Here is a 121,896-nt window from a genome sequence, read left to right on the forward strand (position 1 = left end):
CAAACATGATACACTGATAATATATCTAGCATTCAGCAACTCCTTCATGCACATAGGTTTGAATGGGGACAATCATTTGGCGGGGGGGGGGGGGGGCGTTAGAAAATGTAATTATTTACTTAAAATATGTATTGGCTTATGAACATGACAACACAGGATGATGTTGAACATATATATGGCTGTTAAATCCACATACTCTGTGTGTGGATTTTAAAACATTTTATGCCAACCACTGATAGATCGATAAGAAAATGCACAGTTAGAAGATTCCAAGAATGCATCTTCACATCAGCTAGAAAAGTATCTCATTGACCAATGTTCACAGGGCCTTTTTTGGTGTAGTTTGCAGAATGTCAATTGGTACAAAAATACATTGAGATGCAACACATGCTTACAGTAGTGGGTGCACTAGACTGTCCCTTATTGCAGTGTTAAAAGTGTTTAATCTTTAGTTTCTATTTTTATATTCAAATTTCCAGTAACATTTGCACTCAATGCACAATTGCAAAATAACAGTTTATTCTTGCAAAGAGAGAAAAATAAATAAAAACAGTTTTGAAAGTAAAAAGAGACCGTATCTCTTCCTGTTGGCCCTGAACAGATTGGAGGGGCTGAGATGCTGTCTGAGACCCCCACTTTAAGGAAAACCAGGAAGGCTTTGCTGGAAAACATGTGGAAGAAATGAGTGAGGAAACGGCAAAGAGGAGAAAGTCGTTGAGAAGTGACTGTGGGGACTCCTCGGCATGCCGAACCAGGGAGGACTGTAGCAGCAGCAGCAGCAGCAGCAGGGGTTGTGTGGAGCTTTCTGTTTTCATTCAGCACACACGCATGGGCCGCTGAAGCTCTGTGTGTCACAACTTTGATAGTCTGCTGCCGGCTCGCCATCAACTGGAAATGCATCAGAACGTTTTTTCCTGGTTTTATGGGTTTCACTGTTGATGGGAGGATAAAGATTGTTCTCAGTATGGTAAGTCCTTTGATCTGTTGCACTGTTGAGGCTGCATGTGTGGTAGTGTAGACCTAGAATGAGAGAGCTGGGTTTTGTTAGCACAGACCTGAGGCTGCGTTTGCAAAGCCATTCACAGATCCATATAGGCAGCACTCTGGCAGAACAGTTGATAGTACAGTCGTTTAACATGTGGACAGTGTTAATGGCCATAAACAGCTGCTGGTGGACTCAATTAAGACACATTTTTGTTTGGAGGTCATGTAAACGGTTTTTGTAGGGTCAATAAAAAGTTAAAAAAAAATATTTCCAAGAGTTGTAAGTACTGTACTGCAGTGTTTTAAATAGGAGGTCAACATTTGCATATATTTTTTAAAGCCTGTTTTGAGGGATTAAATATTATTTTATATGCACACAACTTTTCTATAAGAGTAACCAACAACACATTTTATTTTTTCTGGAAAAAAAAAAAAAAAAATTATATATATAATCCATATTAATACAGTACCAATCTTGTAGAATGGTTATTAAAAAATAAATAAATAAATAAAAGATTCCATCAGTTCCGAATGGGTAGACTTAAAAAATGTGCTTACAAGTTAGAGGGAGGAATTTCAGGCTGTTCATAAACCACATTGCTTTCACACATTCACAGAACCAGCATATCAGCATGTGTGGTGTGCCACTAATGCTGCTATTTTTACAACAGTGCTGCATTTATTACATTAAACTAAATATGTAACAGAGCTATTTGATCTATTATACAGTATAATCTGTAGTTAAAAAATGAGCACACAGACCTAGTTTGTTATAATGATGAATATAATATTATTTGATTCACAAATTTATACATATATTTCTTAACTATAAAACACTGTGGTAAATGTAGTAATACTAAAATAATATTTTGTCATTGAACTTCTGTATTTGTGCTGGCTTTTCTTTCTTGTATCTTATAAATGACAAAAACTCATGCTGACCATTACTCATTTACCCATTCTAGGTAAAGTTGCAATACATTTTCACATGCATATAAAAATGCTCCTATTTCTTTATGCAGCAACCTAAGGAGAGGTAAATGGGTGAAATTGTAGTGTGAATTCCAAACATGTTATGGTAGCATTTATGGTAAATGGAACTGTTAAGAGTATAAATGACAAACCAAATTTGGAAACATTAAAAAAGTTGCTAGTGTAATTTAAAAAATGTGTTAAAACAGCCACCTTTTCCCACAATATTCTTCTTCTTCTTAATATACAGCTTTTTTTGTTGGATATATTTTATGAGCACATAATGAAATATACTGGGATGCCTACAAAACTGCTCTATAGCAAATTCAGATACTGGACATTATGGTCATTGAACATAAAACAAAAGCGAAATGATAAAAGCATGCTTTCTTCAGGGTTTATAGGTGTTGATATTGCAATTTTAAAATATTGATTTATTGGCTGGGGAAACATTCTGTAGCAGTCCTACAGTGTCTCTATAAAGAGGTCACTGTTTTACTGCAAACATCTCTACACTCATCACCCCCTGGGACACAGCTGCAGGCTGCAGGCTACACTGCAAACTCCCGCTTTTTCCCTGGCTGTTACTTTGTTTTAATAAGTGTCTGTGTAGAAAGAGCTCTCGTCTTTACATTAGACCTTTTTTTCTTAGTGGGGGAAAAAATAAGTTTACTATGAAACCCTGAATTTAGAAAATAACAGTTGAAATGTGAAAATGGTGACTAGCACATATTGAACCCACTGTTATTGTAAACTAGCACATCTGGGATTTTACAATGTACTTATTTGAAAACCTTGGAACACTTCAATGAATGTCTAAGTTTTAACAGTACAGGTTCTATTTACTGTAGGTGTGTACACAGGGTAGCCTTACTGGGAGGTATCCAGTTTGTACTAGTTGCCTTTCACAGTTGTACAGTGCATTAGTGCTGTGACTTGAAGGTTCATTCATTGGCTGCCGCTTATCATCAAGCTCTCGATGGGAGCATCCTATAGTTAATCCTGTCCTGTAAAGATGCTAGCAATATTAATTACAAGTGTAAACAGGTCTGACCCATTCCCAAAGTGGCAAAGACACTGGCTTTGAAGACCAAAGGGTAGAGTGGTAATAGAAGCATACAATATTGAAGAGTTACTCTGCTTTCAAGTTTCTGAGCTTTTCCATTCTCACGCAGTTGTAGTACATTGAATGCAATGAAAACAAGACGAACGGTTATTCTCAGTAGTGGGTGGTCTTGTTTATTACTGCCTTCAGAATTTGTTTGTTAGACTTACAAGACGATGCTTTTTTTCATTCTGAATTTCAATCTCAATGTTGCTGTCTGAAAAACCAATGTGAGGTAAATGTGAACAGCACATGTGTGCCTCTGTGTTACTATTGGATTACATCATTTTGGGTTAGCTCACAGACAATACGCCATAAGAACTGACATGAAAACTTTAGCACAGTTTGACATTCCACATTTTGTTGTATCATATCAGATTTTTTTAGCCTTAAATACATTTGTAAATACAGTGTTTATGTATACATGGAAGATAATTTCTATAAGCTTATAAAGAAATAGAGAGTGTGACTATTTAGAAATTCGATTTGAAATTCCTGTAGGTGAGAGAGCACCACTATAGTTCAAACTTTGTTCTAATTTATTAAGTGTTTAAGAAAAACTTTGGTAGAGGACCAACAATTTTAAAATTACACACAACTGCAACTTTCTAAAAAGACGGACAATATTGAAAAATATCACCCGTATTGTATTACTGGGCACTAATAAAACTTAAAGCCAAGTAGTAGCTTTTCTTTTATTTATATTGGCAAATCTAACCTGCCAAATATGAAAATGCATTTATTCAGAGCTGTATTTCCAGAAAAAAAGTTTTCATAATTATTTAATAGAACACTTATGTGGGTAATAAAACCAGGCCCAACTGTTTGAACGTTTGTGTGGCACTATTAGCTCTACACCAACGCAGCACAGATTCATGGTAATGATTTCCAATAGTCCTATTCTGTGCAAATTATAAACCAAAACATCTGAACTGAGAATAATTCAATGCTCGTTAGTTACAAGGCTGCCTCATGTAAAGCAAATTGTTACCAGCGACTAAATCTTATTCTCCGGAGGTTGACCTTTTAGTGTTACTTTGCAAAACTGCATTGCTTCCTTGGCTACAGTGTAGGCACCCTGTACAAAAGTACCACACACAGAATTGCTGAGGCAATATGAAGAACCTCTTTGAACTGTGATGAATTGGCATCTCGGACCACTGAAATGAATGGAAAGGCAAGGGCTGGACGCACACTGCAAACCGTACCGTTCAAAGATGAACACCTTACCATTCAGCTTAAAAGCAAGCTCTGTAGTTGAGAGGGAAGTACAGGTCTTATGCTGATGTTAGTATTATTAACTCATCAGTAGCCGCTAGGAGGAGATTCATTACAGAACACACAAGGTTTTGTGTATTATTACAATCATAATGTGAGTTTAGCTGTATTAGCAGGTATTGATTTTGATACAACCATATTTTATTTAACAAAATATAAATATTCAGGACTGCAGAGGGAGGTTACCTACTATGTAGTATGTACAAAAAAAAGCTAAATGATCTTCAATGGCAATGTACAGTAATAGTTCTTTAGGGGCAATGATAGTGTAAGGGCAGGTAGAATGGTACTGTGGCAACCGGGTTCCTATTTTGGCACAATGCTAATATCAAACTGGTAAGTTAAACCTGGAAATACAACTTAAATGATTGGTCTGTCACAAGGAAACCAAAATCTGTTTTCACAACACAAGAACATTTAGGAACAGGAAAAGACTATTAAGCTCCACAAAGCTGGCCTCTTTGTTTTATTTTCTTCTTTCTTTCCTACTTTCTTCACATGTCCCTCCATCAACTCCTTCTCAAGAAACACAGTTAGTCTCTTGAACCCAGTAATGCCCTATGCTTGGTAATGCACTCCATATGTTATTACCCCTACCTGAAACACTCCCGAATACCTTTTTAACATGCTGTGTTTTATATTCTTATTAGGGAGACCATTACAGTCTTCTATTCGTTTTGTGTTTCGGCATTTCCATGTAAGTGTATACATTTATTATACTAGAGAAAAAATGGTGCATGTATACCTATGCTTGTAACATGAAAGTGTGAAAAATTGTATAATTTCAAGTGTCTGAGGAATAGAGGTAATTATTGCTTCATCCTGTGGCCCCCAACAGGTTATCTGGAACTAACACAGCCACACAGGAACTGATTCCACAAACTGATCTCTTACTAAATGCTCTTCAATGTCAGTGCAGTGGCACAACTATGTATGGCAATGCAATGGTTTAGTACTTAGGCATGTAGAACCTACAACAGTAATTACTGAAAATAATGCCATATTTGTTTTATATATGTTAAAAAAAGCTTTGGATGCATTTTTATTTAATTAAAAACATATTTTTTTTTTTTGTAAAATAAACATCTGTGACAGCTGTATGGTGGCTTTGCATTATACATATATGCTGTACAATTTGGCGCACTAATAAATATGAATCCTACATCAGTTTACTGCTAAGCATGTCCTTTACATGGTGGCTCCAGTTTAATAAGAGGACTTTAAATTGAACTGGCTCAGCTACAGGAATGGAGTGGTTTTGTTCTGCTGAGTAAAAGCCCTGTGGCTGTCTCTTAAAATAACAGTGTCTAACCTAAATTACAGTATCATTTCAGCACAACCTCAAACAAAGTACTAACAGTGGCGGCAGCTATCTGTGTGCCAAATTGGACTGTCTTCATATTGGAATTACAATACGAAATCACAAGGCTGCCTTGTCACCTTCTATTACACCCAAGTATCTTATGCTTTGCAAAATGGAAAGTTAGTAAACTTGCTCTTGTGACTGCAGTTCTCTTTTAATGTGAATTCCGGGTTCCTTGAAAGAGCAAACCACGCAACTTCAGCAAAGCTGCAGTTCAATTTTAGTTACTTAAGTTCCCTTTTCTCCATTAGCAGTTTGCGGAAGTTAATTTTCAGTTACAGAATGATCTACACAGTACCATCTTTATCAAGATAAACTGCCAATATTATTGTTTATGCAGTGTCGTTTTGTTAGTCTGCTGCCGACGACACTTTTTCAGCAGCTCATGTCTCATGAGCTGTATCAGATTCTGACTTCACATTTTCCTTGGTATGGAAACTCCTGCTAATAAATATGGCTGCCAATACTGTGGTCATGTGTTTTTTCAGACGACAGAGACAACACATTTTGAGTTTTTAGTTTCACATTCGATACACAATTGTATTCAGTAATTCTCTAGGTTTATTTTGATACCAGGTATCTTCCAATAAAATACAACCATTTGTGGCAGTAATGTTCCAGTCACACCACCTCATATCTCTGAGACCATTTCAGGAAATGATGCATTTATGCAAGGTAACACTACAGGCCAAGTGTGTCACTGATCCTGATATTGACCAAGGTCTTTAGATTTTTTGTTTTCTCATGATAGAGACACCATACTTTGAGATGTTTTTATTTTGCCCGTATCCATGTACTATACTTATTGTAGGTTCAGTGCTAACAGAAAGCAGGCTTTGCCAGCAGTATTGGACTAGCTCACTGGTTCATGTCATAAACCTGTCTGCCTCATACCTGGTTAAGCAGCCTGTGTCTGCTCCATTTCATGTGAATGTGACCAAAATCAAAGACTTTGAAAGGGCAAGCAAGCATTAAATTACACTACGCAAGGAGCTTATGTCATTCTAAGTGGTATGAGTGAGAAGATGTGGGTTTACGGGAGGACTGTACATATATACTGTACATACAATATCCCTCAGCAAGTCTGTCCTGTTACTTTTGTATGAGGTTCACCTATTTGTACACTGCTGGATTAATCATTCAAAATAATGAACAATGATATACTCATATTTTGGGGGTCATGGTGTATAAAACCAAGGGACCACCAAGTACAGTACATAGCCTCCTGTGATCTCAGGATCACCTCAACCTCAATAAAGAACTTCTACTATTAAAAACCAAATCCATACATATTAAAAGACTTTTATTGCAAAATCAGACACTAAGGTGTTAAATTAAATACGGCACGCTTCATTTTTTGCTCTTTTTTTTTTTTTTAGGTTAACATTCAAAACCAAAATGAAGCATTCTGGAATATATCCCGCTGGTCTTTTTTTTCACCTTCTATAGCTGGATTTTGTCCTGCCTCCCTCTGCAAAATCAGTTGAGAGATAAATCTCATGTAGAGGAAATGGATGATCATCATCAGGTCAAGACTTCCTTCCTCTTTATCCAACTGCAGTCACCAACCAAGGCATCTGCTCAAACACGTCCTGCCAACACAGCCTGCGCAGCTGGTTGGGAGGAAAGGCTTTCCCCAGACATCTCAAGAAATGAGTCAGCCACAGTGTGTGACTCCAGAAAGCCAGCAGCCGCCTGCCTGAACAGCAACAGCTCAGATTGTCTCTGCAGTGGGCTGGACAGCGACCGTGGTCACAGGAACCTGGAGAAAACACTGAAGTTTCCCATGCGGTCACACCTTAACAGCAGTGGCACAGAAATGAGCGATGCAAGCCAAACAGCTCCTCCGGTTAGGAGTGGGACTCCAGTTTCCCATTCAGTACCTACTGGTGTAGTGAACTGCGAAAAAGCAAACTTCTTGCATTCAGCAGTGACTACAGACAGACCCGAGACTGGAATTCAAAGTCCTGGACTGAGCACAGAGGCTGAAGAAAGTGATAATCCCTCGAAGCATTCAAACTCCTTGACCACTCAGTCTCCAACAACCAGGGGTTACATCTCCAAAGCATGGAGCCCACCCGTCTCCACCACCACAAAAAAGGATGGAATCTGGTGGAAAGTGGAAGTCAATAAGCCGACGCTGGTGGACACACCACTTTTCTACAAAAGCCCCGAAAGCAAAACGTTTACATCTGCCGTCATGGAAAGATCGGCCCAATTAACTGGAGTATATAAAAAAACAGGAGATACTAACCCTATCACCACCTCACCTGTCTCGCAGCAGCCGTGCACAATAAAGAGTGTTTCACCCAGCCCTAGGACACTTCAGACGGTAAGACAGCATACTGGCCTATGTCTTAATTTATGCAAAAGGTGTAAAAAAAAGAGAATTTATACAATATTGTGCTTTAGTCTTTAGTTTGGCTAACAAAACTAGTCAAATATATATATATATATATATATATATATATATATATATATATATATATATATATATTTGATTAGTTTTATATATATATATATATATATATATATATATATATATATATATATATATATATATATAGTTTTATTATTTAATATATTTTATTATTTTATATATATATATATATATATATATATATATATATATATATATATATATATATTCTTTTTTATTCTTCAAGACAAACTAAAGCCCTTTTGGATAGTTGGTTGCTTTATTAATTATTGTGGATATAGTTTTAAACCCTTTTATGAAAAGGGTTGCTACATAAATGCACAGAAGCACTTTATTTGCATGAAGTTTTTGGCTAGTTTAATGGCTCATCAGGTCCCCCCTCTCCCCACTCCCACCCCCCAATCTTCTACACTGGTGAGTCATTTAATGAGAACACAGCACTAGTCCAAAAAGATAAAGCTCCACAGCTCCCACCTAGATATAACGATTGATATAATGAGAGTCGTCCGGTCTTCATTCCTGTCTGGTAATGATTCAGAAAGACTTTGGAGCAAACCCCTCTGTGCGTGGCAGGATTTTGGTCAAGTTTAGGTTTTTGTCCACACAGTTCCTAACAGGGTTCAGGGAACCCTATTCATGTAATTTACTCCTTACACCTGTTATCCATCCACTCATAGATAAATGAATACTGGTACAGTACAAGAAAGAAGAGCTATGCATATTTATATTTTCTTCGAAATGATTTTCCAAGGAGCATGCTTGCCCTTATTTTTTATACAGTTCGATTCTTAGACATATCCTTTATTATATCCTTTGTGACACCTGTGCGCAACTAAATATACAGGTTGTACTTTACATGCATTAAACTCCCTATCATTTTAAAAGAATGCATGCTATAGTATGTGTCCTAACAGACTGATTGCAATTCAATCTGCTTTCCATTTAGCTGTATTCAAAAATAGAACATATCAGGTGTCAGAGAATATTATTCGTAGATGTTTTTAGACATACAATAAGTATATGGAAACTGTGAGGTAATTGTGCAAATATATTATCCTTATTATGCTCTTAATCTTGAGAATGAAAACTAGTGTTGCAATGGTTCATTTTCATAAAGGATTAGCATGCTGTGGAGCTGTTTGGAACGTTGTTATTTAAAAGCACAAAAAACTAGTGCATTTAAAGAAAAAGGTAAATTCAGTCCCATACTTTGATGTAGTTTTTCTATTACTTGAAGGAAGTTGCTTTTGTGTTGCTGTAATTTATGGTTTTAATGTTTGGCCCGACCCTACACTGCTTCCCTTCCTGTCTTTATATTTGCTGCATCAAGGGTTTGTTGCTTTGTATTAAAATGGACTTGGTAACTATGCTAAAGTCACAACAAATAACAACAAAAGAGTTGAGGAAAAACAAACTCGTACAATAAAAGAGCAATTAAATGCAATATATTTTTTTACATACTGTAATTGTTTTATGTCATGTCCTTATTTAAAAGTAATATTAGAATACACTATGGTATTACCAAATACACTATTCCAACAACCAAAAATCAATCAAGCAATCAAATCAAATCAAATCAATCATTTAAATGACAAGAAATTATAAATCAATTAAATATAAACAGTTACCACTCAAGACTGCATGAAATGTAAGTTACATTTATATAATGTAACTATTAATAGTAAAAGCTGAATGCTCCATTTTAGGCCTCCCTAGAGTTTCTAATTCGACATCCTTGACATTGATTTTGTAGGATTCAATTCTGACTGAAGTGAGTTCTTCCCTATGCCAAGAATAGGACAAAAATGTTTTATTTAGATCTAGAAGGCATCTTAACAGTAGCCTTAATACCGGCCTGATACAATATTTTTCATAATACTAGCACAGATACCTTATATACTCTTATTATAAGTTATAGCAATGATGAGGAAAGTATTTTTAACAATGGTAAAATCTCAAACCTCAGAGCTAGAAGTAAAACTCTACTGGTCACTGCAATATTATGGATTTCAAATAAGGCACTGAGGATCAGTACCGTGAAAATGAAAGTGTATTGAACACAATTTTGTAAAATGTAATATTGCATTAGGAGAGGACCCAACGTTGTTTTGGTATTTACATTTTGTCATTCCAGTCAGTTTGAAATGTACAGGTGCTTCCTTGAGCAAACAGCTGTTCCTTTTCCTTTGTCCTTCAAACTTGGGGGTGAGATTACCCCATGCGCTCCCACACACTGCGCCTCTTTGCATGTACTGTATGTAAAAATCCTATTTGAGTGAAAAAGTATTAATTACCCCCGTTACAGATGCACACATGTACACATGTCATAATTTAGGATCGGTCTACCCTAAATCGCTTTAATTTTGTTTTTACAACTGTGGCCAGGGATGTTAGCTACTAGTACAGTATACAGCACAGTATCAAAGGCAGCACTTAGATCAAAAAGAATTAATACTGATGGAAAGCCCGAGTCAGAGCTTATCAGCAGATCGTTCACAACTACCTTACACAACTATCGACACAGCTACCTTAAGTGCTGCAGGAACTATACCGGAGGAAAGTGAACCATTTATAATTTTTAAAATGTGGGTATTAATAACACCAAGAACATATTTTAATAGTTTTGTAGGGATAGGATCAAGAGAGCATGTAGTAGCTCTCATATGTTGAACTAGCTCTGTCAGTTCCTGTAAGGTAATCAAAGAAAAAGCCCCCATAGTAGCCTTTATAGGTATAGTTGGAAAATTGTGCAAGGAGTCCTCCTCAATAGAATGTGTCTGTGGAATCTCATTTCTGATGTCTAGTATCAAAGTATAGAAGTATCTGATGTCTGGTATCAAAGTATAGAAGCATTTTACTTAATTTTTGAAGTTTAATGATTCCTAAAATTCTGTAATGTGTCAAAGTTGTACCTAATTGTATTCTTTGATGATTCAAAGTTGTACTGAATTGTATTCTTTGATGATTTTCAAGGTTTGGTATATGGTACATTTAATTACAGTATTTCATTACCTTAAAGGGTACATAAGGACCTTTTTATTTTATTGTGTTACATGTTCCCATGTGTTGCTACAACTGTTTACGTAAAGTGTGTGTATTGTTTAATGTTTATTTTTTTTACATTTTGACCACTTTTTTAAGCTTTTAAATTGCATTCCCTGCCTCAAGATGGATTCCCATGAACATGTAACACAATAAAATAAAAAGGTCCTTATGTACCCTTTAACTGTGGGTGTTAAAGTTTTTACTTAATTGCATTAATTTAATGATTTGTAAAGAGGTTATTAGTTATATATAATCAGTAGGTACTTATGTACTAATTACTTGTGAATGTTAACTTTTTTCAATACATTATTATTATTATTATTATTATTATTATTATTATTATTATTTTTTTTTTTTTATTATTATTTATTTATTTCTTAGCAGACGCCCTTATCCAGGGCGACTTACATTTGTTACAAGATATCACATTATTTTTACATACAATGACATTATTTTTTTACACATTATTTTTTACATACAATTACCCATTTATACAGCTGAGTTTTTACTGGAGCAATCTAAGTAAAGTATCTTGCTCAAGGGTACAGCAGCAGTGTCCCTCGCCTGGGATTGAACCCATGACTCTCCAGTCAAGAGTCCAGTGCCCTAACCACTACTACACACTGCTGCCCTTGAAGGTACAGTACCTATTAAAGGTACAGTAATTGTTATTAATACCTTATCCATACAAATCAATTATGCAAACTAGTATATCGGTCCCAGTTAGTTTGGATAATTGACTCTCTACTGGACTTGTTTTGGTTATCTCCACTACACTTCCCTGTTTCTTTAGAGTGCTGAAACCCCTCAATTAGTTTAAGCAATATTGAATTATTAAAATTCTATCTTCAGTCATAAGTCTACAAACTGTAATATGAGTAATAGCGATAGAAGGTTGCGTGTATAACATGAATTAACATTGAGAGTAACAAGAACATAGAGGAACTGATCTTGCGGTCACACTTGGGATGAGGTTTGACATTTTAAGTACAATCTTTTTGTTATCTTACCCTGGCTCTGCAGCATATGTTAGCTTGCAGTAAAATGTCGCCCTCTACTGTAGTATGAGGCTGTGAAAATTACAATTGAAAGAATAAAGAAAACTGGATCAGTCATTAAAAACAGAAAACATATTGAGAAAAATTATGAAACTGGCAAACAATACATCTTTAAATTAGAATTATTAACTAAGACATTTAAAATGTAGCCTCTTCTGTGAAAGGTTCACAGATACTACAAAACATTTACATTTTTAAGATGATTCAAATATACTGTAATTGCATTTATTTTCGCCATCCTCTTAACTTTCTGAGTGGCTATTTGCTCTATTGATTCAATATTGGATATTGTTTCATCTGAAGCCACCTGTAATTATCTAAAATTATGGAATTCTAGTTGTTTGCTCCTTTTGAGTGGTTTCTTATTCCAAATAAATCACATGATGTGGTACCTTCTTCATACTGTTACTATGGGGACTCGAGTGGTGACCTTTCAACTCTTCTGTCCTCATAGTAACAGTATGAAGAAGAAAGTGGGGTCTGCAGAGTGAAAAAATCACTTGATTTCTTTGGAATCTGAAAGTAAGCAAAAGGGGCTGGCAACTAGGATTCCAGAGGCGTAGATAATTCAAGATGTCAGATATAATTTCTTGATTTTGGATTGTTTTGAAAGAGATGCATTTGATTCCATTTTAAATGACACATGTGTTACAGAGTAGCATTTGAGCAAGAATGCAAAAGTACCGGTATATTAGTGGGTGAAATGGTTTAAAACTTTCTCACTTCAACAGACCTCGTCAGCATGTTTACTTGAAACAGACTTTTATTTTTTAATACATAACATAAAATATTCATGCATGCAATGATGTGGCTGATGCTTCTTTTATGCAAGTCATTGCTATCATTTGAAAGCCTCCAAATATACTTATGGTGCAGCTTAAGCCCCTTTCACACTGGCATGCTCTACCTGGGTCAGAACCAACCGGGGTCAGGACCCGGTGTTATGAGGGTTGGCTACGCGATTTCACACTGCTTTTGATAAAGCAGGGTTGACCTGGGTGACAGACGCAAAAACACAATGTGCGTATCAATGCCATGGAAACCAGCTTGTTACAGAAGCTTCCATCCAAGCTTCTCTGGATTGAACCGTCGGCCCAAACGTTGATTAGAGCAAATATTTCTTCATCCTTGCTGCACTCTGGCTCATGCTGTGTCTCAATCAACAAAAATATGGCTAAACAGAAATATTCCTTACGGATGTGAAACCTTCACGCTGGCGTAGCTGTTTGTTATTTTGTCAGCTTATGAAAGGCCGTCATGCATTTTGTCTCGCTCAACCCGGGTCAAAGCGTGTCGACCCACATCCTGAGGTGGGTCTCTGGGACCCGGGTCAACCCGGGTACGACCCGGGTACGTGGTTTCACACTACGTGGGATTGTGACCTGGGTAGCCAGAACCTGGGTCCGAACACCGGTAGGAGTGCCAGTGTGAAGGGGGCTCTAGATTGTGAATGACTTGTTTGGAATGTACAACAAGGTGCCCTGGAATTTACTGGGAATGGTTTAAAGTTATGTCTTCTCTTCTTGCATGTATACTGTAAGAATAAGTCGAATGGCACAAATGCATTTCAAAACTGAATCAAATCTTGTTCAAATCTGGCATGTTATCTCAAGACTGACTATGCATATATAAAAATATAAGCTGTTATTTAGCTTATAGGTGTGGACTTTAGGATATTTGCCAGTGTAAATACTAGCTCCCTCCATGGTATATTTACCTTATTCAAGAAGCAATGAAGGGTGTCATTATAAATTTGCAGAGTTTAAATATATAGAATGGCATTCCTGGGATATTTCCTGTTTTGGTTTTTAGGTACTGGTATTTGAAACAGACCACAGAAATATTGTGTATATTCTAGACATTTAACCCTGTATTTTTACATATTTGTTAACTAACAACACATCTCCTATACTTTCTCTTTTAAAGATCTGCTTGACCTGTCCTTCTGTTTTCTGCCTGCCATGCAGTCTCGGCTGGGACTCTATAATTAATTTTAAAATGTCTATATGAGGCAGTATATGAGGTTTTTGCATTTCCTATTTGAGTGTAAACATTGATTTCTGTATGATTTTGATCAAGCAATCTAGGTTTTTCTGTCAAATAACAGATACTAGAAGAATATTTACCATGGAAGAACGACTAGAATTATATTGTTGCTTTTTGTTACTTGTAGCTGGAAGTTCTTGCTGTCTATGGAAAATTTGAGTGAATCATTTTTTTTTGTAAAATGAAAATATTCCACTTTAAAAGTAATGGTTAATACATACTCAAGTTACCACTGAAAGTATGCATTTATCAAAAGTACTCGATTTAAAGGCTGTTATATTTTACTCACCCAGAATACATTTTACTTAGTTTTAAGCTGTTAAACAATTTACTTGCAAACCCATAACCACATCTAGTGCAATGCCCAGAGAAGGGTAAACATGCCCCCTAGGGTTCTGTGGGACTGTAGCTGTTTTCGAAGACAGCATATCTGCCCTGTGTAACAGTGTTCGCTTCAGGGAAGCTGCATTGCAGACGAGTGATTGAGAGATGTGGCTGTAGCATCTTATTGGCTAGTCAGCTGAGGTGAGCTGGCTGATTGGTTATTGAGTGTGCGGAAGCTGCAGGTAGGGCATTATGAGGGACGTGGGCATACTGTCAATAGCACAGTTCTACAGTTTACGTCTTTGTTTCTTTGGGAAAAGGGTTTAGATGGGCATCCTGTGAATTTGGTTTGGGTTGGATTCAGGAGGCCATCACCGAACCAGCGAATGCTACCAAAAAGTGAAGGATAAAATAGGTATCATACTAGCAATACAGAGACCCATTATAACCTGTTCTTTATCCAGTACTGATTTCTCCAGGCCAATCAATTAAAAAACAAATCACAAAAAGGAAGCTCAAACTCCATTGCAGTGCTGTTCCCCTTTTATTTGTTTGTTCCTCATTTACACATGCAAGCCCTTCTGTGAAGAAAAGACATCACATACAACTCTAAAGCAAATTAAAAACTGGTGTTGGTTGACTTTACAGGCATCTTGTTTGGTAACTTTATTGGGTGTTTTTTTCATCTCTGAAAAAATTGTGCGGATCACTATTAGTAGTAAAGCGCTTTGAGAATCTAGCCCTGTGTGTTTAAAATGATCAGTGACGTAACTTCTAAGTGAAGCCAAATGATTGTTTAGCTCCTGCACTGTTTATGAAACAGATGTCCTTACATGTACAGTATGCAGAATAAGCAGATTCCTCTCAAATTCTGCTCAGCATGCATACACACCAGAGCTATTTCTGTCCTTTTTTTAAACCATAGTTGTTCTTTGGCACAACACATGCTGCTTAATGTGTTCAGCCTGTTGTAAACTACTTTTTTATGAGTCCCAAACGTATCATTAATGTAATACAAGCCTAGACCCTGTATATTTCACTTTAAAACAGGACACTTTCTTTTAGCTTCAGGGAGATGGTTTTAATTGCACATTGAATCACTGACTGGATGTCAAGATGTAGCACTTTAACATTATTCCATACAAGCACCTCTAGGTGAAACAAAGCTTTAGACTATACTTTTTTATCTGTGATATTTGTTTAATGACACAATCACTATGCAAATGTACCTCAGGTATGTTCGGTTTTAATAGATAAATAGTGAATTAAAGGTGCTAAATACCGTTAGGCTCTACACACAGGGTCTAATAGTACCGTACTCGAGACCACCTCTAAATTAGATCGCATCTGCTGGTTTGTCAGAAGTGTGGACCCTGTAATACCAAACTTCATTGTTTTTGTATCCTCCAGTAACCCCAAATACTCTTTGATATGTTTGGCAAAATTACTCAGAACAGGGGCCTGAAGGACTTCAGCTATCTGTGTATACTCCGTGATGGATATTATCGTAATTTGGATGATTAAAAAATAAATAATGTGTGATGACATCTCTGATAAACTAGTGGGGAAAATAACAAAAGCACAACGTTAAATTAACACGAAATGCGAGTTAAAAGTAGGACCGCAGATGAACAATTCACATCATTTGTCAGCTTTGTTTGAATTAAAATTAAGGGGACCAGAAATAGGCTCGGGCAAGATATGAAGCTAAACACAAAGATTGTTTTGTAATGAACAGCCTTTTCTGAGTTTAATTATGAAACAGAATCAGCTCAATTTGGAGCGTACCCACAGAAGACATAGCGTTAGCATGAACGTTATGTGTTTGTTTCTTATAAACACAAGGTACATTTTACATGGGGCAGCTGTGCTATATATATATATATATATATATATATATATATATATATATATATATATATATATATATATGCGAGACAGTATGTGTGAGTATATGTGTAGGTGTGTGTATATACATTTTATATACCTTTTTTTTTTTTTTTACTGTATCCCCTATTGAGGGAACAAGCGAGCGAGCGGGCGCTTTAGAGAAAACGCACTTATGTAATAATGCATTACAATTGTCAATCTAAATTATGGGGAGTTTCTTGAGTCTCACCTGGAGACGTGAGGTCACGCTCTATATCGGGAGACTTGGCAGGTCTGATTTTATTAACATGTGTGCGTTTCGTTTTGAACTGAACTTCTCCTTGTCCCAGTTTCATCACTCCAGATATCAGTGCGCCTTGATTTCAGCATCTGATGACGTGAGGCACCATTTTACAAGCCTCAGAAATTGTATATGGTACAGCAGTATTGACAGTCGTTCTCAACTCCTTAACACCTGAATGTTCTGGAGATATAAATCAAGGTTGTAAAATCCATTTTTGTAACACTGGACACATTATCTTGCTGTGTTCAGGCTCTTTTGGCTTTTGTTCTTTAATTTAAAACATGGATTTCAAATTTAGTGCATCAATTACACTATAGAATTAACAGTTGCTGGTGATTCCCGGTGTATAATCACTGAATTAAATTCAATGTAATGCTGTAATTTTACAATGTAGACAGGAAATGGGTTTCAGTCGCTTACATTCTTATCCACTGAGGACATAGCCACAACACAACAGTATCCTGGTTTTCTCGGTTCCAAATCTTTAGTTTAAAAAAACATAACAAACCCATTCATTATTTCAGTCCTGCCGTTTAGACCTCTAGTACCGTCAAAAAACGTGTCTGCAATTCACTGCAAAACCGTCAAAGTAAGCCCTTGTTGGGGGAAAGGTATAATTTGGAAGCATTTTTTTTTATAGGAATGTACCAAGTGTCACTATGTCTGAGGGGGAGTGGAGTTAGAAAAACAAAGATGTCAAGATAAACAAGCCGGTCAAAGTGTAAAGGTGGAAAAACCACACTAAATCGTAAACGAAGAGGCAATACTGAAATCTGAAGGAGAGATATGTTCGGTAAGTACCCTTTTTGCCCATGAAAAGAATACTGTCACCAATATACCTAAGGCTCCAGAAAAATGCATAGTCTCTCCTCACAGCCCTTGAATTCTCCTGGAGTGAACTGTCACGCCTACCCCTTCTCTTCCTTACTTTACTGACATTGCCGGAGGTAATCTGACAATGTTTCGTATGTCACGATTAAAATGTAGGCCAGCATTGCCTGGAAGGAACACTGCGAGACTTTTGTATGTTTAGCAAGAAATGGGTCTCTTTATGCGGCTAAGAGATGTGAGCAATTAAAAAGTGGTGCTGTTAGACCGGTCTACACAGTGAATGCAAAAAGCTGGCAGTCAGATATTACGTCAAGGGATATGGAAGAGGGCAATGATGGGGTAAGCCACTTTCTGCATTATTTATTTACCGTACTTTTACCTTCTTGTAAATTGAGACTCGTGGTTTAAGTTCTGCAGCTACTAAAGTTGTAACGTTGTGTGTAAGGCAGCTTTCTTCCATTTTGTATTATAAAATAAATACTGTGATCTTGGTAAAAAATGGATGTGGTAGTTTATTTATTTATTTTTTGTTATTTGTAGTTATATAATAAATACAACACACAACAGTAATCTGTTATATTCTCCTGATTGGAAATTTACAAAAGACTAATGCTCAGGGCTGGTGAAAAGAAGTAGAGATGTGTCACTTAAGTTTGCGTAATCAACATTAACCTAGTCGTATAATAAAAGTTGCAAGGGATCTGTTTTCATGTCAGTATGTACGGTCGTATAGGGACGGTAGCCTGGAACATTTAGTCTACACATATTCCTAAAACATGTGCAAATAATGGAATAAAATGTAAGGTGGAAAAGAAACATAGGAAGAACTAACGTAACATATACTGTAGTTGTAGCAATACAACGTGCGTTCTTCTCCAGTCACCAGAGTGGTTAGAAAGAATCGCGTTCTGTAACTTGGTTACACAGTCCTCAGTATTTCTCCCCAAGTGGTCGTTCCACTTAAGGTTTTTTTTTTTTTTTTCTCCCCCAGTTAGCTCAGTTTAGGCAACAGGGACTTGCTCTGATCAGTTTCATCACAACTGCATGTCAATTTCAGGATTTAATTCTTTTGTAGGACAGGCTTTGCCTTATTAAATAAATGATGATAAGGGTATTCTTTCTTCACAGTATGGAGCATCTTTATTTTATGTAGCAATGGGCCACATTATTTTAAATGTAGAATAACATCAGAGCATGTTACATAAACAGGATATAGTAATTGATAATACAAAACAATATATATATATATATATATATATATATATATATATATATATATATATATATTTGTTTTGTTAATACCCAGTTTTTAAGCCCTGGGCATGCGTTCTTGCATGACTACTGTACATGCCTGGATTATTTTGTTTCCTTTTGTCCCAGATACCATACAACGCTGTTTTGACAGTTTGAACTGTGTCTTTGGATCTGTGCACTTAGCTTAGTAGGGAAAACATCCCCATTATGAACCGGCTCTGCCTCTGACAGCTCAGGCATTTTCCCCAGTGCTTTGCATGTTTGGTGGCATCTTGTGATTATGGATATGCTAAGATTGGGAAACAGTACTAAGATGTAAAACGTAGTTCAGCTGAAAGAGTTGTGAACATCATGCCGGCAGTCTGTTTTAATATTAATTGGAGACATTGCATGTGAATTCTTTTATTCCGCAGTGTATATGACTGTATACTCAGATATGCTTTGACAATCATATATTAAAAACCAAACAGAAAGAAAGCTCATCTCCATCTGTACCAACCTGTATGACTGACAATATGCTGTTGAAATCACTGGCAACTCAAATGTACTGTACAGTATCATACTTAACACAAACCACTTATTAAACACTAACCCAGACATCTTAAGATAATACTGGCCCTACCGTGGATATTATTTCTAATGACACAATTCTGCTGCATTCAGTATTTATGGACTTGGAATACAAAGGAACTTTTTTTAACTGTTGAAGATCCACTTGTGTTGCTTATTTTAACATTAAAATGTATTCCAGCACTCTCCTCGTTTGCTGTATGTATTGTAACTGATGTAGTCCACGTCTTTTCCTTTTAGGAACCAGCGTGGGCTGAACAGGCCTCTATTACTTAGACGATATTTAATCCAAAAGTGAGGGCATCAGCTCTGTTATCAGGGTTGTTCCTGCTGTAGAACAATTGCAATGTGAGCCTTATGGGTCCAGGGCGTGCAGCACAGAAACACAAATGTAGTGTTTAAATAACAAACCACTGCTACTGTTGTTCCGTTTAGCTTTTTCAAATGCCTGGCTTACTGTACAGTATACTCACTTGCTTACTGTAAACCCCCTTTGAATAGCCAACAATTGTTTAAAGGTCATGCAGTACATTTAGTGTTTTTATTTTTAACTTTTAAAGCGACACCAGTGTTTGATTTTTGTATTCTTTAAATTTGATTACGGAATGTGAACGGCCTACAGGTAAAGTTAACCATCATGGAGGTTTTTTTCAATCTTCTTATTTCTGTTGCAAAAATCATAAACAATTTAGTGTCTCACAGAACAGCTGGGAAGGTTCTTGCTGCACGGAAAGAATTGCCAAGATAAAACTTTAATATGATGCAAATTATCTCAATGTCATGCATAAACTTGTTTTTCTTCACATCGGCACTAAATTGCCCCCAGGTTGATGAAAACTGGCTCAAAGCAATGGAGTTCTGTAGTGTGCTGTTGTGTGGATTCTTCTTTAATGTTAGAGTAAACCGTGCAGGTGGGTTCACAATAAACTTCTCACAGTATGTATTATTTACCAATACAGTCACTAAGTACAGCAGATTGCAAACTGCTGAAGTGTTGCATGCTGTATAGTACATTATTTCTAACATCCAAAATACAGGTGAATTAAATCTAAATCAATACCGAATTGTGCACATTTAATTTTGTCCCCACCAGTTGTACTTCTGTCAGCGATTGTTTGGTATTTTAAGTGATGCTGCCCCAGGAGCTACCACTGTTCAAATCCAATGAATCACTGAGCCTGGAAAAGAAAACGTATTGTTAGAAGTGTTGGAAATGTAGACATTTCATTTTCAGGTCTCTGTCATTATATTTCTGCATGCAACACAATTCACCACTCACCTAAGCTGCTCTTTTCCTTCGTAGCCACTCTGTCAAGGCTTTTGATGCTTTGGCATCTCCTTGTCTCTCAGGGTGTATGTCCTTCCTGTTGCAGTTGTTGGCTCCACTGATGTCAGCACATCCCCCATGTCTTCAATAAATTGATCTGGACAGTGTGGGAAACAGAATGGTCGTGCTGGTCCATTGAGATGCAGGAAGTTAATTTCAGCTTCCCGTTTCTTCTGATCAGCAGACACCACCAGCCTGAGCCACCAGTAACTGTCATACTGAACAGTAACATATCCTTTCACTTGGTCAAATGGTAGGACATCCTCTTTGACTGTGATTGATTCTTCTCTTTGTTTTGTTGACTGGGAGGACTCTCATACAAGGACTTTTGCTTTGGAAACTGGTTGAAACAGTTCTTACCTGGAGGAGTCGTTGCTCCAGAAACTCTTGCTCAGCTTGCCATTGTGCTATCGTGAAGTATTCTACTTCAATAGCAGGAATGTTGTCTTTTGCAGACCTGTACAATTGGTGTGGAGTCTGGATCTTGCCATTCGTTTAGTGGTTCCTCCTACACCATCACAGGGTCCTTTGCCATGAGATGTTGCAAAGAAGTTCCACTCAGCTTCTATGACAAAATCTTCCAAGTGCTGGCAAATGTTGAGGACATTTTTACAGTTCTTATATTTTCTTGGGCGCCTCTCAAAAGATGTTTTTGAAAGAGATAAACAGCGACTGTGTCATTTTAAAACAACACCAAAACTACCTTTCTATGTCATTTATGGAGGAAGTTATGACCATGGAAAGGTTGATGAGCTGTATCTCATGAACAGGATTTCACTCAGGCCTAAAATTTACACTGTAACCACTTCTCCCAAAGGCAAACATGCGTGGAAATTTGTATCCAAATCAAAGGAGGTCAAGGTTTTTGGTGATTGATTTCATATGGAATTACCCTGAGGAAGAAGCAACAGGAGCGTGCCAGAGTAGAGATGTGTTGAGAGTAGGACAGGGAGGGGTCTAGGGTGACACTGAGGTTCTTGGTGGATGGGAGGGAGAGAGGGTGGTGGATTCAAGAGGAATAGAGATAGAGAGATCAGCGGTGGGGGAAGAAAAGGAGGTTTGATTTGGAGAGGTTGAGTTTGAGATGATGCGAGTGCATCCAGGAGGAGATGGCTGAGAGACAGGTAGAGATACAGGAGGAGATGTCAGAGTCAGAGGGGCGAAAGGAGAGGAAGAGCTGGGCATCATCTTCGTAGAAGTGATACAAGAAGCCATACAAGGTTTGAAACCCCACAGTGAAAGATGTCGTTTTCGGTAACACTACAGACACGTACAGTACAGTGGCATCAAAGGTGTATAGTAGGAAATAGGCATTTTAAGCTGTATTTGCACGCTTGTCTGTATGATGTGCACAATTTTGAATTTTAAAATGTGTTTTTTAAATTCGAAAAAGCAACAGGGGTGGCTTGATTTAATGTCAAGATCAAAGCTTTGTAATTCTAGATTTGATTTCATAGATTAAAGCTCAACTCCCTCATGACATTGAATACATTAAAATATGAAAATTACTGCCCATTACAGCTTCTTTCATGATCCACAAACCTCTGCATTTCTTTTTGTGTTCTTGTCACTGCGATGTACTGTAAAAGTAGCGTCTGAATTCAGTACCCTTAAAATACACAAAAAAGGGCTATTTTTTGGTACCCTTACCTAGTGTTAATTCAGTTGATCCATTGTTACCTGGTGCTATTCATTCAGTTCAGTGCTGTCTTGGCGTTATCTAGCAGGTGCGTATGTGCACTGTGAAATCTGGTTGTAACTTTTAGCACATTCATTTGTTAATTTGAAATGACAGGATGGCACACTTGGAATGTGCATGGTTCAGATTTTTTTCTCAGGCCATCTACAGGTAGACTGTGTGTGTTTTATAGTGCTATACAGTGAACTGTAGCCTTGATCCTGAATCGGATGTTAATGTTTTACTGTAGGTTCTGCCTTACTGGTGATGGGTTGGCTGTATGCAAAGTAAAACTTGCACAGTAAGAATATAAGTGTACAAACTTTTTGACTGCTCCACTGGTGCCTTCATCAGTGTATCAATTTAAATATTTAATGTTTTGTTATACATGTCAAAACAATGCAAATTGTTCCCTGTAAAAGTTTTAAAGTTTGGCAGGTCCCTAAAATCGAAATGTTTAACTGAGTCAATGTGTGGCTTACATTGTGCAGAAAGTACAGTACATACTTGGAAATGATAACCCCGTGACAATTTAAAAGCATTGACTGTTAACCCCTTTAAGCCATTTCCTTTACTGTATGGAACATTTAGTTTAGTAAAAATTAAAGTCCTGCTTGTTGCAAATGGTAGTGCTTAACTACAGTGCGACATATATTAATTGATGCAATAGTTGAAATAAATTACTGTGCTATCTGCAGACCAGCTTTGGAAACAATGAACAATTAAAACATTTTGTTGCTGTCACAGTGTCAGGTTGGTTTTACAGAAATAATTTTGTTTCTCTAGCTCATCCTTACACATTTAAAATGCATAGCCTTATGTCATTTAAAAAAAATGAACTGTGCAATATTTAAATTGTGATGTGCATTGTATGAGAGGTTGTATTAAATGCCTCTTTTCAGGACTGTGACAGAACAGAATCCATATTATAGTCATACAAAGCTGAAACATTTAGCTCTGGGGAATCATACCAACATTTGGTGTCTGTCATCTGCTGTTGCATTCTCACCTTTCAAGCGGAGGTGTCTGTACTTTTTTTTGTCACATTTCAAAGCCTTGCTAACGTTCTCAAGAGGTGTTTAACTTGAATTATTTATTTTTTTTAACCATTTCAAGCATTACAAAAAAAAAAAAAAAAGTAGGCCTACTGATAACATATATACACTGTATTCCTTTGAATTTTAAGACACACCATTTTTTTCTTCTCTCAAATTCGAGTACAGTGATGCCTGTAATAAAATTGCTAATACAGAAGATGTGACTGCCAAAGTACACAAACAGGAACGTAACTGACTGCCCGAGAAAAGACGAACAAAAACGTTACTGCCCGATATCGAATCCTCCATGACATACAGCAGCCATTTTCCAAGAAGCGTCATTCTGAGAAATTAGAAGAGAAGCTTTTACAATCTCAGCATTTCGTTTTTGGGCTCAGTTCTAACAAACAGTACCACCAGCTTGGACAGATCGGAAATGCTGATCAGACCCCAATATTTTTCTGCATGCAAAGCAATACCACACTTCGCAAAAAGGGAGAAAAACAGGTGTGAGTAATCACGACTGGAAATGAGAAGCAGTGCATAACTAATGCTCTGTGTGTCAGCAGACGGCCACATACTGCATCCAAACGTTGTTTTCTTATATGTGTAATTGAGGTTGTAGCTTTGTAAATGCATCTATATGATGGTTTAGTTTTTCCTCAGATAGGATATATATGGAGATAAATAGCTAATCGTACTTTCCAATAGAACACGTAATGCAGTGTTACAGTCAAAGACAAATGATCAAGATCTACTAATACCAAACATGACTGTAGTCTGTGCTGAGTTTCAACAGTCATAACTACAGCAAGTGGAACAAAGCAAGTCCTGGCATACAGTACAGTAACAATCAAAATGTGTCTTTAATGGAATGAAGAGAAAGTGAAATCAAAAGCAGCTGTAATGGTTGGTAGAAATCTCCTGACCAGCATTAAAGGTGTTGACTGCCAGTTAACTGAAAGCAGACAGCAATCAATGTACGTGATCCCAGATGTAGGGGCCTACTGTAATGTGTGTCACTTCAAATGTTCAGATGCGTCTACTGAGGTGAAATATTTCAAACAGCACAATTTCCGGACCGGAAAAAAAGAAACACAGTCTGCGCTTGTAATTAATTTTCACCTTTCAGCATTTTCTACTCATTCTTCTGGATTTCTAGTGCCCTTAACTTTACATAACATGTCCTTGTGTGTTTTAATCCAAGTACATTTTGCATCATTCTGTAATCCCCATTTCAGCTATTATTCACTGCACAAGTTTGGACAAAAGAAAAGCGTCAGTTTGATTTATTACACTGCTGTTTTTCTGTAAGCACAGCGTGAATGCGCAATAAGAGATTTAAATGTTGCATTGATTATTATTATTATTATTATTATTATTATTATTATTATTATTATTATTATTATTATTATTATTTATTTCTTAGCAGACGCCCTTATCCAGGGCGACTTACAATCGTAAGCAAATTGATGGGACTTCGCCACCATTGCAGCAAGCAGCCATTTTAATATGAACATTAGCTGTGTAAAATATTAGAGAAACCAATGGTACGAAAGGGCAAATGTACTTTTAAATGCAAGTAAAACACTATTGTGTTTGAAAAGATTTTTCAACAAATCACACATTTTGCATTCAATGAACTTGTTTTTTAGTTCGACAAACCCTTGTTTGAGAGAAGAATGGGTCATCCACACGCCACGTGTCTTTTTACACACAGACAGCAATGCCGCTTTATGAAGACGAACAATAGTTAACACTAATGAGTCCTTTCCATTTTAATCTGACGTGCAGTAAACTGCGCAAAAGTTGTAACTCTCGACACCTGGTAGCTGAAGGACTTTCTATACACAGTTACAAAGGGAGATCTGTTATACATTGTCAAATGATAAAAACTGCAACAAGGATGAGACACAGAGAGTGCTTTGGACAGAGATTGCAGATGAAGACAGCTCTGGAAAAATGCCAAAGCAAGCTCCCAGTACACTATCCTGTACAGGAGTGGAACTTGGCATTTTAACCCTTTGAATGCTTCTGGAAGACTGACTTTATTCTGTCAGAAAGTATGCTCTGCAACGGTCAGAAAGTGCAGCTGCCTAGGCAACCCGGGAGTCGCAGGACCTGTCATTGAGGAGTGATTGACAGGTTACTTCCCTGGCACGAGAGTTATACCGCATTAAATGTGACATAACTTCCCAGAGATTCAAATTCTTCATGAAGCTGCTAATCCAGTTTGTTCCTGCACTTGTCTGTTGTTTTGCGCTTTCATTGCTGTTCTGGAATCAAGCATCATTTTTACTTTGTTTCTTTTTTAAAGATGTATTGTCTCTTTGTGGCAGAAGCTGTGCTTTCCAATGTCAATCAGTTTATCATTTTCTTTGGTACACGTTCCAGGCTCACCCTGCCCATTCCTGTCATGCAAGTGTATACTGTGTTGGAGGGTAGGTTGGGGTAAAATGTTTTTTGAGAATGAAGATTCTTGTATCTATTCAACAGACTATCTAAAAGTGTTATCATGGTCTTCAAATCCTGTGCATATTTTGAACAAGGGAGAAGCAGTAATACACAGCAAAATACCCTCCTTGATTTGTGTGTCTTCCATATAGTAAAATGTGAGTGAACAGGAATACATTAGAGTGGAGGTTGCAATTTTGAATGTGCTTATATAAACAGTATACAGGTACTGGGTATTTTTTTAAAGAAATTCAGTTTGAAATGATTTAGTTGAATAGTTGCCAAAATGCCATCCTGTAGCACAAAGATACAGTAAAATCCTGAGGGGAGGATTAAAGCAAAACCCATGGCAATCCTGCTGCAAAGGTTAGGTCTGCAGTGTCATTAGCTTTTTGCCTGTAGACATATAAAACTGGGTGCAGTGTATTAACACATCTACAGTTCAGCACAGATATCAAAGCCCATCCCAGTGAAATCTTAAAACAACAATTTGAGCTTGTAAATGTGGGTGTGCACAACTATACAGTAATTCCCTCTATGTTGTATTTCAAAGTATTGGGAGCTACATTGTAATCACACAGCTTTGTTAACAAAACATCGGTTTTAAAGCCTGCTGCAATTTTTTACATTTTTTAAAATTGTTAAAAAAAAGTTAAATAAAACTTACCGGGAATGTTTGATTGAAAAAAAAAAAAAAAAAAAATGTACAGTTGTAGATCAAAACTTAACTCATGTGTGAGCTAAACAGTTTTCATGTTGCATGTCTACAAGTGTTGTGGTTTAATGCAGCTACAGCCCTGTAATAGTTGTAAGTATGCTACTGTTTGATATTTTAATAAAAAGGGGTTAAATACTTTATAAGTGCTTTAGAATTCAGACATACAGTACTCTAGTGTTTGAGTAACAATTACCCATATGACTGCTTAGATGTGAAAATTGGCATCCTGAATGTTGTGAAACTCTGGGCAATGGCCTGTACAATCTCAAGGCTCCTTATGAAGTCATGACAACAGCATTCCCAGGGAGTACTGCGGCAGCCATGGCAGCCTTAAAACATGGGCGGAAGCATCTGCTCTCATTTCACATTTGAGAATGTTTAATCCGTGTAGTCACCATGGTTTCTTCTGGAGAGAGAGAGAGAGAGAGAGAGAGAGAGAGAGAGAGAGAGAGAGAGAGAGGAGAGAGAGAGAGAGAGAGAGAGAGAGAGAGAGAGAGAGAGAGAGAGAGAGAGAGAGAGAGAGAGAGAGAGAGAGAGAGAGAGAGAGAGAGAGAGAGAGAGAGAGAGAGAGAGAGAGAGAGAGAGAGAGAGAGAGAGAGAGAGAGAGAGAGAGAGAGAGAGAGAGAGAGAGAGAGAGATCAAAAACCACACAGGTGGGTTTATTTACAATATTTTGCAAGTGTTGTTGAAAGTAGCCACCACTGTACTTAGCGTGGGAGGATATACCCACAAGTGTAAAGAAAAGAAATGAAAAAATCCAAAATGAAATACAATGAGGGAAAAACACAGCTAGCAAATAAAGGTACACCAAACAGTTAGCTTCAGCTCTGCCCCCACTGCAGGAACCCTCTTTTAACACACCCTCTGTAAACGTATTGTGGGATTTAAAATCCCCTGAATTAATTCCAGTTCTAAATTTAGCACTAACAACCCAGATTTTTTTACACACAGTGGTTGTGTTCTTGATTCACTCACCCTGGTTAGCGAGACCCAGAGTTGTGAGGCTTCAGCAGACCCATCTCAGGCTTGCAGAGATCGAAGGAACTGGCTTTCCAGCTCCTTTATATAGCATGCGGCCAGGGCTAATTGATAATCAATAAATCAATTAGCACCTGGCCACAAAGAAAAACAAACAAAATATAGTACGCTGTTTACTTGTGCAAGGCCTCAGCCCTGCCGCAATCTTATTATCATTTCTTTGAAATTTAAAGTCACACCAGTTGCAATGAAAGAAGTATACCACTTGGGACAGATTTTTTTATTTTGTATTAAATTTGTGTCCTAGTCTTTAACAAATGAAAAACCTAGTTTGTGTCATAGTCTTCCACATTAAACCAGTACTGTAGCATTAAGAAGGATGTTAGGAATTTCCTTTTTATAACTACCTGTTTAGTAATCCTAATAAGATGTCTTCCTTAAGTGTGGCAATAAAAGGGTAGGCGTGTCAGATAATAATAACCTTTGTTTCTCAGAGAGGATTGCTGTATTTGGAACACACACATTGACCCTAAGTTACATACAATATGGGAGGTTCTGTTGGCTGTGTTTCCAGGTCCTGATACAATGGAAGTCAGAAATCAGGTCCAATTGTGTGCTACAAAAGCATCCTATTTATAGAGCTGCACATTTAAACCCCACCAGATGTGTGGGGTAACTGTTTTTGATACTGTACTACAGTGCAGTACACACCATAGAGCCAGTTTAATCTGTGGCTCGAATGCACTTTACCAGGCACAGTTGTGTAGTTCTCAGAGGGAGAGGGTTGTGCCTCCATACTATTGTCTATTATGACAAGATAAAAAAATAACGTGCCATTAACCTATTGAAATCATCATCTAAAATGAGAAACTTTTGCCAACTTATCAATCTGTTCGTCTTTACAAATTTCATAAATTTCGCTAAAAATAAATATCGTTTTTTACACATTTTCTTAACAAATACAGTAGTGCTAGGAGAAGAAATGTTAACTGAAGTAGTCTTCGTAAAGATTTTTTCTGATGACTTATTAAATGTATCCTACCTGCTGTTCTGAGTGCACTCAGTACAATAAGTGCCTAACCTGTTACTTCAGAGATGGAAATGAGACTCCCATTGCATAGCAGTTTGGCCATTCCTTGTTTTGTTGTGAGCTCATCTGTGTTTTTAATGAGGCAAACCACAGAGACATAAAGATTGACCTAATGAAATGGCTATGCAATGGGTGTCTTATTCCCATCCCTGTACATTCAACACATTAAATAGCAGCAGAACTGATCAATATAATACAATAACTGCTAACTTTGAATGTTCCTATATGAAATATCTTTAAGTAATTGTCATCAGAAACTGTGACCCAACAAAGACCGGGCAATTCAATACCAATGCAATCTTACTGTAGATCATTAAAACAGAACAGTAGGCCTATTTAAGAAAAGGAAAACCGGTAATGTATCTCATTTATATTTTGATGTATTATTCTGAATGTATCTTTATGTACAGTACCGGTTTGTTATGAAATGGCACCAAAGATGTAAAAACCGATGGAAACGAGTCACAGAGATAAATCAAACACTCCATACTGTGCAGCCACTCATCTCCAGACGGCAGTTTCAAAAATTAATGTTACGTAACATTTTAATCCTGATAATGCAAAAACAGCAGTGTGATTTAAAAAAAAAAAAATGTAAAGTCATAATATGTGTAATTTAGGCAGCTGGTCGCTTTGGTGATTTGTATATGCCTAAGACAAAATTGATTAGTTTGTTCTAAAATAATTAGGAGATATTCCTTCTGTTCATGAGGAGCAGTTTCAGTCTACAAGAACCTGTTTGTGACAGGATGTTTAAACTTTCAGGTTTGTTGCATCAGTTTTGCTAGATAAGATATTAGACACACTTGGCAGTAATACGAACCCATGGCATAAAAATAAATGCTGAGTTCAAGCCAACGGTCATCCTTTTTCCTAAGAAATAATAATTTTCTGAAAGTGAAACAATAGCCAACCCCATTAATGTCTTCCGGTGTAGGAGCATTAATCCTTTTAAGTATATGTTTTAAAGTATAAAGTTACAGACATATTTATAGAAACAGTATGTGTACATCAACAATAAAATCTCACATTGTCCTGCCATTTGAAAACAATATCTGGGACTGATGGGCCACTGTAACAAAAGCTGCTGGACAATCCCTGTGTAGTCTCCTTTATTTAGGCGTGTGTGTGTGTGTGTTTGTGTGTGTGTGTGTGTGTGTGTGTGTGTGTGGTGGGGGGGGGGGGTCATTTTAGTTTTAGTTTCTAACTGTTTATATACTGTTTTTTAATTAACTTCTTTCCCTTACAGGCAGAAACATTTGTTTGGGTCAAAAGCACGTCACCACATGCACAAAGTGTGGCAAAGGCCAAATATGAGTTTCTATTTGGAAAAGTAGAGGAGGCTACCCCATCAGGCAGCGGTATGTATTTGATGTTTAAAGCCTTTTTTTGCATAATAATACTTAATATTTTCACAAAACAACCGTACATTTATTCTGTTTGCACAGAAATGCTGTTCTTAATTGCATCCCAAATATGTAAATTAAAAGGGATACATTTTCATAATATTTTATTATTACATGTGTATTCTCTGGCATTCTCCATGGTTGTTTCTGTTTAGATAATTATTAGCATACTTGCTAAATAAAAATAAATAAATACAAAAAGTTGTTTTTTTTCACCCACTGTATGTTATGGTACCAAGTTATCATTTAGAGATATCTCAAATTAATTTATAGATATCTCAAAATCATTTCCAGATATCTCGAAATATCAAATATTTAAAGACATCTTTAAATCATTTTAAGATATCTCAAAATGTTTTTGAGATATCTTTACATAATTCAATTTAACATACCTCTAACTTCCTGTTCATAGAGATAGTGTTGTCTGCCATTACAGGATTTTTCTCGTGTCCCCCAGTTTGAAAACCACTGATTTAGAGATATCTCAAAATAACATCTTCATTTAGAGATGTCTCCAAATGATTTAGAGATATCTCAAAATAACATCTTCATTTACAGATGACTTGAAATGATTTGAACGCAAAGCTAAAATGAAAAGGGTCAATTAGAACTGGTATGACCTATTTATGATGTTTTAATTATTTCATTAGTAATTGTTTTGATCTTTTAATTCAATTGTTTCTGAATCACTGCTTTAAACCGCTACCCTTGAAGGCTTTCCTCACAAGCCTTCGTGTTTTTATATCATTTTCTTATCTCTGCACGTGTCGGGTTGTTTGTAATCTGTACTGTATGTTCTGTAACTAGTATTAACCATTACCCATTTCACTTGTGATTGCCATTCCCCTTAACTGTCCCTGCCTGGCCAGTGCAGGAGAGACTAGTCACTGACCCTACTCACTATGATATGTATAATGCACAGCAAAGGTCACCAGTAGTAGCTTGTTTAGTTTTTTACATTTTTAGTTTCTGCTTGAGCTCTAATAGTTTTAAATGTTTCACAAAAATAATAATCCTAAACAGCACAAGTAGTTTTATAACATTAGTTTCTGCTTTTCCTTTGTAGAAATATGTCTTTAAGTTCAGATACTGGAAAGCAAAACCACAAGCCTGTCCGAGTCGATGTACTGATTCCTACCTTTACCTAGTTAAGTACAAAGCACTGATTCAGCAAGTCAACCTTTACGTCAGTTTTGAAGGATGTCACCTACAGCTTCTTTCTTTTCAGGGTCATTACAGAAATATGAGGGTACAGGGTATGCAAATGTATTTGTTAGGTTGGAATCCTTACAGTACATGAGCAATTATGTACAAATTTCAAGATTAGAGTCAAGATTAGACAAAGATGCCCGAGAGGTACTCCATTCAAGCATTGTGCAATAGTGAAAGCTTCATAAAACAGCCAAGTGGAAATGAGTCAGAACATGATGATGGGTAGAGAAAGAGCAGAAAGTATCTGGCTTTGTTGTTCTGCCTTTGCTTTTAAAGGACCTGCATCTGAAAAGGGTAATTCATTCGTCAGTATTTTCCCCTGAGCAGTGGCTGAAAGTCATACAGCACTTAGCTTTTCTAATTGGGTTTGTGTCTAAAATGGCACTTCTAAATTAAATTAGAAATTTGAATCTGTCAGGTTTCCTGTAAAAGCACTCAAATGAAAAAAAGAAAACAAAAAAAAACAAGCACAGCATGAAGTTTGTGTTTCGGATGAATAGGCCTGTCTTATTTTTTGGTATCTATTAGTCATCCTTTTCCATTAGTTTTCAACGGGGGACATTTATAAAATTCCTGGTCTGCTAATGGTATAGTTTGTGTTTCTGTAACCGTGCACATTGTTACCCAGTCCACGTGCCCCAGCTTACTCTGTTGAAATCCATCTTAACTGTTGATTTGACATTTATTACAACAGTGCCAGACTACGGTATCAAATAGTTTCAGCTGTTAAATCTGTTTATGTGGAACAGCAGTGTCAGAGGCGTGGAAGCTGCTAATCATCTTCACCAAGCACGCCCAGCTGCAGCAATAAATGAAGTCATGTGTTTGCAAACCGAAACCTTTGAAACATAATGCTGGAAATAGTATTTCTAATATTTAAAGGACCAAAAAGGAACAGTATAAACATACCAGTACATTTTGCAGGTGGAACAGTATTCTGGTATGGTTTTGAAAAGATTAATGGCAGACAAATCAGATGATATTATTATTATTATTATTATTATTATTATTATTATTATTATTATTATTATGAATAATATAGATTCTGTCTGATGTAGTTAGTATTGCATATACCTGGATGTTCAGTCTTATTCTACAGTACACTGCTGAGGAGCAAATACAAACCCCATTCATGACACCCGACCATTTTAAGTTTCTACCGTATTACTATAATCAGAAACAACGTTTGAGTTGTAATGCTTGCTTAAGGGTTCTTTCTCAGTATGAGCAATAACTGACTTGGCACACATGAGAGAGCATTAACAGTCAATAGCTTTTTCTTAATATGGCTGTAAAATGTATTTGACAGTGATCATCTGTCTATGGGTAGGGGCAGCAGTGTGAAGTAGTGGTTAGGGCTCTGGACTCTTGACTGGAGGGTCGTGGGTTCAATCCCAGGTGGGGGACACTGCTGCTGTACCCTTGAGCAAGGTATACCTACTGTATAAATGGGGAATTGTATGTAAAAATAATGTGTGTAAAAAAATAAAAAAAAATCTAATTGTATGTAAAAAATAATGTGATATCTTGTAACAATTGTAAGTCGCCCTGGATAAGGGTGTCTGCTAAGAAATTAATAATAATATCGACACTCCTAGTGCATAGTCAACAGGCCATGGCACATTCACTTCTACTTACCTGTAAATTAAAATGTTAAAAAAAATTAGAAGGGTCAAGTGAGGATACAGTATAATACACATTTAGGACCACAGAAATAATGTCCACAATACAGACTATTCCATTACAGTACATACATCTATTGTTTTTTATTAGAAAAAGACCAATAAAAGTACTTAAAAAAACACCCATTTAATTATGCATACTAAATAATACTAGTCATTTACACATGAATACAATATAAAATGATCGTTCCTGAGACGACATCGCTATGTAATTAAAGAATCCAGGACCCCATTCTACAGGGCTTGCAGTTACAGCTATTGGAGGGAAATCTGTTACTGAATTCAGGAAATTACAAAAACACACAAGCTGTCATCATCTTCATGTTGCAAGGAGCAGAGCAAATCCAGAGCTGCTTTTTTGAGCAACATCAGCAAAATTGATGTACTTATTTGTTATCTACAGTAAAACATACATTTGAAATTCGGCTATACAGTAACAGCCATGCCTAGACGAACAAATGCTGCTATTTTCATTTATTTAAGCTGCCTTTGAGTCATATGAGGATTTTTAAGCTTCATATCATTTGATGGGTTAGAAATGTAGCGGCATTTGCATTCTACTGTGGTAAACACTGCCATCTAGTGAATAATTGATTAGTTGTATTTTACAGAATAATAAAAAAAGTTTGTCAATTTAGCTCCTAAAATTCTTATTTATTATTATTATTATTATTATTATTATTATTATTATTATTATTATTATAGTTGTATCCGGTTTTGCCTAATTGTTGTATTGCTCAGCATTATAGCAGGTACATGCGTTTGCTGAAATTTTACACCTGCGGAGGTTTATTTTCTTAATTTGGGAGATAATAAGGATTGTCAAAAAATAGCAATGGCTGGAGTACTGATCATGCTTTTAAAGTACATGTACCTCTCATTAGTGGCAATATTATCACTCACCCCCCCTTTTCCTGTTGATTTTTTATTCTTTGCTTGTATATACAGTAATTACTGATAGTTAAAATGTGTAATGCAGCATTTTCAAAGACAACACTATAGAAGTTGCAACTGTTTCCTGGTACAAAATCACTTCCTGGTCTAGCTTCAGTCAGGGGACAGGTGACTTACTGTATGCTGCTGTTACGAGCCAAATGATGATGTTGCCAGATCTGTAAGCATTCCCTCTAAAATTATATCTGTATCACAAAAACAAACACACAAATTATGTAAAATTCCGGTAAAATTTCAATGAAAGAAACTAAACAAACATTTACAGTACTGTGGTGTAAAACTGTACCTGCTTGTGGTACAGGCAGTTTTAATCTGTTATGGGTTTATTGCTGGCCATTTTCAGATATTTTAGACTTGGTGCAGTAGAGTAGAACATCATTTTAGCATAGCTAGTACACCTACAGTGTACATGTTTGTGTGTCATTCTAGCAGTAGTACTGTAACTTCTTAAGATCCCTTGGAGTGGTTGATAGTTCTAGAATATTTTTTTAAATTGAATACTCTGGAATATCTGACATTTTGATTAAAAACTGTTAAGCCATTCCTCTGGGTTTCAGCCAAGCCTGAAAAAAACAAAACAATTTGTGTGAAGTAATACATTCAGTTGACATGAGTATTGTGTGTGATAAGATACTGTGCTGGGGCCTTAAGGATCATAGGAATGTATGCTGTGAGGGCATTCTGGGTGGTAGGTTTACCTATAATACTATCGCTACATTAATGTGTGTGAGCTTGTCTACTTTTTTGTACATTTTCTTCTTGTATGGATGTTTGATTCAAAGACAGATTGTGATTCTTATAACTTGTGAACATTTTGTATTGATTTGAATATTTGTATACATCTTCGTAATGTGGGTTTTATTAATTAATTTATTTATTTTATAAAACTGAAGTAAAACTGTATTCGCACGTGAATGATTAATGCAGTGTTTAAAGAATGTTTCAGATGGAAAGAATGTTAATTAAAAACATTAAGCAGAGATCTAAACCTTGAGAGCACTAATCAGATACTTCATATGTTCATTTGGAAATACACGCTCAGAAAAGGAAAGCTAATGCCTTTATTCAGGTTTTTATTTTAAATAGATGGGATCAGAGATGCAGGCTGCCACTTCAGAGATTTGGATTCTCCTAATAAAAGCCAAATTAATTCAGTAGATAGTTAAAAATACATTTCTTCTGATTGGTGGGGAATACGTTGTTTTATTTATAGCTGTTGTTAGTAAATATGAGACATGGGTTTAATTGAGATCCTGCCTTAATATAAAATATATGATAAATACAGTTTGTATATATATATATATATATATATATATATATATATATATATATACAATAAAAAGATAAATTAGTGTAATATGCAATATTGTGAAAAGGCTACAGTTTTGTGACCATGAGAAAACGCCAATGTACTGTAGTGTCACATTTACCCCACAGTAAATGCATCAGAGAAATTCAGAATACAGTTAGGATCGTCTTTAGTTCTGAAGCAAGTACCATGCTGAATTTCTGAAAATAAAGAAACCAGTAAATATGGATGAAAGTTAAATAAAGGAATTAAACATACGTTGTGTGCAACAGATTATAAACACATGTTTGTATTGAAGTACTTTAAACTATAAGGTGTTTTTTAAATTTTGTGCATCTAAAGTATGTTTCATCTCTAAACATTTGGTTTTACAGGGTACCAGGTAACCGTATCAATTAAACTGCACTGTACGTCTAGTGTAATCTAATCTAATTAAAAATATAAATGCTGTTGTAAGTATTTTAGATCCTATATTGGTTAGCAAGTTGGCAGATACTGTAGTGAGACCTGCAAGTCACTAACCTCCTGATAATATCTCCACTAATCCGTGTGTGATTAGATTGCTCTTTAATAAAATGGTATTATAGTTTCTTTTGATCATAGCAGAACTGGAAGCCAATTTCATTGGGGCACAAATAGGCAAACTCGTGAGTATTAATCCTAACTGTATCCCTTTTTCCCTCTTTGAAGTCTAATACCTTTGTGGTAATTGCTGAGCTCTTAGACAGCATAATAACTGACTGATTGCTGAAACCAAAACTTTTATTTTACACTACACTTCCTTGAATAGTCAGCTAAATATAATTTACTAATTTGGCCTTCTAGCATCAGAGTGGCTTCATGGATTCATGACTTCATACCCATGACAGCATCCCCAGATTTAGTAGAATATGTATTGGAAGGTTATTAAATTGGACTAAATGTCTTGCAGGGACATATTGCTCTGCTCAGCGGCTCGCATACCGTTTACAAGAAACAGGAATGTAAATTGGAATTTTCAGCTTGTACTTCTATCATGGTTAATATAGTATATTGTTTTCAAATATATTTCACCCTTATATTGCACTTAATATAATAATAAAAAAAAGAGTTGACATGGCACTAAGCATGTTCAAAAACATCTATTGCATATTTACATTGTTTATTATTATGGGTTAAAAATAAAGAAAAGTAAATAAGATATGTTTTATTGTGTTAAAATCTACATACTTCATTTTCTTGTTATCTATTTATTTATTTTTGAAATGCAGTAATACACAGAAGGCCATCTACAGTACTGGGTTCATATTCGCATAAATGCAGATCTTGTCCTTCGGTTCTTGGAGATTACTGACCAATCCATGGGCACAGTAAATGCTTTGACCATAATATATATTGGGATTGCAGGTTGTTTTTCTTTACTTTGCACTAATAATCTTAAACTTTAGAGATTGATGTTTTTTGTGGGTGCAATATCTGCAGACCCTGTGGCCTCTTGGCCTGCCCAAGCTGATGTAATGTAGGTTGTAGCTTGTTACAGTTTCTTAATATATTGAATCTCCTTGTATTTTTCCACTTGTGTGTGAATCATTGCTCTTCTATTTACAGTGTTTAGTCTAATGTCTATGTTTTATATTTGCAGTTTCAAGAGGAAGCTACCACCTTCCACCTGAGGAGGGCAGCAGTGCTGCTGCTAATGAATTCTCTGAGTATGGCACAGTTGACAGGACTGGAGATGAGCCAACTGAAGAGCCGATGGCTTTGGCTAATGAGACAGGAAATGCACACGTACTAACTATTCTGCCAAATGAGCGGCAAGATGTCATTTTGGATATAGAATCAGGAAAACCATGCAAGGCTGCCAAAGCACCCCCAACGATGATATCCTTTAATGGGGCTAGTGGTGAGCAATTGGACATGGCTAATCAGGTTCAGTCGTCAACTGACGTAGATAAAAGTATGGAAACTTCTAATCTGAAAAAATCTGCTGATCTGCTTTTGAAATCAAAAGTGATTTCTGAACTAAATATTGAGGTACTGACCAAGGATACAGTTTCTGTCTGTTCTGCTACGACTATGGAAAAAGAGCTTTGTTCCACAAGTGGAGAGGTGAAAAGAGACAGACTAAAAGCTCTCTCAAGCCAAGAAAAACTAGCAGAAATACTTGCTCAAGCTGAATTAACATCTGGACCGGAGCCTGTGGTACCCACAAAAGAAGAGCTGGGTGAAGGAGTTGTTAAAGAAACGAAAACTGAGACACAGACTGCTGCTGCTGAAGACAGACAAGAACTCGAGGATCCTGTGGATGAATCTCGTAAAATACTTGCTGAAATTCCAGGAATCTTCACTGCCTTCTTGGATGGAGCGCACATCAGAGAAAAAACACCTAAAAAAATAAGGTTTGTGGAAAATAAAATAGATGCTTCAGATTGTCTAAAGATGTGCGAGGACCTTGTACAGCAAACCTCAGATATGACTTTAGAGCTTGACGGTGAAAAGGAGTGCTCCACCATTGTCCAGGAGGCGAATGGACCAATGGGAAGTCATGAAGGTGCAGCGTGGTTTGAGAAGAGCACAGGTTCAGATATTGTGTTTCCTGCTTCTAAATTGGACATGGGAGAAGATGAGGTGTTTGGGAGGATTCCAGAAGTAAATGTTGAAAGCCCAGAGAGTGAAGTGGTGCCTGACATATGCCTAGCCAGGTAATTTATTTTGTCCTTATTTCTTTATAAATTCAGTACCTACTCATTATACCCTTTTGTGAGAATAGTAATTCAGTTCAATCAACATTGTACCATAAAAGAGAAACTGTATTATCAAAAGGTGTAGCGAGACATTTCAAAAGCGTTTGATGTACTGTATTGACAGTACAATGAAGACTGAGCAGTGAAATGTGGGGGAGAGCCAGTGAAAATGCAGCAGTCCCAAGCAGTATTTCAAGCCTTACAGTAACATAAAGAAACCTCTATTAAAATAGTGATAGTTAACATGTCTCTGCTTAGACTGCCAGACAATGACTTACTGTTTAATACTGTATGTCTACAAAGCTGGGTTGCAGTGAACCACTGGTTCAGGCTCTAAGCACTTTCTGTACAATACATCTATTAAACTCTGGCCTAAAATATGATCCATCAAATTCAAAAGATCAAATATGAGTATACTGTAAAGGTTGTGATTTGACTGCATGCCAGTTTCTATACCTACTCAAGTAATTATACTGAACATTGTAGGAACATTTGTAAATGAAACCTCAGAACATACGTCTTGGTATCAATTCATTTTTTTTTTTTTTTTTTTATAAATTTAGTTGTTGCCAATTATTTTTATTATTTTATCCCAATTTGGAATCGCCAGTTATTTTTTATTATTATGCTCAGCTCACCGCTAGCACCCTTGCGCTGACTCGGGAGGGTGAAGACGAACACACGCTTTTTTTCACACTGCGGACTCACCCTGCAGCCACCCAAGAGTTACAGCGTCGGAGGACAAAGCAGCTCTCGGGCAGCTTACAGGCAAGCCCGCAGGCGCCAGGCCAGACAACAGGGGTCGCTGGTGCGTGGTGAGCCGAGGACACCTTGGCCGACCTAGCCCTCCCTCCCCCCGGGCAGCGCTCGGTCAATTGAGCACCGCCCCCTGGAAGCTCCTGTTCTCGGTCGGCAAAGGAATAGCCTGGACTCGAACTCGCGACGCCCAGACTACAGAGCGCATCCTGCACTCCACGTGGAGCACCTTTACTGGATGCGCCACTCGGGATCCCCTTGGTATCAATTCTAATTTAAAGTTGAGTATATTGATATAGTGCCAAACATCCACATGTTTGTTTTGCAAAAATTGGCAAATTATGCAACTTTATCATAAAAAACAGTTACCTTGTGTACATTGTTCCCGTAAATTATCACAAGTCACTAAACAATAACAGTGCCATATTGTGAGAAATGTTAATTAAAATATGGTTAATAAACACTTTTTGGTGGAAGCCATTTTTATTTTTTTTTAAATAACCTTAATCCAGATTGAACATTATAAGAATGTTAAAAAGAACATTTTTTTGAGACTGAACTACAATCAAATGGCATCTGGCACAGTTTGCTGTTAGAGATGGTAGAATCCCCTGTACTATACATTCCAGATGTGGCCATTCAAAATAAATCCACTAAGAATGGAACATGCAACCGTGCATTACTGTATCCTCTTGAGACTCCAGGGGCTGTTAGTATGCCTTTCATGCTACAGTACAATAAATTATGTGTATGTACTTAAAAGCAAGAAAAAGTAGTCAGGGTAATTTACAATTCAGTGGAAGAGACCTCCTGTGTACTATTTATTATAACAAAATCTGGGGACACCTTAATTGAACTGCATTACTGTAGAAGGGGAAAGATTTGATGGAAAACAATAACAAACCTGCTAGGTAACATGATCCATCTTGATATGGAATCAAAGAATGAGTGGAAAGAAATAACCATTTAGAACTTACCTTAAACAACACAAAGCTGTTACAAATACTTAAATGACAGTGTTGCAACTAAGGCATGTTTGTTTTGGTGTAATATTGCAGGACCAATCAAGAAAACCCACAGCTGACAACGCAGGGTGAGGAAGCAACCGATGTGTTTAGTTCACAGTTTGAAAGCATTTTGGAATCGCACTGGTCAAAGGGCACTTTGTACAGCAGCATGGAATCACTGGATGCCCTCTCTTCTGCTGATGAGTCCGAAATGCACTTCAATTTCAACATGCCCCTCACACCGATGATCCAGCAGCGCATCAAAGAGAGCAACCGTCTCCTGGAGAGCACTCTGGAGGCAGGGCAGCATGAGATCCTGAGTGTGTCTACAGACAGTACAATAGGCAAAGGATATTTGGAGGTAACATCATCATACCTTGAGGTCAGGACTGGGTCTCCACTTAGTAACAGCAAATCTGACCACATTTTAGATACTACTTCTGTGGGTCCTGTTCAAAATGGAGTTCATGAGGATGTTGAAGACATCAAGAAAGATTCTAACTGGCTGCATAACCTTTTAAGGTAAGTACAATAGTTATGCCAAATTCTACTATTTATTTTGTCTTCTAATACTTGTTCATGACACAGAAATGTAAAGAAATACTATTGGGATACAATTATAATACTTCTGTCATACCCATTAGAATCTATAGCAGAATCATTGACACAGAATACATTGCAATGGCAACACAGTGTACAGTATTTGGAATGGTGGTCCGTATGTGAACATACACTGGTATTGATTAGGTGCCATGGAACTGCAATATTGAACCACTGCAATGTCACTGAAGATCATTTAGTAAGGATGGGTTAGAAGTAAATACATTAGTGTTGTAAAATGTTGTCAACTATTGTGGCAACTAAACCAGAACTGATCCTGTTTCTGCTGCGTAAACACAAGCAAAACAGTCCTCAGACTTAAGCATCTCCTTTGCAAATTGTTACATTTTTTTCTTTTTTTTTTTTTTTTTAATATCACTGACAATTTCCAGATACCGTATTCCCATTGCTGAGGATGACACCGCTGTCAAGTTGTTAAAAATATTTACAATGTTTGTAACACATTTCCGTTTCCTAGTTCTTACCAAATCTTTCCTAGTTCTTACCAAATCATTAACCTTGCACTTTTTTAAACTGGATTCTGGTTGCATTGTAGGCATGGTTGAGTGACTGCATACTTCCAGCTAAAAGTGGTGCGTTCAGTTTACCGGGCAGTTTGTAAGTTTGCTGTTCATAACTCTGAGGTTGTACTGTGTTGTACTGCAGGTCTATCTTAATTTCCCTGTGTAATGTTTATATTATTTTCTTTTCTATTTCTCTGCTTTCTTTTGTATTACTATTCTTCCACCCTTCCAATAACCTCTCTATTTGGTACAGGTATGAAATATCACAGTTACAGTATCTTGTTGTTTCAATTCACATAGAGTCATACCTGTACCAAAATGTTATTTAATTTTCCATCACAGGCGCTTTACAACAATTCTTCATTTCATATTCAATTACTGAATTAAATCATTGTTTAACATTCTTTATTTGACCACATACAGTATTATGTTTCTTATACACTGCCCTGCCTCTAAATCTTAACTTTTTCTGTAGTGTCAAGCTGGGCTACAATCTGCATAGGGACAGCTCTTCTTCCAGAGCCACAAACCCAGTGTGCAATGCTGTAGGTTCCTTAAAGAAGATGTATGTAAATGACAGTGTTTGATACTGTAGCTTCTTCACAGAATGGACACATCTGTGGGCAGCAATGGTAGATTAATCACTGGTATAAACTGTAGTAATGTCAGAAAAAGGTAATACAAATGGTGCTACATTGTGGCAGAGGTAATTTGGGTGTATAATGTGGCCATGGTTTCATTAAGCAATTTTCCTCACAAGTACAATAGATCCCAGAATGTTATTCACTGGGACTGAGGCAGGTTTTTCTTTACAGTAACCTACTCTATAACTTTGTTTTGCTGGATTAACCTATCGTGGTAAAAACAGATTATGTATTCAAAGTTTATTTTGTACCCAAGAATTACCCGGATTGCTTATAACGTTTCTAGACTCTTATTATATTATACACGCCTATCCTCCTATATCTTTTCGACTGCATTTGTCTTTAATCTTTCACTTACTGTACTCGTATTATGGGAAGAGTGTCGACCCTCTGTACCAGTTTACATCTTATTGTATACTATTCTGTATATACAGTCGGTCATGGTTATCACCCTTTTCTTAACTGCAGTGGCAGGGGATGTATGTTACAGACATACTTGTTTCTCATAAAATCTCATGTCATTCTTATTTAAAAAAAAGAACTGTGGTGTAATGAACAGAGACATAGTGGGCAGGCACCTAAAACAATATCCCACATCAACAGAGCATGACAATAAAGCTGAAGCACAAATAAAATCAATTACACTGAAACCTAAGCTGCAACATATCTTACAGTGATTTATAGAAATGTACTGTAATACTAACAGCATGATGCTCTGGATGCTGTCTGCAGCGAGTCCTCTGCTCCAGTGCTGACAGAGTTAAAAGGAGAAGCTAAATCATTTTCAATTTCAGACCGACCCCACGATAGAATTACCATTCAGCTCACAGGAAGTTGTGGCAGTCCCCTCTAACATTATTTTAATTAATAAGCAGAATTTAGTACCTGTGTCCTGCAAGCCAAGGAACAACTACTCCTCTGTCTCCATGTAGGTCAGCACAGCCACTGAAGGCCAGTCACATGGCTCAGAAAAGAGAGGTGATTATTACTGACTTTCCAGTTTAGAGGCTCATATGGGCTCCTTTGTGTCTGGGTGTTTCTCCCATCCTGGCCTATCCGATGCAGAACACGGCTCCTTTCAGTAAGTCTTGACCTTCAGTATGCATGACATGCTCATTTATCGTCATGACGATAGCAGTTTTGTGCTTTCCATACCCTGAAAGAACAGGCAGCATTTCCTCCAGCTTGTGAGCTCTGCAGTGGCTGTACTGAGCAGCATGCTGGCCTGGATGCTTCTAATTTCTTTATAAAGTGAAGGTTGTAAGTGGCAGGTTTTGCTTTGCTGGCTTAAATGAGGAGCTTTTACAGAAGGGAGTGGGGTGGTGCTTTTGCTTGTAGGCATCCATGCAGGCTTTAATAAAGGTGCAGTATGTAGTAATCAAGAGGTGCAGCACTGATGATAACCATGTTTGTGTTGTCTTTTAAAAAATACATGACATGTTTGTGGAACTCAAATAGGGATTACTGTTAATGCTAATTAATTCTGAAAAATAAAGCGTGTATTATATGTTTTTAATACAGCCTTTCTGATAGATAATGAGAATGTTGTTTCACAATAGGTGCTGAATAATAATAGGCTACAGTAGGTGTTTTGTGTAACAAGCGTTAGGAGGAAATGAAATCACTGCGGTGTAGTAGGAAATTGCCTTGTCTCCAGTTTTTAATTCAGTAAAATACTGTTTTAATAATTAATACAGTACATCAATGCTTGTTTTTTAAAATATTTTATTTCGACAGTACGTAACTGGAACTGGAAAGATAAAGAGTAGATTAATAAAATGAGATTTCTGTACCCTTTGCTTTTCTTGAACTGATGTTACTCTGCAAATATAATTAAGGAACTTTTCTTTTTCAGCAAGTGATCAACACGGTGCTCTCTCTTTTCTTCACAATTCGATACTCCAACACTGGTTAAGTCATGATTAGGCCATGTAGATACATCCACAACTTCAAAATGCTCAATCAAAATTCAAAGGTATTTTTTTTTTAGATACAGGCTATTAAAATGATATAACAAGTGAAGGCTCTTATGTTGTAATCACTAAGAAAAATCTAACTAGGGTAAAACATTTTCTAGGCTTTTTCACATGGTATTTCTGTCCTTTACAAATGAAATAGTATTGTGTAAAGGCATGATTACATAATATCCCACATGAAGGACAAGGTGTCATTTTCTTTCAGATTCCCATCCCACTATTGTACTGCATAGTATCTCTCCTCCCTTATTATCCCCAGGGGTATTTGTGGAGCTGTACGTACAGTATCTGAGTATTCATTTCAGAAACGCTGTTCCCCCAATAACAGTATTCCCAGAAGTCTTCATTTGGTGCCCTTACCTTGCAAGAGGGGTTAAACATAACAGTTCACTAGAGTGATGCAATGTCTGTCACACTGCAACTTTTTTTGTTTTTCTGCAATATTCCTTTGACTACAGCTTTCTTTGTGCATATTTCACTTATTGATTCACAGTTCTTTTGTTTTAGTGGTACAGTAGCTTAGGCTTAGGCTACTCCCTCTTAGTTAATGGCTTTGTCACTGTTTCAGGACCTTTATCACTGTCTTCTAGTGCAAAAGAAGTATTCTAGACCACAACAAATATAGTAAAACAGGGTGATACCTGTATGTTTATTTATAAAACAAACCAAACAAAAGCCTAAATCCACCAAGGAGTACCAACTAAACATTTAACAATTCCATCTATGTGTCCAACAAGACAAGTTACACAGAGTAATTACACTGTCACAGGCCGACACCTAGACACAGGGCTGTCACGCAGTGGCAGACAGACCTGTTTAAATACCTGCCTGCTTAGTCACAGGCAGGCGTCCCTCATTACATCATTGCCAGGTGTAATTCTTCTAATGCTGCCTTGTGTTAAAAACACTTTCAAAAAGATAATACTATATAAATACAATAACTTTTAAAAACTCAATATTTTAAATGATGTCTGTGCTTTTATAGCTGCTTTGCCTAATGAGGGAGGGGTGTTGAATGTAACATAGTTTATTATTATTATTATTATTATTATTATTATTATTATTATTATTATTATTATTATTATTATTATATTTTTCACCTTGCCTTGCTTGTCTAAGATCGTTTTCTTGCATAGATAATTAAGTTATCCATGTTTTTTGCAATTGTCTTTTCTCATTCTTAAAGTTCATGTGATGCTGTGACCGTTCACCTCTGTAGGCTCCCACAGTTTAATAGTATAGAGAGGTTACAAATGCATTACATTTCAGGAATGAAAATCAAAACCTGTGCAGTTGGATAGCAGTCCAGCCCACTGGAAATGTAGCTGAAACTAGATTAAAGCTGAGTATTGGAGTAACAAAACCACTCCAATATTGCAAACATCATGAATGATAAGGGAACCACAACGGTTACAATAACTGTACAATAACTGTTACTTGCCGTGAATTTGACTGAGGGATTCTGACAGTATTCTCATCTGTGGTCTTAAGCTGTCAGTCTTATAGAAAGCCAAAGCGGTTTTGGCTACATTCACAGTCACAGATACAACATGGCTGATGTTAAGCAGACATTTGAAATGCCTCTTTCAAAGGCAGCTAAAAAATCCCTTGATCCACAAACTGTACTCCACATGATAACTTGTGTTCTAAACACTTTGCTATCATAATGACAGTAAACGTTGTATTCTGGACAGACCCATATACTGTAAAGAGAATTTCAATACATAAGAACATAAGAAAGTTTACAAATGAGAGGAGGCCATTCGGCCCATCTTGCTTGTTTGGTTGTTAGTAACTTATTGACCCCAGAATCTCGTCAAGCAGCTTCTTGTGTAAAAATCTCATCAAGCAGCTTCTCTGTGTAAAAAAGTGCCTCCTATTTTCTGTTCTGAATGCCCCTTTATCTAATCTCCATTTGTGACCCCTGGTCCTTGTTTCTTTTTTCAGGTTGAAAATGGGGTCGACATTGTCAATACCTTTTAGAATTTTTAATGCTTGAATCAGATCACCGCGTAGTCTTCTTTGTTCAAGACTGAATAGATTCAATTATTTTAGCCTGTCTGCATACGACATGCCTTTTAAACCCGGGATAATTCTGGTTGCTCTTCTTTGCACTCTTTCTAGAGCAGCAATATCCTTTTTGTAATGAGGTGACCAGAACTGAACACAATATTCTAGATGAGGTCTTACTAATGCATTATAAAGTTTTGACATTACTTCCCTTGATTTAAATTCAACACTTTTCACAATATATCACTACACAACTCTGTCAGTACCATTAAATTTAGAGATGTCCTTAAGACCATTTTCATGAGTACCTTTAGAGGGATTCCACATTATAAGTATTCGGCATGTATAATTGAATAACCAGACCTGGTTTTTTTTTGGCAACTGTGACAAAGATTTGAAATCATTTTTATTCAGATTTTTTGTAATCGCTGGGGAGCGCTTTATGCAACTGAATGATGATCGCTAAAGAAAAATACTGATAATCATAATCATCCATAGTAAAATAAGCCCCAAAATGTTGTAGTTTACAGTTTGCAGCATTAGTACAGACTGATAATTTACAGTGCCCAGCCTGAAAGCATATTTGTTTTAAAGGTTACAGTAAAACATATTATCTGGAAATAAGGGGAATGGAAATTGAATTGATGAACTGAGAACAGGCATGAACACACACTGAGTTTTAATTCCTCTCTAGACATGTGCTCTCTGTATTTGATAGTTAATGATTTTACTGTAGACAGGCTAATTATTGCAAGGGAAAGATGCCTTATATTAAATCTGGTCAGTAAAACTGATGAGCTAGCATTTGAAATGAGACACAGCCTGCTATCTAGTGAGGGCAGCGTGTGGCTTCAGTCAGATATCACTGTACACCAGCCTGAGGGAACTATAGAGCTGAGTGTTACACACAGCTCAATGGAGCAGAACGGTTGCCTATAGAATAAAAAAAAATAGGGAAGTTGCAGTTCCGCACAATCTTGATCAGCTTTAAACTAAAGTACAATTTTATTGCGTCTGTAGATTCTCCCATAGTTTAGACTACCAGTCTAGACTGTGTACATTCCCCAAAGGTGTTTTTAGAAAAACACATTTAAAACTTGGGATCTCTTTTTTTTTTCTTGTTTTACTGATAACAGTACATGAAACCATTAAACAGCTGACACCTGACCATGGGGATGAATTGCGCAATAGAAGAAAAGCTGCTAAAACACACAGAGGCCATGCACTGGGCTGCTGGTACTGGATAAAGTTATCAGAGTGGAAAGGTTCCTGTGGGTCAAGATATGAACTCCTAGAGCCATTCCTGTTCACATACAGTACCTTGCATGACCCCATTCAGTGTGCCATGTACTATGAAGTTCAGTTAAAGTTCACACATCTGCTTTCTAGACAGCATTGGAAAAAGATTTTTTTTCAACTTCACATGTCTGAGGGCTAAGAAAATCAATCCTTCCTCTGTATTGTAAGTTGTCTGCATGCCTTGTTATCCCTAATGGCTAGTAATTGCATTTTGCAGGAATGATGCAGCAGGTACTCTGATAAAGTATAGATACGTGCTCCTTAAAAAGGGGTGGGTTTGAGGATTGACCACTTATGTGTCATAACATCAACAGAATAGCTTCCTGTTTTAATAGATCCCCAGGAGCGAAGTCTATTAAATGTCACCGTCATACAGTAACAGGATGTGTTTAATGGTTTGCATATGACTTTTCTGACACAAACTGTGAGATAAATCTTAAGAAGGCTGAGAATAACCCGAATCTGGGGGACAGTAAGGACCGTACTCACTGGAAAGACTTATCCCACTCCAACTTCAGGCAAACTTAAGTGGCTAGCCTAACTAAATTAGTGACCATTTCCTTACAGAAATTAAAGGCAACTATTCTTAAACACTTTAGGGAGAAGGAGCATACATACCATTATGTTGAACTACCACTGTCTGTACAGATGGCTGCTTGAGTTGAAAGAATAGCTTATACCAAACAAAGTTTAGTTTTTAGTTTTTATAGTCTCCTTCATTTCACAATTGCCTATTTGTATCTGTCGTCTTAAAATCACTCCCAGCCACCTCTCCGTTTCCTCAACAGAGTCTTCTAGACCAGCAGTACCCCTCTCTGATTAACCCCCACAAGGTCAAGACACAATTAGATTTAACAACTGTGTTTTTTAACACTACATCTATTTACGCAGCTGCTCAATTCCCTGTGCATAGAAATTCCTTTCCTAAAGTCTTAAGGCCCAAGAATTCCAGACACCACCAGTGTGGTCTCATCCAACCTCTGTTCTCTGTGGACAGACCAAAAACAGTTCAAAGGGTCACTTGTGATGTCAAAGAAGTAAGATCCCTATTGTGACTGGGTGTAGGATTGCTTGCTGTGCTCTCTAGCCCCCAGGCTTTACTCCATTGACTCCCAGACCGCAGTAACATCACTCCCCTAAAGGAGGTTCAGGTCCCGGAAGTTTCTCTTACCTATCACTGACCTATCACTGACCTATCACTGAGTGTTATTTCTGAATCATTATAACACATCTCTGCCTTTGTGTGTGTATGCGTTTCTTCAGTAAAAAGTTGTGACATCATACACATATTTTAAATATTAAAGTACTATAAGGCTCTATAGTATAGGAATGTTGCCTATAAATGACGGCCAAAAAAATTAAGTAATTTTACTTTTTATGGAACCACCATCAATTATATTTGCAGAAAGGGACTTGTCTATTGCCACACTGTTAATTATCACATGTTTATCGAATCCTTTTTAGGCCTGTTTGTATGATTTAGCTAATTTTAAAGTAATTTTTTCTATTTTGCATCCATTTAAGATGAGCACCATCATACTATGTAGTAGGTTTGAAAAAAATATATGATTGTTGCATTAGACACGTTAATTTTGAATAAAGACCCATCCATATTGTATTAAAGATAAATCCAATATTAACCATTTGCAATACTTAAAAGTTCCATTAAAACATGTATTAAACGATCAGATGATCCAAAAATTATTTTCTTATTACATTTTCTTTACAAAGATACTGTACCAACATATTCAGTTGTTAATAATAATAATAATAATAATAATAATAATAATAATAATAATAATAATAATAATAATAATAATAATAATAATGCATCGTGCAGTATTTACAAAGGCCCCTGGTCAACTATGCTTTACATCGCCTTCAGGATTTTTTTAAACATACATTTTACATAATAACGAGTTAATGTTACAGTCTGACTAGACAGTAAACAAAATATATACATTTTTTACATCACTGCCCTGAACATATACATGACTCAGACTGAACTGTATAGCGGAATTATTTCTGCTGTAGGGTGCTAAATAGCAATACAAAGAGTAGGACAGCACGCTACTCTCTGAGCCTTGTCAATGGAAGTGGAGTGGCTTAATCGGAAAGAGTCAGGATGTTCAAAGTTTCACTTGAAGTTTAAAAATGCTGGCGCTCCCTGCCTGGTTGTGGTGTATGAATGCAGTGGCTTGTGGGAAATGCCTTCACATTACGAGAGAAGCAGCTGAGACGTTCCCTCACAGAAGAGGAAGTTTGCAACCAAATGGAAATAAACTGTATTCTCTGGAATCTGATGGGGTAAACGCCTCTTACTGAGGGCGTATAAGTATGTTTTTAAATACGAAGCTAATTTGTTTGACTAACCAGAAATAAATAAATAACAGCAGCAGCAGCAGCAGCAGCAGCAACAGCAACAAAAAAGAAACAAACCACGAAGTAGAAAGCAGTGTGGTGTTAACGTACTGGAATGTATGTTTGATGAAGACGTACTGTATGGCTTGGAATATCCTTAAAAACACAGGTAAACGTTTGCATGTAATAATGCAAAACACGTTTTTAAAGTATTTTATTGAAAAGGGCATCAGGGAATTACAACTATTGCATGCTGTGCTGTTCAGTTTTTACTTTGGCTGAGGAAAGGCTGCCAAGTTTCTCGTAAAAAAAAAAGGAACCGGCAATATTTTAGTGCTAAGGTCACATTTTTATAACACATGTAGATTATAAATGAGAGTTTGTTTTTTATGTTCGAATACCTGTGTTCCTTTTTTACTGTGTTGTAGTTTTAAAAAAAATCGTAATAATGTGATGTGACTGTACCAACAGATAGCGAACCTAAAACCTTAGGAACAGCGCTGCATTTATTGAGAGCTTCTTTTGTCAGACAGATGAATGTTTAACTACTTGCATTCACACTACGTTTGTTAAACGTGTTTTCTGCTGCAGAATGAACTGAAAACACATTTGAAGTTTGATGACCCGCTTCTAGTGCTTGCCTTTTTAAAAGTTTAGGGTACTTTTTATAGTAAACCTCACTAATTTGAGTTGGTTGGTTAAGTTTGTATGAAAAGGTAGTTTCTTTTTTCTTAAGATATCAAACTTTAAAGTCATGTAGACAACATGTGTGTCTTAGTGATTTATTGAACCATTTTGTGTAACTTGGTTTTGATTTAATGTTATTTAAAATTGTAATTGTTTTACAGCCATTCGGGGATGGGTTTCTATTACTTACAGTAATTATTCTATATGGTTAGTTGATTGTCCTTTCTAAAGGAGCAGTACATAGGTGAAAAGAAAAAAAATAAAGGCCTGTGACTTTTTTAACCACAGCCAGCTGTCTGAATTCATCAAGCCTATGAGAGAGAAGTTTAAAGAAAATATTTTTCAGCAGCTGACTCAATGCTGTAGTACATTTTTAAGTTTTGATCTGTCAGTGTTTGGCACAAGCAGTATAGTTTATTTTGTTCTAATTAAAGAGACTGTAGTAATTGGAGGAATTAACAAGCAGTTGAGTAATGTCTTTAGGGATTTTTTTTTTTTTTTTTTTTAAGTTTAATTGTTGTTACCTTTTCAGTTGTAATACAATAATGATTATGCCCAAATATTTGATTATGGGCTGTACCTTAAATGCCACATTTCCATCTCTGCACCATGAAACTAGTCTGTAAAACCGAAACTCAACTCGTTTTCAATATCAAACTGGGGCTGCTTCCGGTGCCTTCTGTGGTCTACAGTCCAACCTGCAACTAGACAGTACACAGGTCAGGTATAAATTAATTCCCTAACCTCCAATAATTTATACACAGCCCCCATTTTCCGCCTACATATTTATTTTTTTAAGCAGTCTGAGATTTAAAGCCCACCTCTCGCATCCTTCATATTAGAAAGTCATTAAGTAACTCCCACTGTCCATGTGAATTGGCGAGATCAAGTTCTGCCAGCCTGGAGTCCTTACTGGGGCTGACTGTCCCAATTGAAATCAGTTTGATCTTGATCTGCTGCTGCTGCTGGAAATGAAAAAGTAGAAATACAGCATTACAGGCATAATTAGTAAATGGTAGTTAAAGTTGCTCTCCTTACAAATTGTGGTTTCCTTTCGAAAATGCTGGGCAGATAATAAAATGATGTGTAAAAATATATATATTTTTAAATCACTCATTAGAGAGTTAGCACTCAGACTTGGTTCTTTGGTTTTTGGTGCACAATCAGACCCCTGGAATTGGGCTGTTGAACTGTCAGTGGAGCCCTGCGTTTCCCTGATGTGTGGTCTAGGGAGAAGACTATACATGGAAATGATACCATGTACAGCTAATAAGAAGTTTGTAAAATCATCTTTCCAGTATGTCATTTTGAAAGTAGAATGTGAAGGTTTGTTTTTTTTTAGTTGGGTGCGGTTATTTGTAAACTTGGCATTAACATAACTTGGATCACTGATATTTGCTGAGTAGAAGAAATGTCAAGGGAGGGTGAGAATAAACTAACTCCCATCTTTTGAAAAGCAAAAAAAAAAAAAAAAAACCAAAGGCAGCCTCAGGGCTATTTATGCTATGCTATGCTATGCTATAACTAGTAGGCTATAACAAACATAAACAACTATATGGAGAATATATTGTTTTCCACAAACCCTTTTTAATCCACATTTGGCAGTATTGTATGGTGGCCAGCTGTCTGAGGATAGAGGCTTCATAATTAGTGTGTTTTACAAACATAGTTCAGGATGGCAAGCTGGATATTATCATTACTATATTGGTTAACATTGTTCCTTTGTCTTTGTACTTCCAAAGCTTGTATTGTGCTGATTCTTTGTAAACATCAAGAAAAACAAACGCATTGCTTGCTACATGTATAAGATCAATGATTATTCCCAGAGACAAAGTGGGAAAGATGGTGTTCTGACTCCAAACATTGAGATTCACAAGTACAGTGTGGAGCTCCCATTCATTCTCCATGTTCTCAAGTGCACATTACTAGGAATTGGAGAACTTCTGAGATATTAAACAATAGCCCCCACATGAATTCAACAAGGTCCAGGTTACTGCTACTGTGCCTTCTGCTCTGAAAAGAGCTGTAGACAAGAATCTAGTTAATGATTCATGATTATTGTTTTATTGATGGCATATATATACTATCAATTGACCATAACATTTTTGTTGGCCTAATAAATGGTCTGATTTAGACTTTGACCTTCATTTGGATTTATCACAACTTCTACCTACAGTAGCGTAATGTAAACTTTATTAGTACATGTCTGGGGGATATATTTTTTCACTATCCTCAACTTTCTTCTGTTAAAACCTCAATGCTCTATTGGATTAAAAACTGAAAATATACAGCAAAGGACCATGAACCAATATTATGGTTTACTATAAGTAACCCAGTGTCCATCTAGTCTGATATATCAATGTACACTCTATTGTGACTTGAGTCTATTAATGTACTATACAGTACACAAACCTTTTGATTAAATCTAGTGTCTAAAATGACTTTTATATTTCAAGATGTGGCATTTAGAAATTATGAAGAGCTTTGAAACAGTGGCAGTGGTTGATGATTAATGAGGCAATTTTGATTTTAAACTGTAATTCCTGCAAACGGACACAGATGGCACTCAAATCCCATTAAAAATGCTTTTAGAAAAATCGAATGGGGACAATAGAAGTCTAGCATTTGTAATGAATTCACCCTCCACCTCTACAGTTCCACTGTTGTGATGGTAATGTAGTTCTTGAGTTGTGTATCATCATTCTGCCTGGGTTAACAGACACAGGCATCAGTCTACTACCATGTCGTTTGTAGTGAGTACAGTCGTGAGTAAATAGTTTCCACTTCTGCATAGCTCAGTATTTTAGTTTATTTTATACAAAAAAGATTGGGAATACTGAGAACATGTTCATTGCTTTATTAATTACTGTATTGAGGTGTTACTTTAAAATACTTTGTGTTGCACCAAATAGTACATACAGTGCTCCCTCGATTTCACATTTTCAGGAATTTGGTCAATTATTATTATTATTATTATTATTATTATTATTATTATTATTATTATTATTTATTTCTTAGCAGACACCCTTATCCTTATCCCTTATCATTGACAGTTATGCCACATTGACAGTAAATTGTGCTGTGTATTAGAAGTGTCTTTCACTAATTCATTATTTTCATCATGTCACAATTTCTGATGTGTAAGCCACATAGTGAAATAAAGACGGAGCACTGGAATTGCGCCATATTTCTGCACAACAGTGTTGCAGCTAGATTTCAAATAATGCTTGCTCATTATGCATTTATGTTTTTGTGATCATCCCCAAAATATCAGAAGTGCTTCTGTTTGGTTAAATTGCTACACTTTTGGGTGCTTAATGCTGTTGGACATGAATTATTCCCCTCGGGGGGGGGGGGGGGGGGGGTGAAATCCCCTACAAAGTGGATATGGTGAGGGTGGACGTACATCACGCTTCACACATGTATGTATCTGAAGACTGTTTATCCCGTTGCCATGAAATGTGCTATTAACATTATTTATGTATATTGTAACCTATATATTGGGGTCTGTCTGTCCATCTGTACGTCACATTTACATGTCATATCTATGTGGAGAACTGCTTATTCAGTTGTCTTGAAACTTGGTTTTATCATTGTTGCGTGTTTGTTGCTTATTAAATGGTAATTAAACAGTTCATGGCTAATTTGTCTTCTGTAGTATTCTGTACTGTTGATCTGTGCCATCACCTTTTTCATCATGGTAACTCGGGAGAGGTTCTGTGGAATCATGTCTTTCCTCTTGTCTTTTTGTAAAGTTGGTTTGGATTTTTAATGGACCTTGAATTACAGTTCATAAGGAGAATAATAATAATAATAATAATAATAATAATAAAAATAATAATAATAACTGAGAGAAGAAGATATATTTTGCAGTCCATGATGCTTTAAACTGAGGAATAGTTTGAGAACCTTTCTCTTCTTGCTGTAGTGATGCTGGACTGAAGGAAACGTTTTCGGACTTTGACTCTGAGATGGGCAGCACTGAGCGACTGAAAGGCAGCACTGACACTCTCAGCAATAGCAACAAGTGCGACCTGGAGGCAGCAAGGAGACTGGCTAAGCGGCTGTACAACTTGGAGGGGTTCAAGCGCTCGGATGTAGCTAAGCACTTAGGAAAAAAGTAAGTGCAACTTTAATTGTGTTTAAATGTAATGTGTTTTTTTTTTTGTTATATTTTCCTTAATACAGTTTAAACATATACACTTTTCTGGCTTTATTACCAGATCAGTTCTTGTGTTGTTATTCCTTAATGTTCCACCCTAACCTGAGATGCTGTACTCCCATTTGCTTTCCAAAACAAGAACATAATAATACCATTTGTTTATACATGTTAAGTGGATAATCATGTACATTTTGGAATACATACTGGAAAGTTGAAGGATCACACAACTGTCCTGTTATCTAATACAGTAATTGTATGATTTGGTCTAAATGTATCTGATGATAGGTTCCCATACCAGTTCATTCATTAACACATATTTGAGAGTGAAAATACAACACTTCTGTTTTTTTGTATTCCTGTTCCATGGATTCACACAATGGCGCATCTGTTTTACTCACAGACCCAATAATGAGATGTGATATAAGGTGCAGTAATAAGTAAGCATAATGGTCGGAGTTTTGCAGAGAAGTAAAGTCTGTATGGAGCTGGGTTGACAGTACATCATGATCACTGCAGACCAGGAGCTGTTTTATAAAAAAATAAAAAAAGTGTGTATATATAGATAGATAGATATATTTTTTTTTTGCTGTACAAGTCTGAAAAGTTTAGTCACATCAAAAATATCATGTAGTCTCATTGCAGCATGTCAATTTTGTTATTGTGGAAAAACATGTACACATGTCACACTTCCCTGCTTAGACAGCTGTCATGAAACTTGGTGTTAACATTAGGAGCACACTACACTGGTAACTGGCAGGATAAACACTGCATTATTGATCTGTGTGTTTGTGTTTGTTTTTTTTTTTGTTAATAAAGCTATCACATTTCTTTCATGTTTGGTAATACATTGCATTGCTGTAATACAAATTTGGGGAACAAAAGCCAGAGACTTTCAATATGTAACATTGACCTTTGTTTCTGTTTTCTTTTACTTGAGACTGACTTTTTGCTTTGCTAAAGCTTTTGTATTTGTCTTGCTGCTTAATTATGTTAAGATAATAAATCCTAGGTATTTCATTTGCCAACAGCAATGACTTCAGCAAGCTTGTAGCTGAACAGTACCTGTCATTTTTTGACTTCACTGGAATGACATTGGACCAGTCTCTTAGGTAAATAATCAATAGTAAATAATGATTTATTTAGTTCTACACATTCTTTTATTATTTGCTTTTATTTCATGTATTACCATGCCAGTCTGTCTAAGAGGATCAACCAAATAGTATTTTGTGTTACTGTTTTTACGTTAACATTGTTTTAAATTAATTTGTCACCTGATTTAAAGTAGATAAGGGATGTACCTGTTTCACAATGTGTAGGATAAATGGTAAGATGATATACAGAATAGATTAAATAACTTGGTTATTCTATTTTCACAGACGCTTCTTGAAAGCATTTGCACTAATGGGTGAAACCCAGGAGAGAGAGCGGGTTTTAATCCAGTATTCCAATAGATACTATCATTGTAACCCTGGCTCAATTTCTTCACAAGGTAATGAACTTGCATAACATGTCGTCTTTAAGTTATCAGTATTCCAGAGTGAGTGTTTGTTTGATCTACTTGGAGCAACATTTCCTCTGAATTGTCTTATTAATGTACATGGTACCCTAGCCTCTTGCTTTTCTATGAAAAATGCACACATTATGGAATTTAGATTTTTTGATGGTAATTTATTTGAAGCTGTTAGTGATGAAAGTGCTCTTCCGGTCCACTTCAGGAGGTTGCCTGGAGAAAGCTGACATTTTAAACATTTCAGTCCTAGGAAAAGCACTGATTGGTACTCGGATGTGAGCCAATGCATGAAGCTTAAGGATTTTGAGTTCCTTTTAAATAAAATAAATGGAATACATTTAGAATGCTTCGTGCAGCATGGAAAAGAGTGAAAAAAGACATTTGTCAATTTTGTTGTTTACAAATGCTATAAAAATATACATATACCATAATAAAGAATAGTTGTTTAACATAATTTGTGCATCTTCATAGAGGAAAATGAGATTTCAATACATTATTACACAATTATTTTGTTAGTTCTGTGTGCTTTAAACAATACACTAGAGTACAGGTTGAAAATATAATCAGTCTGTGCTGCCTCCCTCAGTCGAATATTTTCCTCCCGCCTCATTCCTTCTGCTTGTACCTGACTACACAGGGTGTTTTCACAGTTACTATCCAGAATGTGGAATGGGTGAAAAATGTTTTATTTGTATTTGACTACTGAATGAATTCAGAGTTACAATCTAACAGTTTTTCAGTGAAGTACAGCTAACCTGTTGTAGGCAACCTCAAAATAAATACGAAACTGTCAGAAGTATTTCACAAAATCCGGATTTAGTCATTTGCAATAGAATAGAAAAGGGTCTTGTCGGCCAGGCATTCTATTTTCCACAAGCTTGTTGATTTATGACTCCCTCTGTGTCTGGGTGAGACAATGACTGCAGATACTAGAATACATGTGTACAGTAGTTTACAATTACTTTGTAAAATGTGTTTTGAATTGCTAATATTCACATTCTCTGTGGGAATACATAAACTGCAACATGTGTGAAACACCACATTCAAATTAAAGTGTGCAGCTGTTAAGCAATATATCAGTTGTCTAAATAGTAAATCATTATGCAGAGAAAATGTAAATTGTTGTCAATTATATTTTTGTACCCTTTTTCCTTTTATGATGTTTCAATCAATGTAATATGTATTGAGCTAAAGTTACAGTATTGCACAATTTACTATAGACATAGTATAGGCAAAAGGTCAAACAAGGCCTGCTTGAGGCAAGCTCAGTTAGTTAGCTACTGTAAAGAGAACAATTATTAAACCTGCTCTAAAAACTACCAGTCAGAATTCAAACATCATAGCATAAGGGAGATGAAAAACAAAACAAAAAAGTCTTTCAAATGCATTGTGGCAAGAATTGGTAAGCAAACCTGTCAGTACATGGATTGGCTTGACCTTTGAAATGATCTAATTTTGCAGATGGAGTTCATTGCCTTACTTGTGCTTTGATGCTGCTAAATACTGACCTTCATGGCCATGTAAGTAGTACAAATCTTTTAAAACCCAATATTGCATGCAATACAACATGACATTCAAAATATACAAATGCATTATCAGTACAAAGCAACAGAAAACCAAACATGCTGTTAATGTTTTATTTTTTTTTCTCTCTCCAACTGTTACCATTTACAGTACAAGGTGTGTGCCACCAGATGGCATGGTTTGTTCAGTCATTATTATCTCTAATTTGGTTGTGGATGTATTCATGTGCTTTACGCACACATACAGTATTTACATAGAAGCAGAGGGAGCAAGATTAAAACCATATACAATACAATATGTTCACAGGCTTTGTGAAAAGATGCACTTTTTTGGTCATAAACATTACAATTACCAAAACTTAAAGGAACAATCAACGTTTAAAACATTTAAAGAATAAATGACAAATCAGCACGGGCATTGGTGTAACTCACTTGAATTATTGTTTTATGTGTGTGACCTTTTTTTCACAGCAAGTATAATTCAAGGTAAGGTACTATATCTGTATTGCAAAGACCAGCTATGCTTCATTTTTAATACTGTATCCCTGACTCCTTTCTGATATTGAACATCCCAGATGAGCTCCCAAACTGAATAAGTGGCTCTTTACTCCTGGCATGTTTTAGATATTGAAGGGTTTCATGTATTCTCAGTAATATTTTGACATTTTATTTATTTCTGTGCAGAGGCAATATAACGTGTTGAAACCCTTTTACATTTTCGTTTCACTTTCTTTCTTTTTCAACTAATTCTATCCGGGACTTGCCTTAAAGTCTGAAGTTGTCTCTCCCCCCAAAACGCACTTCTTTCTTTGCAGCAGCATCTTGTACCACAGGCCAGAAAGAGGAATCTTAGGGTCCTTTTTATATCATGATTTTATATAAAGATCAATAAGCTTCCTTAAAATATATTGGCACACTTATTTTAGAAAGAATATTCTGGGGATGATTACTAACCAAATCTTTCACATATTTCCTCTTCACAATTTCTTTTCACTTCACTGGATCTCCTTCCTGTACTTTGTTTTTCTCAATAGGTGGTAAGTTTTATTTTATTTTATGTTTTCTTTATCAGTTTTATGGCGTTTGCTAACACCCCTTTTATTGCAAAGACATATTCTTACAATGCAATATTTTTTTCACTGGCCGAGGCTGTGAATATATGTCACAGTAAAAATCAGAATATTAGCAAATCTTAAGATTTACTTTTAAATGTCCACATTTACCAAGAATAACAACGTGGCTTTGGCTAATGACCGAATGTCTTTACAAAATAAACACAATAATGCTTTACTTTGGACATTTACCGGTAAATCTCAAGAATAACCAAGTGGCTTTGGATAATGACAGAATATCTCACTTTCGTGCATTGTAATGCTTCAGGAGTCCTGTGTAACTCCAAGTGCCACAAGAGTCTACCATGCTGCAATGAGTAAATATATCTATTCATTGCCTGTATTTGTCACGTTTTGTGTCGTAACCAAAGTGTGATTTTCTGTTGAAAAAACAAAGGTCCTAAATGATTTAATTTGCATTAACACAATGTTATTTTTCATTAAACTACTACATAATTGGAGTACAATATCCTTCAACACCATTGTGAAATTTACCAGAACGTTGGTTGTTCTTCATACGTGGATCACAATGTTGTTCAGTGCCATGTTGAATTGCTCAATTGTGCATTACTGTAAGCTCATTAATGATTATTTTGTTAATTGACAATTTATATGCAGGAAAAAATACATTCCTTGATTATATCCCTGCATTTACCAATATGCTTCTGTAAATCATAAGATGAATTGGTTTCTTCATAATTTCAGACATGTTGACATTTACTGGTAAAACTTAAGATGGACCAGATTCTGACTTTTACCGTTACATATACAGTCCTGTTCTAACACCATTGCTATGTAGCTTGTTCTGATATGTCTTGCCAGATAGAACATGTGTTAACACCCACCTACAATCCCTGTTTATGTTGGCAGCACCATCGCTTTCACAAAACATTGAAGAACAAACCATGTCAGCCCAAATGTCAGATACTCTACCTACAAAATGAAACATGTATCATCAAATTTGCCTTGGTGCTTGCAGTCCTATTTGGATTACAAATTAAACACATACAAATTTAAAAATGATTTAACCCACAAATTCATTTTATTAAAACACAGAGAGGACATTAGCAAATACCTTGCAAATCAGTATTTTTTCCTTGTTTGGAAAAAAAAAACAAGCAACGTGTTTCAGCTTTTGCTGCATGTTACTGATTTCTTGACTATTATATGTGCAGATGAGACATTCCGTATCATATGGACCAATAAACTCAATTTGTCCATCTAAGATTTCCACCAAATTTTACATAGGGGTTTTCTACAGGGTGGTGAAGAAAACATTATTTCAGTCCATGTTTGAATTGAGCTCTGACATTGACCTGACATGGTAACTTGCACAAGACTTACACCTGGAAGAACAGTTAGCCAGCTAAAATTGTGTATACAATGTTTATTTCAGGGATCAGTATTCATTGTGTTTGGATATTCATTCTAATGAATTTTGAAGGCTTTTTACAAAACCAAGCTTGCGTACTTAACCCAGTGTTCTCAAACACGCACAAGACGCCTCTCAGGAAATAGATGATGGTGATGCAGGAATGATTCTAAACAGGCAGGGCAGTGCATTACTGGACATCCCACATGCTGTGTTCATATTTAAGACTTTAGCTAGTTACATACTGTAATAGACTGGGTTCAAATGTTGGTCCTGTAGGATTATATTGCTTATTTCTTTTTATTTATTTTTTTTCTACTGCAGGATTTAATAAGACAGATATACTTTGGGCTGCCTGTGTTGATTAGGCATTCATTCATTCATTCAACACATTGCGAAGGTTTTGGTTTTACTAATGACATGTTACCCTATTATGATGGTCCAAGTAAAATGAAGAAGTTGGAAAATGATAATAGGAATTACTTTTTTGGCATATGCTATTTTAGTATAGATTCAGTATATGTGTAACAGATGTGTTTATTACTTTTAGATTCTTTTTCACAATTTACAAAGCATATTCTGCTGTACCACAGTATTTTGTATTTATACGACACCCCACTCCTTGCCAAACTAAGTGACACGTGTTCCTGCGTTATTTCAGAATATTGGAAAGAAGATGACCTGCCAGGAGTTCATCGCCAACCTGGATGGGCTGAATGGAGGGCAGGATTTCCCCAGAGACCTCCTTAAGGTGGGTCCCTGCTAATGACGGTTACAGTATTAATAGTAATTCTACATGCCTTCTTTAGTAGAGGATATTTGTATTAACTACTGTAGCATAACTTGCTATTTTATTCTCAATCGTCTACTTAGTATGTAAATCTCTACTTTCATAAAGACTGGTAGATTTCTCTAGTGTTTGCAGTTTTTATTTACATTTTGCTAGATACCTTAAATGTGAAGTGAATGAAATATATAAAGATTTGAAACTGTACTGTATTTGTTGATCATCTTCCAAGGGAAAGTGGAGAAACAATATAAACGTGTGTAGTTTAATAAGTAGTTTTTAAAATAACTGCCCTTTTGTGGTAATAAAAACACTTTGTTCCTGTCCACCGATTTACTTTTGTTTAGAGCAAATTAATTGCTCATAGTACGAATACACATTATTCATGAAATGTCACTGTAGGATCCGCTTTTGTTGACGGTTTCATTAAGATAATAGCTTCTTACTCAACTACATGGTGGGGCAACCGTAAGTTAATATTGATTATGCAAACATTTGTAAAGAAGTTGACTTGTTTGACAAAGTTCCAGTTTTAATACAATCTATATGCAATCTAGACTCTTCCATAAGAGTATTTCTCTCCTTTCTGTAGGTATTCTGTTGCAGTCATGCACTGTACAGTACAGTGCTAACCTTCATTTTAGTCTTGCGCGTCAAAAGATGTCTCATTGCTCTCAAGGATGAATAACAGAGTTGTTTGTTTCTAGCTGATAATGCCACTGGAAGTATGTGGGAGGAGATGATATTGCAGAAGGCCGCTGTGTGAACAATTGTGCATTCAAACAGTATTAAATTGGCAGTTTTCACTCGTTAATCTGTCCTTGGTCTCTCTTTTTGTGTATATCAAGTGGCAATAGCAGGGTACAGCTGAAAGCTGCTCAGAAATTACAGGAGCCCGGAAAACAACCCTGTTGGGTGCTAGCAGCCAGCTGGTTAGGGAATAAAGGTCTTCAGTGCAAAAATAAACAAGTAAATAAAACATTTGAATGTATACACATAAAAAAGTGGACCTTTTTCCCTAACCAGCTTATCCAACTCTCCTTGGTTTATATTTCAGTGTGTAAATCTGCTTGATCAAGGTGACCTTGAACTTGACCTAATACGGCAGCTGTACTTTTCCATTTTCAGATGATGAAAACCTTGGCCCTGCATTAGGGCCATTCTGGACATAAGTGAAGAAATTTTCACATTTCATGTTTACAGACCATTCAATCTGATTTGTCATTCCTCTTAGATAATGCTCCCAGGGATGCATTTATTTATTTATTTTTGCCATGGCCCTGCAGATTGTATTTCCCAAGCCAGCTCCCTGCTCCCACTCTTCAGGGTTGTTTTCAGCATTAATGCATACTTGAGAGGGAACCTGTGGCAGTACCCTGTTGTTGCCACCTGATATAAAGGAGATCAAGAATGTTTGCAGTAGAAATCTGAGAAAATAAATACATGGTAATAAATATGTCTGAACTTTGTGTATACTGTGTGCATCACACACCCAGACACTGTGGATTGGCAGATTTGTTCAGAGGGCTGGATATTGAGAGTCATGACTTCTCCTGCCAAGTAATATTAAAGGGATCGGCCATATAAAGATGCGGTATCTGCAAAATGGAAAAACGACTGTGGTGCTAGTGGTTCCTGTTGCACTCAAAATCACAGCGGCCAGTTAGCCACAATTATCTTATTGTATTTTTCTTCACTTGGCTTTATACTTTATGTGTCTATATAACTCATCCCTTGGCTGTTTTTCTACAAGTGAAATGTTTTTAGTCTTCTGTACAGTATTTGGAAGCCTGGCTCTGGGAGTGTGTTAAAAGATCAATTCCACTTCCGACACACAGTTTTGGCATGATTCCTGTAAACTATGCGATGTTCTCGTCTTTCTGAACTTCACATATGAAATTAGATTTATAAAAAAAATATATTAGACATATATAAATTATATTTTTTTCCCAATTTATATATTTTAAAAGTAGCATATATTGCCAATATGGGAAGGCTTCATGTAGAAAATATTAAAATTGTTACCTAAAATATTCCTGTCATGAAAAAAATCCTTACTGCCTTCTGAAACTTGTGAGCTGCTTAAATAAAGCATAGTTTGAAGCTACATTCATCAGGGAAGTGGAGATTTGTTTATTTTTCAGAAACGTTAGTAGGCTGTTTGTTTTGTACTCCATCTATATTTACTATACAATTGTTACCACATTAATTTCAGCTTGATGATCAACCCATTTTATCTAGCTCATTAATCCATAAGAGGGGCTTTGCAAAACTGGGGGTGAATAACTAATAAACACTGTAAATACAGTATGTAATTCTACTTCCCGAGCTGACGGGTTTAAAATGTTAATTTGTGATATTTCAGTGAATTGACCATGTAGGTTGTTGACCAAAAACTGTCCAAATACTGGTCTGGTCATTGCTTTGGGATTTCTTTTCATATGGCTTCCTAAATGTTACCCTAAGTGCAAAGACTGTTTTAGTCTAAACAGATACAATCTGATTCCACACATCAAGGCTTGATCCACTATGAGTGAGACAAAAGATCACATTCAAAATCATTGGGGTCAGGTTTTGAAAGCGTTTGCCAAACTGTGGTATGCATGGAAAAAAATGTTACCGCTGTTAAATATTCAACAGTAACTATGAGGAGGTTGTATCACATATCCCATTTGGAGATCTGATCGAGTTACAAACTGTAATTTGCTAGCCATGTAGTGGTTGGGGTTGTACAGCATGTTAGCCAGTAAATGTTAATTTCTGCATGGGAAATTAAGTATCAATCACTTAATGGGTATATCTTTAACCTCATCTGTAAGCTCATTTATTAGTTGTAGTGGTAGCCGTTGTCGTATCAGAACAAATCCTGAGGTTTAACGTGGTTCGATTTTATACTGTGGCACTGGAATAGCTCACCCCAAACCAATTGTAAAACTTTCATGTTATAAGATGAAGGCTGGCAGATGAAGCATCTTTGAGCGTTAAAGATGGCAGTTTTACATGCAACTTTAATATTTCCTGTAATGTTTAGAGCAGGGATCTCCAGCCCTAGTCCTTTTGAAATGAAACCAGAAGACCCTGTAGCTCTCCAGGACCAGGGTTGGAGTATAACACGCATCCCATGCATTGTGCACATAACTGAGCAGTTAAAAAAAAATAAAAAAAACGCTCATCTGGTACGCTAAAAGCAGAGTTGTAAAGCAATGAATAATGCTTACTGTTGTAGGATAATTCATACTTTAAACTGTGTTCCTGTATTCTATATTATCAATGTAAAAAATAAGCATGAACTGTACAATCGCAATATAAAGTATTTGGATTTAATTGGGTTTTTCCTCAATTATAAATAAAGGCTCAGAAACAGCAACTTACATATCTTCTGGTTTTGTTAATGTATTCAGTTTGCAATTACTTTCAGTACCGTGCTGACCAATTTTTACAAACAGCTTTCAAAAACTGCACCTTGAAAGTATATACTTCAGTATAGTGTCTTTATATACTGTGTATCTACCGTGTGTGTGTGTGTATAATATATATCACAGGTAGTGTACAGAAAAATGGAAACACCAATGTAAAGTCACTTAATAGGACGTTGGGTATCACCCCTCTTTCAAAGTTACTAAGGTCTCCTCTTGCAGCCATGCTAGCCATAATTATAGGCAACCAGGCCTGTCCAGCATTTTTATACATGACCCTAAGCATGCTGGGATGTTATTTGCTTAATTAACGCATGAGCCACACCTTGCTTTCAATATACTTGGTGTCCCTCCATTTTTTTTGTCCAATGAGAGAGAGAGAGAGAGAGAGAGAGAGAGAGAGAGAGAGAGAGAGAGAGAGAGAGCTCAATTGCAAAGGCATGTTTTCTGAGAGTAAAACCATTTTCTACAGCTGGTTAGCTTTTGTACTTGCAATGTTTCGGTAAATAGAACTATGAAAACTACAAAGGTTGCAGGAATGCATTTGAAAAGATTGAACAGAACATTTTAAATGAGAAATGAAAACTGACAGCTGCTGACCACCAGAATTCATCTACAACTACAGATGTTCCGTTCAGTTGGTCATCTAGGCCAGATTTTTTCTTTTTAATAAAAGCCAATCTAGGTGTTTAGAGATTGCCTACCCCAAGTATACAGAAGACTACACTGTGCCTGTGGCAGGACGGAAGCCCTGCCCGTGTAAATTGTGTGTTTGTTTTATTATTTGTATTTGTTTGGTAGGGATGGGGTTAATTGCAAGTCCGTGTGCAGAATGTGGCTGGAGCTTAATTGCTTAATTGAGGATCAATTAAGACCAGCCACATGCTATATAAAGGGAGTCAGGTCCTTTGTTTGGTTAGTTGAGGGAGAGGCTGAGTGCAGCAGGGTGAGCAGTCCAAGCACCATGATAGCTCAGCTTGATTGCTGTTTTTGCTGTGTTGTTTTTGTTGAACCCTTTTGTGTTCCTGTATTAATTAAAAGTGCGCATCGGCGCTAAAACTGCAGCTTTCCGACTCGGGGCCTGCTTCCTGCCACTCACCAGCCTTGTCCGTAACGCTGTCCTGTCACACAGTGCCATATGAACCCGCTTTATATCATGATTTGCTGTGCAGGCAGAATTTGTGCATGTAAAGCGGGTCGTGATATAAACAGAGTTTCACGTTTGCCTATGACAGCACATTACGAGTGCGAGGAAAAAAAGAAAGAAAACTAACGGTGAACTAAAGAGCATATAGTTTACTACAGGACAAATACATTGTGTATCATTAACTGGAACTAAACAGTTTGTGTCATTATCTAAAAAGGCATGAATTGTGTGCAGATGTATAAGACTGACTCTTAAAGAAGAAACATTTGGTGACGTTGGTGTTTTGTAATCGAGTCTGTATCCCATGACCGCCCACGCAGCATTTGACAGGCTGCACAAAATGTCAGTTTATCAGCCGAGATGATTATTTGTTGTTAGCTGTGTTGGAAATTAATTATATCCTGTGGTTACTTAGTAAAGCCCAGCCAAGCAGCGTCTGACAGGCTGCACAAAACGTGACAATAAGAGGGTTTGTGAGATAATGTTAAGAGAGGTAATTTCTCAAAGAACATGTGGTGCATGGTGAGTGGTTTTTGAAAAATTGTGAAAAATAAACAGGGTGTGATATTAAGCAAAGTGATATAAAACAGGTTCATCTGTATATACTTTGCTAAATTTATGGCCGATCCTACTGTAACTATAATGATCATCAAACTATAACCTACAAGAAAAAAACCTCTGCTGTAAACAAATGCCTTGACTATTCAGTGGGCTCCTGGTCCTTATCGCTTAAACACATTGAAGCTGGAAACCGATCTCGAGGCCCAGGCATCATTTGATCCCCTTTGACTTTGTTAATACAAGTTGGTAGAATATCTACAAGGAATAACATAGATGTTGTAGCAGTAATGGCTTTGTAAAGTGAATAGTGTAAAGCTAAATACATCTGTTGACTACAAATAGAAAATGTCAAAGTGTTTTAATTACAGAGGTTGGTTTTCACAACTATCCCATTTTAAAGATCGTTGTCTGGAACTGCAGTTGTACTTTAACAGACTGTGTTGTTGACGTTGTTCAATAAAAAGTAGAGGACTCTTAGCCAACAGGCAAGGGATGTGTGAGAAGCGTAAGCAGCGTGTAGGTGAGCAATGCCCAACATGACATACAACATGACGCAAAGGCTGTCACTAACTCACTGCACTGCTCACTGAGCCGACAGCTAGAGAATTAGCTGTCTTACTAATATAGAAATATATACAGCCACTGAGAAATTATGCTGTTTTTGTGTTGTAGTAGTAGTAGTAGTAGTAGTAGTACCTAATACCGATCCACAAAAAGGGAGACAAAACCAAACCAGGTAACTACAGACCAATAAGCCTGACTTCTATTATATGTAAACTTATGGAAACTATAATAAGATCCAAAATGGAAAATTACCTATATGGTAACAATATCCTGGGAGACAGTCAGCATGGTTTTAGGAAAGGGAGATCGTGTCTAACTAACCTACTTGACTTAATTGCAAAGCATACGACATGGTTTATTTAGATTTCCAGAAAGCTTTTGACAAAGTCCCGCATAAAATATTAATTCTCAAACTGAGCGCAGTAGGGATTCAAGGAAATGCATGCACATGGATTAGGGAGTGGTTAACATGTAGAAAACAGAAAGTATTGATTAGAGGAGAAACCTCAAAATGGAGCGAGGTAACCAGTGGTGTACCACAGGGATCAGTATTAGGTCTTTTGCTATTCCTAATCTACATTAATGATTTGGATTCTGGTATAGTAAGCAAACTCGTTAAATATGCAGACGACACAAAAATAGGAGGAGTGGCAAACACTGTTGAAGCAGCAAAGGTCATTCAAAATGATCTAGACAGCATTCAGAACTGGGCAGACACATGGCAAATTAAATTTAATAGAGAAAAGTGTAAAGTTTTGCATGCAGGCAATAAAAATGTGCATTATAAATATCATATGGGAGATACTGAAATTGAAGAAGGGAACTATGAAAAAGACCTAGGAGTTTATGTTGACTCAGAAATGTCTTCATCTAGACAATGTGGGGAAGCTATAAAAAAGGCCAACAAGATGCTCGGATATATTGTGAGAAGTGTTGAATTTAAATCAAGGGAAGTAATGTTAAAACTCTACAATGCATTAGTAAGACCTCACCTAGAATATTGTGTTCAGTTCTGGTCACCTCGTTACAAAAAGGATATTGCTGCTCTAGAAAGAGTGCAAAGAAGAGCAACCAGAATTATCCCGGGTTTAAAAGGCATGTTGTATGCAGACAGGCTAAAAGAATTGAATCTATTCAGTCTTGAACAAAGAAGACTACACGGCGATCTAATTCAAACATTCAAAATCCTAAAAGGTATTGACAATGTCGACCCAGGGGACTTCTTTGACCTGAAAAAAGAAACAAGGACCAGAGGTCACAAATGGAGATTAGATAAAGGGGCATTCAGAACAGAAAATAGGAGGCACTTTTTTACACAGAGAATTGTGAGGGTCGGGAACCAACTCCCCAGTAATGTTGTTGAAGCTGAAACCCTGGGATCCTTCAAGAAGCTGCTTGATGAGATTCTGGGATCAATAAGCTACTAACAACCAAACAAGCAAGATGGGCTGAATGGCCTCCTCTCGTTTTGTAAACTTTCTTATGTTCTTACCTTAAGTCCATTTATAAGAAGAATATACCATAAGATATACCGGTAATCACAATAATATTTTGGTTTAGATTACTTTTAAGCATAACTTTAGCATTTAAAGTTCATTACAAAAAGTGAAACTATTTAATTGGTATAAGGTAAAATAAAATGAATATCAAATCAAGGCCAAAACCCACATCATAGGGGTATTAGTTGTAAGATAATATGGTCATGGCTGGCTGTAAGAAAATGCCTATCAGAGAAATGGATTCATTATGAAATGAAATAGTTTTGTTTATTTTATTTGGTAATGACAATGCTGGACACCTTTCATAATCCATTTGCAGTTCATAGTGCCAACAATATGGGGGGCTTGATTCTTTCTCCTGGATGTGTCAGCCCCAGGCTGCGTTGTACGACAAATGATCACTAACCTGATTTATTTATGTATTTACTAAATAAGTTGTTAGGCCTGGGCTTTGTCAAAACGTTACACACCTGTAAGTATTATACAGAACACGTGTGTAGCATTTTCAGGGAAATACACATGTACATTTATGCAAAATGTAAACAAATTGTTTACTGTTTTTTAATCAGATCTTGTTCAATCAACAAATGATGTTAATTAAAATGTACCATAATGCAGATTCTGTTAATACTTCTTTTCAAGCAGGGTATACCATAGAAGACTCAAGCAGCAAATAACCCATTTGATATTTAGTAGTATGTCTTTGAAAATGCTTGGTTGAGCTTCGGACTTTCGCCTGGTGATAGCTTTAACATATAAAAGTTGATTAAATTCAGGCTTCTGACAGACACCAACTCTGCTCTTTGTTCTTTTGTAATGAATTAAGCTGTTTGAGGGTCTATATAATGTACATGTATATTGCTGAGCAAATCTACAATATAACCCTCAATATTTCAGTCTGAATGAACCATTCAGATTGTATGTAACGACAGGTTTGTTGAATGCATGGAACTCCAACTGTTTGTGTTTTCTAATGCATCACTCCTCCTGAAATATTTGAAGATGTGTTAAATGTGAAATGACCTTCCTAATTTATTTGAAGTATCCATCAGCTTGCCCTGACATTTATGTGGTTAAGCGACAGATTTTTGTTTAAGTCAAATAACAGTAAAGGAATTTAAGGAGTAACAAGAATAATGAAAGTTCACAAATATGTAATATGTTGTGAACACAACTTGTTAGCCACTTTTCTATCTTTTTAGCTTCTGGTGGCAACATCAGTCTGGTAACAGCCATCTAAACAGTCACTCTTTTGACTAACATGTATTGGTGGCTAAATAGATTCGTTAGACCGACTTGTTTAATCTAATTTAGTTCCCTTCATGTATTCAGTCAGTGTCAATCACAGAATGTTTGTTTTTTTGTGGGCCATTGTACTGCTATTTTCACATCTACCTGCTGCAGGGGTGCTGAAAAAGATTTGTTGCATGTAAATCAACGTTACATTTAAAACACCTTAACCTTTTAAGGTACAAGGGACAAGTGTCCCACAAATAAAACAATGGTGACTTTCTTATTTTTGCAGTGAGGTGCACGAAACAGGGTTTAACATGTACTGAAAGGTTGGATATGGTTATCTAAGTTGTCAGTTTCCTCGTGATACTTGAGTCACTGTCAAATGTATTTTAAGAAGAAACCATTTGAACAACCGCTCTATTCCTTGTGTACCTTAAGGGGTTAATCAGAAATCAAAGCTAGATAGACAGGGTTACATTTAACCGCGTAGTGTCATAGAAGCGTCATAGTTTCTTGAAAGAAAATCCACTAGCAAGGTTAAATTATTCTTGATTCTTAACAGATTGTTTCTGTACTGTACTAAACATTTAGCATTTGCAATCACTTGATCTTTTGCAATCACTTGATCTGGATTACACTGTTTCCATTTGCAGTGGATTAGTATGGGAGATGGGACATGAATGTAGTATATCCACATAAATCTGTTGCATTCCTCAATATAGAGCCTCTCTGGTTTATTTTTAAAAGCAAGTTAAATGATTCTTATAGTCTATGCTAAAATATTTATTTACTTCTGTTAAAGTTTGTGCTATTTCTTAATGAAGGGCTTAGTTTAACAAATATGTATACAATATATTAGGATATATATTTAGAAATAGCTACATTTTGTCTTCATGTTTCAAGACATTTCATGTTTCAAGACATGCTGAAGCACCTGATTGTGCTCCATGGTAGCAAAATGTAGCATATTGGCAAGGGCACTAAACTTGTCATTTCATTACTGTGCTTGTCTTACAGTTTTATTAATGTTCTGATCTGGAGCCAAGAAGTATTATTTAGACACGGGGCCAGAGATTGAATATTCTATTCATTATACAAATAGCTAGAGGTAATTGCTCATTTCAATGGAGGATTGCACTGTTTTTTGAATGACTGCACAAGTCAACAGCAAGGAAAGGCGAGGGCATATTAACTGCATAAGAAACAACAAAAGTAAGTGCTTTGTTGAACCTTTTAGCCTCTATGTTTTTGCATTTTAGTTATTTGCTGTAGAAATTTCAGAAGTGTTAAACAAGGTTTTGAACCCTCCAAATACTGGCTTTAATGTTAGGCAAGGCAACTTTACTGGCTTTAGCATGTACATATGCACTAATATCCAAGGAGGGACTCTGTCGCCCTGCAGCATGTTTTGAATTTAGTGCCCTTGAATGGTGATGCACAGTGGACCTGGCAATACTCAGCTATAGGGTTGACAATGATGGCTTGAATACCCCCTTGCTATTCAGTCCCATCCCTCTCTCACAATAAGAGTATGCTAAAAGTGTTGACTGGCATGGTGGTTTTGTAATAATGACTAAGCTGGGACCATCAATCTCATGTTGCATGTAACCTGCTGTATTTGGACCTAGGTCTCCGGAGGTGAAAATCAAATAATGTTTATGCTAGTAAGCACTGCACCACCATAAATGTACCTATTTTAACATTAGAAAATATTCCTTCAATAGTTTTAACATTTAAAAAAAAGAAAAAGATCAGGTGTCAGTTAGGTTTATAACTACTAGATTTAATTAACTTAATATTGCTGTAAACCACCTTATCCGTACTGAGTATCTTTGGACATATGTTGAAAAGGTTGTTGTGCAAGTGAGGCCTGGTAGTGTTATATAGTGTACATATGGAAGGCACAGCAGTCGCTCAGCCAGACAGCAGGGCTGCCTTCAGTCCTGCTGTCTCAGTCTAAATTAAATCCTAACAATCTGGCTGTGTTGATCGCTGTAAAGATTTAAACATACCTGTAACTGTAATATTGCATACTTTATATGCAGCCAGCCTGGGATCATCCCCAAGTGGCCCATTAGATAGCAGATTCCATTGCCCAACAAACGTATTGTAGCTTGTATAAATGTCAACTGGATTTCTGTTGTGTATAAAATAAATGCAGTAAATACATTTTAAAAAAAAAAGTGAATAACAATATGCATTTTGGCAGCTTCTACTGTAACGTGAAGCAACTTGTTGTGTACCTAAATACATGGAATAGAAAAGTGTCTGTATACGTGAGTTCAGCATGTAAATATTGCACTTGAGAAAGTTTACAAAAATACTAAACAAACTAAAGGCAACAAGTAGTACATTTTAGAGTGAAGTGTTTCCAGGGTTGTACTGTTGTAATTTACCATGGTGTGCCTAGAAATTAGGTAAATTAGAGCTGATATTTCTAAACCTCCTAAATGCCTTATTCCCAGTTTTGAAGACCATTAGCCATTGTATATGATGTCACACTGTAGGGGAGATTGGTTATAAATACCCATGTGTAATGGTTTCAATTCATTTAGCACTCTTAGTTACAATTTTCTCTCAAACTCTCAAGCTCAAGATTGCGAGGAAACAATTGCACAATAAAACACACACAACACTGTTGTATCTTTTATACATTTTATCAGAAGTTTGTAAATAAAATGCACATCAATCTCAGTAAGGAATAACGGTTAGGCAAAATCTCAGTGTAAATGTCAATAACAAGTGAAAGCAATACATTAATTAGGCTATCTGTAATTTGTCTATTCTGTAAGAACTAATTATTTTAAGCCAATAAATGTAATAATATGAATATGCAAGCAGGATAATTGTAAATATGAGTCAGTAAATAAATAAATATAAATTCAGTGAATTCTAATTATTAGGATATTACAAAATTGTTCTTAATTCTTTATCGATCCGTTGTCAAACATATACAGTGGCTCTCAAAAGTATTCACCCCCCTTGGACTTTTCCACATTTTATTGTTACAACATGGAATCAAAATGGATTTAATTAGGAGTTTTTGCCACTGATCAACACAATGTCAAAGTGAAAAATAAAATCTTTGCTAAGACACACCTAAATAAGCTCTGGTGCAACCAATTGTCTTTAGAAGTCACAATTCGTTGAATGGAGTCCACCTGTGTGCAATTAAGGTTTTTCACATGATTTCAGGTTAAATACACCTGTCTCTGGGAGGTCCCACAGTTGGTTAGTACATTTCCTAACAAAAACTACATCATGAAGATGAAGGAACATTCAAAGCAAATCCAGAATAAGGTTCTTCAAAAGCACCAATCAGGGGTAGGATACAAGAACATTTCCAAGGCATTGAATATCCCTCGAAGCACAGTAAAGTCCATTATTAAGAAATGGAGAGAATATGGCACAACTGTGAATCTGTCTAGAACAGGCCGTCCTCAAAAACTGAGTATCCGGGCGAGAAGGGCACTAGTCAGGGAGGCCACCAAGAGGCCTATGGCAACTCTAAAGGAGTTAGAGTCTTCCACAGCTGAGCTGGGAGACACTGCATACGGCAACAATAGCCTGGGTGCTTCACAAAACTGGCCTTTTATGGGAGAGTGGCAAAAAGAAAGCCATTGTTGAAAAAAACTTGCATCATATCTCGGCTAGAGTTTGCCTGAAGGCATGTGGGAGACTCTGAGACCCAGTGAAAGAAGAGTCTATGGTCTGATGAGACCAAAATAGAGCTTTTTGGCCTCAACGCTAAGCGCTATGTTTGGCGCAAGCCTAACACCGCACATCATCCTGAGAACACCATCCCTACCGTGAAGCATGGTGGTGGCAGCATTATGCTATGGGGATGCTTCTCTGCGTCAGGGCCTGGAAAGCTTGTGAAGATAGAGTGCAAAAATGGATGCAGCAAAGTAAAGAGAAATCCTGGAGGAAAATCTGCTGAAGTCTGCAAGAGACCTGGGACTTGGGAGAAGATTCATCTTCCAGCAGGACAATGACCCCAAACATACAGCCAAAGCCACACTGGAGTGGCTTAAAAACAAAAAGGTCAATGTCCTGGAGTGGCCCAGTCAAAGCCCGGACCTCAATCCAATTGAGAATATGTGGAAAGAGTTGAAAATTGCTGTTCACCAAAGGTCCCCATCCAACTTGTCGGAGCTTGAGCAATTTTGCAAAGAAGAATGGGCAAAAATTGCAGTGTCCAGATGTGCAAAGCTGGTAGAGACTTATCCAAATAGCCTCATGGCTGTAATTGCTGCCAAAGGTGCCTCTACCAAATATTGACTCAAGGGGGTGAATACTTACGCAATCAATTATTTTCTGTTTTGTATTTGTAAATAATTTAGAACAATTGGTAGATTTTATTTTTCACTTTTTTTGTGTTGATCAGTGGCAAAAACTCCTAATTCAATCCATTTTGATTCCATGTTGTAACACAATAAAATGTGGAAAAGTCCAAGGGGGGTGAATACTTTTGAGAGCCACTGTATCCTTTTAATTAGAATCACGGCACAAAAACATTTTAAGACCCATTCATCGGTTCTTTTAAGGAAAATAAGATTCTACACCACTTATTCAAGTTTGTGGATCACCTTGCAATTATTGTAGCTGTTGGCTTAATTCACTTTTATGGAAGATAAAAACTAGCCTTTCTTTTTGTAAGAAAACAAAATATAACACACACCCTTTTTACATTACACCACTATCAACTTTTCTTCAAATATACATGTATTTAATTCCCCAAGTATAGTTTCTGTAACCCTTTCTATTCTTTAGTTTAATTGGGAATACTCGGTTTGTTCCGCAGAGTTGATGCAGTGTTGAGCGTACGTGACGTCTTGTAGAACAATGTCCCCTTTCAGCCTTTGTTTATAACAAAATATAAATTCTTCCATTAAAATTGACCATTCCCTGTAGGTCAGTTCAGTCCATTTAATTGAGTCTTTAAATCATTAGTTGTCCTCTTCTTTTAATGATGATCCCAGGCAGTTATTTGTATGTTAATGTCCTTTAAACAATCTTTTGAGTCTTCTTCAAGTTTATTAAGTTTAGATGTTATTCAGAGCTTGCAGTCCAGTTATTAAAATATCTCCTTTTTTCTGACTTATTCATTCATGTTTGGAGCTGTTGTTTAAAGATATTACATGCAAGCTCCTTTTTTCCTGACTTTGGTTGCTTGATGTTGAAAGCAGTGTTGCCGTTCAAGATGTTACCTCTGCTGTTTCCTTTCTCTGACTAACTTTACAAAACTCCCTTTAAAACAAAGACAGCCTCTTGGTTGCCCTTGAAGATTTCCAAATTTACAATATCTCCCATTGGTCACAATAACTATATTGAATTAGCTGCAACACCTGGCAATTCTAGGGAGTCAAACTCTGTCGAGCCTGTGGGCCTCACTTATCAGTGTAGCTATGGTTACCAAGCTAGGCTCACTCCCTTTTAGCTCTTCTATAACAATTTTGCAGACTCAATAGAATTTAAAAATAATTTTAAAGCTCAAAGAATAAAAGTCTACACTCCTTATCTATGTAGTTGTCATAGAGACTAGGCAAGCTGCCTCCAGACCTATATGCTGAATCGTATTAACCTGTTCTGTGCCTACAACACCAAAGTCAACACCAAACTCCTAATGTACAAGAATCCTCATAAACCACATTATACCCTAAGAGGACAGTATTAAAGACTTCTAGTCAAAGAATGTTACTAGCTTCTTTTAATGATTAAACAAAGGACAATATAAGTATAGTATAGGGCTTAAACAAGAACAATCCAACAGAGATTCTACATTTTTACACAGAATACCATTTGGTGGACAGAAGTATGACTTAACCCCTCAACCCGTCATTGTAAACTGTAGTTCTTTTAAAAGTTGTTGTCAGCTCTTTTTTTTTTTTTTTTGTGCTTCGGCGAGTTGACTTTTTAACCTAAAGACTCATTAAATCCTAGGTACTTAACATCTTGGTATTATATGCAAATTAATAAAATAATCTCAAGTGTGTTGATGACATGCTCTACTTCTCTCACCTTTCTGTAAATGCTGAGCTGCTGCTGTTTATCATTTTAACACATTTCCATAACATGGCAAAATAGATCACGAGAAGTGCCTGGGATAGATGTTTAATTTAGCAGGGGCCGCTTGAGAGGTCCCGAGGTGGATGTTATTGATTCCCTTTCAAGTACGAACTTTAACTATTACAAATTGCGTGTTTACCGATACAGTAATGGCTACGCTTCTATTTCAGGGAACCAGGGTTATGATAATAACCTATAGTTTTCTTCCCACACTGCATTTTCAGTGCAGATATCAATCAAGCATGATTTATTTATACCTATCTGTTTAATGTACAGACCTCATTTAAAGACAGACATTTCTTGTCACCAAAAAAATATTTGTGTATCCCAAACAGTTCCTATGTCAACCGGGTGTATGTGAAAAGGAAATTGTTTGTTTCTCACAGTGGAGACCTCCAATATACCAAGGATTAAAGTTCATTGGAAAGGGCATGTCTGTATTTTTTAATTCAGCGTTCTTAACCTTCTAGCTGGCTTTTAAGATTTCTGTACAACAACCAATAAGGATGTTTGACATTCAATTAAATGTGGCTGCAGTAAGACGACCCTAGAATGCAGCTTTCGATAGATACTGTAATTGTTGGATCATTGGAATGGTTTGACTCTGAAATAGTATTCTCAGTGTACCAGCATCATCCTAGTTCCTATCAATATTACATTTCTTCAATAAGTAGTTTGGTCACTATACGGGATGCTTGGCTCCTAAGGTACCGGTTTAGTGATAACTTGACAAATAACACATAGCTTTTCACATAGCTTGCTTACTTAAAGAAAAATAAGGAAGGTAACGAAAAATGCATCATTTTACATAAATGACAGTGCAGTATTGGTTAACATAGTTACAGAAGCTAGTGTGGAATTTGTTCTCATGTCATGATAATTTTAGTCGCATGACATTGTAACTGAACAGATTGTTTTAAGCTGAGCTACACACTAGAAGACCCTGTAACTCCTGAGGCCATCAGCACCTGCTGTTTGATAATTCAGCTTCAGCCTGGCTGCTTTACGGTGGGTGACAGGCTACTCGAAGCTTTTATTTGTGTCATCTTGCTGCGGACATTAATGGGCTTGCAGCTCGGCATCACGAGCAAAAGTGTTGCTATTTAGAATATAAATGAATTGCTTGCCTGGCCCTTTGCCATTGGCTCAGTGCATATGAGGGGGTGATTTATTTTTTTCTTTAACTCCCAGTCACTGACGTGTGCCTTCCCTTGGAACTATCAGACTGAATCAAAACACTAGTGGAAGATGCTAGCTGAGACAGCGACAGTGCATTGAAGCTGAGGACTTCCCTCTCGTCCAGTGCACACAAGGGAGTGCTGTTTGACGCAGCACATAAAACTCACAAGCCTCACGTATATATATATATATATATACATATTTTTGCATTCCATTGAGTTGACTGTACAATAGCCTTTGGAATTGTTTTGTGGAAATGATTGGTGTGAACAGCGTCCAGGGTAGCAGCAAGATGCGGGTGCGACCCCCAGGCTCAGTCAAGTATGCCAGGGATGAGGCTGTCCGTCGACAGTCTCTTCGTTCCAAGTCTTTGAAAGTGTCCAGTTCTTCAGAGTTTTCTGCCGGACACCACAAACAGAGCAAGGTAAAAAAAAAAAAAAAAAAAAAAAAAAAAGTACCTACTGTGAATGTGGCTGCTTTCTAACATACTTACAAGAAACACTAACTGTTGTGCTTGTTTTTGTAAAACACTGCACAATTTAAAAATGGAATACCATCAAAATGAATGAGGTCAGTTATGTAGGCAGACTGATATTTGTAATTATTTAAATATTATGTGAAAACCTATTTTGAAAATCTATCAAGCTAGAAGGTTATTTTCCTGTAAGGTGATTTTATAGCATGCATATTTATGACTGCAAAATAACCACTTGTTGGCTTAGGGTACAATCTGAATACCTATTTGTAACATGCTTGTGTATGATGATAGTTTTTCTGCAATATGCTTTGTGTATTCTTTACAGTAGAGAAACACTGCGTTTCTGTTAATTTCACTTTGCAAACCAGAGAAGATTAATTGGGTTTTTAGATTTGATGTATTGCTTTTATACTTTTCTTCTTTGTTTTCCTGAGGTAGGCAATAATGGTTGGCAGCGTGTATAATGCTTTATATTTGAAACATCAATAGTACTGCCTCGCAGCCTGTGGTTGTCAGTTTTGTTTCTCTTTTTTAAAGTGGTTATGATTAATATCAGTAACACAATAATAATTTAATTTGTACAAATGTCTGAAATAAAAGATAATTTAATGTGTTGTATACCACAAAGTATTCAAGTCAATTTGAACAGAAGATTATGCACTGTCTAGAGCTAGTGAGATTACGCAAATGTCAAAAATCACAAGATTTGTTAAAATGCACTTTTTTTAGAACGTAATAATACTGGTATAAACAACGGCAGCACCAGTGATTAATTTATAATCTAAAAAATAGCCTGGTTTTGTGTGCTGCAGTGGATCTGCAAGGTTTTATTGAAAACTGAGCTAGTCCTTTGCAGCAGTCATTTGCAGTTTTGTTTTTATTTATTTTTTTTCTGTGTGATTCATTCTGCATTGAAACCTTATATTTCTAGGCAGTGTTAATGTTCCTTTTATATATATATATATATATATATATATATATATATATGTATATATATATATATATATATATATATATATATATATATATATATATATATATATATATGTACCAGTTATACTCTACAATGAAGAAAGCATATGCTGACGTGAGAACAGGTCAAATATGAGTGTGTAAAGAGGCTTTAAAGATGTTTGTGAAGGAGGGTAATGTAATGTTTCCATTGTTATGAATCCCCTGGTGTATACTGTAACGCATTACTAAGTTAAATGCTGATCGTGTTACATATTGGGTAGTTTAGCAGATGTGGCAGCATGGTAATACAAACATAATTCATGAATTAGAGACAAGAAAAAAAAAATCATTCCTATAGCGTATGTAAATAAATAATGAGTTCCTTTGTTTTTAAAAACTGTAATTAGCTCTTGATTAGAAACCTTGCTTACTGTATTACTAACTTCAGTAAACAGCTCTCAAGTCAAAGCTTTGTATATATTCAGCTAGTGAAATTAAACGTATTAAGTTCCTCTATACATTTTTTGTCAATTAATTACTCAGCTCCCCCATATTATAACCTGGTACACCTGGCAGGTTGAAATCATTTTGATACTAGTTCTAAGATTACATTAGGTGTGTTATTTATTTAGCAGAGATCCACAATTTTTTTTATTCCAGTAAAAAATAAAGGGAACATGTGCACATACGTATCCACAGATCTTGTTTTATATTTTTTAAAGGCATACAGTTTTTGAAAACCATTTTCCTGCCCCAAGTGGCAGATGCTTATTCTTTTTTTATTTTTTACAACTGTATGGTGTCCTTCCCAAATACTAAGTAGAAACTATGTGCTCATGAGTTAGAGAATTGTAATGGGACAATCAGTATCATCATGTAAGAAATCATTCAAGTAAACACATTTTTTTGTCAAACCAAACCAACTGTCATATATATACACACACACACACACACACACACAGAGAGAGAGAGAGAGAGAGGTCACGCTAGCTTTTCTGTTCGTGCATTCCTGAAACGCACATTCCCAAAATTTTGCATCCCATCCATCAGATACTAAACGATCAGTTGTTAACACAAAGTCTAATAAACTCCAGGGGTGTGCATTTTGGTAATTTTTTATGAATGTTTAAACTCTGTGCTATATCATAGTTTAAACAATCTGGGTCTGTGTATAGATATACATATGAGTACAGACACACTTTTCTTAATGCTGGTATATACTAACAGTAGACCGTTCCCATGACAACGAGACGGGATTCTAAGCAGTGTTTGTTGTCTTCATCGACGGGTGTTCTTATTCTGCATTCCAATAACAGCAACAGCATTTCCGTGGCTGTGTCTTTTAAGCAAAGATTCTTGAAAATCTGTACTGTGTGTATGCATTTTTTGCCCAGCAACTTTCACACTATAGTACATCTTGTCGTCTCGATAAACAAGCCACGGATAATTCATCGCCCTTTCAAAATTATAAGAACGTATTTTTTGTTTGCATTTTTCTGCATTACTACTGCTTGCAACTACTTTGGTCACTGTAGTATAGTACAGTCTCAACCTAAGTGAAACCCCCTCGGGAAGCAAGCAAAGTGTTCTCTCAGAACTGACCACCAGACACACTATGAATCAATAAATATGTATTACTTGTCATGACGCACGTGCATCAAAATATGAAATGAACTGAATAAGTAAAAGAAAAGCAATTGACAAGTATATGTTAATAAACTATAATAATAAAGTAACAGACAAACTAACGTTAATAAACTGTCAAACTAAATGAACACAGCCCCCCTACACACGTTACAAAATGTAGCAGCACTGTACAAGACATGTTCATTATTTAACAGAATGGTGAAGCAATTCACCAGAACGGGAAGCACCAAATAGCTCGGCGACTTGTGTCCGATTTCAAGTTTTTTTTCAAGAACTCGAACAATTTCCAACTTTTTGTAGCAAGAGAAACAGCAGCGCATTTCGCCGTTTTGTTTACATGCTATTTTGTAGCAATGAGGTGCACTCGTAGAAATCAAAATACAAAATGAGTCAATGATATGAAGGCAGTTCTGGAAAGATTTAATATACCAGTCAGTGTGCCTCAAGACACTGCCGCGATGACAAGTCACTTTTGAAAAGACTGAATAAACCATTTTAATTTAAGTTTGATAATGAGTTATTAGGTTACAAAACAGTGCTGTATCCGTTGTGAACGAATCACTATAGGTGTCAAGAAGGTGTTCTTTTAAGCGAAGTTCCTGTTTCTTTTAGCCGGAGCATTTATAATGAGAAATCTGTTTCACCCAAAGTGTGTTTCCTTAGGCGAAGTGTTCTCAAGTGTTCCGTGGAGACTACTGTACTTGTACAGTCAGATGCTGACTGCTTGGCAAAAAAACTTCCGATTTGACAACTGCTTTGCCATATTGTCACAGACACTGGTCTGGCACCAGAAACGTCTGAAGCTGCATCCACACTGGACAGAGCGACGTGAGCGAAGTCGCCGAATGTCAGTCAACACCACACACGACTGGGAAACGATCCAAAAGACTGGAAATAAATACATGACCCCGCCCATGCATTCCTATTGGACATACTAGAGATGGGCTGTCTCATTACAAAACAGGGCTTGTTTTGATAAAAGGTTACCACCCTGACCTCCGTTGTAAAATAAAGGCTGGACTTGTAAAATCTATGATCAGATTGAACCTCCCTATACATCCATCAGCTTTATTGTTATCATTATTAGTAGTAGTAATTGTACAGTTGTATTTGTAGTATTTTTTTTTGTGGTACCAGTAGTAGTAATAGTCTGATTTGAAACCTGGTACATCTCCAGAAAACATCTGGACAATAGTAGTATAGTTGATATATTTATATATTCAACTGCAATCTCAATTGTGTTTCTTTACAAATTCCTTCTTTGAGCCTTTTGTTTATTAACTTTAATTATTTTAAAGTGCACCATTATTATTATTATTATTATTATTATTATTATTATTATTATTATTATCCTCTGTGTTATTACGCGCAGATCACCACTTACTATGTATTATTATTTACTTTTATTTCGTTTTTCCTTTTAAAACAGTCCGGTGAACTTGACAGGAAATGCTTTATAAATATGTCTCTTTCAAAACTATGTATGAGCTTGGTGATGTTGGGATGTGTCACATAGAATACAAACGTGTTGCTGGCTTTGTTTTACAACGTATAGAATAGTAGGACCTCTAATATTTTTGTTTGTTTGGTGAATCTCCACAAAACTTCACCTTATGCATATTTATAGACCTTCTTGTCACAGATTTGTGCCAGAAAACAATTTAGTGATCAAAACGTTACTTATCATAAAAACTTTTTTAAAATGAGGTCACATGTTCAAGTTGTGTGAATGCAGGACCTTTTTTGTGTCATTTTTAAAAGCCAGCAAAAGTGGACATTTTTCATTTAAATGCCGGATATGTGTACTGCATGTATGGTCCTGTTTATTTTTGCTTATTAATAAACCATAAATCGGAAAGAAAAATGTCTCCGTGCTTCTAAATGCACCACCTGCAAGCCACCCAGACATTGTCTTTCTTCTGGATGTCTCTGTAGTCGCTCAATTTACAATCATATAATAATGGATACTGCTGCACTTTTCGTTGTCCATGATTAAATTGTTTTGAGGCGTGAAATGTTTTGAGGGTGTGTGTTATGTGTGTCAAGGCTGTTAACCTTGCTTCTGATTGGTCAGTTTCGTTCCAGTTGCACGACGAAATAAATAAATAGAAACAGGTTCTATTTTAGCGGTTTTGAAATTCTCAAAGCGACGTGACTCGCTGCTGGTGTGGATATGGCTTAAAAATAAATATCCTTCTTAATATTGCTGAGTAAGCCAAATATGAGGCTTATTGCTGCCACCTACAGAACTGGAGTGTACCTTAATCAAGGCTGTTATATTGCAGAACAGTTTTTTAAACAAGCAAGTATTTTACGGTCATTTTGCTGCAGTTTAATAGAGTACCACGAATATGCATGTCTGCCTCCCTTTCCCATTCACAGAACATTGGTTGTTTACATAGCTATGTACTTGACTTCCTTGTACTTCTGAATCTAGCAGAACTTGAGGCACCGAAGAGATTTAAGCCGTTCAGAATCTTGTTACAGGTACCCGAGAATACAGTGGCTATTGACAAGTGATTGCTTAACATGCTGTTGTAGTCAGAAGTCAGAGAAAGTAATTCCACATAATTACCTCTATTTGAAGAATTTGTGTTTTCATCAGTTCAGGTATTTCTGGTGTATATCTCCATTATTTCTGAGAAAGTTCTTGAAAATGGATTCGTAACCAAATTGACTATAATGTCTCCGTTGTCATGACTTTTTTTTTTTTTTTGGAAAAAGCCATTTGAAATATTACTTTGAAGTTCTCAATATAATTCTCAGTAACTGTTGCTATAATAAGCAGTATTGCACGAAATTTAGCTATGCTTACACCCAACCGTAACATATGTATGTCCCGCCTCTGCGCTCTCATGATTGGACACCTGTATAACATGGGGCAGATATTGACTCTCCCATTGGTTAAACCTACTAAAGACCTTCAACTGTTTATGTCCTGCCTCCACTTACTTATGACTGGACTGCTGTGGAGAAAATGCAGCTCTTCTATTGGTTGATTTTATTTTATATACAAAAATAGAACTGCACGGTTTAAATTAGAAAAAAAAAGATGAATCTGTGATCAACTCTTTGGTTGATTAATTGGTCTGATTAATCTAGCGATATCCTTTTTGTAGTGAGGTGACCAGAACTAAACACAATATTCTAAATGAGGTCTTATTAATGCATTGTAAAGCTTTAACATTACTTCCCTTGACACTTTTACTATATATCCGAGCATTTTGTTGGCCTCTTTTTATAGCTTCCCCACATTGTCTAGATTAAGACATTTCTGAGTCAACATAAACTCCTAGATCATTTTCATAGATTCCTCCTTCAATTTCATCGTCTCCCATACGGTATTTATAGTGGACATTTTTATTGCCTGCATGCAGTACCTTACACTTTTCTATATTAAATGCATTTGCCATGTGGTGTCTGGTCATTTCTGAATGACCTTTGCTGCTGCAACGGTGTTTGCCACTCCTCCTATTTTTGTGTTGTCTGTAAATTTAACAAGTTAAATTTGTACTATACCAGAAACTTAACTGTGATTAATTGACAGCCCTAATATCGATAAATAGATATATGTTTGTTTTATTTATTTATTTAAATAAATCAATGTCGATACACATTTAGTTTGTATTATGCACGCTCTCCGTGTACAGTATGTGCTCTAGTGTTCAGTAGATAACCCTGCAGATATGTGTCTTAGAATCAAATCTGTTGCAACAGTGTCCCTCCCCACACAGGAAAGCTTTGTCCAGCTGGCGTAATGAGGCTCCAAATGCTATTACTAAAGCCAGGATGGTTTAATGTCTTGGGGACTGGGATGCTACTGAAAGGCTCACATTGCTGTCATACTTATTAAACCATTATGTAACCTCCTTTGTCCTGAGTCCTGGTGAATAATCTTTAATCTGTAAAAACAAACCGGGGAGGGGCAGGGGAGGCCTGGCAGGGGGTTGCTGGTCACCAGGGTGGAGGTGTATACGTTCTACAACCTACATTAATAATGTGGTATAGTTGTATTTAAAAGTTCTGCATTAAACTTATGCAGGTGTTTTAATAGATCCATATAATGTGGAAAATCTTTTTTTAACCGTGCATATGTTCCATGGGCGTTTAAATAACTTAAAGAATACTGGAAACACGTGTCTTCATGGATGCGCTTTAAACCCAGGCCTGAAAGTGCAAAATTATTGGATCTAACTCAAATTTGAATTATAGTTACACCTGTGTACATTTGTCCCATTAGTATTGTGCACATTAGACATGTCTGGATACCAGCTTACAAACTCTTAATTTGCACCTTCACTAGACCATATTGGTGAAAATGACTGGAGGCAAAGGGCCTGACTATGGAGGGTGTGGCTAAATCAGATATCTTAAGTGAAAGGAGTATATAAGTTTACATTAATAACATAGTGTATATTTAGAACCAATGTAGCAGTATTGTATGTATTATTATTATTATTATTATTATTATTATTATTATTAATAAGTTATTTCTCTTATTTTTTAGGCCCTGTACAATTCAATCAAAAATGAAAAGCTGGAATGGGCTATGTAAGTATAGATATATTTTGCTGTTCATTTACAAGAAACATTATTTTAACAAAATTGTAATGTATATTCTAAGATATTGAAAATGGAAACGAAAACTTTGAAAATGATGGTACTTTAAGTGATGACTTATTTTGTTATGCAAATGCATCACTGGAATATCTATGTTATTGATGTTATTATTTATTGTTTTTATTATTTTTTAATTGTATTATGATTGCAATAACATGTTTATTCAGTTTGTGTTGAGTGGCATGTACTGTAGTAAAACCAGATTGATACTTATTTTTACAATCTACATTTTAAAAATGTAATTTCTTACCGTGTGTTACCGTGTGTTCTCTGTCATTTCTGCTAAGGTCATTGCTTATGTTGATTCCTAACTATTCAGCAAACATTTCAACCACTGATTCTGCTACTGAAATGACAGGGTTTCTGGTTGAAAAATGACTACTATGGTATTCAGCTGCTAAATAATGGTATAAGCAGGAACAACAATAGAGAACTATTTTAAGAAATTAAAATTACAAAAATGTAGATGGTAAAATGTATCCCTTTTTAATTTGTTCGTTTTAATGCCAGGTAGATAAAGGTTCAGCAAAAGTACCGAGTGACTTTCTTATGATTTGATTGAAGCCTTATGTTGTGTTTTTAAATATTCCGTACAGAAAATACTTTCTAATTCCTAATTTAAGATTATTATTATTATTATTATTATTATTATTATTATTATTAGATTAATAGTAGAATAATTACTGCAGGTGAGAAATGTTATAATTCTGCATCACCAAAAAAACCACAGATGATGATTTATAATGTGGAAGGCTGTCCAGTTGTGGACTTGGTAATCTGGAAAATGATGCCTGCTGTCAGTGCCGTCACAAGTAAATGTGGTCTTGTGCTTTCTGAAACAGGCGGCCCAGACATAGGCTGCCATTACTGATTTATTTTGATATTAGAACACAATTGATTTTCCTGCATGTGCTGGAAAAGCTGAAGTGAATCACATTGTGTTGGGGATAAAACTAAACTGAAGTATGATTTATACAAGGTAAACTTGTAGATAAACCTCATAGATAAAATCCCTGTGGTTAATAAAATATACTGATGGTGTTGTGATTTAAAGTGTTAATATACTGATCAGGCCTCACAAGACATCTGTTGATCTTTTGTCAGACTGATCGGTAAGCAGTGGTGAGGCAAAGTTTAAAATGGGGTACAAGAACAGTGATAAAATGTGATAAAACTGTCACATTTCCATTACAATTCAATAATCGGTTCAAAATGCAGTTTGGTGTTGACATCCTTTACCACCAAGTCTTGAGTCAGCTCATAGTGACTTACTTATGCAACACTCCTGACTGGAGATTTGGATTTGCTGATGAAGGTTATATATTGGAAATGGTTTCAATTAAAATGTGTTTAAAGATTGCATGGATATTTGTTGTAGGAAGTTATTTTTTTTTAAAAACTGCCCCTGACCAATAACAACTTGTCATTTATTTATATATATATATATATATATATATATATATATATATATATATATATATATATATATATATATATATGCATTCTTCATAATTATATTAAACTTGGCAAGGTGAAAGAATTGTATTTGCACGTTTACAAAATCGTGGATTACTTCGTCTCAAATATGCTGCTCTTTTTTTGATATTTCCCTTCCTTTTAAAGTTTCAGTTTTAATAAAACTAAAATGAATTCTCACCTACACCAGTCCCTTGGATGTCATAACAGCCAGTGATTCTGGGTGGTTTGGCTGTTGTCATTACATCATTCTTATAGAATACATTAAAAAATTCATTAGACTGGATGTGTACCAGTCTTTTGAAACAACTGTGACATTTATACAAAGAGGCAACATGAAGGTCAGTACTGACTTTCATTATCGCATCTAATTATAAAAATACTTTTAAAAAGATTATAGCAGCTCAGCTGATCACCCTCTGTAGTATCGGTGGTCTGTGGTACAATAAGACAGGACGAGATAAGATTTAAAGAAAAAAAAACAACTTTTAAAAGTCTCTGATTTCTTACTATTGTCAATATGACATGGTTGTCATCTACGCGTGACTTGGGAGTGTTTTGAGACCTAACGGTCTGCTCCAGTCGAGATCAGCTGTTGGAGTCTGAAAAAAAGATGGGCTGACAGAATGGTGTTGTAGCAGACTTGAAGAAAGAGAGAAAGATCGTTGTAGAAGGGGGCAGCATAACATATAAGTTATTGGAATAAGAAGCAGAAGACATTAGGCCCCAGCTGATTGGCTGACGGTACTGAATCGTTTTCTGAATTGGAATAGTTCACATACTTTATCACTCTTTTTGTCTGAGGGGGAATGACTATACTGTAGCACTAGGGTGCTTGTGACCTCTGCATGGCCCAGAGGAAGGAGTCGATATCAGTTTATGGATGACAGTTTATGGAACTGTGCCATTTGAAACAGCTGCTTTCCTTTTAATGACTATCCTAAGTGGTTTTTTTCTTCCTCCTCAAGAAAGATGAACCTTAAGAGTTGGGTCAAGATCCATTTTTAAAATCAGTTTTAGAAAGCATTCTTGAAACGGGGTATTCTGTTCATAAAACAACATTTCTATGTTGCATATCGCAACACACAATATATTCTTAGTACGGCATCATTCAAAACCTGTTATATTTACATAGTCTGATATTCACAGACCGCAAATAGGCATATTGTAAGAAATAGTACTGTAAAAACTTTGGAACACATCCAGTCATCACAAGTCCCCCACTTGTGTTAAACTGATAAAACCTAATATACAGTTTGATGAAGTCTTCTTAAATGCATGATTTTGGTACAAATTAGTTTCATTTATGTGCTATTAATATAATATAGACATTAAAAATGTTCTGTTGAGCTTTTTAATAAAATACAGATGCATTTTAAAATAATTTTACACAAAATACCACACAAAATGGTATAGCAAAAGGGTAATAACTTTTTAAAGGGGACCAAATGTGCTAGATGTAAATGATTTAGTAATTTAGTAGTTATTCTGTAAAACATAAATACCAGTATTCAGATGTTTTGGTAAGGCCCCATGTTCTCTACTGACAGGCACCTATGATTGAATGGCGGATATTTCAGTCTGTCAGCCAGGCAAAGACCTGCCACGGCCCCATTTCACCCATCTATACTCATCGGCCTTTTCCTTCCAGATTCAACCACGCCATGTGCTACGTGATGAGATGCATTACAAAAGTAATAATGTTTATTTTAATATAGTCCTTCCGAGTCTGTGTATACTTTATTACTTGAAGCAACTTCATTTTAATGTTAATAAAGTTTTAAAAAAACAAAAATAGATTGGGGGAAAAAACAATACAACGCAGTTGATACCGGTCACCTAATTCCAAAAGAGATCAAATTCCACCATTTCTTGCTAAGCTGGACACTTGAGTACAACATTTTAATTATGATCTTGCCTCAATTTAGGTACTAAATAATTTTAGGTTCTAACTAAATGTATCATTGCTTACATTTAGTACTAAAGGTCCTGTCTGAGGCTTAAAACACCAGTAACATTTTGAATAAATTATTGAAAAATGTACCATAGTAAAACTGTGCTGTCCATTTTTTACGACTATCCATTCAAACGGTATTATGCTAAGCTGCTCATTAGTGGTATTCAGCACTGAAAATGAATCTTTATAACGAGTATACCACAAGTTGTATTCCAAAGTGCTGGTAGAATTCAAACATACACAACATTTATGATGTGGGGAAAATTGTTCTTGTAAATTCTGTTAACAAGCTGCAGTATATAGATCTACACAGTAAGGACTTAAAAGAATGACTGATTTTGTAACCCAAATTATTTTAACTATAGAAGAACCCTTATAGAAGAATCTGTCTGGTGGCAAGCAAGTCATTTCCACGAGGATGACAAAAATCTATACTCAATTAATATTTCCATGAGGATGATAATGCATTAAGAATTGAATGCAGTTCATTGCTAGAAATGTCTATGAAGATGGAAGTTTAAGAATATCGTACTGGTACCTGTTACCAGACATTAAAAGCACTCTTCATATCTTATAGCAGTGACTTTCAGATATAACACAGAAAAAAAAACTAAACTTAAGAATATAATTTGTAGGCTGATACTCCTACCAGACTGGCCAATTTACTGTATATTGCAAGCATAAATCCTGATCCTCCTACCAGACTGGCCAATCTACTATATATTGCATACATCCCAAGAAATAGAACCAAAGAGTGAAGCAGTATAATGTGAGCACAAAATCCTATTGCAGTACAGCATAACTAGTCAGTAGTGCAAATTTAAAAGTGTTGACATAGACTGCATGCTTGAGTCCTCCAATGTGATTACTATGCGAGTCATGTAGTTCACAGTCAGCACAGCAGTTCTTTCTCTACAGTTTAAGTCATTTCTCGTGCTTGTGTCTGGAAAGAAAATGATGCCGGTCGGTAATTTATTCCTCATTAAAAACATGTGTTTTTGATTAGTACTAGTACAGCAGGTGAGCTAGTGATTGTTTTCATATAATTGTGCATCTTATTTTGTAGATCATGATAACATGAGCAAGCCAGATTCACTTTTGTTTGGGGGGAGGGAGACAAGGGGCAAAACAAACTAATATGTGTTATTGGAATTCAACACCATTATTTACTTGACGCGATCTTATTGTGAGTCTAGAATTGTATCATTATCACCCAATCTCCCATTCTGTTTTGGGCTATTGATTTTCTTGTAGCGCTAATGATATATTTTATATATTTTTTATTTTAGCAACTGCTTTTCCTGTAGAGCAGGGTTGTCGAGTTAATTTTAACCAAACACTAATTATACAGACAGTGTAAGCAGGAGCCAAGCAAATCAGTAACTTTGTGCAACCTTTTGTTTGACATCCCTGCTGTAGAAGGTAATGGCCAGTCTATACTGTACATTCCAGTTAAGGTTTTCAGCAGCACAGTGCAGAACTGCTAAGCATTATCGTGTAATCCGTTAGTATAGTTCACTATTACTAACAAGGTAACTGGCTCCTGATTATTTGCTACTGCACATTGGTGAAGAGGACCAAGAGGAATATGAAAACAAATATAATGAAAGTGAATATTGCAAAGTATTGGGTCCATCAGTTGTTTTCCTGGTCTTCTAGAAGCTGCAACAATCCAATCAAATGAAGTGGTGGAAGCCTGCATGGGTAAATAGTGGGATAGCGCCGCCTGGTGAACAGGACTGCAGTAAAAATGGAAGACTGGCATGACCAGCAACGGTGGTTGGAAAAAGAAGGGTCTCCCATCTGCTATGCCTGTGCTGAGTTTGGCAGCAGGGAGGAGAGTACTTTAGCTGTGAGCACACCCCGCTACTCATAGCCTTTACCTCCCTACTACCTCTCGCTAACAAAGGATTTCTCCTGCTTTTATACCATGTGGCTGAGACCTGATTGATGATCAATCATTCAATCAAGACCCAGCCACATTCCACAGCCCCATCCTTGCCAAACAAAATAAAAACACTCCCACACTATTTACCCATGCTGGCTTGCACCCTGCCACACTGCCCCAGAGGTCATTTGAAGTTGTATACCAGGGCTACAAAAATCAAACATCTAACCATGCATGTCAGCATCTGTAGTGCATTTTCTGTCTGTAAAAAATGTCATGTGCCAGGGGGTCCAATGTAATAATATAAAGGACTTTGGTATTTAGATCTAACAAACTTTAGGTCAATTGGATAGACCCTGATGTTACGTTTTTTTTTTTCTTCTGACTAACATTCTTTTTCTTCTTTCCATTGTAGAGATGATGATGAGCTGAAGAAGTCGCTGTCTGAGCTTGCAGACAAATCTGATAATGCCCATTTCAAAGGCATCAGTAGAATTGGCAGTGGCAGTAACCCTTTCATTGATATTTCCCATGACCCAAATGCTGCAGTTTATAAATCTGGCTTTCTCGCCCGTAAAATACATGCAGACATGGATGGAAAGAAAAGTAAGTTGCAAGGTTAGGTTCATGTGATTTAATAGATGTACAATGGACATTTTAAAATCTAGAAAAACAAAAATACCAAATTACAACAGTTTTAAATGCTCACCAATCCATTCCACGTGCTTGCAAAAGAACAACACAGTATGAAATACATGCCAACATAGTCAAGAAAGTCCTGATTTCCCACCAAATGTTGTCCCGTGTCCCTGTGCACCACAGCTTTCATGTGCGCTGCTGTTTCTCCTTCATTAAGTTGTAGAAAAGAGGCGATCTCAACTGTCTGTGCACAGACGTGCTTGTCTGGTTTTCAGGACCAGTTCTCATGTACGCTATATTGTTTCACTTCTGGTGCTCCATTATGATTTTTTTTGTTTGTTTTATAGTCTTCATTCATTTTACCTGGTCCATTTCTTGTTCATGTCAGATGCCAGTTTAATATGTCCCACTAAACAATTTCTAAATATTGGCAAGTATGTGATGCTACCAACAATACAATAGACTGTGTCTGTCTGTGTTCAGTACAAATTTGATTAAATACAGATTAATGCTCCAGTACGATAATATCCTTTTATCAACTTTCTAATATTTCTTTTAATGCCGTCAATCTCAAATAAGATAATTATATCCAAGTGTGATTTTTAATGTAGGTTTGATATATAGGAGGTATAACTGCAGTGTACAAAAATTACGTTGTTTTTTTTATACACAAATACACAGTACAGTAAACTATTATTTTTCAAAAAATTCATAGCTAAGAAAGGGCTTTAGTCCAAAAAGTCGTGAAATAAATGATTTTTTAATAATTGAAACATTTTGTACATGCAAAAAAAGATTTATATATATATATATATATATATATATATATATATATATATATATATATATATATATATATATATATATATATATATATATAAATAAATATAAAATCTCGGTAACGTTTTAGATTTTATTTTAAATTACATTTTAATGAGATGCCTAGAAAATAGACCTTTATATATTTTGTTCTCATTTATATTCTGCTGGTTTTGTCCACTACAAGAGAAATGCAATTAGCCTTATGACTGGTTTGACCTTTTCTAGCTTCTGATCAACAGCTGTAATTTGTTCTTTACCACTGTAACTCCTAATTATTTTGTTTCCACCACAACCTTTGTACAGTGAAGACCAGGATTATTCTTTAATTTATGTTTCAGCTCCTCGAGGCAAAAGAGGGTGGAAAACCTTTTATGCTGTTCTCAAGGGAATGATCCTTTATTTGCAAAAGGTAAGTCAGTTTACTAAGTGCTAGTGAAAAGCTTGTTGTTGATCAATGTACACAGTATGTGTCTGTAAAATGATTGTCTGTGAATCATGTCCTGAAACACAGCTTTTGAAAGAAATTATGTATTGTCCAAATTTTGAATATTTTGCAGAAATAATGTAAATCGGGCATTAATAATTGTAGGTGCATTACTTTAATATCTGACAGAGAATAGCTGGTAAAGCCAATTCTTAGGTAGATAATACTAGCAGTATTATAGTTTCATAACTGTTTACTCTACATTGAATTTATGTATGTGAAAATAATTGTAGAGTAACCTGTAATTAGGAATGTGTGGTCGCTTTTTAAAGTATGGTATAAGAAACTGGTTGTGTCAAATTTACAGAAATGCTTTAGTGACTTTCAGTGTACAAAATACACATCATAAAGAGAAATAAAGCAGGAATGTTTTATAGAACTAAAAAATCATGATTAGGCCACAGTTACTGGTGCCAAAAGAGAGAGGCATCTGTTTAATTTGCATGTGGTTCTTTAAATAATGACCCTATTAAATTAAATGAGCCTGAGTGACAAGAAATTAATTTGATTTAATCCAACTAGCTCTGCAGGTTAACTTAAAAATCACATCGATCTTTCTAGGTAATAGGAAATCGGATGTCAGTACTCCATTACAGTAATGGCTTGGCAAGCAGGGATGTAACATTTAGCTCTCTCTCTCTCTCTCTCTCTCTCTATATATATATAAGGTTAAACATTACGTATAAAGCAGACAGCAAAGCACACTGAGATTGTGTTGGTTAAATCCATTGCATTTTAATTAAAGTTTACTTTATTACAGGGCTTTGAAATGATCTTCTTTAAAGCATAAGAAAGGGGAAAAGAATTTAGATAACCAAAGTAATGTGTATCAGAAAAATAAATCATAATGGTTAGGATATACTTGTAGGCATTTTGGTATTTTTGTAGTTTCTGTTCTAGTAAAGTAATAAGTTTTATAAAATGTATCTATCTGCCAAATAAAGAATACTACATATACAGAATAGTTGAGCCATGTGAAGTAATACATGCATTAATACAATTATTCCAAAACCTGACGGTCTCAAATGAATCCAGAACAGAATTGCAGTATCCTAAATGCAATTCTTATTAAACATTAAAACATTGAATTAGGCAAACTAACTCATTTTCTTTTGATTAACATGATTCATTTTATTAACATGATTCATTTTATTTTGTTCTTAGTTGTATAATGTTCATATTTTCACCACAAGGATTCCTGTGCAATGCTACTTTACTATCACCCCATCTGTAAAATCTCTGTAAAGATGTAAAGGTGTGTCAGATGCATTAACTCAGACACTATTTTGCTATAAACATTATATTGTGCATTGAGTGACTTTGATTTACCGGTACTTTTATAATCAGTTAAGCATTGTGAAATCACTTGTAACTAAGAATCGTAATTACTTCTCCAATAGAGCCATATATTCCCCCTTTTCTCTTTTGTTTGTTTTATGAAAACATCTGTTGTTGCCAGGACTGTTTGCTAGTCTGACCCTTGTTACCCCACTGGCACTACATGTAGCACATGTTTTCATTTGAGCTGTTGTAAGAGTGGTATCTACTGACTGACAAGGCCATTGCTCTAATCCGCTCAGTTGACCATTGTTGTGTGTTGTTTTTTTTCTTGTCATGTTCTTCTATTTCTGTACATATTTTCCTACATCTGGTGTTCTTTTTCACCCATTTATATTGTCTGTGTGGGGTGGGGGGGCATGGATTCTCTATTTGTTATTCATATTGACACTTAACATTGACACTTCCCTCATTGTATACATTTCAAATCACCACATTTTAGTTTGTTAAGCCAGCACCTTTGTGATCTTGGCTACAAATACTCCCTGCCAAGGCTGACTTGGGTTCTTAAAAACAGATGCAAATATGTTTTCTGTGAAGATGATTAAAACTGTAAAGTTGCTGTTAAGCGTGGGGGTTTTAACCAGTCTGCATTCAGGAATGAGCAGGACTCGGGTGTCACCGTCCGCTGTGCATCTCAATTTGGAGGAAACCAAGACGGCCCTGTGGGGAAATCTTGCCATTTCAACTAATACAAAAGCTGACTGGCAGTGCCTGGTGTGTAATAATAGCAAAGAGCTGTAGCTTCTCAGCCACCCTTGGTGACAGCTGCCAGTAAGTGTTCAGGGTCATCTAGGAAGTGCCCTTATAAGATTAAAAAAAAGAAAAGAAGCTATCTTCTGTAATCCTAGAAATTACAGTAGCTCATTACCTGGGATTCCTTTACTCTCTCAGTACAGTTGGGAAGTATTGCTTTTATATAGTGCTATGCTTGCAGCTAGAATTGCCGCCTGGAGGCCAGCCTTCTTGTGTCCCTCCAGTTTTATAGGGCTTCAAGACCGATTTTATATATACTTATAGATTTTGTTTCTGAAGGTTCTCCCTTTTTCACATAAGACAGAGGTTTATGCCTCAAGAATACATCAGTGTTCAAGCCCCTCAAGGCTGCTTCTTCATGTACTGGCAAATTCATTAGATCCTGTCAGGAGCACAGTACTTATTTCGGCTTCTAGCACGAGTCCTCATTTTCTTACAGTATGTAGGTATTATTATTATTATTGTTATTATTATTATTATTATTATTATTATTTTTATTTGTATTTTTATTTGTATTTTTATTTGTATGTATTTATTTATTTATTTATTTATTTATTAATTAGCAGACGCCCTTGTCCAGGGTGACTTACAGTCATAAACAAAAATACATTTCAAGAATCACAGTACAAGTAATAATACAATTAAGAGCAAGATAAATACAATGACTTCTAGCAGGTACAAGTATGACAAAATACGATTCAGTAACGGAGCAGATAACAGTGTCAGTGATAGTTACATCAGGATATAATTAAATACAAAATACTACAGATTAAATAACATTTCACAGATTACAGTACTCTAAAGTACAGGATAAAATGCAGTAAAATAGGGGGCAGATAAGAGCAAGTAAAGCGCATTTAACCCTTTGCGGTCCATTTATTAATTGCGCGTCAGGCACGCCAGGTCTAATTAATTTTCACATGCGCAGTTAATTTTAGACGCGCTGTTAAAAAATTTTTTTTTTCACTGTCAAACGGGTTTAAATGGCCCTCCATATCAACAAAGCACTCACTAGGCATCTCCAGCCCCGCCCCACCCTTTCGTTTGCTATAGCGTTCACCTATGTAAGAAATAAATAATAATAATAATAATAGTCGTACATACCGATCGATCATCTCCGGATCACTCGTTTTATCACCAAACTCCTCAATAATGCGATACAAGTCATTATTTTATTACCATAACATCTCAAAAAAGCTCTGCAAATGTCCGTGTTTTCTGTGCGCTGATTCAGTCAGCCAACTTGTTTACTTCAGACCGCCCCCGTTATCTGATACCTGATACCATGTATGACTATTCATGAGATACGCCTTTTTTTTTTTTTTTTTTTTTTTGACTTGTCTCGGCTCCTGTCACTCCCACTCGACAATTGAATGGTTTTCTCTGCTTTTTCCGGCGAAAAAACGACTAGACACCCGTTTATTGCGTTGCTATAATGATGTCGGACCCAGTCTGACAAAGGACCTGTGAGGAATAATTGCAATGTCGGACCCTGTCCGACAACGGACCGCAAAGTGTCCATAGGGAAAAAAAGAGGAGTTCTACAGGTGCTGTCTGAAGAGGTGAGTCTTGAGGAGGCGCCGGAAGGTGGTCAGGGACTTGGCAGTCCTGACATCTGTAGGAAGGTCATTCCACCACTGCGGGGCGAGGGTGGAGAATGAGCGGGCTCTGGAGGCAGGGGAGCATAGAGGAGATAGAGCCAGTCTTCCAGTGCAGGAGGAGCGGAGAGGTCGAGTGGGGGTGTAGGGAGAGATGAGGGGTCTGGAGGTAGCTGGGTGCAGTCTGGTCAAGGCATCTGTAGGCTAGTACAAGAGTCGAACTGGATGCGAGCGGTGATCGGGAGCCAGTGGAGTGAGGGGAGCAGTGGAGTTGCGTGGGAGAAACGAGGCAGAGAGAACACCAGGGGAGCAGCGGAGTTCTGGATGAGCTGGAGCGGACGGGTGGCGGACGCAGGGAGGCCAGCCAGGAGGGAGTTGCAGTAGTCTAGGCGGGAGAGTACCAGAGCCTGGACCAGGAGCTGGGTAGCATAGTTGGTGAGGAAGGGTCGGATTCTTCGGATGTTGCTCAGGAAGAATCGGCAAGTGCGTGCCAGAGTGGAGATGTGCTGGGAATAAGAGAGGCAGGGGTCCAGGGTGACTCCGAGGTTCTTAGCTGAGGAGGAGGGAGAGAGTGTGGTAGATTCCAGAGGAACGAAGATAGAGGAATCAGAGGAGGGGGAGGAGAGAAAGAACAGGAGGTCAGATTTAGAGAGGTTGAGTTTGAGGTGATGCGAGTGCATCCAGGAGGAGATAGCAGACAGACAGGTAGAGATACGGGAGGGGATGGTGGAGTGGGGAAGGAGAGGAAAATCTGAGCATCATCAGCATATAAATGATATGAGAAACCATAGGATGCGATGAGGGGGCCCAGGGAGTGGGTGTAGAGAGAGAACAGGGGGGGACCCAAGACTGACCCTTGGGGGACTCCTGTTGAGAGATGGTGAAGTGTGGCGGTTGCTCCACGCCAGGTTACCTGGTAAGTGCGGTTGGAGAGGTAGGATAAGAACCAGGCCGGAGCAGTGCCAGAGATGCCCATGTCAGCGAGAGAGGATAGTAGAATAGAGTGATTGACAGTGTCAAAGGCAGCAGAGAGGTCGAGGCAGCTCGGGCATGGTTTAGTGAGTTGGTGACAGACAGGAGGGCGGTTTTAGTGGAGTGAGCAGAGCGGAAGCCAGATTGGAGAAGGTCAAGCAGGGAGCTGGCGGTGTACAGCCCGCTCGAGGGTTTTGGAGAGGAAGGGTAGGAGGGAGACAGGACGGTAGCTCTGGGGTCGAGGGTAGGTTTTTTGAGGAGGGGAGTGCTAGAGGCTTGTTTGAAGGCAGAGGGAAAGAGACCAGAAAGGAGAGAGGTGTTGAGAAGGGAGGAGATGAAGGGAAGTAGAGCAGGAGCAGCAGCTTGAAAGAGGTGAGTGGGGAGGGGGTCCAGGGCACACGTGGTGGGTTTGTGACCCTGGAGCAGGGAGGAGAGGTCAGAGTCTGACAGGGGAGAGAAGGTGGAGAAGGAGGGTGAGTTAGTAGGGGATGCAGTGGGTGAAGGGGTTGGAGCAGGAGGAGGTGCGGGGGAGGGAGAGGTGTTAAAGAGTTTGCGGATATCTGAGATTTTAGAAGAGAAGAAAGGCAAAGTCATCAGAGGAGATAGAGGAGGGAGGAAGAGGTAGAGAATAGTTTACGTGGGTTGTTAGTGGAGGCTTGGATTACAGATTGGAAATAAGTACATTTAGCAGAGGAGAGAGTAGAGGAGAAGGAGGAGAGGGGAGTGTGGTAGAGGTCTAGGGCAGCAGGGAGTTTGGTTCTCTTCCATTTCTTTTCAGCAGATCGCAGTGTGGTTCTTGCTGAGCGGAGCACAGAGGAGAGCCAGGGTTGGGGAGGGGAGGGGCGAGCAGGTCGGGAGGTGAGAGGACAGAGGGAGTCGAGGGAGGAAAAGAGGGTGGAGGTAGCAGAGTCTACAGAGAGTTGTGAGAAGGAGTCGATAGGGAGGTGTTGGAAAACATGGAACAAGTATTGAATAGCAGTTTGCTACACATGAGGAATGACGGCTGTATTCATGTTATTTTTCTGAAAAGTGATTTAACATTGGATAGAAGAAACTGTTAGTTCCAAAAATGCAAGCACTGCTGTAATAGATGAAGGCTGGCTATATACTCTGGGCATATAGATACTTGCACTGCATTGACTCTGAGCAAGCAAGAAATAATAGCAGCACAAGGCTGTACAAACAAGTCCTTTGACCTCCAGCCCTGACATGAAAGACGTTTGGGGAGTCCACTGGGGTATAAAACTAGTTAAACAGGTTTTTGCTTAGAAAATACAGCTGGTTTATGAGGGGGTCATAAAGCTAGTTTTCAAGGGGACCAGAAGGAGCCAGGCTCTAAGACTTCAGAGAGATCCAAAGAGATAATGCCACTGGAATCAAAGGGTCTCAAGAAGATGACAAAAACCAGATGTATGGACCTTTGTGGCACCAGGGGTCTGAAGAATACACTGAGTTCAGAGGTCTTCACACTAGATCACACACACACATACACACACTCACACTAAATGAAATATATGGTAACAGGATAATGAGTTGTACCTTTTCTATTGGTTAAGTGTCAGAGAAAGAGGAGGAGAGAGACACCTATGCAGAAGGGTATTTAATGTCATGCAACAATTGTAAGAACGAGTATTCTGTTTGTCCTGTACCTGGGACCAGACTCCCTGCATATTTCAATAAACCTAACAACTGAGTGAAGAAAAGGACTCTGTGCATTTTCTTGAATCTACTTACTCACCATCCTTTTTTTTAAGTTACATCAGGAGGTGAGAGAGAGCAGTGGAGGCAAGGACATAGGGGGAGAGAGAGCGAAGGTTACGGCGAGAGGTGACAGTGGTGGTAGGAGGAGCAGGGAGAGGGGAGAGACAGAGAAAAAGAGATGAAATAGTGATCAGAGAGGTCCAGAGGGATAACAGAGAGGGTGGAGGGGCAGCAGGCCCTGGAGAAGGTGAGGTCCAGTTGACGGCCAGCTTTGTGGGTAGGGGGGGGGGGTGTGGAGAGAGACAGAAGTCGAAGGAGTGAAGGAAAGGGAGGAATCCGGCAGAGTGGCTGGGGTTGGAGAGATGGATATTGAAGTCACCTAACAGGACAGTTGAGGTAGACAGAGAGGGGAGGGAGGAGAATAGATAGTCGAGTTCATCGAGAAAGTGAGCGAGAGGTCCAGGGGGGCGGTTAGTCGGACAGCATGAAATTCAAAGGTGTTAACAGATACTTGGAACAGGTAACAGGTACTTTGCAAATGGTGCTTGGTCCTTATCAGGCTGGGGGCAGACTACATTGTTTCTACTGTATAAAGACAATACTCCGAGTTATTGTATTAATGTTTGGTACAAAGCTGTATTCTTTCATTTTCTTAGTTACAGTAGGTTCCATTAAACGTTTCACTGCCATGCCGCATCATACTTGATACTTCATGTTTTCAAAACCTTAGATAGGCTTTGTTTTTGTTCATAAAAACTCCCATCTCTAGTTTTAAAATGATATGCCAAGATATAAAATGTACTTGTACAATGGACATTGTTGTTTATGTCAGTACATTTATGCTGCATTAACTGATGCAGGATGTTCTATCACCTGTCATTCAGCTTGACATTTAAGATGTCAGTGGCATCTTTAATATCTCTAATGAGAAGCCCTGGTTTAAAATGTATTCATTTCTATTTTAAGATAACTGTTAATTAAAGTTATAGCCTGGTTAAGGCGCATACAAAGGACCTTTATCGAGTTTGATTAATGATGGTAAAGCTACTTGTGTTGAGCCACATTCTTTGGGCTGGTGTTTGTGCTTTGTTATGGGTATTGTATATCATGTCTGGTATTTTTTAGCAACTTAAAACCTGTCAGGGATTAGGGATGGTGGTTTGTCATTTTACTGTTATTGTCAAAGGTGTTGCTTGTGGAATTTTGCGGTTAGTGTCGGCCCGAAATGGGAAGCCAGGACAGGACTGGTTTGACATTGCAACAATTCCTCCTGTTGGGTTCCTCAAAGATAAATCACCTCTAGTTAGTGGTGAAAGTCTACAGCAAAATCTGTTCTCCAAAATGAGAGCTATCAGAGCTTTTGGAGCCCTCCTTCTGATGCATCTGTACATTTTGCAACCAACTGTCCACTATTACCTCTGTATAAAGCTTGCTGCCTTATTCTAGCATTTTTTTGAGACACGCTGATTTATAAAAACCCAACCTGTATTTACAGGTGGGTATATTGGAAGAGATTGGTATGGTAAAGCAGTTTGTGTTTTTTAAAAAGATTTTTGATGATACAGGAATATTATTTATTAATGGGTGATGGAGCCGTTCCAGTAACTAGGCCTCAGGATGTTGACGTTGATGTTGATGTTCATCCGCCCCCTGCTTTGTGTCCCCTTGCTTGCTTTTTGATGTAGTGGTTGTCAGATGAAACCTGTGATTGCAAATACACAAAGATTATGGAAGATTGTTTTGACCTTCTGAAAAGCCACTAATTTGATGTAGGGGCTAAAAATAAACATTGACCCATCGATTTGGCATTTTGTTAAGCCTAGCGATGCTTTTAATTTCTCATTTGAAATATGATTGGGCAAATAATTGAACTGCTTTATTAGGTTACTGTGATGTATTTTTATGTTTCTATGATAGTTTGCTTTAGTGAAAATAATTTAACAAACTGTCAGTGTTTTGTAGTTTGGTACACATGTCTTCCTTGCAAGCTCCTTGTTCAGTCTAATCTCATACTGAAACCAGGGCTAGGTGGATTGGTTTATCTTTTTATTAAACTTTTTTTATGAATGTATAAAACCCATGAAGGAGTGTGAATATGCAGCTGTGCTACACACATACAGTATATACGTAAATGAAATGCCACACCATCTTGTCATTTCTTCTGCTGGCGTAGCTGACTCCCACCTGTTGACTTTTTAGTAAAACAGCAGGAACATGGATGATGTCATGAACACACTGTGCTTACTGTTCTCTGTTGTCTTGACATGAGCATTTAATAAGTACTTTGCATTTAAATGAGACTAGTGGTTACCCATACATTTGTCTAGAGAAAGTGTTTTACCAGTTTACTGATATTGGATTTTATATGGTGTCTTTTTATTCCTCCTAGGATGAATACAAACCAGAGAAAGCCTTGTCAGAAGACGATTTGAAAAATGCAGTCAGTGTACATCATGCTATGGCTATAAAGGCAACAGACTATGAGAAGAAACCCAACGTCTTGAAGCTTAAAACAGCTGATTGGAGAGTCTTCCTTTTCCAAGCTCAGTATGTGTGCTGTTGTCCTGCATTATACAATTCCAGTTTGTAGAATATGTTTTGCTCCCTGGGCTTGAAGGGTGTATGGATATTTTGGGAATATAAGGAGCTTTACTTGAAGGAAATCTAATTTCATGCTCTAGTTGGAATATAAAATGAAAACACATTTATCTTCACTGTTAGTACTGTGAGACTGCAAGTGTTATTCTACAGTGTTATTTTATTACTGAAAGAAAAAGTAATATAAGTGCTTATCAATGAAACAGACTTAGATAACACATTCCACTAAGGCTTTGTGAACTAAAACAATGCCCCCTACTTTCCCCAGACAATCTATTGTAATTTAGGGTTTGCACTTTAAAAGTATTCAGATTTTTTAAATCTTCCATCTCCTAGTATTACTACTTTGGCAGGAGGGCATAAGTAATTCAAGACTAAAAGCCAATGAGAAATTTCATTTAGAATATTGACATTATTTGACAACTTGTAATTTATTCAATAGTGTGGCTTAAAAATAAAAGTGGAATATAATCTGTCTAGCCCATTAAATGTCCTTCATTATCGTCTCATATTTGTAATCAAAATTAATTTCTCTTGAAACAAATTTGAATTTCAAATCCCTCCTTCACACACAATCAAACCTGTTCACAATGTGTGTGTGTGTGTGTGCTTTGTATGCGAGTATAGCAGAAGTGTACAGCGTATTTCTCTTTTAACCCCAAGGACTCCTGAAGAAATGGAATCTTGGATAAGAAAGATCAATTCAGTGGCAGCCATGTTTTCCGCACCATCATTTCCCTCTGCGATTGGCTCACAGAAAAAGTTCAGCCGCCCTCTTTTACCTGCAACTACAACAAGGATGTCACAAGTAAGGCAATGGTGTTGTACTCCTGTTTCATGTGTCTGATCTGTAACCATTTTGGTTAATGTTATCGATAAACCGAAATACACTGTTTTGGTGTATTGGGTAGAATTATTAATCTGCCTGGAAACTGGTCTTGTTTCTCTACATTAACTGGTTAATGTTGATGCTTTTCAAGGAAACAACTACTTCACATTTAGTAGTTTGCTGTCCGTCAGGCAGTAAAGACTTTAGTAAATGGTTGTCTCTGTTGATGCTAATAGAAAATGTCACGGCGCATGTAAAACACAGTCATTTGTATTCCCAACATTCAGTAGGCAAGCAAGTCTGTTAAAAGTGGATTTTACAAGTCAAGAGCTGGGTTTAAAAAGCTATTAAAATTCAGCAGCACACAGGATTTTTGCACCACAGGGGATTTGTTTGCTTCGCAGGGAAATCTTCAAGACACATTACTGTGCAAACCCAGTAGACAGAGCCTGTTGTTTTATATGCACAAAGCCTTTGGTTAATTGTGCCCTAATCAGTATAAAATATTTCATTTTAATATGAAAAATGGTTTGAAAAGACATTAAATATTGGAAAGCAGTCAGGAGCGGAGTAACTTTTTACAGCTGAAATGGATGGAGATTTTAACCAGGTTAAAATAATAAATGCATTTAAATTGCTGGTACAGAATGGGGATCTGAAGCTGTCTTTTGAAGGAGGTGTTTGTAAAAGAGAAGAGAAACTACAACTGCATTAAATGCATTTGTTAAAATGCAATTATATAGAAATGCTTAAAAGCATTAACTTTTGGGTAGCAGATATTTCTTTGCTGATAACAATAATGTGCAGGAAGTAGATCATTTCTAGTTGATAGTACCTTTTGTTAGTTCTTTATTTATGCTAAATATTAAATATTGATATCACACTTACTAAACCGTTCTACTTCCAGGTTAAAATACCAAGACTGGTGTACTGTAGTTTAGTTATTATTGTGTTTTCTGATTTGCCCGTGTTTTGCTTGTTTAGTTTTAGTTATTTTATTTTCTGCTTAAAATAAGCAATTAAGTGCATCATTAGAATGACATTGTCTCCTGTGCAGGAAGAACAGCTAAAATCTCATGAGGCCAAGCTGAAGCACATCACCACTGAACTGGCTGAACACCGATCCTACCCACCTGATAAGAAGGTCAAAACAAAGGAGATTGAGGAGTACAGACTCAAAGAGCACTATCTGGAGTTTGAGGTAAGTCAGCACAAACACAAGCTGACATGAAGAAGGCATGCAATTCCCATGTTCACTGAATGCTTCCAAGCAATTTATTCCAACTATTTAGAACCTGATGATTGTCCCAGATAGTTTTTGATTACTGTCTGACACTCCAGGGCAGCAGCCTGCAATGACTTTGACCACAGTTATTGCAATTATTGATCTTTTTCTATCTATTTTACCACAGAATATAGGAGTATTTGGATATCAGTTTATAAGGTAGTTAAGTATGAACTTGTTTTCTAATCATTTACAAGGAGATCTGTTAAATGTGATGTTGTCTTATTTAGGGAATTGTTGCAGATACCTGAAAAAAATATATATATACAGTACTGTGCAAAAGTTTTAGGTAGGTGTGAAAAAATGCTGTAAAGTAAGAATGCTTTCAAAAATAGACATGTTAATAGATTATATTTATCAATTAACTAAATGCAAAGTGAGTGAACAGAAGAAAAATCTAAATCAAATCCATATTTGGTGTGACCACCCTTTGCCTTCAAAACAGCATCAATTCTTCTAGGTACACTTGCACAAAGTCAGGGATTTTGTAGGCATATAGTCAGGTGTATGATTAAACAATTATACCAAACAGATGCTAATGATCATCAATTCAATATGTAGGTTGAAACACAATCATTAACTGAAACAGAAACAGCTGTGTAGGAGGAATAAAACTGGGTGAGGAACAGCCAAACTCAGCTAACAAGGTGAGGTTGCTGAAGACAGTTTACTGTCAAAAGTCATACACCATGGCAAGACTGAGCACAGCAACAAGACACAAGGTAGTTATACTGCATCAGCAAGGTCTCTCCCAGGCAGAAATTTCAAGGCAGACAGGGGTTTCCAGATGTGCTGTCCAAGCTCTTTTGAAGAAGCACAAAGAAACGGGCAACGTTGAGGACTGTAGACGCAGTGGTCAGCCAAGGAAACTTACTGCAGCAGATGAAAGACACATCATGCTTACTTCCCTTCGCAATCGGAAGATGTCCAGCAGTGCCATCAGCTCAGAATTGGCAGAAAACAGTGGGACCCTGGTACACCCATCTACTGTCCGGAGAAGTCTGGTCAGAAGTGGCCTTCATGGAAGACTTGCGGCCAAAAAGCCATACCTCCGACGTGGAAACAAGGCCAAGCGACTCAAATATGCACGAAAACACAGGAACTGGGGTGCAGAAAAATGACAGCAGGTGCTCTGGACTGATGAGTCAAAATTTAAAATATTTGGCTGTAGCAGAAGGCAGTTTGTTCGCCGAAGGGCTGGAGAGCGGTACACGAATGAGTGTCTGCAGGCAACAGTGAAGCATGGTGGAGGTTCCTTGCAAGTTTGGGGCTGCATTTCTGCAAATGGAGTTGGGGATTTAGTCAGAATTAATGGTCTCCTCAATGCTGAGAAGTACAGGCAGATACTTATCCATCATGCAATACCATCAGGGAGGCATCTGATTGGCCCCAAATTTATTCTGCAGCATGACAACGACCCCAAACATACAGCGAAAGTCATTAAGAACTATTTTCAGCGTAAAGAAGAACAAGGAGTCCTGGAAGTGATGGTATGGCCCCCACAGAGCCCTGATCTCAACATCATCGAGTCTGTCTGGGATTACATGAAGGGAGAGAAGCAACCGAGGCTGCCTAAATCCACAGAAGAACTGTGGTTAGTTCTCCAAGATGTTTGGGCCAACTTACCTGCCGAGTTCCTTCAAAAACTGTGTGCAAGTGTACCTAGAAGAATTGATGCTGTTTTGAAGGCAAAGGGTGGTCACACCAAATATTGATTTGATGTAGATTTTTCTTCTGTTCACTCACTTTGCATTTTGTTAATTGATAAATATAAACTATTAACATGTCTATTTTTGAAAGCATTCTTACTTTACAGCATTTTTTCACACCTGCCTAAAACTTTTGCACAGTACTGGTGTGTGTGTGTGTGTGTATATATGTATATATGTATATATATATGATTCCTGTTTTTAAATTATATTTATCTCGCCAATCCCAGTGATTTGTTATCCATCCTGTGCATTTAAAGAAAAAGTGTCTTGAGTGTACAGAGGAATACTGAACTCTGTTGCAGTCATGTCAGATGAATAACAGAAAAGCAGTATCTATCGATTCCATTCTTCACTCTTCTGATGACCTTTTAATGTGTTTCTGTGTGTGTGTGGAATGACAGACAAGTTGGAAATCATTTAGGAATTCAATTTTGTAGTAGGTATTGAACACAAGTATGAGAAATGAGACCATGTAATTCAAAACTTTCTGAGCAGTTTAGTGCCATACCACAAGTGACTTCCTGTTCCCATGAGCAAGCATCAACAGGATGTCCAAAAGCTGAACTTCAACAGATTTGTAGAGATTGAAATATCTTATCTTGGAAAAAATTATCTCAATGATGTTAAGGACCTATTGAAAGTCGATTTGAAAGTAATATGTTTTTAGTAGATGTAAATGTGTATTTCTGTGCAGGCGTGTTCAAGTTTTGTTTCTTTCTCCCACATTTCCTGGCAGTGGGAGAAACCACGTAAGATGTGGTGGAATACTAGTGAGCTGCACACAAATTGACTTTGAATTCAATAACAGTTCTTTTTATTTGGCTTTATAAACTCCATTTATTTCTCATGTATTCCTTCCAGACTTGTATTCTGTTTGTGTTCTCTGGTTCTAAATGGGTACATGTATATAATAAAACTGCTGTTGTCTGGTTTTTAATGTATGTAGAACATGGAGTATGTACAGTAGGGTTAAGAAAATTGTATCCAAGAAATGTTTGAGTATCCTTTTGATAAATAAACATTTCCAACCCAAATTGATAGTTTGGGGTGGGGCACCCTCCTACAGTATGGTAGTGGTATGTGCTAGTAAACTCTCTGAGCTCATGTTTAAAACATTAAGCCCTGAAAATCAAGCATGTATGCTACCCAGCATGTTAATATTACTATTCAGAATCCTAGTCTAGGAAAAATGTACTTATCTCGCTGTACACGGAATCTTATGAAGAATTAACTGTTATATACAAACACTTTAAAAGTCGCTTCTGGTGTTTGCATCTGAAAATCAGAAGAGACTGACCAATATAATCTTGAGTGACACAAACAGGTTGAACGCACAATTCTTGGCAGTGGCTCTAACCATATTGGTACCACATGGTTTTAGTTGCATTTTCATCATGTATTTTTGATAAAGGATAATTGTTCCTGTGTGGTATTCCTCAGCATTATCTAAAAAAATATTTTAAAAAATGTATGCAGGTACTGTAGCCTGGCAAAGTGTGTATTTGTCTGTAGGTAGCCTACTTGCCTTTAGACAAAGTAACATTAGGGATACATGTTTGTAACAATAGACACAATCTTATAGTGACTTGTCAATAGAAACCTGTTCATCATGCCACCATCATTTGCCTAATCCCTGCTTGCATAGCGAGCGTCTACCATTGGATAATGGCAGCTCTATTTAGAACATGATTGGCTGTGGCAGTCTGTGAAAGTATGAGGAATGATTTTGCATAGCTTATTAAGGAGTAATCCTCAAAGTGTAGAGCAGGCCTAGTTTTCTAGTACTCTTAAATTCAACAGGACGTACAATCTTGAAAGTCCTTGTTGTCATAATATGAAAATATCTGAAAAGCAAGAAACTCCCTGTTTAACTGTGCCAAACATTCTTGATGTGTTGAACTAATTAAATATGGTAACACAACATTTCTTATTAAGGGAATAAATAACAATGTTTAATGTTAATTTACAGCCTCTTGACTGTCCCTAGTCTAATAAAAAACATTAGGCAAGCCCATCATAATGTGCATTGTACTCTTCTGTGTGGTGTTTTATTTCGTCCAGTTTACCCCATTTACCTAAAGCTCCTTGGTAATGAATCACGTTTTACTGTTCAACGGATACATTTAAACAATGTAGATGTCATCTTGGTAAGTGTGTTTGTGTTTTGTAGCTCATTTGTTATCATTTTCCTCCCCGACAGGAGAACCGCTATGAGATGTATGTTAAACTTCTGAAGGAGGGAGTAAAAGAGATACTTAGCGGCAAAGAAAGTGACAGCAGTGGACTGAAGAAATCCCAGTCAAGTCCATCACTAAACCAGGAGTCATCGCCAGCCAGCGCAAAGGTCAAGCGCAATGTCTCAGAAAGGAAGGACTACCGGCCTGAAACACCCAGCTCTAAGGAAAAGGTCACCTAGGAAACGGAAGGAATGCAACAAAACAAGCCCATCAGATACAGATGTTTGTGAAATATGTTTTAAGTAATTTATTTATCTGGCAACTGTTATAAATGAACAGTGATGGACAAATAATATAATAGTCCTTGACTGACTGGTGCCTGTGTGGCAATTTATATTGTATATTTTTTTTGTTGCTTGTTGTATAAATTGTTGTAGATTTTATTTTGCTCTGAAGCTTTCAGATAAGTGACACTTTCCTTGTCCTTGCTCAACTGTCAGGTATGTTTCAGAACAATCATTTCTCTGCCTTTTCAGTACAAAAAAAAAAAAAGTATTGTACTATCCTTCAGTTTAGTGAAACATACCCAACCAACATCTGTGTATAAAAAGTATTAAAAGAAAATGCCAGTGCGGACAGACTTGATTGGTAGTTAACCTGTTTAAGGTATTTGTAGTTTTCACGTAGATGACAAATAAAAGGGCACACTTCAACATGTTATGAGAGGAGACTCTAAATGGGGTCCCTTTTTTAAAGTGTTAAAATGAGTTTAGTTTAAAATTAAGAATTAAATATCAGGGTGTAAATAATGACTGCGATTCATTTTTCACTACTGAAAAGTATTAAAGGTGTACAAACTTTTGCTTTGCTTTTAAAGTGAAAGAAAATCTTTATTTAAAAAATAAAATAAAAAAAACCTTGGTTGTTAATCCAAAGTTTTATGGCTTAGCCGATTACCACAATAAATGTGCTGTTCCATCATCCACACAGGCTTAAAAACCGCATTGTAGATTAGAGCTGTACATTATTATCTGTAAGGTATGCATTGATTTTTAACTAGTCATTACAACCATTTATATTGTTTAAGTGTGTATGTCGTCAAATGTTAATCTCTAGACTCAAGTATGAACATCGAAGGTTAATGTAGGAACCAGAGTTTTCCATTTCTATAGCTGAGCCGTTTTATTTTATCCAATCTGTTTAAAAAAAGAATATATCTGTTTCTTTAAGTAGTGTAAATGCCAGCTATCCTAATGTGTGTCTTTTATAATCTTCTATGTGGATTTTTGAACTCTAATTTGATATATGTTATATTGTAAAGACAGAACTAGTATTTATAGTGCACTTTATAAATTAGTTTTAAATCTGTTTCAAACATTTTATAAGGGGTAGACTGATACTTAGCTTGTGTTAATACCTCAATGCAGAAGACAGCATGACAGTGTGTGCACTTTTCTAGATGGGTATCATTAGTGTTACACGTAGAAGTCACTTTCGGAATGGAAATTCTAGCAGTATCTGCTTACCTACTTGTTTTTTCATCTTTCATGGCTCTTGGATCATTCAGATCAGTTGTGCAGTAGAGAAGGGGGTGGGAGGCACACATAACAAACTGCAGGTTTGCTTTCATCTCTATTGCCGTTAAGTTTTGACGGAGCGGTTTTATTTAAAGTCTAAGCAAGATCTTGAACTTAAAGGAGAAACTACAAGTTGTGAGTTTGATGGCCCCACTACAAGCATACTGTCTATTTAAATATCAATTTTAGCTTCAATAGAAATGTGTCTTTTTAGAGGCTATCCCTCGATTTCACTTATGGTACTTGCAGGTATATAAAGCTAATTTTAATATTCACATTCTTACAAGGTACAAATATGCCATAGTAATTTACTGAAATCCCATGTGTCATCCTGATTGATTTTGTTGTTAAACAAGTTGGAAAAGATGGTGATCAGATTGTTATAAAAGACTGCACTAGAACAAAAAAATTAAGAGTTGAGTCCTCATATTACAAGTGGTAACAATAAACACATACTTTAACAGATTCAACTTACAATTACTGTTCAGATTGCAATTGAAAACTATAATAGATTTTTTCCACTCAAATGGCATTGATTTACTATAAAATGTAACTTGTTATACCCACATAAAATACATTCTGAATACATTTTGTAGCAATAATATATTATTACGACATTTTGTGAAGGATTGAAATATCTTATTGAATAGCATCAGCTTAAACCAAGTCCCATATTGGCTAAACTGAAGCTGCATATCATACATTGTGTTATGTAGAGTATTGGAACCGATATGTACAAGATACTGTACAGGACAATAAAAGGGTACATTTTTACAGTGCTAGGTTTATTTGTAATATCTTAAAATCTAACGGCTCAAATGCTGGTAACTAACTTTTCAAACTGTTACTACTACAGTTGGAGTTAATCGAAGACAATTTCAAAACTAGCTGTACGATTTCCTAACTGCTGTTTAAAAAGACAATGTTAGGTGCGATTCTTGGTGTAATTTTGGATGCACTGCACTATAAACTATACCTGACAAATACAAATCTGGATCTATTTAATGTTCAAATATTCTTCTGCTGTTTTTATAGTATCTTTTTGATTGTGAAAGATGTAATGGTTTAAATTTGTTAGCTTTGCTAAGCAAGAATACATTTAAAGTAAGTTCTGGTAGACGTCAGCTGGTGATGTTGAACTGTGATTGTTCCTTTTTATCTTATCATGGTCGTTTTGGTCATTACATTTCTGATTGTTATTCTACTGAGACAAAACACACTCCCTTTAATGAAATCAACATGTATTTTCTAGAACGGTTGAAGAAACGTGTTTTAATAAGTCTAATCTGTGAAGGATAACAAAATAGGGTATTGTTAATTGTATTTAAATATATCCACTATAGACATGGAAGCATCCAAATATATTTATACATGTGCTTATGAGTGCTTTTACCCTACATATCAGTATGCACATTTAGTCCCAGAATGGCTCTATTAATCTAAACACACACACATATGCATTGGAACATTTCTGAAAACTGTGATATTGTACAATCCTTAACTGTGTAAATGTTGTTGAATATAACTGTCACTCTGTTTTGTTATAGTTACAGGCTGTATTGTTGGTTGTTAGTAATACTATTGGCATTGGAAATGGTTATTTTTTATGTCAAGAAAAATAAAACAACGTTGAAGTTTCAGATAATATATACAATTCAGAAGGACTCAAATAAAATATTGTATTTCATCTTAATATTTTTGTTCCTCAATTATTTACGTCTACTTCATTTCCTAAAGGAGGAGGTCTGTCTGTCCATCTTTCACACTCGATAACTCACAAACTAAGTAGGTTATGGAGGTCATTGTCGCACAGATAGACCAAGACATTTGACTTGACCTCCAGTTCAAGGTCACATAATTCTAATCCAATTCTCTGTTTCTGACCTTCTCAGACTAGTAGTATCTGATCTGATTTGGATCTGTTTTTGTAGAATTAAATACTTGGATACGAACTTGGTTCCTATTGCATTTAAACTAAGTCTGTATTGTAAGTAGGTAAAATAGCTTGTGAAATAGCTTTTCTTAAAGTACCATTGACTAAGAACTAAAACCACTTATCCATCAACGACCAGCTATGGATTCATTTTGAAATTTGGTAGATATTTGGGGTGGGGGTGGTCTATTTGCCATATTTACCAAAATACAGTATAATCTTCTTTATGTGGTTAATTACTGTGTATTTGTCAGATTTCAGATTGTAATTACCGTTTTCAACCCCTAGGGGCCCTCAAACTATATTGACAACCTACTTTACAATAATGAAACTAGTAGCAATTTGCAAGAAAAAGCAGAGACCATCTTGACGGTCTTTTTGTAGGAAGTTGATTCATTCTTTCCAGACCTAACTTTTGTATACAGCGTTTTCAATATTAGAATGTGTTTTGCGGGTTTATATACAAACACCATTATTTCTACATAATATGCCGAAAACTAATAACTGTAGGAAGGTTGTAGCTTTTGACACTGAAAAACAATATTAAAATACAATCATGAAATTGATTTAATATACATTTGCAACATTGAGTACATTGGAGGCTACAGAAGTAAGTATTTAGAATCTAAAGTCATTAGAATTTAAAGTCAGAGTTGTTAAGAACCTAGCACGATTGCAAAATATGAATGTGTAACGGGGCGGGGACCTGTCCTTGCTACAAATGGGATATGTTTGTTTATTTATGTATTTATTCATTTATTCATTCAAAAGTGTATTACTTTCAGTTACAACCATGTTGCATGTGGGGAATCAGTACATACTCAGATGTTTGTGGAGGTCTAATGCTGAAGTCAGAAGATTTCAACAATTTAAAGTCAGATTTGTAAAATTGATTCATGTCTGTAAATGCAATGTAGACCCCTACTGTACTGTACCAGCTAGTCAACTGAACGTTTAAATATTATAATAGTAACAATAATAACGTTATACAGTTCTCTGGAATACAGCAATACCTATTTGCTTTTTAGACGTTGAATTATCTCACCAATACAACCAACATACAATATGAAAAATGTTGCAGCCTATTCATTTAGGTAACCCTCAGGAGATCTAGGTATTGAAACCCTCAAAAAGCCAGATGAACCCATAGAAAAATGGTAATTAGAAGGTCATTATAATACAGAAAGGTGCCAAATTATTTCACCCCAAAGGGAAAGCTACACTGCCTGTCAGTGACTATAAATGTAACACTACATTTTAAAAGAAAAAAAAATCCAAAGCAGTCATACCGTTTGCCTGTTTTGATGTAACAAATGATTTCCTGGAAGATGAACCGTCTCGGCCTTGCAAACAGTGATCTATTCTGATCATTATAAACAGTGGCGCTCAAAAGATGCAACCGCCTATATTTTAACCGTGTTACATTTATTTTGGTTTAAATGTAATACAATGCAATGGGCAATTTGCCAATTTTACAGTGTCAGGATTAATAGTTTGTTTCTGAATGGTGTTTAGATTGTCACTGTTTGGGAAAAACAACAGTAGGAAACAAAGTAATCACTGATTTAATACTTGAATTAGCATACTCTAATTAGGACTTGCATTCTATTTGCTATTCATTCAATAAAAAAACAGCCATATCATGGTTGCTTATGTTATCAAAATAAAGGTGTAAAGGGTAGATGAAAAGAAGCTACAACAGTTATCAGCCGTTGTATACAAAAGCTGGGCAAGGTAGATAATAAAAATATAATTTGAAAAATATATAGCCATTTTATTGACTAGTACTGATGAATCAAGCTGTACACTCACATTATATTCACATTGCTGTATTATTAGCTGAGTGATTTGATCTTCTGTACACAATGCAAGCCCTTCAATCTGCCTCTGACTCATTTGCAAGACTAATGTATACCAGTCTGGCTAATGTTAACTGAATATCTGCATGAAAAATGGTACAGGAGTGCCTAACAGAATGATCTGTCATGCACACTGTCAAGTATGAGCTCCCATTCAAAGTCATTTTCCTTGCCCCCTGTCAAACAGTAGTGGCAGTGAACTGAGTAAGAGGAGTCCTTATCTGCCAGGTTACAGATTGGCGTGGTGCACTTTGTGAGGCACATTTAAAAGTGGCTAGTGAAAACACAGTAGGTACCGAGTGCAGATGATCTGGAAATACTGGAAACATTTGTTTTTGTTCTGACATACCCAGGATATTGATTCTCAGTCAAAGTGACACAATATATGTCCTGAAATGCAATTGAAACAACATTTACATTAAAAAAAGACTTTTTAAAACAATAAAACTACATAAGCCACTGATTGCTTTAGCTTTACCACCAGTACGTACTGTGTGTGTGTATTAAATTATTTTCTCCTAGCCTGTTTTTAGATTCTCTGTATATTTAGTCATGGTATGCAGTAAACCATTTTATATCCAACCCTATCTGTTTTAGCGATGAAGGACAAAGAATACGAAGTATGTAACTGTTGTGTATGCAGTGCAACGGTAGAACGGAAAGGCCTTGGAAAATGGATTGTTCTCTTATCCTCGTGTCATTCATGTTATTTGGTTCCCCTGCTTACAATTGTGCTTGGTTGAGTTCATTGACAGCAGGGACACTCACAATGGTGTAGAAGGTGAGACTAATAATGCAATTAGCCTCACTCTCACCTGGAGTCTCACAGTGATGATGCAAGAAGCCCTTGTGGAATATTGAACAGGCGAGTTGAAATGACCTTCAGCAGCTGGGCAGTGGCTATGAACCTTGCTGAGATTAAACATTAAAAACAAGTTTCAATTATTTCATGAAGAACAGAACCGAGGCAAAAATTGGAGAATACTCATTTTTTTAAGCCCTTTCGATTCACCTTTATATGCATAACAAAAGTTAGATGAATGGCACCCAAGTAAAAGAGAGTTAACAGTAGCTAGATAAACTGAACAAAGAACTAGGAAGCAAATAATAGCAACGGGTAAGTCAAATTACAGAGCCATTATGTTGACAGCATGTGAACACAGTGCATTACTTCAATGCAGAAACAATGATTATAAAACCAGCAGTGAGATAAAGCAAAGATATTAAAGATGTTAGCCAGACCAGCATGTACTGTATATCAGCATAGATTTGATGGGTTTCAGGTTCCTGAAACACTGCCTCACTCACCTCCAGGACTTCAGGGTGTTGCTGATAAAGCAGACAACAGCAGGACACTTGACAAAATCTGTCTGGATTGTCCAAATGCTTTTTGAATAAGTATACATGACAGACTGTTTCTAAAGCAGCCAGAAATCAGAGGTAAAGCATACGGTTGAATAAAGAATTGATAAAGGTAACAGAAAGTGCCTGTTAGACATGTCTCATTGTGAGACAGTATTGGGTGGGGTCCTGCAGGGGTCACTGGCTAGGTTGTTAACATTTGACATATATAAAAAGGGACTCTAAAAGGCAAAAAAATGACGAGATTGTTATTCTATAAACAGACATTCAGTCTGGCAATACCGTTTACTCAGAACATGGGACAATGCAACTGATTGGTTAATTACAGAAAGTTCTGACCGCTGTGTGTGAGGCGAGATTTAAAGATCTGTAACCACAAATGGAGACAAGTCTCGCTCTTTTTCATAGAGGTTAAACCTGCAAAGATGTGTTTAACTTAGTTCAAAACTGAACAAACTGAGCCTAGATAGCAAATTGACAACAGGTGAGATTTAGGAAAGCACTTTCAGACCAGATTTGTCACTAATTTATTAAAATATATTTGCATAACTGTATCTGTTTATTTCATCTTGTTAGGATTGGCCGCTCTGAAAAACTTAGCTATGTGACTATTTTATACAACATTAATTAGTTTCAGTAAACATGAGCAATACCAGGGGCCATTAATGGAACATACAAACAATGAAAACAGAAGCTGGGATGCCCTGCTGTTTCTACTCAGGTAATAGTACGTGGGCATTGTAAATAGTCTGCATTGTGAGGTCATGGGACCTAAGACACTGAGGTCATTCAAGGAGTAATTAAATGCCCCCCCTCCCCCCGGGGAAATGTCGCACTTAAACAGCAAGAGGTTTTCATTTCTTCTGCTCACATGTTTCTATAATTATGGGTGTTCTTGCCTTAGCTTCTACACTCCCTGAAAAAGGCATCTAATGCCAGGCACAGTAGAAAAAGTCATTTAACAGAGTGAGCTGTAATGTTAATACAATACCAACAGATACCAATAGAGCAGAGCATTTATTAAAATGCATGAATAACTATCAACATGATTTCCAGCCTGATTTATTGGATATTTTATAAAGCTGAAAAGGAGCATTCAATTATTGTAATTACCCATGGAAGGGCGCTTTACAAAATTAATAAAAAAAAAAAGCTTTAGTGGTTATTATTGATTAATTACACAGACCTTCGCAATATTGAAAGTTATTTGCATTCTCCAATCTTTCAAAAGCCATTTCTCATTCTGTACTATAAACTCTGTAGTTACAAAATGCTTCACAATTTCAAATATATCTTATTAATCCCATCTAAAATCAATTTGGATTACTCAGATTGGTACCATGCCTATTCCCCTGTATATTTATGTGTTTGTACTAGAGTTTAAGTGAATACAGTACTGAGTGTCCATGGGAAGAGATGCTTGTTGCTTGCTAAGTGTATACTGTGTCATTTCCTCTGCAGATACTACCATACTACCTGGATTCAATGTTTTGGTTATTGCGGTCATTACCTGATCCATAGCAGTTTCACCCATTCCAGGTTTTAAAATAAGCTTGATTAGCCACAGTGTATAGGTAACAAGCTCAGGTGTCTTATTAAACTCCTTGTAAAACCAGGAATGGATCAAACTGCTGTGCAATAGGGCCTTATTTCCATCCCTGCTTTAGAAAGCCACTGTCCTTTGTAGTCATCTTTGCATCAATATGTTTTACAGCTACCTGCACTATATCTTATCTATGTCTTGCCTACTTTCTGTTCCGATGTTATGCAATTTGTTACCCATTCTCACTGAGACTGAGATGGAAGGACACACTTTGGGATATAATTGTGGAGAGGCTGCTGGGTGAATGGCTGCTATTAAACAGAAAACTTTTTTTTTTTCCCCCCTAGAAACGTCTTTCATTTCTCAGTTGCTGAATATCAGCTTAGTGTCGCAAGGTAAACGGCTCTCTGGGGAGGAATACAGTACAACAGGACGTAGCCCCAGTGACTTTTACTACAAGGTAAATGTGATGAAACCCGCAAGAAAACAAATGTAAATGGTATAATGAGCACAGACTGTACCTTCAGATGCCCCAAGGGAACCCAATAATGTATAATTTCACTACTGAGAGTATAATGTCTTTTGGTGCTGGGGGTTCTATGCAAGGCATAAACACTGTTGGTGTTCACAGTAGAGAATGTTTTCAATTGATATAACACAATAACAGTACATTTCTAAATATTCTTTTAGGAGGCATACATAGGTATTAATACATTGCAGTTTTAGGGTTCATAAGGATTTGAGGTAATTACCCGTGGACAGTTCTTGAAGGAAAACTAAACAGATTGCTCTACAAACAGCCACTCAGAATCCAATATTGAAAGAACTATTGACCCCTGACATCACTTAACAGTCAATAGTCATAAAGCTATTGTTCCTACAGGCCCTCACAAGTAAAACAGATAAGAGTTCTCCCAGCAGAGCTGTACCTGCATCACTGCATTCATACAGTAGAATGAACTGGGGGCCCTTTTGTAACCCTTCAGGCAACAGTGTACCTCTATATCCTCTAATGAAAAACCCTTGGAATGTCTGCATGATCACATCCCAACGTGACAAAAATGGTAACAGCTTGTTGTACACATTTCAAACAGAAATACACAGGTATATCCAATATGAATTCTGGAAATGTCTAATTGAGCAATGGAGCCCTGATTAGAGGGCATTGCTGTTTGGTAGTGGACCGCATCAGGAACAGACAAAGTCAGTTACCAAGACAATGCCTGATAATCAGGGGTTTGTTGCAAAGACATATTAGAATGCCATTCCATAATAAATACATGAGATATACTGCATGGATTGTCTTTATTGACCAGGCCCTTACTTTGATCTATAATAGGCAAAATATTATATGATGTTTTTTTATGACCTTAGAATGTCATAGAACATTAGGTTAATAAAAAATGTAAAACAAAAATAAAGGTCACACTTTACATTGTGTCTCTAATTACAGTGCATGTACATTGTAGTTACTAAGTAAATACATGTATTCTTACACATAATTGCAATGTTACTATGCATAGTAACAATGTACTTAATATGTAAATCTTTATATATGTAAAAAATGTGGATGCCAGCACTACAAAAGTGTTCAGGAACAGCTTTTAAAATCCGGAGTGCCTCGTCCCGGGATATAGATAAATAGAAGTCTCCTCCAGGGAGAAATCCCATCAAAGGAGAAATTAAGACAGAAACCCCTCTTTCAATTAAGTCCAAACACCCAAGGCAAGCCATTACTATGTTTATCATGGTTTTAAATATGTTTAAATAAAGACCATTGCTTTTATTGAGAATTCCTTGGGGCTTTGGAGTTAATTGAAACTGGAGATGCTGTTTTAATTTCTCCTTCGATGGGATTTCTCACTGGAAGAGACTTCTCTTTAAAAAGCGATAGGGTTAGGATTAGGGTAATAGTTAGGGATAGGGTTAAGGTTAGGGTTATATTGTGCCAAAAGACACATTAAATACATTGTAACTGCATAATACAATTGTAATTATATGTAAGTACACACATATTTACAAAGTAACTACAATATAAATACACCGTAATTAGAGACACTTAATGTAATTTTCATTGGCAAACTATTTTAATTATGAAAAATATATTAAATACTACTCAGGTTAAAATACAGTTCTTTTTTTTTTTTTTATATATATATTGGCAGCATGAATCAGCATTATTATTGTGTTTGCAAGTATGTGATTCACAAGTGTACAATATAATCCCCGTCTGTTGTGACCTATGAACAATGGAAGTGTTACCGGTGTGGTATTGTAGTGACAAGACGTGGGACTCTGGTGTTAAGGGCTCTCTAGCTTGATTAGAGAGAACCAATCAAGGAGATGCAAGGGAGTATCTAGTATAAGGGCTAGTAATGACCTTTCCTGAAATGAACAGTCACTGATTTAAGATAAAGAGTTAATAAAGTGTTGAGAGTACTTGTTTTTCTCACAATCAAGACTACCTCAGTTGTGTTTCTTCTAAAGGTACGCTCATCTTTTTGGAAGTGTTAACTAAAATGGCTTTTAGGATGCAGGTAACATGGAATGCAATCAGAGGTTTGTGTGTATGAATTAATTTAGTGCTGAGGTGGGAGAACTAAAACCATCTGAAATGATGCAACAAACTTTCTGTCTAACAGTTCTTTCATGGGATTTAAAAAAAAAAAAAATGTAATTTTGAAGAGAATAGCATGACTTTGCCTTCATCAACAAACTGAAAGCAGGTTCTCTGCGTGGTCTGTTCAAAAATCTTTTGGCAAAGTATGACTAAAAGGTTTATTTAAAAAAAAAAAAAAAAAAACCACAAAGTAGATAATTACTACCCAAGATGACTTGCAGTAAATGGTTCAACTTGTATTTTGTAGGGAGAATTGGTGTTTCGCATACGCAATTAAAAACCATTCATTCATGTGTGTAAATCGTTTAATTCAGTTAGCACTCTTAGCTATAGATTTCTCCCAGTGGATCTCAAGATGGCGAGGAAACAATTGCACAATAAAACACACAACAGTTATATCTTTCATACATTTTATCAAACGTCTGTAAATAAAATATGGTACAAAGTTAGAAAATAATATTAATCTCAAAATAACATAAATCAGCACATTAATCTCAGTTAGCAATAACAGTCTTCAGTGTAAATATTAACTACGTGTGTAAACTAGAATACATTAATTGTTTATAATGTGTCTTTCTATAAGAACTAACATTATTCGTAAGTCAGTACATATAATAATATGAATATGCAAGCAGGATAATGATTAGAATAATTATATAGTAAATAAATTAATATAAATTCAGTGAATTTCAATTAGTAGGATATTACAAAACCACACTTAATTCTTTATCTATATAATTTTTTTATATATATATATAAATAAAATGTGACAAGGATAACCGAGGTTTGAGACTCAGAGACAGTATAAAGTTCAAAAATAAAGTTTTTAATTCACAAAAATCCAAAATAAACAGGCACAAGGGCCAAACAAAAAGGTTTTAAACATAAAATAAACACAAAACAAAAAGCAAAACTTACAAAATAAAGCTTCCAGGCTGGGCGTTGCCTTCACTGGTCAAAAAACCCACAGCACACACACAAAAACACTTCTTCTCTTCTAGAACTCTCTCCCCCAAATGGGCGGCTGAGGCCTCCTTTTATGCCAAGTGGCTGGATGATAATTGAATCATTAATTGACTGATTGCTCCCACCTGAAGCAATCAATCTGGGCAGGGAGGAGAATTTAAAACCAGCACCCCTTATTCAAGTTCATAGATCGCCTTGTAACTATTCTAAGAGTTAAACTAGCCCTTTTTATAAAAAAATATATATATGACCCCCCCATTACATTTCACAACATCAAATATACACGTATTACATTCCCCAAATGTAGTTTCTGTGATTCTCTATTCTTTATTTCAATTTGAGAAGACACTTCATTCAGATTGCAGGGTTGATACAGCGTGAGACCTGGCAGGGCGGTGTCCCTTCCCGGCTTTGTGCAACAACAACAGATATTCTTCCAGTACAATTGACCGATCCCCAGTAGGTCAGTTCAGTCCATTAATGAAGTCTTTAATTATTAGTTGTCCTTTTCTTGAATGATGATCCTAGCAAGTGGCACTTTTTGTAATTGAAATCCTCCAGACAATCTTTGAGCTTTCTTCCAATTGAATCACTCAGGGTGCTTGCTTGATGTTCTGTGTAGCTGACAGTTCCAGTTATTCATACTGTAAAGATCTGGACTATTTGTGTTATTATTATTATGTTGTACCCTTGAGCAAGGTACTTTACCTAGATTGCTCCAGTAAAAACCCAACTGTATAAATGGGTAATTGTATGTAAAAATAATGTGATATCTTGTAACCATTGTAAGTTGCCCTGGATAAGGGCGTCTGCTAAGAAATAAATAATAATAATAATTATTATTATTATTATTTGTTTATTTAGCAGACGCCTTTATCCAAGGCGACTTACAGAGACTAGGGTGTGTGAACTATGCATCAGCTGCAGAGTCACTTACAAATACGTCTCACCCGAAAGACGGAGCACAAGGAGGTTAAGTGACTTGCGCAGGTCACACAATGAGTCAGTGGCTGAGGTGGGATTTGAACCGGGGACCTCTTGGTTACAAGCCCTTTTCTTTAACCACTGGACCACACAGCCTCACTATTGTTATGTTTTATATGGTTTTGTGTCGCTGTTCCGTGTTTTGTCAATGTCCTGAGTGCCTGTGCATGTGAACGAGTGCACCTGTGGGGGGGGGGGGGGGGGGGGCCTGATCGAGTCCCAATGTGCTTGTGAATGTTGTCCAATAACATGTCTTGTTATGTCTAAATGTTATATGTTTTCACTGGGTTTTGGGGTATAAAGGGGAAGCTTGCACAATGCTATGGGCTGTGTTGTGGTCTGCCTCCCTTTTGTTTTCCCCAGAACGCTACAATACGTTGCTGTTTATTTCTCCAGTTGCAACAATTTGCAGTAGTTGTGGGTTTTCTGGATGTTGTTAGCAGAGGCCAATTCAAGTGCCTGCCTTTCCCTTTTATGACAGGAGTCATGTATATGGGTATTTGCTGGATGTTATTAGCATCTGGCAGTTCAAGATGTTACATGCTGCCTTTCCTCTCTCTCACTGACTATACAAACTAACTGAAACAAAGGCAGCCTCTTCTTTTTCTGACCTTAAAGTTTTTTCAGACTTACAATATAACTCATTGCTCACAATAGCTGGATTGAGCTAGCGGCTTGGTCGAGCATGGCTTCAAACTTTATGTTGCTATAGTTATCATTTTCTGTTTACAATTTGTGAAGTTGCAGTGCAATTATAAATAAGTGTAACTCAAAAGAACAGGGTCACCACTCCTTATCTCTCTGGTTGTCATAGAGACTTGGCCAGCTCGCCTCTAGACAGATGCTGGATCTTATTAACCTGTGTTATGTTCCTACCATTTTATGGTTTTAAAGCGGATATTGAAGGTCTTATTTCATTGTTTTGATTTTAATCATACTTCTCCTTTTGATCCCTCGACATTGTGTCTGTTGCCTGGTTACCTGCTTGCAGTCAGGTTTGAAAATTATTATGAACAATGAGTAGGAAGACTGCGTAGGAATAAGCAATAACCCTTTAGAAGTAATAAATACTGAAATGCAAAAATACATTTTAAGAAAACTGAACTGAAACTGTGTGATTGAAATCCATACAGGCATATCACCTGTCTCCTTTCAATCAGTCTAGAAGATGATGTTCAAAATCAGAAGCATACAGCAGCAGGACAAGCTTGTGCCCATGGTTAGGAACCTCTCAAGTGCCTCTGAACCAGCTTGTATTGCCTTTTTAATACTGCATTGACTTCCTCAAAATGATAAAAACAGAAAACGCCCCACAAAGTCTGCTGACATGTTGTTTTTTTTCTGCTCTCATGTAAATCCTCATTTTAAATGCAGTACTTATTTCCAGCTTTGACTGGCTATACTTATTGCATAAATAATTGAGCAAGAAAAAGTCTCCCATTTTTTTTTTTTTGAATGGGTAATACATGTGAAAAAATTCAACCCCAAATGATTTATAACCTCCAGTAAACTGTATCCTTAATATCTTCTGGGCCGGACTTTCAAAGCACTTACTCCAGTCTTTAATTTCCTAAAATCTGCAAGGAGAAAAATGTGTTTTCTGCAGCAATTACTTTTTAAGGAAAAATAGTGTTAATGAGTATTAACAAATAAGAAAAAGTAAGTCACAGTTAGTTTAGTCAGCAGTAACCCACGACAGGCCTGGGGCTGAGTGCCTTCAGCCACCCAGAAGTGCAGTACGATATGTCTTAGAGCAAACCCTGGAGTGGGTTATTGCACTATAACATGGCTCTATGATCATTTTCTAACAAATAAAACAAAACAAAACAATAACATTTAAACTCTAAATTAAATTGTATGTCATTTATCCTTCCCCCAGTGCAAAACAGTTCCTATGCTTTGTCTTTAAAGCTACAAATTTGCTGGAAAAAACGTATTACTGCTGACTACAGAATCATTAAAAAAAAATATCTTTAAGTGCAGTCTGAAAAACAAAACAAATCTAACTGCTTATTTCCATGTGTTGTACACTTTGGTAAGTAAAGTTGACACCACTGTTTCTGTATTACAGAAAACACTTTGGAAACATGGCCCTGAATTTCTAATCGTGTCATTGTGTTATTGCCATTGGTTGAAATGAATCAGTGCCATGAATCATGTTCGAAATGGGTAGTAGTATGCCGTGCTGCAGCAACGCACAGAATATTTGTATAAAAAATAATTTAAAAAACGGTCATCACAGTATAATAAGTAAAAAGAAAACACTCTAAAAAGCATAAAACTCTTATAAGGTAAAAAAATATATAACATGTCATATTCATACAATTACCGCAATTGCAATTCACAGCCAGGGCAGTTTAATTTGTAATGCTTAAATCATTAAAATTAAAATACCAAATCTACAGTCTTAAAATGTATTGCAATAAAACTTAAACAAATGTAACATCACTTAAAACTTCCTGCATCACTCGGCAGGATTTGTTGGCAAACTTAAACCAAGGCCAAGTGAAAAGCTACAGGACTGGTGTTGAGTAATGCATTTTCAGCATCTGAGAACAAAATGTTAAATGTCAGTTTCTCTGGCCACATTGCATATTTTCGATTAAGTTCAGTCATGGCACATTTATTATACAGTTTTCTTTGGGGTAGGCATCAGGGGCACCAAAGCCCGGGGGGCTTTGTTTAAAGCTACTGCCAATGTTTAAAGCTACTGCTGAGCGCAGCGTTTCGTGCCTTTGATGGTTGAAAACATACCTACGATAACTGAACAGCATTTAAACCACCTCCTCTTCCTCCATATTCAGAAAGATCTGACTTATTCTATAGATCGTAAAAAAACTTTTGTCAAATAAGTTGTGCCTCTATCTGTAATAATCAGAGTTGTAGTGACTCGAGTCAATGATTCGACTCGGAATCAAGTCACAATTTTCGTGACTCGACTCGACTCCCTGCTCAAAAGACGTGACCGTGACTCGACTCACACCACAGTCTCCATCTGACTCGAGTCATTCAATAACAAACTTATTTCATTTTCAATACATGCAGCCCCTCTCTAACACACGCAGTCATCTTGTCATTTTGCACATAAACAGGTTCCTATCATGGTTGT

General features: G+C 36.6%; 1 protein-coding gene across 7 annotated transcripts; it reads left to right on the forward strand.

Annotated features, from left to right (window-relative positions):
• The first annotated feature begins 7,138 nt into the window (after window positions 1-7,138).
• LOC117409576 (PH and SEC7 domain-containing protein 3) lies at window positions 7,139-109,213 on the forward strand. 7 transcript variants are annotated; one of them, XM_034015836.3, is made up of 16 exons: window positions 7,139-8,034; window positions 29,975-30,086; window positions 36,910-37,969; window positions 39,826-40,296; window positions 53,804-53,995; window positions 55,066-55,146; window positions 55,414-55,526; window positions 57,009-57,067; window positions 60,216-60,305; window positions 83,599-83,642; window positions 89,448-89,638; window positions 90,832-90,902; window positions 99,732-99,889; window positions 100,604-100,748; window positions 101,827-101,970; window positions 105,967-109,213. In XM_034015836.3, the coding sequence occupies exons 1-16, from the start codon at window positions 7,213-7,215 to the stop codon at window positions 106,180-106,182; spliced, it is 3,969 nt and encodes a 1,322-aa protein (XP_033871727.3). In that variant the 5' UTR covers window positions 7,139-7,212; the 3' UTR covers window positions 106,183-109,213. The 7 variants fall into 7 exon arrangements, with proteins under 7 accessions (XP_033871727.3, XP_033871729.3, XP_033871728.3 ...); XM_034015838.3 differs by lacking the exon at window positions 7,139-8,034 and adding an exon at window positions 17,453-17,581 and having other exon boundaries at window positions 57,009-57,069; window positions 60,215-60,305; XM_034015837.3 differs by lacking the exon at window positions 7,139-8,034 and adding an exon at window positions 17,692-17,958 and having other exon boundaries at window positions 57,009-57,069; window positions 60,215-60,305.
• Window positions 109,214-121,896: the final 12,683 nt, after the last annotated feature.

The sequence above is a fragment of the Acipenser ruthenus genome, chromosome 2 (assembly GCF_902713425.1).
Source record: "Acipenser ruthenus chromosome 2, fAciRut3.2 maternal haplotype, whole genome shotgun sequence".
NCBI classification, from domain to species: Eukaryota; Metazoa; Chordata; class Actinopteri; order Acipenseriformes; family Acipenseridae; genus Acipenser; species Acipenser ruthenus.

Coding starts and splice junctions, on each gene's coding strand:
- LOC117409576 (XM_034015836.3), top strand. CDS start 7,213: ATGGATGATCATCATCAGGTCAAGACTTCCTTCCTCTTTATCCAACTG. Junction 37,970..39,825: donor CCTGACATATGCCTAGCCAG/GTAATTTATTTT, acceptor GTAATATTGCAG/GACCAATCAAGAAAACCCAC. Junction 89,639..90,831: donor AGACATGGATGGAAAGAAAA/GTAAGTTGCAAG, acceptor TTTATGTTTCAG/CTCCTCGAGGCAAAAGAGGG.